The 106,707-nt window shown below is 37.6% G+C and overlaps 5 protein-coding genes and 3 long non-coding RNA genes across 18 annotated transcripts; 5 read left to right on the plus strand and 3 right to left on the minus strand.

The window, feature by feature from the left end:
* Positions 1–15,592: 15,592 nt before the first annotated feature.
* LOC114459190 (uncharacterized) lies at positions 15,593–31,961 on the plus strand. 10 transcript variants are annotated; one of them, XR_003673255.1, is made up of 7 exons: positions 15,593–15,775; positions 22,927–23,120; positions 23,598–23,663; positions 23,818–23,940; positions 24,765–24,887; positions 30,165–30,319; positions 31,904–31,961. It is a non-coding gene; the product is annotated as an uncharacterized LOC114459190 (long non-coding RNA). The 10 variants fall into 10 exon arrangements; XR_003673257.1 differs by having other exon boundaries at positions 31,907–31,961; XR_003673261.1 differs by having other exon boundaries at positions 24,771–24,887.
* Positions 31,962–32,353: 392 nt separating this feature from the next.
* Positions 32,354–34,662, plus strand: LOC114459186 (protein NLRC3-like; the record flags this gene model as incomplete). Its single annotated transcript, XM_028441516.1, has 3 exons — positions 32,354–32,407; positions 32,607–34,446; positions 34,524–34,662. Coding segments are annotated over exons 1-3 (2,016 nt in total), but the record flags the coding sequence as incomplete, so codon positions are not given.
* Positions 34,663–37,504: 2,842 nt separating this feature from the next.
* Positions 37,505–40,995, plus strand: LOC114459193 (neoverrucotoxin subunit alpha-like). Its single transcript, XM_028441522.1, has 2 exons — positions 37,505–37,568; positions 40,372–40,995. The coding sequence occupies exons 1-2, from the start codon at positions 37,505–37,507 to the stop codon at positions 40,896–40,898; spliced, it is 591 nt and encodes a 196-aa protein (XP_028297323.1). The 3' UTR covers positions 40,899–40,995.
* Positions 40,996–41,223: 228 nt separating this feature from the next.
* Positions 41,224–88,542, plus strand: LOC114459187 (E3 ubiquitin-protein ligase TRIM21-like). 2 transcript variants are annotated; one of them, XM_028441517.1, is made up of 7 exons: positions 41,224–42,320; positions 47,436–47,631; positions 49,573–49,689; positions 49,772–49,814; positions 49,896–49,961; positions 58,023–59,367; positions 88,484–88,542. In XM_028441517.1, exon 6 carries the CDS (start codon positions 58,118–58,120, stop codon positions 59,342–59,344), a length of 1,227 nt encoding a protein of 408 aa, XP_028297318.1. In that variant the 5' UTR covers positions 41,224–42,320; positions 47,436–47,631; positions 49,573–49,689; positions 49,772–49,814; positions 49,896–49,961; positions 58,023–58,117; the 3' UTR covers positions 59,345–59,367; positions 88,484–88,542. The 2 variants fall into 2 exon arrangements, with proteins under 2 accessions (XP_028297318.1, XP_028297319.1); XM_028441518.1 differs by lacking the exons at positions 41,224–42,320; positions 47,436–47,631; positions 49,573–49,689; positions 49,772–49,814; positions 49,896–49,961 and adding an exon at positions 55,539–55,650.
* LOC114459189 (elongin-C-like) lies at positions 64,711–66,619 on the minus strand. The gene is made up of 4 exons (XM_028441521.1): positions 66,555–66,619; positions 66,173–66,200; positions 65,166–65,300; positions 64,711–64,941 (listed from the first exon to the last, which is right to left on the minus strand). Exons 2-4 carry the CDS (start codon positions 66,177–66,179, stop codon positions 64,751–64,753), a joined length of 333 nt encoding a protein of 110 aa, XP_028297322.1. The 5' UTR covers positions 66,180–66,200; positions 66,555–66,619; the 3' UTR covers positions 64,711–64,750.
* On the minus strand, positions 73,622–103,599 carry LOC114459191 (uncharacterized). Its single transcript, XR_003673265.1, has 3 exons — positions 103,539–103,599; positions 73,905–74,098; positions 73,622–73,835 (listed from the first exon to the last, which is right to left on the minus strand). It is a non-coding gene; the product is annotated as an uncharacterized LOC114459191 (long non-coding RNA).
* On the plus strand, positions 90,914–93,984 carry LOC114459192 (uncharacterized). The gene is made up of 4 exons (XR_003673266.1): positions 90,914–91,014; positions 91,218–91,287; positions 92,305–92,388; positions 93,698–93,984. It is a non-coding gene; the product is annotated as an uncharacterized LOC114459192 (long non-coding RNA).
* On the minus strand, positions 96,987–98,746 carry LOC114459188 (uncharacterized). The gene is made up of 2 exons (XM_028441519.1): positions 97,905–98,746; positions 96,987–97,535 (listed from the first exon to the last, which is right to left on the minus strand). The coding sequence occupies exons 1-2, from the start codon at positions 98,724–98,726 to the stop codon at positions 97,200–97,202; spliced, it is 1,158 nt and encodes a 385-aa protein (XP_028297320.1). The 5' UTR covers positions 98,727–98,746; the 3' UTR covers positions 96,987–97,199.
* Positions 103,600–106,707: the final 3,108 nt, after the last annotated feature.

Genomic DNA, 106,707 nt, shown 5'->3' on the forward strand with positions numbered 1-106,707 from the left:
ATTAGTTATCTTTTTATTTAATTGTAGATATTTAGTTCATCTTTTTATTTAATTGTAGTTATTTTATTTTGTATTTAATTGTAGTTTTTTTAATTAATCTTTTTATTTAATTGTTGATAATGAGTTTATCTTTTTATTTAATTGTAGATATTTAGTTTATCTTTTTATTTATTTGTAGTTATTTTATTTTGTATTTAATTGTATTTTTTTAAATTTATCTTTTTATTTAATTGTTGATAATGAGTTTATCTTTTTATTTAATTGTAGATATTTAGTTTATCTTTTTATTTAATTGTAGATATTTAGTTTATCTTTTTATTTAATTGTAGCTATTTAGTTTATCTTTTTATTTAATTGTAGTTATTTTATTTTGTATTTAATTGTAGTTTTTTTAATTTATTTTTTTATTTATAGCCCAAGGTGAAAAATAGGTTAAGGACGCCATCTGGTGGGAATATTTAGGAACTGCACTTAAAGGAAATCTGAGTTATTTTATTTATTTTGTATTTAATTATAGTTTGTTTAATTTATCTTTTTATTTAATTGTAGATATTTAGTTTATCTTTTTATTTAATTGTAGTTATTTTACTTTGTATTTAATTGTATTTTTTTAATTTATTTTTTTATTTATAGCCCAGGGTGAAAAATAGGTTAAGGTCGCCATCTGGTGGGAATATTTAGGAACTGCACTTAAAGGAAATCTGAGTCAGTTATTTAATTTTGTATTTAATTGTAGTTTTTTTTAATTTATCTTTTTATTTAATTGTAGATAATTAGTTTATCTTTTTATTTAATTGTAGATATTTAGTTTATCTTTTTATTTAATTGTAGTTATTTTATTTTGTATTTAATTGTAGTTTTTTTTAATTTATCTTTTTATTTAATTGTAGATATTTAGTTTATCTTTTTATTTAATTGTAGTTATTTTACTTTGTATTTAATTGTAGTTTTTTTAATTTATTTTTTTATTTATAGCCCAGGGTGAAAAATAGGTTAAGGTCGCCATCTGGTGGGAATATTTAGGAACTGCACTTAAAGGAAATCTGAGTCAGTTATTTAATTTTGTATTTAATTGTAGTTTTTTTTAATTTATCTTTTCATTTAATTGTAGATTTTTAGTTTATATATTTTATTTAATTGTAGATATTTAGTTTATGTTTTTATTTAATTGTTGTTATTTTATTTTGTATTTAATTGTAGTTTTTTTTAATTTATCTTTTTATTTAATTGTTGATAATTAGTTTATCTTTTTATTTAATTGTAGATATTTAGTTTATCTTTTTATTTAATTGTAGTTATTTTATTTTGTATTTAATTGTAGTTTTTTTAATTTATCTTTTTATTTAATTGTTGATAATTAGTTTATCTTTTTATTTAATTGTAGATATTTAGTTTATCTTTTTATTTAATTGTAGTTATTTTATTTTGTATTTAATTGTAGTTTTTTTAATTTATTTTTTTATTTATAGCCCAGGGTGAAAAATAGGTTAAGGTCGCCATCTGGTGGGAATATTTAGGAACTGCACTTAAAGGAAATCTAAGTTATTTTATTTATTTTGTATTTAATTATAGTTTGTTTAATTTATCTTTTTATTTAATTGTAGTTATTTTACTTTGTATTTAATTGTAGTTTTTTTTAATTTATCTTTTTATTTAATTGTAGATAATTAATTTATCTTTTTATTTAATTGTTGATAATTCGTTTATCTTTTTATTTAATTGTAGATATTTAGTTTATCTTTTTATTTAATTGTAGTTATTTTATTTTGTATTTAATTGTAGTTTTTTTAATTTATTTTTTTATTTAATTGTAGATATTTAGTTTATCTTTTTATTTAATTGTAGTTATTTTACTTTGTATTTAATTGTAGTTTTTTTAATGTATCTTTTTATTTAATTGTAGTTATTTTACTTTGTATTTAATTGTAGTTTTTTTAATTTATTTTTTATTTATAGCCCAGGGTGAAAATTTTTTTTAATTTTTTTTATTTATTCAGTTTATTTCCGACATGGTTACATTCATTTTTTTTTTTTTTTTTTTTTTTCTTTTTTTGTACATGCCGAAAAAGGAGACGAGAGAAGCAGTTTGCTTTTATTTTATTTATAGGTTATAAAATAGGTTAAGGATTTTCAATTTTCAGCAACTGCACTTAAAGGAAATCTGAGTTATTTTATTTAATTGTAGTTATTGTATTTTTTTTTTATTTAATTGTAGTCATTTATTTAATTAATTAATTTTAGTTATTGTTTTTATTGATTTATTTTTCAGCCTCTCTCTGCGTGTGTCTGTCTATTTAATATGCAAATGAGGTCTCACTTCTCCGTCTTTATTTAGCAGTAAATGATGGTGATTTAGAATAATTAAAGACATAATCTTTCTATTGTGACACAATAAATAAATGAATAAAATAACTCAAAATAACAAAAATTTGGAAGTTGATATTTTGGAAGTTGGAAGCAGTGCTCTAATCAAGCTAAATAAAGGACTAGAGGGATGAAATTTGGCTTGGTTGATGCTTATGTGTGTCTGATGTCAGGGTTAAAAGCTGAATGCTGGATGAATATCACAAAAGTATTTTTTCTAAAGCACAGACACGTGGAGCACATGCAGGAAGTGTTGGAGAGCTCATTATGCACCAAACTCCGGACAAAGTAGGATAAAAACAGCATGTTGTCTATAAAACACGTCTCTACTGTATGAAATACACTGTAAACGTCATCAAAAGATCATTAACTTACTGTAAATAGATATTCGTTCTCTGTTGGCTCTGCTAGACCTAGTGTTGTGGTGGTCACAACACTAGGTCTTAAGACCGGTCTTGGTCTTGAGACCAAATTTTAAAGGTCTTGGTCTTGTCTCGGACTCTGAAGCATTTTGACTCGGGCTGCCCGGACTCGGGATTTTCTGTCAAGACCGTTGGAGACCAGCACTAATTCCTGCTATTTTTAAACTTTTTTATAATGTGATAATAACACAGAGAAGAACGGGATAAAACAATCCTTTATTCATTATTTAATCCACCCTGTATAATGACCACAACCTTCCTTAATGTGACTGAGTGACGTGTGTGACACACTCATACGTGTGTGACACACTCAAACGTGTGTGTGTGGCTACGGTGTCAGTTTGGACCGCGGAACACAAGGTAGATATGAACTAATCACCGGTAAAAATCCCAGTAAAACTCCAGAAAACAATCACCAGTAATAAATATTATCTCCCTGGTAAAGACAGTAGCTCTAATAACTGGTAAAATAATAAACTGATGATATTACAGTCTGTGAAGGCTGGATAGGTGACGCACTTACTCTGCTTCTGGGTCCTAGTGCCAGCCGAGCGGTGAAGCCTGTTCTGTTTACCGTGTTTACTGAGGTCTGTGTGTGTTTAATAAGTCTGTGTGTGTTTAATAAGTTTGTGTGTGTTTAATAAGTCTGTGTGTGTTTAATAAGTCTGTGTGTGTTTAATAAGTCTGTGTGTGTTTAATAAGTCAGTGTGTGTTTAATAAGTCAGTGTGTGTTTAATAAGTTTGTGTGTGTTTAATAAGTCAGTGTGTGTTTAATAAGTTTGTGTGTGTTTAATAAGGCAAGGCAAGGCAAATTTATTTATATAGCGCATTTCATACTCAAGGCAACTCAATGTGCTTTACATGATAAAACATTCAATTGTTTAAAATCAATAAGAACATTTAAAATCATCAGTAAAATCAATTAAAATCATCAGTAAAATCATCATTACATCAACAACATGACAAAAAATCTCTCTCTCAATCATATGCAGTAGAGAAAAAAAGTGCCTTTAACTTTGATTTAAAAATGTTCACATGTGATGCTGACTTCAGCTCTGCTGGCAGTTTGTTCCACTTCTTTGCAGCATAACAACTAAAAGCAGCATCACCATGTTTACTGTGAACTCTGGGCTCCACTATCTGATCTGTGTCCATAGATCTGAGAGACCTGCTGGGTTCATACCTGACTAACATGTCACTGATGTATTCTGGACCAAACCCATTCACAGATTTATACACCAGCAGCAGAACTTTAAAGTCTATTCTGAGGCTGACTGGGAGCCAGTGTAAAGACTTTAAAACTGGAGTAATGTGCTCTGACCTCTTTGTTCTGGTTCAGACCCGAGCTGCAGCGTTCTGAACCAGCTGTAGCTGTTTGATGCTCTTTTGGGGGATTCCTGTCAGAAAACCATTACAATAGTCCAGTCTGCTGGAGATAAAAGCATGGACCAGTTTCTCCTGATCTTTCTGAGCCATTAAACCTTTCACTCTGGAGATGTTCTTTAGGTGGTAGAAGCTGTTTTTGTGATAGATAAGTCTGTGTGTGTTTAATAAGTCTGTGTGTGTTTAATAAGTTTGTGTGTGTTTAATAAGTCTGTGTGTGTTTAATAAGTCTGTGTGTGTTTAATAAGTCAGTGTGTGTTTAATAAGTCTGTGTGTGTTTAATAAGTTTGTGTGTGTTTAATAAGTCTGTGTGTGTTTAATAAGTCTGTGTGTGTTTAATAAGTCTGTGTGTGTGTTTAATAAGTCTGTGTGTGTTTAATAAGTTTGTGTGTGTTTAATAAGTCTGTGTGTGTTTAATAAGTCTGTGTGTGTTTAATAAGTCTGTGTGTGTTTAATAAGTCAGTGTGTGTTTAATAAGTCTGTGTGTGTTTAATAAGTCTGTGTGTGTTTAATAAGTCTGTGTGTGTTTAATAAGTCTGTGTGTGTTTAATAAGTCTGTGTGTGTTTAATAAGTCTGTGTGTGTTTAATAAGTCTGTGTGTATTTAATAAGTCTGTGTGTGTTTAATAAGTCTGTGTGTGTTTAATAAGTCCGTGTGTGTCCGTGTGAAAGTCTGCATGTTTATGCCTCTGTCCATCCACTCTTTTCATTATATCCATGTCTTTTAAGGCTTTATTAAATAGTGTTGGCTGTAGTCCAGGCCGCCTTCATCTTGGTTTATGTCGTCACCAGCGCGTCATCGCCGCAGAGTTACACTAGCATAGAATGAGTCAAATAACTGTAAAGAGGTCTTATATTAGTCTATTATCTTTTTAAAGTAGTGTTTTTTTTTGTGTCTTTAGACTGTGTGTCTGTGTGTGTTTAATAAGTCCGTGTGTGTCCGTGTGAAAGTCTGCATGTTTATGCCTCTGTCCATCCACTCTTTTCATTATATCCATGTCTTTTAAGGCTTTATTAAATAGTTTTGGCTGTAGTCCAGGCCGCCTTCATCTTGGTTTATGTCGTCACCAGCGCGTCATCGCCGCAGAGTTACACTAGCATAGAATGAGTCAAATAACTGTAAAGAGGTCTTATATTAGTCTATTATCTTTTTAAAGTAGTGTTTTTTTTTGTGTCTTTAGACTTTAATTACATGTATGTATATAATATGTTCCCCACAATATAAACAGGTTCACAATATAATTATTTTTATCGTTTCTGTTTCTGTAGTAGGTTGGAAAAATTGCTATATTTTAAGTTTTCATTTAGAAACAGACACCCCCTCTATTTTATTTTTCATATTTTCGAACTAAGTGTTTTATTTGTCATGTACCTCCACACCAGTAGATGTCGCTGTAAGCGCACTGTGGGGACTAGAAGAGCTACGCTGGGCGCAGCCTCAGAAATAAACAGGCTTTGGTCAGACTAACGTGTGCTCCTCGTCTCTCCACAGGTAAACTCATTTAAGTTCATTTTTGTGACTGTGGCGTGGTCTGAATGGTATCCGCACTGACTGTGTGACTGCCTGTGTTTATTGTTGGGAGTTTTGTCGGAGTGAGGCGGTGTTTTGTAGAGGTTTGCTGTGGTCGCGTTCTCTCCACGGACGCCATTGTGGCCTCGTGTTGAGCCGTGGAGAAGCATGGTGTGGGCTGTATTTTCGTAGGAAACGTGACCGGTGTCATGTAGGACACTGGATATTGATTGTGGGAGACTTTTGTACAGTTGGTGTGTGTGGAGCCGAGTGGAGGGCTATTTCTGTGTGTTTTTGTATGGGTTTTCTGCCGTTCAGAGGCACTTTTCCTTTGGAGTTGCGTGCGTGCGTGAGTGCGTGTGTGTGTGTGTGTGCGCAGTGGGAGTGAAAGTTTGTAGATTGGTGTAATTAATACACTTGTTGTGTAGCATTGTATTTGAGGTAGTGAGGAATGAATGTTTGTTGTTTTGTGTTGGAAGTGGTATTTTATTGTGCACTTTATTATATTTTTTATTGTCTTTTTATATATTTTATTAAAGGGACAAAATGTTTTTTTTATTATATTTTTTATTGTCTTTTTATATATTTTATTAAAGGGACGATATGTTTTTTTATTATATTTTTTATTGTCTTTTTATATATTTTATTAAATGGACGTAATGTTTTTATTGTATTTTATTTTATTGTCTTTTATCATTTGATTAAGTCTTATGTCATTGATTATGTCTTGTGTGAATGATTTTCAGAAATAAACAGGCTTTGGTCAGACTAACGTGTGCTCCTCGTCTCTCCACAGCCACTTACCATAAGGCTGCACAGTCTAACACTAGCTGTGTTGCCACTTGCTACCACCCAGCTATCCCCTAGGGCTGGCGCCAGTAACAATTGGGGGCTCGTCCGGGATGATTTGAGAGGCAACTGCCGGGTGAAAGAGTGAACCTACCGTTTGATGTGTCCGGAACTGCAGGGAAGGCTGCTCGTACGCGTGTCATCCAGAGAGTATCCACGACAATCAACGTCATGACGACTAATGCAACACGGCGGGCGCTGCTCGTTAAGATCCAGAGACAACTATCCAGTTTGAACACTAGCCAGCTACAAGACCTCACTCGTGCTATTAATGATGGCAGTATCACAGCCACCATCGATGAGTTAAGTGACACAGACCTGTATGAGTTGATCGTTGAACACTTGAGAAGTGACCAGCTAAAGTTGCTAGAGGATGAAGGCATGTCACAACTCCTCCTCCTCGATGACCTGATCACCGACCTACTGACAGCGACGGCTGCCATGGGTCCTGGAGGCGAGGGTCCTGAGCATCCACAGAGGGACGACCAGACCCTGGTTCCTGCTCCAGCACCTGTGCACCCCAACGTCCTGCCTGTCATCACACCAGGAGAACTCGTTGCTCCCTCATCACCGCAGATCAACGAACTCCACCCTCTACCAACAGACTACTCACCTGGAGAAGACAGAGATTTTGCCACACCAACAAAAAGTTCCGCTGCTCCAGGCCAAAAGTGTTGGCCCTTCTCTGAGTGGGGTTAGTCCATCGTCTAGTTTTAGAAACCAGGTATTGAGTATCAGTGATGTTGCAAGCCTGCTCCCACGCAGAGAGTTTAAGCTGCATGGTGGACAGATTTCAGATACTGGTTCAGATGTTTCATACGGTAACCTGTGTAAGCAAATTAATGAAGGTTTACGTGAAGGTTTTTCTGAGTACGAGATTATCAGAAGTGTACTTAAAATCACAAAACTTGGTACATTCAGAGATATGTTACTCAACAAAAGTGATTTGAATGTTGATGAGCTTAAAAAGTTTCTCCGCTCTCACATTCGTGACAAAAACAGCACAGAGCTTTTTCAAGAGCTAAGTAATACTAAGCAGTCAGACAAAGAAAGTGCACAACAGTTTTTGTACAGAGTAATGGGTTTAAAACAGCGTGTACTTTTTGAGTCAAAACAAACTAGTACTGGTTTTACCTATGAAGCTAAACTTGTACAGGGTACTTTTCTCCACACTCTATATCAGGGGTTAAATGAGAAAAATGACTATGTGAGACGTGATTTAAAGCCCTTCCTTAACGACGTGCAAGTTAGTGATGACTTCTTACTAGAACAGATCACTAAGTCCACGAGTGAAGAGGCAGAAAGACAGAAAAGACTAGGTACAAGTGTTAAGTCTAAAACCGTGACTGTCGCTACACTTGACAGTGGTGACAAAACTAATATAAAACTTAACGAAGAGCGACAGACTCAAAATGATGCTATTAGAGAACTAACAGCACAGGTGTCCTCACTGACAAAACATTTAGCCCAAATGACTAAACCACCTGAAATCCCTAAGACTGTTGACTCTAGCCCTCAGAGACAATATTCACAAGCACGAAGTGAAATGCGGGGAAGGTGCAAAGCGTGCGTACAACAAAACATAATCCCCTGCTCTCATTGTTTTGTGTGTGGTCAGACAGGACACCGAGCCATAGGTTGTCTTCAGCGCAAAGTGTCGGGAAATGCGACACGGTCACGGGAGAGGGACAGCCAGTGACCGAGACAACCCAATTGTCCCAGATCTCCAACAGCCAAAAACCGCAGTCAACTCGCTCATCACCACAGCCAAGAAAACGACTTGCTCAACTCATTGGTAAAAGGTGTATGGTTTCATGTACTCTCAATGGTGCTCCAATCCAAATGCTACTTGATTCAGGAGCTCAAGTGACTATGGTGGGAAAAACATGGATGCAAGAGACATTACCAAACATTCCTATCCTCCCACTCACGTCCCTCTTCCCAGACCAGCCTTTTGAGATCTCTGCTGCAAATGGCAGTGATGTCCCATTTGAGGGATGGGCAGATATGGCATTTGAGATAAACGGTAACCATGGACATGTAACTATTCAAGTACCAGTTATAGTCACCCAAAACTGTCTTAATCACCCCATTTTAGGCAGTAATGTTATTGCAGAGATGATTAAAGCCCACAAAGAGACTGATATTAATATCACAGATCTACTCAAAGAAGCTTTAAGCATTAATGAGAGTACAGTTGAGGCTTTAGTGTCAGCACTAGAAGTTTTCACTCAAGCTGATAACACTGAATGCACAGTCAAAAATGGTAAGAAAGGTGTAATGCTGCCTGCAGGTCAATACTGTGAAATAAAGTGTAGAGTCAGAGAGTGGCCAGCAGGAGGTGCAGTTTTGTTTCAGCCCAGTTTACAAGACAACTTTCCAGATGGTTTAGACTTGTTCCCTGCATTAGTAGCCGTTCCTAGTGGTTTAACAAAAATTGTCAAAGTCCCTATTCAGAACATCACTAAGCATGACATTTATCTACCAAAGAGAACCATTTTGGGAAGTTTAGAAGAAGTGACTGAAGTGAGACAGGGTAACGTTGATTCAAACAATGTAAACTCATGTTCAGTTCAGAAAACTGGTGACAAATGCCAAACGACAAAAGACACTCAAGTTAAAAGTGAAAAATGGCATCCGCCTGTTGATTTGTCACATTTAAAGGATAAAGAACAAAAAATAATACTGGAAATGTTGTTTGAGGAATCTGATGTTTTTGCGAAGAGTGAATCAGACATTGGCTGTATTCCAACTCTACAACTCAAAATCAATCTAACAGACAATGTGCCAGTCCAAACATCATACAACTCCATTCCAAAGCCCTTGTATAAGGAAGTGAAGGACTATGTTCAAAAGCTGCTTGACCATGACTGGGTAAGGAAATCCTCTTCTCCGTATTCCTCACCGGTGGTCTGCGTGAGAAAAAAGGACATGTCACTCCGGTTGTGTGTGGATTTTCGGGGGTTAGATCGCAAAACCATCCCTGATCGTCACCCACTTCCACGCATCCAAGATCTGCTGGACAACTTGGGGGGCTACTCGTGGTTCTCAATACTAGACCAAGGTAGTGCTTACCACCAAGGCTTTGTGGAAGAGGACTCTAAACACCTAACTGCCTTTAGCACACCTTGGGGACTCTATGAGTGGAACCGGTTGCCTTTTGGCCTAACCAATGCCCCAGCGGCCTTTCAGAGATGTATGGAAGGTGTTCTAGAAGGTCTAAGAGACGAGTGCTGTTCTCCCTACTTAGATGACGTTTTATGTTTTTCTAAGACTTTCACTGACCATGTAAATGACTTAAGACGTGTTCTACAGAGACTCAGAGAACATGGTGTTAAGCTACGTCCTAGCAAGTGCGAACTTTTTAAACGCCAAGTCAGATATGTAGGACGTCTTATAACTAGTGAAGGAGTTCAGATAGACCCTAAAGATCTAGAAGCAGTAAACCAGCTCAGAGAGAGAGAACCAAAGAATGTCGGAGAAGTAAGAGCTCTCCTTGGTTTCTTAGGTTACTATCGGACATTTATTCAGGACTTTTCCAGATTAGCAAGACCATTGTTTAAACTTATAGAAAGTTCCAGTGAGGTAGAGAACAGACCCAAAAAAAAACCGAACTCACAAGTTAAAGAAAAACAGTAATGGTCAGCTTTCATCCAAAACACCCGTTAACTGGTCACAGGAACATAGTGCAGTCGTGTCACGGTTTGTAGATATGCTAACTAGTCCACCTATTTTAGCTTACCCAGACTTTGACTTACCTTTCGTCCTCCATACTGATGCTTCGAATGAAGGACTAGGGGCTGTACTTTATCAGCAACAGAACAACAAACTGCGTGTCATTGCCTATGGTTCCAGGACGCTCACGCCGGCTCATTCTGGCAAACTTGAGTTTCTCGCACTTAAGTGGGCGATCTGTGACAAATTCAGGGATTACCTTTATTATGCTCCAACTTTCACAGTATTCACGGACAATAATCCCCTCACATACGTTTTGAGCACAGCCAAGTTAAATGCAGTTGGACATCGCTGGGTGGGTGAACTGGCTGATTTTCACTTTACCATCAAATACCGTCCTGGCAAAGCCAATGCTGATGCTGACACACTGTCCAGATATCCAGTTAAATTGCCCAGTCACTTGCCAGAGTACACAGAGACAATGCCACCTGAAGTCATATCTGCTATTTGGCAGGGTGATAGAGCTATGAGAGACAGAGAGGTTCCCTGGGTTGCAGCTTTGCAGTTGAACTCAAACGCCAATGACATAGATACTGAAGGGATCCCTGTATTCTTGCCTGAAGACCTCAGAGCCGCTCAAAAAGAGGACAAGTCAATCTGTGAGGTGATACAGTTGAAAAGGAGAGGATGGAATCCAAATGAAAAGGACAAGAAACAAATGACACGTGAAACGAGAAGACTCATACATGAATGGAATAGACTACAACTTCAGAAAGGACTGCTGTACAGATATACAGGAAAAAGGAAACAGTTAGTGTTGCCAGACTCACTGAAAAAGACTGTTCTTAAATATTTGCATGATGATATGGGTCACGTAGGCGCAGATAAAGTTATTCACTTAGCAAGAGAACGTATTTATTGGCCATTCATGCAGCGCGACATAGAAGATTATGTCATCCGCCAATGCGCATGCCTAAAACAAAGACGCCCATGTGTCCCAGACAAAGCTCCAATGGGTTCAATCACAACCAGTGCCCCATTTGAACTTGTATCAGTTGACTACCTTCACCTCGAACAGAGCAAAGGCGGTTACGAGTATATATTAGTCCTGGTAGACCACTTCACGCGGTTTGCGCAAGCTTATCCGACTAAGAATAAGTCAGGCAAAACTGCGGCGGAGAAAATATTTTATGACTTTATCCCAAGGTTTGGGTACCCTGAAAAACTCCACCATGATCAGGGCCGGGAGTTTGAAAATAGCCTATTCCAGAGACTCCAACAGCTTGCCGGAATAGCTCACTCTCGAACTACCCCCTATCACCCTCAGGGGAATCCTGTAGAGCGTTTGAACAGGACGATTCTCCAAATGTTACGCACTCTGCAGGAAGAGAAAAAAGTACAATGGAAAGATCACTTACCTCACATCCTTCACGCATATAATTGTACCAGACATGATGCGACAGGATACTCACCGTTCTTTCTTTTGTTTGGTAGAATGCCGAGACTACCAGTCGACTTGCTGTTTGACCTAAAACCTGAAAGTGACTGTAAAACGAAACAAGAGTATGCTGACAAATGGGCAACTCGTATGCAAGAAGCGTACAAAATCGCCTCAGAAAATAGACAGAAAAGCTCTGCGAAAGGGAAACGGTACTATGACCAGCATTCCAAAGGCATCTCCTTACAACCTGGAGATCGAGTACTCGTCAGGAATCTCTCGGAACGAGGAGGTCCTGGGAAATTAAGAGCTTACTGGGAAAAGTGTGTCCACCGAGTTGTTGAGAAAATAGGAGAAGGACCTGTGTACAGAGTACAGGCTGAGACAGGTGACCGAAATCCAAGAGTTTTGCACAGAAATCTCCTAATGCAAGTAAATGACTTACCTCTGGAACAGGAACAAAGTGGAAATGTGAACCGGAAAAGACAGAAACAGAGAAAAGAACAAAGACAAACTCAGGAAGCTGTTGAGCTCGAGTCTGAAGAGTCTGATGAAGAGGAAGAATATGTATATCACTGTCCCTGTGTGTCAAAACAAATCTCAACCTCCATCACGTTACAATCTCAGACCCGCAGCACCGGCTTTTTCACCTGAAAGACAATGTACTCAACAAGTGCAAGAGCAAAGTACACCATCAGTTGTAGTACAAAATCCTGATGTGTCACTTCCAGCTGTCGAACCTGAATCAGCACCAGGGCCAGTGCCACTTGTCACAGTTCCAGCTGAGGTGATACCCGCAATAGACAATGTCAACGACACAGAAGATTTTGAAATGGAACAACTGTCCAATAATGTGCCTAATGCAAATGCACATGAGGAAACGATTCGCAGATCGACTAGAACAGTTCGACCAAGACAAATGTTCACTTACGACCACGTTGGACAACCCTCTTACCAAGCATGGGGACCAGGGGCAAACATGATGGTTGCTTATGTTCCTTATTCTTTGCCCCACGTCCTGACACAACCTGACATGTACTATTACCAGACACCAGGTTGGACATGTCAGATGTGAACAGACTGGACTAACATTTACTTTTCTGACAGACCAAGTATTTACACTCAATATGTGTGTAACCTGACTTGAAACACTTAGTGAAAGATGCCAGAGTCATCTTTGAAAGCAGGGGAGAGTGTAGTAGGTTGAAAAATGCTATATTTTAAGTTTTCATTTAGAAACAGACACCCCCTCTATTTTATTTTTCATATTTTAGAACTAAGTGTTTTATTTGTCATGTACCTCCACACCAGTAGATGTCGCTGTAAGCGCACTGTGGGGACGAGAAGAGCTACGCTGGCGCAGCCTCAGAATTAAACAGGCTTTGGTCAGACTAACGTGTGCTCCGTGTCTCTCCACAGGTAAACTCATTTAAGTTCATTTTGGTAACTGTAACTTGGTCTAAATGGTATCCGCACTGACTGTGTAACTACCTGTGTTTATTTTTGAGAGTTTTGTCGAAGTAAAGCAGTGTTTTGTATAAGTTTGCTGTAGTCACGTTCTCTCCACGGATGCCATTATAGCCTCGTGTTGAGCCGTGGAGGAGCATAGTATAAGCTATATTTTCACAGGAAACATAACCAGTGTCATGGGTATTGATTATAAGAGACTTTTATACAGTTAATGTGTTTAGAGCCGAGTAGAAAACTATTTCTATGTATTTTTGTATGGGTTTGCTGCCATTCAGAGGCACTTTTCCTTTAGTGTGTGTGTGTGTGTGTGTGTGTGTGTGTGTGTGTGTGTGTGTGTGTGTGTGTGTGTGTGTGTGTGTGTGTGTGTGTGTGTGTGTGTGTGTGTGTGTGTGTGTGTGTTAGAGAGCAGTATGAGAGTGAAAGTTTGTAAATTAGTATTATTAATACACTTATTGTGTAACATTATATTTGAAATAGTGAAGAATGAATGTTTATTGTTTTATGTTGGAAGTAATATTTTATTTTGTCTTTTTATATATTTTATTTAAGACGTAATGTTTTTTTATTGTATTTTATTTTAATGTCTTTTATCATTTGATTATGTCTTATGTCATTGATTATGTCTTATGTGAATGATTTTCAGAATTAAACAGGCTTTGGTCAGACTAACGTGTGCTCCGTGTCTCTCCACAGCCACTTACCATTAGGCTACACAGTCTTAACGCTAGCTGTGTTGCCACTTGCTACCGCCCAGCTATCCCCTAGGGCTGGCGCCGGTAACACTAACAGCAGGTTCCTTTAAAATATTATGGATGCTGAGCACTTGGGAAATCAACAGTATGCAGGTTCATCAGAAAGGTTGTTTTGGCACTAAAATGCCTACTTCCTTTGTTTGTGAAGTTCCCAGGATACAAGCCTGTGGCTAATACAAAGGGTGAATTCTACAGGATTGCAGGTGAGTACAAATTGTATACTGTATTATTTAAATGACATGCATTGTGCTGCAACCACACAGGTGGGTGAGTAGTTTGATCAGCTCTAATTTGGCAGGGATCCCACATGTTTTGGGCTGTGTGGATGGAACACAAATTCCAAATTGCTCCATCAGAAAATGAGGCAGACTATGTGAATAGGAAATCATTTTACAGCCAGGTAGAACAGTGATCATACTCATTTACATGGAAATGTATTTCTACTTCATTGCAACCCATGTCATCCTCTGCACTGTGAAGATCATATGTGATGCCTCCTACCTCATCACCGATGTGGAAGCAAAGTGGCCTGGCTCTGTGCACGACTCCCAAATTTGTTGGGAGTGTAGTCTGAGCTACAGATTTGCAAGTGGTAGGAAAAAAAATATTCATACACCGCTGTTCTTGGTCTCCAGTTTAACTGAAGTTCTGCATATCCTTTAAAACAAAACAGTCAAATGTACCTACAAAAGTATAGAATAATAAAAAGTATTAAATTTGTACACAAGTTTACATAGTGCATTGTCTGCAGTTGGCACCAAATATTTACACGTGCACAACTTTAGAGAAAAAAACAACAACGATTAAACATGATACATGTGCAATAAAAATTAGGTTAAGTACTAAAGACAAAAAAGTGAAAAACTGGATTTTGCTGGATGTTCAACAACTACAAATGCTTCATTGGCTCTAGCAGTGGTGTTTTCCAGACTTGGCTTGTGCAAAAGCAGTGATCAGGTCTTCCATATCTTTATTGAACAAACCTTCTTAGTGATCCTGAGTAAAAAGGGGAAAAAAATAAATATAATTTAGTTATACAGTAGATGACGAGACATCATTCTTTTATAACATATTTACACCACTATGGCACTGTTAAAACAAGTCCAACTTATCCAAGTCAAGTTCAAATCAAATATATGTCATTTAGACTGTTTTGCCTGACATGATACTACTCACTGACTGGCTGCACAGTGCATACACAGAGTTGCTTAGGTAGGAAGTAGGCTACATGACATTTTTTCACACATTCACACAAATACCAATAATTTTGTACCTCTTAGGTCAGCTTGGTCATTTAAACAGTCATTTTTATTTAGATGAAAGTACTGCTCAATTACATTTTGATTTATAGAACGCTGGGATGCATGTTGTCTGACTGTGATACAGTGATGCTAGCCTGTTAGCACGGCAAACTAGTTCCACACATGAAACTTACAGTAAGTTAAGGACTGTCACACAGCTAAAGTCACTTTTTACACTCATTGTTTTCTCCTCTTCCTCCTTTTCAGCACACAGCCTGCATGAGCCGCTCCCTCACTGAGAGACAGGAGGGGAGGGGTTGGCTCAGCAGAGGGGGCCCAGTCAGGAAATTTGTAACAGCAAGTTGTCACTGCAACTTGTTAGTTCTCTGGGCTCTTTGTGTCAAATTTGTTGGCCCTCGGAGGGGCCCTGGTGGCTTAGGGGGCCCCAGGCAGCTGCTTGCTTTGCCTAATGACAAGCTACTCCTCTGGTGATAATGTATGTGTCAAAGTGTCTTTATAACATCGTGGCTTCACACACTTCAAAAAGGAAGAACTTGATCAGACTCAGGATTTCACTCGTTCTTATTTTTATTCTTTCCAGTGACAAGAAAGAATAAAAACCTTTGAACATAAAACACAAGGCAAATAAGTTCATCATTTTCATCAAACAAGGTAAGTACAAATAAACACACATTCAGGTCACTGATTTGGTAGTTAACTGTATCAAAGGCTTCATGAATCACTGTTAAGTTCAGATTCCTTGCTAGCAATGTTTAGGCTAAGTTAGGAGTTCTCTGAGAGTCTCTGGTATTTTCATGTGGTTTTTGTTTTCCATCAGTAAATTGCTGTCGTATTCCTTTCTGTTGATTCTCATCATTCTTGTTAGTGTGGCTTTGTAGGTCTTTGTAGTCTTTGTATAATCCATTTTATTTTTATTCATGCTTTTATTAAACCATTAGTTTAAACATGGCTTTTTTTCAAGTTTAAACTTTAAAAGTTTCTTTACCAGAAAAGAATTTTTTATTGATATGAATGTTTCATAGGCTTTTTTCCACATGGTCAACATAGACTGTTTTCCAATCCTGTTTCAACACTTATCTTTTTTTTTTGTTTAATTATCCTAAATTTTATTTGTTTGATCCTTTAAAGTTCTGGATAGTATTTTTTATTAATAATAATTCCATAAGTGAAAATATTGTCTATTAGTGTCTTAGTATGAGTAGTTGGATGTGTTATTAATAGGTAAAGGCTCATGATCTACATTGAGTTAATAAATGTTGTTGTTTTTTGGGTTTAAAAAAATCAATGTTAAAATCACCACATGTAAAAAAACAAAAAAAATACTACTACTAGTTTTTTTTTTTTTTTTTTTTTTTTTATTGTTTTGTTTCCATTTCTACAATGATATATTATTTTACCCCGTAACCCTTTAACAGTTTTAAACAAGGTTTGATTTTTGACAGGTTTGTGTTGAAGCTTCTACTGTTGAAATGTATGACTGAGATTTATCCATCCTTTTTAAAATGATTGAAAAAAACTGTTCTTCACTGTAATATTTGTATTGGCTCAGTGTGTTGATGAGAAATATTACAGTTGTGTGTGTGTTTGCTTTAAACTCATCATGGGGAGCAGCTACAGGTTGGACTGGTTTTAACCTCACCCTGAGGACATGAATGTATGTGAGAGGATCATGTAACTTGATACTTTGGCAGGTTAGGACAAGTCAATGTTTTTGGTGTGTGTCACGTCTTTTATTTAGAGGAATGTACACAGGAGTCAGGCTGTCGTCACATTAAGATCTTTATTTTACACTCTAAACTCCTTTACCCTGTTGGCCTTTAATCATGTGACTCTTTACACAGATTCTATTGGCTGATCATAACAACAGCTCTAGGTAACGCTCAAGAGAACCTTTACACCACATCTCCTTTTTACAAAACAAAGAGACAATCTTAATCTTGGAAACGTAAACAAGGTTAGACACTTCTGTGAACTTCCTGTAAAATAAACTAAAGACTTATTACACTTATTAACCAATCATTTTAACTGGATCCATAGGCAGAGTTTGAGATTCTTGCCAGGGGGTAGCAAAAAATAATTATTAATATAATTATATATATATATATATATATATATATATATATATATATATATACAGAATGTCTCGAGTTTTGCTTCATAAATAAGGAATGAAAACAAATGTATCAATCTAACTGTTTTTATTGTTATTTTTCATTTCTGTAAGATAAGTTTCTAAAGCTGTATTATGGACCTGTCAAAATAAATTGAAAATGCAGCTTGAAATGTTCAGCCCCCACTGTAACTATTCTACTCTGGTCTTTGGAGACAGCAGACGTGTTTTCGTTTGCTCCGATAACACGACCTTGGCTACAGCTGGCTACAGCTGAACAGCCTGAACAGCCTGAAAAACTGGGCCCAAGACTGAAGGAAAATGGTGAAAAAACCGCAGGGAGGCCCTTCAGAACCCAATTCGGGTTTGGAAGAGGTCAAGGAGATGATACGCGAGGGTCTACAAAACCTATCTGCCGAGATAAAGTCGTTGGAAAAGACGCTGGAAAACTCACTGGAAAGACTACAAAGCGAAACAAAGGTACTGAAAGAAAAGAATGAAAGAAATGCTGAAGAGATAAAATTGTTGAACGCGAGGGTTGAACAGCTGGAACAAAAGGAAAGAGAGAAAGATGTCATCATCACAGGCCTAAAGATAAAACCCAGGAGTGACGAAGAAACAAAATCGATTGAACAACAGGTCATTGACTTCCTGAAGTCGAAGGACATTGTCCTGAACCCTGACAACATCAACTCCTGCCATCTCCTGCCAAAGAAAAATGATACCAGCCTTCACGAATATAAAATTCAAAGGAGAACTACTCAAGCAAAGAAATAAACTCAAGGGAACGAAGGTGTACATCAATGAAAACCTGACGAAACAAAATGCAAGCATTGCATGGAAAGCACGCCAAATAAAAAAAGAAGGAAAGATTATGAAGACTTGGTCAAAAAACTGCAGGATTTACATCCTGGAAGAAGAGGACGGAAAACCAGTTCTCGTCAAAACGATGGACAACTTGGGAAAATACGAAGGATCCACCTAAACAACAACACTACTGATGGTAATCATGGATATGGACCCAGATCTATATAAACACTGGAAATAAAACTCAGACTGTGATTATTTTACGGAGACCGATTTAAATGTGAAACCAAGAGTAAAAAAGGTCTGTCATTTATTCATTTCAATTACTAGGTGGTGGGGTGATTAAGGATTACATTAAATTTAAATTCAAAGTGTTTATTGTCATATGTGCAGTTAGAAACACGTTTTTTTTTTTTTATACAATGAAATTACTGCCTTGCTTATGAGCTGGGATATAATAATGTGTTTATACAAGTTAAATCTAACAGTGGAAAATACAACACTGCCAATAAAACTAACAACAGCAGTTAGAAACACGCTTATGAACTAAGATATATTACATTAAAATACTGGCTGGGGATTGTGGGTTCGGGTCTGCTAACAACGATCTGATCCCATCATCAGACAGTGGAGGATACAACACTGCCAATGGAACTAACAACAGCTGGATTACCCTTGATGTAGAGACAAAACAAGGTGACATTGTGGATGAAAAGGGAAAAACCTTCCAAACACCTTCGAAAGAGGAACTATTCTTGAACTGGAGGAATGCTAACAACGTCTGGCAGGGAACAAGGCGAACACAAACAAAGATAGAGAGGACAACACTGACTACAGATGGACGTTCAGAAGAAATCAAGAATGTTTGACCAGAGAGACATGTAAACCCATGTAAATTTGCGATGGTAAAACAGGGGACGGGACCCGGATAAGCAAACTGCTTCTCTCGTCTCCTTTTTCGGCATGTACAAAAAAAGAAAAAAAAAAAAAAAAAAAAAAGTGAATGTAACCATGTCGGAAATAAACTGAATAAATAAAATAAAATAAATAACTTAAAGAATGAGAGAGTAAAGTTACTCAATCTAAGCAGAGTTATTATTTATTATATGTTCTACATGATATATCATACAACACTGGATACATGTGCTTTAAAGGTATTTTTTTTGCTTTAGTGACAACTCTAACATCTGAACATTGTTTCCTTATAGAAAACAAAAAAAGGGCAAAATTATTATTTATCTATCTTGGTCTTTTAAATGCTTTTAATCCATATGGATCCTTTTATTCTATCCTACCTGCTGTTTAACTTTGTGATATACAACTGACAGCTAGTCTCTCCCTCCATGTTAACACTAGCATGACCAGGCACATAAACAGTCAGTGTGGCACCAGAGGTTGAAAACACCTTCGCCCACCCTTCCACAAAGCACACACGATAAGCCTTTTCAAACTTTCACTATGGTTCAGTACTTCCTCATTGGGTCAAAGGTCAAGAGGGATAATGTCAGCATAACTGATGGTGTAAACAGAGATTAAGATTGTTTTTCCCTGTTGAAGCATTGATTCTTTGTGCATCTTGTGCACTTTCTTCAAATTTGTAAAAAAATAGCTTAATAAAATAATTCATGGACCTGGTTAGTGAATGGTGGACCTCGTGAATTTACCTTTTTAAAGTGAGAACTCAAACAGTCCTTTTCACACTCGGAAATCTTGCTTTACCATAAATAGCAACAATACATTTGATGTATAAGCACAAAAACAATAAAGGTAAATAGTAGTGTTGTGGTGGTAAAGACCGGTCTTGGTCTCGAGACCAAATTTTAAAGGTCTTGGTCTTGTCTCGGACTCTGAAGCATTTTGACTCGGTCTTGTCTCGGACTCGGGATTTTCTCTCAAGACCGTTCGAGACCAGCACTAATTCCTGCTATTTTTAAACTTTTTTATAATGTGATAATAACACGGAGAAGAACGGGATAAAACAATCCTTTATTCATTATTTAATCCACCCTGTATAATGACCACAACCTTCCTTAATGTGACTGAGTGACGTGTGTGACACTCATACGTGTGTGGCTACGGTGTCAGTTTGGACCGCGGAGCGCAAGGTAGATATGAACTAATCACTGGTAAAAATCCCAGTAAAACTCCAGAAAACAATCACCAGTAATAAATATTATCTCCCTGGTAAAGACAGTAGCTCTAATAACTGGTAAAATGATAAACTGATGATATTACAGCCTGTGAAGGCTGGATAGGTGACGCACTTACTCTGCCTCTGGGTCCTAGTGCCAGCCGAGCGGTGAAGCCTGTTCCGTTTACCGTGTTTACTGAGGTCTGTGTGTGTTTAATAAGTCTGTGTGTGTTTAATAAGTCTGTGTGTGTTTAATAAGTCTGTGTGTGTTTAATAAGTCTGTGTGTGTTTAATAAGTCTGTATGTGTTTAATAAATCCGTGTGTGTCCGTGTGAAAGTCTGCATGTTTATGCCTCTGTCCATCCACTCTTTTCATTATATCCATGTCTTTTAAGGCTTTATTACATAATGTCGGCTGTAGTCCAGGCCGCCGCCATCTTGGATTATGTCGTCACCAGCGCGTCATCGCCGCAGAGTTGCACAAGCCAGAATGTCTCAAATAACTGTAAAGAGGTCTTATATTAGTCTATTTTATTTTTAAAGTGGTGTTTTTTTGTGTCTTTAGACTCCAATTACATGTATGTATATAATATGTTCCCTACAATATAAACAGGTTCACAATATAATTATTTATAGTTTCTGTTTCCACTGTATCCAGAATAATAATAATAATTCTCAACAAGAACAATTGGTTGATTTGTCACATGACTGTTTCAGGGTTTGAGTTTGTTTTATTTAGTTTCACATCTACCTGTAGCTCTATGTTTTTTACACTGCTGACAACTTGTTTGTAGTGTTGTTTCAGAAAGTTTCACTTTTACAGTTACAGTTGGAAACCTTTGTTAATTGAATATCCTAGTTATATTACAGTAACCAAATTAAGCTATATCAACTAAGTGAATTAATAAAATAACCTGTTTAAAGGCTTTTTCAAACTAAAAAATGATCTTGTGAAATCTGTGACCTGTTGACCTGCACAACTCAAAGAATCAGAATCATTATTTATTGGCAGAAATACTTTTAAACACTTGCTGTACATTCAGCTGACATAAAAATCTTGTTTTCAAATATGTAGAATAATTGTGAATTTATCAGTAGCACGTTTTTTGTCCGTCAAATGTATTTAAAATAAACTAAAATTAAAGAGAGAATGTTATTTAACTGTCGAACCTTGTCATAATTTTATTTATTTATAGATATTTTTAAATTGAAAAAAATAATGTTTATGGTCTTGGTCTTGACTTGGTCTCGGCTCCCGAAAGTCTTGGTCTTGTCTTGGTCTCGGTGCATTCTGGTCTCGGGCAAGTCTTGGTCTCGGATGGTGTGGTCTTGAACACAACACTAGTAAATAGTGAAAATACAGGAGTAGGAAACAGGAGCTTGGTTTCTTTAATACTGTTTTTCTTTTTCTAATTTTATTTATTGTGGTTTATTAATTGATCAAAACACACATGGCTCATATTAATTTGGCCATTCTTATCCAATAATTCCATATAATGTTATTTGGATTAACAAACATCATCTACGTGGAAGAAACACTGGTTTCTCAACACTGGCCATCATTTACACCAACCCCCAAAGTTTGTCACTGCCCAGCTGCACATTCCGATGGAATGGCTGCATTTACATAAGAGAGGTGGCCCCACTGAGTTGCAAATCAGTGTCATTTGGCGGCCTCTGGGCAGGGCAACAGGAGTAAGAAAATCTTGGGCATGCTAGTGTTAAAGTCACTGACAGGGTTTTTTGTAAGAAAAAGGCTTTTTTCTCAGTTTTTTGCTCTGAAACTGAAGATTTGTGTAAAACTTGCTCTATTCAACGGCTGATTACAAAAGAACGAAACGAGCCAGAAACAATTTTTTTTTTTTTCATGACAGTCGAGGCTTCAATCTTTCAGAATTCAGATTTCAGATAGTCATAGTAGAAAATATTCTGTGGGTCTTTAAAATCAGTCAGAATGCTCTAAAACGGCTGGCATTGAGGGGGTAGAAAATCTGAATGAGTTAATATCACAATGTCCAGCGACCCCTGAGAACGATTACGTATAGGATACAGTTATTTGTTATTTATTGTGTGTGATGTGTATGTGAAAAACAATAATTCAAAAATCTTTAAAAATAGAACTTTAATCAGTTTTTACCTACTTTTTAACCAATTACGAGACATTTAAACCCCATTTTAAATCCAGGCTGACCCCACATGGGGTCCTGACCCCAAGGTTGAAAAAAACGGCATTAACCTAATGACTCCATATCGATTGTTTGTATTTTATAAATCTGTTTTACTATATTTTAATAGTTTATTGAATATTGTGTTTGTGGCATATTTTTGCTACAATTTAAGGGGCGGCTGGTAATTTTTTATTGTTATTTATTTATTTATTGATTTTTTTTGTGGGGAGGGGGTATAACTAACACAAAGACAAAACAAACGTGTACAAAGGTTAATAAAAGGTAAATATAAAATGATTAGAATCATGGGGACACTCTGGCTATACCTATTTAAGACTTAGTGGCAGCAAAATTTCATATTCAAAATATATATTTTTTTAAATAACTTTATTTCCAATTAAGATTTGATGTCCAAAATGAATGTTCCAGCATATAAATGTGTGAGTGCACGTAGTTAATTTCAAACTAAATAATATATTGTCTAAAAAAGATGTGAGTGTTTTAAATCTCTGAAGAACTGAGTAAACAGTTGTTTTCACCTTCTCTCCCTTTCTTTGACTTTTTGTCCTGGTTTTCCTTTCTTGAGGAAAGACATGCTGCTTTCTATCTCCTGCTCCACGTCACATCCACAGTTCAGACTGTAGCAGCACATGTGGGTCGTACCATTAGCACCGTTTACAGAATACTGTGAAGGGCAGCTCGTCCACCTGCGCTCGATCTCTGCCGCATGAAGAGAACCAGCCATAATCACCCAGGCAGGCATCGGTGAAGGGTGAAGAGGTGGGTGGGATCGGCTGCGTGTGTCTCGGTGTATTGGTTACAAGGGGCGGGGGTCAATAAGCATATGTGCGAAACATTTAACTTGAACATTTAACATTTAACATTTAGATTTAACATTTAACATTTAAATATAAAATTAAGCATTTAGATATGATGTATAACATTTAGATTTAACATTTAGATTTAACATTTAGATTTAACATTTAACATTTATATATAAGATTTAACATTTAGATATAACATATACCATTTAGATTTAGATTTAAATATTTAGATGTAATGCTTTTTTTACACCTCTATATATGTGGTTAAATGTTGTGTTAAATGTAGGAAAATGTGCTAAATATGAGAAAAGTGAGATAAATAATGAAAATGTGTTTGCTACAACTTATCATTTATTATTATTATTATTTGTATGAACATCGTTCTATGTCACACTTGATGGCAACGTAAAGAAGTTTGTGTGTGTGTGTGTAGGTGTGTCTCTGCTATGGATCAGGACACGGTGACGGAACAACATGAGAACCAGGCTGAAGATCAGAGGTGAGACCACGTCAGAGCTCAGCACTCACACCTCTGTACATCAGTGTTACACTGTGTGTGTGAATGTGTGTGTGTGTGTGTGTGTGTGTGTGTGTGTGTGTGTGTGTGTGTGTGTGTGTGTGTGTGTGTGTGTGTGTGTGTGTGTGTGTTCAAGGACCAGGAAGCAGCTCACACCTGGACCTGTACCTGGACCTGGACCCAGCTGTGTGTCCTATAGAAGTGACCAGTCCATGGACGTACCCATTGTCTTCAAAGGAGGTCCATCTACTGACCCACAGTGAGTCCACATAAAGAAGGTTGCTGGTTGTCTTCCTGATGGTCCAGGGGCCTCATTTATTGATCAAACACTAACACACTTTAGGACCAATGCTTGTTAACAATATAAAATAAACTGTATTAATCTCTGATCAATGAATGGATCATATACTGTGTGGTAAACAGAGGAGATAAACACGTATATTTATATAAACATATTATTACTGATGGTTTAAACACATGGAGACTGTGATCATCTCAATAAAAAGTACAGGATACTTTACAGTTTTTTATTGCTAACAATCATTGGTGGAAAGTGAAGTCACATGATCTAAACTCTAACACATGTCCATCTGTCCAAAGCACAAATGTTGTTAATTACTGTAAATGACTGATTTAGTCTTTATTACATCATATACAATCATTTAGAACCATCAAAGATCTTATTTTATAATCAAACCTGACATAAATCATTCAAAGTTAAAGATCAGATGTATTTAATGTAATGCTCTTTGTTGTTAGTATTGTGTAGTTCAGTGTGTGTTTCCATGGTAACACTATGTGTTAGTGTTGTGGTTCAATGAGCTTCTGTTGAGACGTGTATGAAGTGTTTAGTTGATGATGAGATTAACTGTTGATCTGAGATCATGATGGACATGTGTTAGAGTTTAGATCATGTGACTTCACTTTGCACCAATGATTGTTAGCAATAAGACACGCCTCCAATTGACCATATATGGTAGCAGCATCACTTGAAGAATGAGTGAACAGTGGATTCTTACCAAAGCTATAAATGTGTGTGTGTGTGTGTGTGTGTGTGTGTGTGTGTGTGTGTGTGTGTTCAAGGACCAGAAAGCAGCTCACACCTGGACCTGTACCTGTTCCTGGACCCAGCTGTGTGTCCTTTAGAAGTGACCAGTCCATGGATGTACCCATTGTCTTCAAAGGAGGTCCATCTACTGACCCACAGTGAGTTCACATAAAGAAGGTTGCTGGTTGTCTTCCTGATGGTCCAGGGGCCTCATTTATTGATCCGTTCATAGAACTGGTTCTAAATACGTTCAGACCAATGAAATGTAGAATGTGCACCAGTACAAAAAGAATCAGTATTTATGAAGCGTGTGGACAGAGGTCGTACACACAGCAGTGTTGATTCATCTCTCAGTCCATGTGGACTAAAGTGTCAATCACTTTTCTTAGTTTTCACACTAAATACCCTTAATAAATGACAAAACAACAAAAGTGTGCAGCAATTATTACAACGTTGCTGAAAACTGAACGTTGGGGGTCCCTACGCTCAAAACCGCTGGAGAGAACCCTGGAAATGTTACTTTTTTCCACAAAATATTGTAAACAGAACTTTACAAATATTACTGTAAGGATTTTTTCTGTCCTTTCTATTCAGATCATTGAATTGAACAGATCTGAGGACAGATTACAACAATAATACTTTTCTCAGTGTAGTTTATTCTTAGAGTTAGGGTTAGATTAGAGTTAAATTATATGTAATGTATGAGACTTGTGAGTGTTTGATGAATAGTTTGTTGAACTCAGCACTAAACATTAAATTCAAATGAAGATAGGTAGCAGCGGTGCTGTTGGATGTCACGTTCAACACTGCAGACGCTCCAGGTGCAGGTGATCAGTGATGGAGGTTTAGAACTGATCACCTCCTGATAATGTGATAGTGTTGATGGGTTTAGTTCCTCCTGCTCTGCTCTGTGACTGATCAGACTCTCCCTTTATGGGAGCTGAGGACCCAGCCACACCCCCCAAAGACGCATGCCCAGCCATCTACAGAGGGGCAGGACCCCCACCCGACAGGCCTAAATGTGTAAAACCACCCACCACCCACTTATAGGTAGGCACTTACCTAACCCCTGTGTGAATGTGTGTTTCGTTAATGTATGGGGTGCAATTAAAAGAAAGAGGATGGGGGAGCAGTGCTATATACAGTATATGTGTATTTGGTGCATTAACTCCAGAGGGTAGAGGGCAGTGGTTGTCCCCTACAGGACGTGGGGTGGTGGTGAGGTGTGTTTAAAATTGGAGGGTTTGGCATGGCATTTTGAGAGAGAAGTGCCACCCCATGCCACTACATGGCAGCACAAGTGACCGCCCACCCCTACCCTTAGCCCTTGTGTGGTACAGATAATGTGTGAAACCAGCTGTGTCACGAAACGGAACTGAGGCTCAAGCGCAGACAGCACAACAGGAGGCACAGATACATTTAACTGATTTATTTCACAAAAACTGAATACAACAGAAAACCTACCAGCGCCCAAAGTGGGGTGGTGGAGAAATTAAGTGCTGAGCAAACTGAGGGAGACCTAATACTAAGATTAACTAAAAATGATCAGGAAACTACTGATGAAAAAAACAGAACCCTAGGTCTAAAGGCATAAACTCAGAATGACTAAACTAACAAAGGAAACCTCTGAACCCCAAAGGGGCAGGAACACAGAGACGCTCGAGCTGCAGCCAACGCGGCCGAAACGAAGGAGCCTGGCACAGGAGTGGGGAAGAACCAGCTGAAGGGTGGAGTGAGCTGAGGGATTCCAGCGGTGATGATGGTTCCAGGTGGGAAGGAAGCAGGAGAGATCCCATCGGCTGAGAGGGTCAGAGTCTGCAATGCTTACAGTTTGGCGTCGGTTTGTGGTCTGCCGGTGTCTTAAGTAGTGGTGTGACCACTCCCCGCCGCAGCTGGAAGCAATCCTGATGATTAGAGTTGAGTAGTCTGGACAGTGAGGCATGGAGACCACCAGATGGTGCCAACGGACCAGTTCAGGAGATGCCAGAGGTAGAGGGCATGACAAGCTGGGCATGAGGTGGAGTGTCCATGTAAGAGGCCTGTCTGGTGTAAGCCCGGCCCGTCCATACAGCGAGCCACAGGAGAAGGTAGATGGTGTAGACAGGCACACGACACCGTGGGCCCCAGGGACACATCGAGCATTTTGGGGGGCAGGTGTTCAGTGAAAAATAAGGGCACTTTATGTAGAACTGATGGCTGCCTTATTATAGCAGTGTGAGATTTAAAAAATAAACAAACATTACAGTCACATGTTGAATGTAATTGCATATTGTTTTATTCATTATTAACCAAGCGGTTAATGTATGATACAAAATCTACAATATGTATAATGTGACGAAGCAATGAAACAATGAACATGTATGTGAATTGTCTCATAAAAATGAAGATTTTGTAAAGTACATTAACTGCCTGACCACTGTATCAGCTGTCAGCTCTTGATTGTCATCTCCACATAGCGTTAACCTAAATATAAACAAGGAGAATCACTCTCCATGACTATTTTTGTTCATAAATTACTCCAACAACCTTTTTTCTAACAATCTGTGGAGGCAAATTTCAGCATCCTGTTTTTACAGTGAGGAAAAATGACTTTGTTTTGGTCATATCACCGGCTGCTGCGCTAAAAAGATACAGCCCTCTGTCTCCAAATCCTCGCTTCTGATTGGTCATCCCACACACGGACAACTGAGGCTTAGGAGGCAAACAACACACTTGACTCGATTCATTTATATGTTACCTGGCTGGTGGGCAAGGGAGGAGTTGTGTTTATGCTGCAGCTCTGCACTGTCTGCTGCTACAAAGCGCATCCGTTTGTGTCCGGATGGGGCGGGGCTGGAGGGATTCCTAATTGGGGCATTATTATCACATGCTTTTAATCGACGATCATGTCAGCATGGGCCACCAAAAAATAAATAAATAAAAAAACTTGCTTGGTCCAGAGGGCAAAGGGCAGGTGCTATAGCACCACCTAGTGTCTCCCTGTGCACGCCACTGACGGCAGGAAACCCACCATAAACCATACTGGCCCCACAGAGCATGGCGGCACCCCACACTCCCCAAGCACAGCACCAGCCACACACTCCAGCGGTCTAGGGGCAACCACCACCACAACAGAGACACGAGCGCCCGCACCACTACCAACACATGCCCACACAGCCCCACGATACAACACAGGAAGGCAGCACTGCCCAAGACCAACAGACCAACAAGCAGGCGCACCCAAGCACCCCTAAGCGGGCACCACTACCCCACTACAATGCCGCCAGCATAGCCCCCCATCCCACATAGGCCAACGCCTATCAGCCACGCCCCTATACAAGACACCACCCCCCCCCCCCCCCGACACCAACACAGGTTTAAACTGTAGCCCTGTGGGAATCAAAGTTTTAAGTTCATACTATTTCTTTAGTATAGAATGGATGAAGTGGTGTGTGATTACATAATGCATCCCCCTTGTTAGAAAATTCTAATTGCTTACTGGTTAGGGGGGTCATTAGCCCCAGCTTCAGTACGTAACCATATCCCTCTATGACCCATAGAGATGTTGTAATAAATTATCAAAGGCTCTCCAAATCCTCCAATAGTTGACAATAAGACATGTCAGCACATTCTAAGTGTTCTTTTCAGCTTGTCCTGTCAACGCTGTGTTTATAACCTGTTACACCATTTACTCACACCATGTACTATATTATTATTAATAACTTTTATTAATTAGAGCAAACAGAACACATGAGGTTTGACAGTGATGAACACTCATACACTCTGTGTTCTATCTGTAGTTTCACTGTATGGGGCCATTATTGTAACAAAATATTTGTGTGCGTAATACAATCCATGTGTAGAATTAGGATTTATAAACATAGTTGTCTGTGTGTAATTCATTCTGTGTGTCTGTAATCACATCTGTATGCATCTGTCATCAAACCAGGACATTTTATTGGCTGTCTCTGTACATGTGACTTTTGTATCACATTTGGTAGAAAAGCCAACTTTTAACTTGTAACTCTTGCAATACCGCTAGAAACCAGCAGTTGTCACTGGTACCAAGTGACTGACCCTCCAATTGGAGGCATATATTGATATATATTTTTATAACTGTAACTTATAAGTCATATACGTTATATAACTAAGTCATATAACTTATTATTAAAACACGCATGTATAAAACATGTTGTTTGCCAACCAAACCACCTCCAACAATGCAGCAGAAGAAGAAGAGGAAACTACCGCTTAAAAAATCATAAGAAGAAGAACAGGGGAAATGGACACTCGGTACAGGCACCAATACAAATCAGAATCAGAATCAGAATCAACTTTATTGGCCAGGGGTGTATGAATACACACGAGGAATTTCTTTTGGTGACCTGTGCTCTCTCAGGTAGTGTAACATTAAATAATAACAATCAACTAGAATAAAGAAAAAGAAATAAATAAAGAAAAATAAAAAGAAGAAAGAAGTATAAACATAAATATAAGAGTAGTTAGACTAATATGTGCAAACTAAATAAAAATAACAAGATAATAATAATAATAATAATAATAATAATAATAATAATAATAATAATAATAATAATAATAATAATAATAATAATAATGAATAAAATAAGAATACAATAATAATAATAATAATAATAAGATAATAGTGCAGTAGTGCATTGATGAGTAGTGCAATAGGTGAACATTTAAATGAAAAAATTATGTCCATGAACATTCACAGTGACAAGGTTGTTCCAGGGTTGATATGCTTAGTTCCAGGTTATATCACAGTAACAGAAACAGGTCCGACACTCTTTGACTGTTTAGTGTTGATCAGAGTGACAGCCTGAGGGAAGAAACTGTTTTTATGGCGGGTAGTTTTGGCGTACAGTGATCTGTAGCGTCTGTCTTAACAAAGAGATCAATAAATCTGATCAGTTACGATGCGTCTCTATGGATACTAGATGATAGAGATCTTCATTATAACAATGGCATCACGTTCACTTGATAAATCATTACCTCGGCTCCTTGTGACAGTGAGACATATGATAATAATAATAATAATAATAATAATAATAATAATAATAATAATAATAATAATAATAATAATTAATAATAATAATAATAATAGTGACTAGGAATGTGTGTGGACCTGTTACACTGACCAGGAGCGTCTGATGGTGAGAGGGTCACTGATGGCTGATGAGGATCCTCTGTCGTTGGGGTCGGCCAGCATAGAAGCAGCTCTGCAGCAGGTGGAGTAGAGCGGTGTTTGTTGATGGCTGTAGGGCTGTACGTAGGACCAGAGTGTCTCTGTACTGCTGCTCTGAGAAGTTTTAGACAGGCTATGGAGGATTTGGACTGATGGGAATTCAGTCCCAGCAGTGGTGGATGCGTTTTCCTGGTGGATGTTTCAGTCGCTCAATTGGACTGAATTTGTCTCCATTTTTGTATGAAAGGGCTTCAAAACTATTATGGAGAGTAAGCGGAGGAGGGACGCCATTGTCTGTCGGCGTACGACAGCTTTAGCCCATGATTGCTGGGAACTTTATCATTGTCATACAATGAAAGAAAGACGACTGTTGACTGTTGAACGACTGTGTCCGTGTACTTGGTGAGTAGCTCATCTTTCTTTTTTAGCTTGTTAGAATGACAAATCTCTTCCCATAGATTAGTCATTTCCTTGTTGGTGTTTAGTAATAAAATGTATATCTCTGTAGATGTGAGCCATTTGATCTATTGTGTGTATATATATATATATATATATATTAAGTATTATGAAACACATAGTACAGTAACACACACACACAGAATGGATTACACACACACAACTTTTTTTTTACACACGGATTGAAACAGACACACACACAGATTTTTTAATGAATATGTCCAAGCCTCTCATTCGGGGAGTGATGGTTTGTTTTGGAAATAATAAATTGCATATGAAGTTTCTCACTACTTTTTTACTCTTACTCGAGTACTTATTTTTACGAGTGCTTTTCCTTTCACTTGAGTAATTATATATTATGAAGTAACAGTACTTTTACTCTACCCACCACTGGTTGATGTTTCATTGTTTTCATTGGTTGATGAGTAATGCAGTACACCTGAGTGGAAACAGGAGGGAGTCTGATCACACACACACACACACACACACACACACACACACACACTTCTGCCTATATTATACAAATAAACAGAAACTTTAACAGTTATAGTGAATCTTGATGCCAGCATAATTTTTCATCTTCACTGGTTTCCTGCTATACAAACATTTACATGGATTTCCTCACAGATCCGAATCTCCTCAGACCGGAACAGACTCGGCCCGGACTCGTTTAGTGTCATTAATCCACAACAGTCAGTTTAGATGCACACGGATATTGTAAAGCATTTATTAAATAATCTATTAACGGTATCATTGCAGATGACTGATGACATAATCACTGTAGAGCTACGACTAATAACATCATCACCGAGTCTGTCGACTCAGGAGATGTGGCTTTGGGGTGGGGCTTCCAAACAAATCCAACGTTACACACCCTTGAACCAAGCAGTAGCCTTGTTGAAAGTCTCAGGTCAGTCTTATCCTGATTCACAGAGATATTTGAGGAACACACACACACACTGTTTGTGAACGGGTGCCCAGAGTGTCCTTTGGTAGCTACCATCTGACTGACCTGGAGTATGCCGACAACACCATCCTGCTCAGCACATCCTACAGCCAGTTAAGAGATGCCCTGGGCATATACAGTGAAGAGGCAGAGAAGCTTGGCCTTCAAGTGAGCTGGACAAAAACCAAGTTTATGCATGTCGGTGATAGATCAGATCCACCCCCTCTTCAGCTTGGCAACAATATTGTTTAGCCGGTCAAAAGCTTTGTATATCTCGGCTCCACAGTAACAAACAATGGGGACCTAAAACCAGAAATTACTCACAGAAGAGCCCTGGTAGCTTCAGCTCTGCAGTCTCTTTGGAAACCACTCTGGCGGCATTGCTCCATCTCATGCAAAACGACAACTTGGCAGTACTCTCCATCCTGCTCTATGGCTCGGAGACATGGCCCTTGAGCATGACTCTGTCTCCAACTTAGTGCTCTGCAGGACATCACCCACTGTTCACATGATGTTAGCAGAGCTTCCTGTGCTTTCCTCCAGCTGCTCCTCAGCATGTCTGAGTGTCTGTGTCTTCTCCACAGCAGCTTGGAGGGTGTGGATGGTTCCTCTGGAGCTGAGCCTGACTCCATCTTTACGGTGTGTACGTCTACAAAAACACTAAACCTGTGTCAGCCTGTGATCAAACCACTGTACACACACACACACACACACACACACACACTCACACACACACACACACACACACACACACACACACACACACACACACACACACACACACACACACACACACACACACACACACACACACACACACACACACACAGATGATTGGAGCAGACCTTCACTCATCACCTTTAATGTGTTTGTGTTCCAGCTGCTGGAGGACAACATCATCAGCTTTGTTAAGGCTGAACTCAAACACATGCAGAAGATTGTAGATGGAGATGATCCAGAGTGCTCAGAGAGTCAGATGGAGGGTGAAGATGAGGAGCAGAGGAGGAGCAGGGAGGCCTTTCTGAACATCACACTGTATTTCCTGAAGAGGATGAAGCAGGAGGAGCTGGCTGAGCATCTGCAGAGCAGTAAGAGCATGTGAACATCTTCACTGTGAGGAACATCACATGAAGCACACAAAGCTGGCTTTTCTTTTTCAAAGCACAATTCAATCAGTCACATTTAATCTGAGGAACCATCCAGACTGAGAACATCACACACTTTGATCTCCAATGTTCAAACCTGCTCTGACTTCTCCACTCTAACATTAAGTTTGTCTTCATTCAGGAACAAAGGCTCCTCAATACAAACGTGAGCTGAAGTCCAAGCTGAAGAAGAAGTTCCAGTGTGTGTCTGAGGGCGTGGCAAAAGCAGGAAGTCCAACCCTCCTGAAGGATATCTTCACAGAGCTCTACATCACAGAGGGAGGGGGAGGAGAGGTCAACCAGGAACATGAGGTCATACAGATAGAAACAGCATCCAGGAGACCAGACACAGCAGAAAGAGCCATCACACTAGAAGAGCTCTTTAAAGCTCCTCCTGGAAGACCTCAACCAATCAGGACAGTGATGACAAAGGGCGTGGCTGGCATTGGGAAAACACTCTTAACACACAAGTTCACTGTGGACTGGACTGAAGACAAAGCCCAGCAGGAGGTCCACTACACATTTCCACTGACCTTCAGAGAGCTGAACGTGCTGAAGGGGAGGAGCTTCAGCTTGGTGGGACTTGTTGATCACTTCTTCTCTGGAAGCAAAGAAGCAGGAATCTGCAGCTTCCAGGACTTCCTGGTTTTGTTCATCTTGGATGGTCTGGATGAGTGTCGGCTCTCTCTGGACTTCCTCAGCACTCAGACCCTGACTGATGTCTCAGAGTCCACCTCAGTGGAGGTTCTGCTGATAAACCTCATCAGAGGAGAACTGCTTCCATCAGCCCTCCTCTGGATAACCACACGACCTGCAGCAGCCAATCAGATCCCTCCTGAGTTTGTGGACATGGTGACAGAGGTCAGAGGGTTTACGGACCCTCAGAAAGACGAGTACTTCAGGAGGAGGTCCATAGATGAAGAGCAGGTCAGCAGCATCTTGTCCCATATCAGGACGTGTCGTAGCCTCCACATCATGTGCCACATCCCATTATTCTGCTGGATCACTGCTACAGTTCTGGAGGACATGTTGAAGAGCAGAGAGGAGGGAGAGCTGCCCAGGACTCTGACTCAGATCTACAGCCACTATGTGGTCCTTCAGAACAAAGTCAAGATGGTGAAGTATGATGGAGGAGCAGCCACAGATCCACACTGGAGTCCACAGAGCAGGGAGACGATAGAGTCTCTGGGAAAATTGGCTTTTGAGCAGCTGCAGAAAGGAAAGCTGATCTTCTATGAGAGTGACCTGGCAGAGTGTGGCATGGACCTCAGAGCAGCCTCAGTGTGCTCAGGAGTGTTCACACAGGTCTTCATAGAGGAGAGCAACCTGTACCAGGACAAGGTGTTCACCTTCATCCACCTGAGCCTTCAGGAGTTTCTGGCTGCTCTTCATGTCCGACAGACTTTCATCAGTTCTAATGTCAATCTACTGGAACATCAACCACAGAATAAGAAGAGCTTCAAGATGTTTACATCTAAAAAAACAACTCTGAACCTTCTCCATGGTGGAGTTGAGCCAGACTTAAACCTTCTCCACCAGAGTGCTGTGGACGAGGCCTTACGGAGTCCAAACGGACACTTGGACTTGTTTCTCCGCTTCCTGCTGGGTCTTTCACTGCCGACCAATCAGAGGCTTCTACAAGGCCTGCTGACACAGACAGGAAGTGACTCACAGACCAATCAGAGAACAGTTGAATACATCAAGGAGAAGCTGAGTGAGAATTTGTCCACAGAGAGAAGCATCAACCTGTTCCACTGTCTGAATGAAGTGAATGATCACTCTCTGCTGGAGCAGATCCAAGAGTCCATGAGATCAGGAAGTCTCTCCACAGAGAAACTGTCTCCTGCTCAGTGGTCAGCTCTGGTCTTCATCTTACTGTCATCACAAGAACATCTGGATGTCTTTGACCTGAAGAGATTCTCTCCTTCAGAGGAAGCTTTTCTGAAGCTGCTCCCAGTGATCAAAGCCTCCAAGAAAGTTAAGTATGTGACTTGACAAGAACGTGTCTTTAATTCTCTCACAGACAAACATCTGTAAGGTTTCTCTGATTCTTCATCAGGTTGAGTTTCTGTCGTCTCTCAGAGAGAAGCTGTGCAGCTCTGTCCTCAGTCCTCAGCTCTCAGTCCTCCAGTGTGAAACATCTGGACCTGAGTAACAACCATCTGCAGGATTCAGGAGTGAAGCTGCTGTGTGAAGGATTGAAGAGTCCTCACTGTAAACTGGACTCTCTCAGGTCAGTGGATCACATGTTCCATCAACATTGTCCTGTTCCTCGTCTCCTCACTTGTTTCCTGAGTTGTGGATGTTTTTCTGAATCCAGTCTGTCAGGTTGTGTCATCACAGAGGTGGGCGGGGCTTCTCTGGCAGCAGCTTTGAGCTCCAACTCCTCCAGTGTGAGAGAGCTGGACCTGAGCTACAACCATCTGCAGGATTCAGGAGTGAAGCTGCTGTGTGAAGGACTGACGAGTCCTCACTGTAAACTGGACTCTCTCAGGTCAGTGGGATCACAGGGAATCAAAGAACTCAACATTTGTACAACCGTCACATTAAAGCTGGATTTCTGTGATGTAGGGCCGCACGATTTTGACAAAAAACATACTTGCAATTTTTCTACAGATTTTGCAATTTCGTTTCGATTTACAATTTTTAAAAATATTTTATACATTTAAATGCATATGCATTTTATTTTCTTTCAAAATTCTGTTTTCCAAAACAATTTTTTTAAATTCCGTTTTTTTTTTTAGAAATAATTTTTCTTTTTTTCAGAAAATATGAGTTTTTTACTCCTGTGAGGAAACAAAACACTAATAAATAATAATAATAATTTAAAAAAAACCCATAAACAAAAATGCATGTCAAAAAGAAATTTGGATACAAATACAAGGTAGATATAAATTGTACTGACATGGATTATTCTGACTGCTACTTTTAAATTATTCATGTCATATAAAGATGTATGAGAGCAGCATTAATGTCAACATATTCCCCTCTGGGATCAATGGTTTACTGAATCTGATCAGGTTTATTGATTAAGTTTTGATCAACCTAATTTAAACTAGCCTAATTTAAATGATCCTGATGACATCATTCCAGACCGTAATGATTAAATAAAAATAAATGTACCTTACGTGTAAGAAGTGTTTTTTCACCACTCAGGGTTAGAATATTTTAAAGTATCAGAAGTTATCAATAATCTACGATGTTTCAGACTTTACAATCACTGGTATCGATGATCTAGTCCACAACAACAGAACAACTTTATCCAGATCTTCTGTAGCTCTGATGAGATGTTTAAACGCTCTGAGCAGGTGAAGCTGATTAAAGCTGATTCATGTTTTCATGGCACACAGCTGCACTATGAGAAATGGACGGAGCTTTTCAAACACGTTAAAGTTAAGCGGGCATTGGTCTGCTCTAATTTAGGAGTCAGTGATTTGTGTAGTGTTTTGCCAGGTTAGGCGGTGTTTAGTTGGTGTTTGAAGCAGCCAAGACGAGAGTGGGAAGGACATTTCCGCATAAAAAAACGTCAATTCTGCTGTCAACAGTAGATTCTGTTTTCATTGTTCGATTCCGTGATTCTATTAACATGGATTCTATAGGACCCTAGTGTAGTTAGTGCACTCAGAGACTCTCTGCAGCGCATACAAGCGTGTGTCCTGTAACCATCTCTGATTGGCCAGCAGTCCAGGAAAGCAGTTCTCAGCAATTCTGATTGGTGAACATATATATCACTCAACTGATGGTGACGGAAAAAAAATCTCCAGCATCTGAGGTTATCGCAGTAAATGAAAACCTTAATATTGATGCGATTAAGATTAATCGTTCAGCCTTAATGTGATGTATATAAAGCAGAACTACTGAAAATTGTGTTCATAACAAAAAATATAAATATATCTTATGAAGTTACATTTAAATCTTTTCTCAGACAATTTATCAACTCAAAGATAAATCATGTCATCTACATTATTAAATTTAACAAGAGCACTCAGAGAGCTCCAGTGTTCATTTGGACAGCACATTATGATCATAGCCTTTTGACTAAAATGCAACTTAGTTTTTGTCAATGTTACAGCCACAAAAAGGTAGACTGTAACTGAACAAATATAGACAACTGAAGGACCACAACAAAGATATTGTGCAAACAAGCCTTTTTATTTCTAGGCAACGATGTGGGGTAGGTAGGGACCCATAGGTTGTTCCAAATCAATGTAATTAATCAAACAAAAAGTCTAGCAACCTCTCTAATTTCAGCAGACACAAAAATACCTTAAAAAGGCTGACAAACTAATCTACAAAAAGAGTCTAAGTTAAAGTAGAGTGGGTGGTACCAACCTCTTGCCTAACGTTTACAGATACAACGTTACCTACGTGCTGTAAATATAGGGTACTTAACTGGCCTGAATCCCGTACCTCCTTACAATGAACAACAGAAGTGGTTTCCTAAACCAGCACATACAGTGTCAGGACGGAGAGAGAGACAGAGACAATCTGACAGTCCTTTATAAAGACTGGCTCCAGAGATGATTGGTCCTACACAGCAGAGGAGAACCAATCAGCAGCTCCTGATCAGGTAGCTTCAATCCCTCGTTAGTAACTGAAAGACAGGGAGAGAAAACAGAAACAAACTGAAAACCTGCACCTAACACTCCACATTTAGTCATCAGGACTATTTCAGTTATTGTCTATTTTTAGTGACTAAATGACAGATATAGTCGACTAAAACATAAAGTATTAGATTTTATTTATTTTTTAGATATTCAGTTACTGTTGATCAACCTGATTAATGATAGTATTAATGTTTGTAAACACAGACAGATTAGATGTGATCAATACGTTAGACCACATGATCACATGAGTTCTGATTGGATTTCGTCCTCACACAAAAATATAATTTAGTTTTTATTAGTCAGTAAAAATATGAATATATGTTGATAAAGTTTTTGTTAACATGTATTTTTCTTAAATTAGTCATAGTTTAGTTATTGTCACTTGAAAAACTTTAGTCAACAAAAACTATGATGAAAATGTTTAGTCGACTAAATGAACAGTGGAAAGTGCAAAGCTCTGAACCTCTTCTTCACAGTGATCAATGATTCTGATCATGGTACCATGATCATTCACACTTTAAAGGCTTGGAACCACATTTATATCCCATTAATAAACATCCAGTACGTCACAATGTATGGACACATTTAAAAAAAAGAAAATAAATCAATGAAAGGTACAATCTGGATCTGATCTGGATGAAACTCAGTGGAATCCTTGATTAATCAATATAACCAAATATCATGGAGGTAATAAAGCAGATGAAATGTACAGCAGAGATTTGAATCCTGTCAATAATGTGATGATGACTGTTATTTTTAATAAGTGAATGTCTTTCTCCCACAGACTGAGTTTCTGTGGTCTCTCAGAGAGAAGCTGTGCAGCTCTGTCCTCAGTCCTCAGCTCTCAGTCCTCCAGTGTGAAACATCTGGACCTGAGTAACAATGATCTGCAGGATTCAGGAGTGAAGCTGCTGTGTGAAGGACTGAAGAGTCCTCACTGTAAACTGGACTATCTCAGGTCAGTGGATCACATGTTCCATCAACATTGTCCTGTTCCTCGTCTCCTCACTTGTTTCCTGAGTTTTGGATGTTTTTCTGAATCCAGTCTGTCAGGTTGTGTCATCACAGAGGTGGGCGGGGCTTCTCTGGCAGCAGCTTTGAGCTCCAACTCCTCCAGTGTGAGAGAGCTGGACCTGAGCTGCAACCATCCAGGAGACTCAGCAGTGAAGCTGCTCTCTCAGAGACTGAACACTCTGAGGTGAGACACATCACAGCAGCTCATCACATGTTCACATCAATCCCCATCACATGTGTGACAGAGAGCTGTATCAGAGGAATGTGATGAAGGTGTGAGAGGTGGGACACTCAACTCAACTCTCAACTCAACTTTATTTATATAGCGCATAATACAACAAAGTCATCTCAAAGCGCTGAACAAAATATGAAGTCCATAGTAAAAAGAAGAAAGAACCCAACAAAATTGAAGATCCACAAAAACAAGCATTTAGCGACAGTGGGAAGAAATAAACTCCCTCTTTTTTTAGGAAGACACCTCCAGCGGAACCAGGTTCAGAGGTGGCAGCTATCCGCTTCGACTGGTTGGGGTTAGTGAGCAGAGGGACAAACAGAATAGGATTGACGGATAGTTCATCTAAGTGTCCCAGACTAGTTGAGCCGCGAAACATTGATCAGTCCATCCGAGTGCTCCAGGCTACTTGAGCCGCGAACCATTGATCAGCCCATCCAATTTTCCCAGATTAGTCATGCCGTGAGCCATCGATCAGGAACCGCTATCTCCAGCATCAAGACACCTGAAACAGAAAAGAGAGCGGAGGGTGAGGAGAAGGCAAGACTCCAGGAAAAAAAAATATATATATATATATATATATATATATATATATATGGAGTGTATATTAGTGTAAATGGAGTGTAGCAGTATGATGGGTATGCAACAAGAAGCAGAAGTGGGGGGTTGTCTACAACCTGGCACAACTGTGTCCCTGGACAAAACATCTCATTGCAGCCCATTAGAGCCATGTGTAGATGGTGGATCATGTTTGAGTATAACACTAAAGGAGGAGGACTGGGACAGGTTAGAGGGATGAAGGATAGAGATAAGAAGGTAGTGAGGAGTGAGAAGAGGCTGATGGAGAACTATGAGGAGCTGATGAAGGAATGAGAGAGAAGATCAGAGGAGGTGGAACCAATCAGTGAGGATTGTGTTCATACAGAAATATAAATATATCTTATTAAATTACATTTTAATCTTTTCTCTGACACAAGTTATCAAATCAATAAATGATGGATGCACCGAAATGTGAATTATTTACCGAAAACCAAAATAAATTATTGCATTTCTAGCTCTGAATGTTGATCACCACTAAAATTAAAACATTGCAGTTGCCTATAAATTAATACCAATGCTTCAAATAATCAATCAATTAAAGGTAGGGTAGGGGATTTTCTCCAGATATTGTTAAAAATGTTCAAAAATAAACAGATTGATGTTCATTATTTGGGTTTTTTGTTATTTTGCTTTTTTCCATTGATTTAAAGAAACGTAAGGTATCGATAAGGGTATCAGTAAAGTACCGAATCGATAAGGAGTATTGATAAGAGTAGTAGTACGATTAATCCTTGACAGTACTCATCCCTACTAGTAATTGGCTAAAAAGTAGGTAAAAACTGATTTTTTGTTTTTTGAATTATTGTTTTTCAAATACACAATACAAATACAATAAATGTTAAATAACTGTATCCTATACTTAAACAATCTCAAATTAATAGATCTAGTTCAAATAAAATACAGTATATAAATATCTAATCCTGACTACTCTGTATTTGTAACACACTTTAATAAACATCATCAAAAACTAATTCTAGAGAAAAACAAATGTCTCTGGAGTCGCTGGCCATTTGTGATATTAAAATGGGTCACGACCCAAAAAATGGTTAATGTGAAGAAAAAATTAAGCCTCTATCAGAATACTAACATAGTTTCCAGGTGAAAAAAAGTGTACATATTAAAAGTTACAGGAAGGGCCCCTGATGCACACTCACAGCCAGGTTCTGTAACACACAGACATCATCAGTTCTCAGATGAATATATGCACTATTAGCTAAACTTCCGTGAGCACTTTGGACTCTTTGGGTGTGTAAATCACTGCCTGTGTTTGCTCCTGCAGGGCGGACCATGGAGGAGAGCAGAGGATCAAAGCTGGTGTGAGGAAGTGTAAGTGTGTGTGTGTGTTCATTCAAAGTGTCCTCATGAAGCTCTGAGTGAATGAACATGTCAGTGATACAGAGAGAATGAAGCATCACATGATCAACTGTTGTTTCTTTGTGTCTCATCAGATTTCTGTCACATTCACCTCGACACAAACTCCATCAACAGAAACCTCAGACTGTCTGACAACAACAGGACGGTGACATGTGTGAAGGAGGAGGAGCTTTATCCTCATCATCAGGACAGATTTGATTACTGGCAGGTTCTGTGTAGTACTGGTCTGACTGGTCACTGTTACTGGGAGGTGGAGTGGAATGGAGATGTTTCTATAGCAGTGAGTTACAGAGGAATCAGTAGGAAAGGAATCAGTAATGATTGTAGGTTTGGATTTAATAATCAGTCCTGGAGTCTGATCTGTTACATTGGTTTTTACTACATCATTCACAATAACATAATCACACATACCTCCTGTCCCTGTGGTTCCTCTGGTAGAGTAGGAGTGTATGTGGACTGTCCTGATGGACGTCTGTCCTTCTATGAAGTCTCCTCTGACTCTATGACACTCATCCACACCGTCAGTACCTCCTTCACTGACACTCTGTATCCTGGGTTTGGGTTCTATGGTTACATTGGTTCCTCAGTGTCTCTGAGTCCTCTGTGAGACAGACAGACAGACACACACATAGACAGACTTGTCTCTAAATCCTCTGTGAAATAGACAGACAGACACACAGCAACACAAACAGATAGACAGACACAGACAGACAGACGTGTCTCTGAGTCCTTTGTGAGACAGACACACAGACAGACAGACACATAGACAGACAGACAGGCATGTCTCTGAGTCCTCTGTGAAATAGACAGACAGACACACAGCAACACAGACAGAAAGACAGAGACAGAAAGGCAAACAGACACACAGACAGACAGACAGAGTGCCAGATAGACAGACAGACACACAGACACACACACAGACAGACAGCCACACAGATAGAAAGTCAGACAGACAGACAGTCTCTGAGTCCTCTGTGAGACAGACATACATACAGACATACAGACACACAGCAACACAGACATACAGACAGACAGCCACACAGACAGACAGACAATATTGTTCTGAGAAATTAAACAGTTGATTCCTATAATAAAGTGGTTTTATTTATGAGTTGATGAATGTGTTATAGTTACTTTAATTTAAGCTTCAAGACTAAACAACATTTAAATAGAAGGAGAAGCAAATGGACCATCTTCACTCATTGGAATTAATTCAATGTTAACATTCCTTAGACATAAAATGAATTATTATCCCAACATTCAGTTATAATTATTTTATTCTATTTTTAAATACACTTTTAATAAATTAATTCTAATAAAGTTTAAATTATTAAATGTTCCCCCAAACTCAATGTGTCCAAAGTAATTTATTAAAATTAAGGTTCACCTAATTAACTTTACTATTTAACTTTAATGTTTTTTAACTGATAATTCAGTTTAACTACCTAATTTATTATTTAATAAAATGAGTTAAACGTTAAATCATTTAAACTTATTTGATAAATTAACAATGAATAATAATATCTGAACATTATAATAAACAATTTATTTAGTTAACTGTTTAATGTTATTAGTTAAATGAACAATGATAAATAATAATTAAACATTAAATAAAGTAATGAGTTAAACTAAAGGATCCTGGGCCTCCCTCTTGGTCAAAACTGCATCACCTCCACATTAAAGTCACTTCCTCTCTTTAGAGGTCCTTGTCTGCATCCTAATAGTCCCTCTTATCTCCTTTCCTATCCACTTTTCCTTAACCGCGTGGGTGACGTCACATGGTTAAGGAAAGGTGTTAGGAGAGGAGTTAGGAAAAGGCGATCATATTTGTTTTGACAATCAGGCACACTTCCACTAGGTGACATAATAATCTGACGGTGGTGATGTTTGTCATGGTGAAAAACCTTCACATTTCCTAAAATGAACTAAAAGCTCATTTCTAACACTTTCCATTAATATAATCTCATAATTCACAGGTTTGAATGTAAATCAAAGGAAAAGAGGTTACCATGGCTACGAGGAACTAACGGTAAACTAAAAAAAAACGTGTACGACGCATTGATTCCAGTGCTCATTGTTTTTTTACACTGTGATTTTCTTCCTTTGAATCATCACTGAAAGAGTACAAATATCAGGCAATTTTGAAAGTGTGTAATATGTTTTTTGTTTGTATTTAATCAAAATCATAAAGATGAGATAATTGATTTATTAACAGCAGCAATGGTCTGATAACAGGATGATGAAAATTGATTATTTGTTACTGTAATGTAGGAAAGGAGGTGGGACTAATAGTTTATACTTCTACCCACTCCCTTCAGAACACAAAAAGTATGTGTATGCAGTAATATATGTAATGGGTTTTTTTCTGGAGGGAAGCTATCTGCATCAAATTTTTAGTTTATTGTAATATTGTTTCTTGTATTATTGCTTATTTTTTTGTGTTTACTTTGTACAGGAGGAATAGTTCATTCAACTGTAAGTTTTAAGAATTAAAATGCATTTACAGAAAGAGAGAGTGAACTTAGTCTTAGATTATCACAAAGGTGAGAGGTCATGATAACCACAAAGAACACAAACATCTTTTAGAAAGAAAAACACAGTAAAAAGGTTTTTCTAATAGATTGTAAACAGTTCTTAGAATGTTCTGTAAGAAGATGATTTGACGATTAGAAGAAGAAGAATTCTCTTCAGAATCCACCAACATGTAGGAAAAGCTTGTCCATCAGGAAGAACAGTTCTATTTCATCCCTTCTGACCGCCAGAGGCGCTGCTTCAAGCACTGAATGATCATTCTTGAGCATGCGCAGGTCGAGAAATTAATAACAACAAAGTCACCTGTGACCTCCGTGATCCACGCGATTCTATAAAGTCACGTGACACCGGAAACCCAGTCCCTTTGTTCTTGCGTATGGTTGAGTGCTACTCTTTGAATGGACTCCACCACTGCTGTGTTTTTTCTGCAATTCACTGCTTTCGGCCCGTGACCTGTGGTGGGAGCTGTGAGCACGGCTTGCCTTCCTGGGCTGCGTGGGATGCTGCCGCGTGGTGTGTGTCCCTGGTGAGTTTTTTCCTGAGTGAGTTTGTGTGTCTGGTGCCGTGTTCAAAGCCCACACCCAAAGGAAGCGTCAACAATAACACCAATAACCCTGTGGACAGTCTTTATTAGGGCTCTCTATTTACTACAGCAAATATAGTTAAGAAGATACTTTATCTGATTTATGTTTTCATAAATATCCAGTATTAATGTCATTAATTAGTAATAACTTAAAAAAATAACTGTAGTACCCTGAGAACAACAACCTCTAAGTACTACAGAAGAGATATTAACAAAAATACAGTTTATTATTTTTTATTTTATTATTTTTTTATTTAAAGTTTGTAAATAACCAATACTGTAATTAAATAGTAATTTAATCTATTATCCTGTAAACCAGGTTCTCAACTGGTCTCACCCTGGGACCCACATTTTGCCACGGTCATTAAATTACAACCCACTTTTTTTTAGAACTCAACCAACCAAATTTAGTCAAAAATAGCTGTCGACAACACACATGTATAATATTTTTGAAAATATAAATCTATATATTTTCCTGTGCAACATGCATTTCAAAAGAAAAGTTTCTTTCAAAATAAAAGACAAGTCCAACATGAGAGACATTAACTTAAGTATTTATTTATTTTGACCAGCTGTCCACAACCCACTTTTGGGTCCTGACCCAGGGTTTGTCCCAGAATATGTGCTAAGTCTGGATGTAGTGAAGCCCACTGTATTTAAAAAAAAAATAATATTAAAAGTTGAGAGGAATTGTGAAATAATGACTATTATGTGATATTATAAGCCATTTATTAACGATATTTAAACGTAGTCTTACAAAAAGGCACAATCTTGAAATACGGTTTTAACAAACACAAAACAAATATAGTTAAAAAATAAATCAATGATAACATTTGAATGATAACATTTGTTATTATTGATTTATTGTTTTCACTTAAATCCTAGTGAATCTTAAAACAAGTCATTGCTGGTCACATTTCAAAGTAAAATAAATTAACATAAATAAAATCGTGCAAACATGGCCAAGGGGTGAAACCAGGAAACTCAGAGGCTTCAGTGATTGACAGCCTACATCATGAAAAACATGAAAGCTATTAGTTATTTTCATCACATATATTTAATTTTAGTCAGTGTACTATATTTACATTATTTATTGGTTACTTGTGCTTTTGCTTGCTGCCATCTCAATGCTAGTGCCATGGTGTAGAGCAGTGGTTCTCAACTGGTCCCACCCTGGGACCCACATATTAAATCGCGACCCACTTTTCTTTTTTTTTAGGATTCGACCAACAAAATTTTTTTTTTTCCAAAAATAGCTGTTGAAAACACATACGTATATAATATATTTTTCCAACATAAATCTACATATTTTCCTGTGTCACAGAATGTCTATCAAAAAAAAGTTTTTTTCAAAATAAAATACAACATGACAGACATTAAGCATTTATTTAATTTTGACCAGCTGTCCACGACCCACCCAGTACAGGTCCGTGACCGACTTTTGGGTCCCGACCCACCAGTTGAGAATCACTGGTGTAGAGTCTAGGGCTGCAACTAATGACTATTTTAATAGTTGACTAGTCATTGATTATTGAAACAATTAACCGACTAATCGGATGATAAATCGTGTAATTATTTATTCTGTTGCTACAATTTTTTACATTTGGCAAATAAATAAATGACATAATTCCCAACTTAAAGTGTAAACAGGTTCCTTACAAACACAAATTAAACTGAATAAATCATCACCAGAATGTGCTTCATTAATAACATTTACACATTATAAAAAGCTACAATATCTGCTGACTCATAGAGCTGATATTTTATGAAACATGTTTGTACATATGGGTCACTCCATTAGTGTTATTGTATACCATTCATTAATTCTTCATTTATAATGAAATTATTTCGCGAAAAAAAAAAGCACATGAAAAGCACAAATAACTACAATAGTGTTTTTACATGAGTTACATAAAGTTATGGATGATAAATATCTTTGATTTACTGTAATTAAACTAGATCAGATTTGATGATTTAATCATTAATATACTGAGAGTATACTAATGAGATATTCTGGTGTAATAATCACAATATTTACATTACTATTGTGAGCAAAGGAAGTGACATAGTCTACGGGCATGCGTTGAAAGGATTGGGCACTGACAGTTGACTTCAGTAAACAGGAAGTAGCCCATCTCTTTCATCTTTACAACAGAAGTCGTTCCATGCTAACCTAGCAGCTGCTAATCGTCGTATCGCAGCCATCTGTGTGTGTTTTTCTCTCACATTCGTTGAGGCAGTGTGTATTAGTCTTTCTGTTGGGTTTTATACTTTGTGTTGGGATAAAGACGAAGTCCTTCTTCCACGAGTTTTTGTCTTTGAAAGACAACACGGTCACAGGAACATGGCATATTACAACGGTAAGAGACTTCTGTGTAGCTCAGCGTTAATATTAAACATCTGCTGATTCCTTTAGAGGAAGACGACTTCAAAATGAGGAGCTGGGAATAGGGTCCAGAGTGGTGGTAAGACAGTGTCATGGAGTCTCTGTACACATCTGGTATATTGTCTAAATACATGTAAACCATGTGTCAAACTACACTGTACCTGTAATCTATGGATCCTTTGAGGTTATGTAATATCTCAGTATTAGTTATGAAGGTGGATGGATTGGTTTGTGCACTGAGCTCTGAGACAAAGGTTGCTCTAGTTTGGGGGTTTAAACTGGTTTTATTTTTGTGGGGACATTGGTTCTGATCTATAAACAAAACCTAAAAACACTGTCAGAGTGAACAGAACCAGACCAGATGTTCACTACACCTGGTTTCTCTCCACAGGTCCTGGACCATGTCTCCTCACACACTAGGACTGTAGGGATGTCCCAAAACCACTTTTTACTACTTCCGATACTTTACCGATATTGCAGCTTTCAGTATTGGCCGATACCGATCCGATACAACATCAGCACAAATCATACATACTTTTATGACTTATTTTGTAGTGTGGAATGTTATAAAAGGCTTGATCACGTGATGTCACTCAAACAGAGAACAATAGTCAGCAACAGTAGGGATGAGAAAAACTGACCTATTTATTATTAACCAATTGGTTACATACATTTAAACCTTCAACATAATATCTACAGTATTCTACAATTGAATTAATATCATATATATTGTAGATTCTAGATGCAGTCCTATAAAATCTGATATTCATTTTCTAGTTGATATCTGAACGATATCAATATTAGAACGGGACACCTCTACTGTTTAGGATTTGTTTTTTGGATGTTTCAGCTCGTAGCTGCTGCTCACGTTCTTTGTATTTTCATTTGAGTTTTAAATCAGTAAAATCAAATCAAAATAACAGCACTATTTATTTAATTTTTTGATTTGGTGTAGAAACAGAAGAACCAAATGACCAACCATTTATGGATTGAACAACTGAAAAGATCATATTAAATGTATTTTACTGTGTTTGCAGTACAAACAATAGACAGTAGGTGTGGAAAGGTATATTACATGTAATTATACAACAGAAAACGTTAATATTTTACAAAGTCATCTTGAGCCACATTGTAGCGTGTTGTTTATGGGGTCTTCTCCAACACCTGGTAGACATTAAAAGTAGTTTCTCTGCCGTCATTGTTAAACAAGTTAAAATGTATTTTATTTTGAAGTCTTGCAAATGTCAAAAGGTTCCCATTAAAATACCTGTTTATGCACATGACACATTAGCTTTATCTCTGGTTGTTACTAAATCCCTACATGACTAAATTTGCTTATTCAATTCATTTACTAACATATTTTGTTATATAGGTATACTGTAAATGTATAATTTTAGTATTTTTATGGCAACTGAATGCTGGTACAAAAATACATTTCACTGCACATTGTACAATCTAAGACAAAGCATAGAGATGCTCCGTGCTATAGGAACATTCTTGGCCAAAACCAAAAATGAAAAAAAACCAAGGCCAAAAACTGAAAGAAATAATTTTTCCATTATTTCTAACATTGCATTTATGGTTATGAATGTGTACTAAACTCACTAAAATTATAGGTTAATGATGTGGATTTTCTTTTCCAGATGACAATGACAGAATTGCACCCCAACATTTTGGCAAAGGCCGAGGCCCCTACAAGGGATGGTCGTTCCGCAGAGACCGGCAGCGTGGGAACCACCTTGGTGGATCTGGAGGACCTGGACTGTGGTCCAGGCTTGACATCAATAGAGATGTGACCATGAGCGACAGCTCTCAGGACAGCAGTTCTCAGCAAAGATAGTAAGTGTTTCATTTCATTTCATTTCATTAAATGTTGTCTTCCTAAGAATACATATTATTCCTGAAACAACATTCAATTCATACATTGTAAATGAAAAAGTAGCAGTAATACAATAATAATTAATAGATGTGCAGCGCTCCAGCCAATGTGATTAAGACGTGCTTTTTCAAAATGTGGTTCACAGTTGGAGATGGTCCCACATGTTTTTTTTGATCAAAGTCTTTTTATTTATTTTTCACAATGTTAAACAAGAATAACACAAACAAAACAAAGACCCCCCCCCCCCAACCCCTGCTATACCGAATCAGAAAATGAAATTACATATTTATGTTGCACTGATTTGTATACAAAGTACAGAGCTTATGCGAGTTAAGAAAGTTTATCAGCAGACACATTTTCAAAATAAGACAAAAATGGGAGCCACTGGTCATAAAATGTAATAATAGATCCTTTCAGTGTATATCTGATTTTTTCCAAATACATATAACCCATAACTTCTTTCACCCAATGACCATATGTTGGAGGACATGGATCTTTCCATTTATACAATATTAGCCTTCGAGCCAACAATGAGCAAAAAGCAATCATGCCGAGTTGATGCCTACTTAAGGGAGCGTCAACAGGGATCACCCCGAATAGAGCAGTCAAAGGACAGGGACGTACCGCTTTCCCACAGATGCTGGAAAAAGCCTCAAAGATAGATTGCCAATATTCAGAAAGATCCGGACAGGTCCAAAATGTGTGCAGAAGTGTAGCAGGAATTTGTTTGCAGTGGTCACATGAAGGATCCAGGTCCAGCTTGAACTTAGACAGCTTGTCCTTGGACCAGTGCAGACGGTGTACCACTTTAAACTGAACCACAGCATGTCTAAGTGAGATCCAAGAGGAATCAATGTTCTGTATGACCTTTTGCCAAACTGAGTCTGTTATGGTTTCATTCAGATCGGTTTCTCATTTCTGCCTAAGTACATCCAGGCTGGTCTCATGGTATGAAGTAAGCAGAGCATAAATCCTACTTAAAACCTTTGTAGTGTTCGACCGACAGGCCAGGATTTCATCCACCAGTGACCGAGAGGGACATACAGGGAAACACTGAGAATTAGACCTAACAAAGTTTCTCAGTTGTAAATATCTAAAAAAAAAAAATGTGACTTAGGAATATTGAATTTTTCCACCAACTGTTCAAAGGAACTGAAAGTACTGTCTATAGAAAAATTGTACAAAGAGTGTATTCCGTTCCCATCCCAGATGTTAAAGGCCTCATCAGCCACATGTTTTAACCCAGACATTTAATTTAATTGTCACAATCCTGTTTCTTACTACAGTATATATTAATAAAGCAAGGTGTGTGTGTCTCTCAAATATATCTGTGAATAAGTAGGGCCCTATAAAATATTTATTTAGAAATATTTACAATTTCTTAGAGAAAATATTAGTTTTTAACTCCTGTAAGGACACAAAATAAATAATAGTAAATAAAAAAAAACTCATAATTAAACAAAAATGTATGTCAAAAACCAGTTCCCATGGAAACGCTAGTAAGCGGGCCCAATAAGAACAAAGATGTCGGTGCCCCACATGACTTGATACACATGACGTTGTTGCTGCTGCTCAGATCATTGATCAATGACCTCATTTCTAACCGTAGCACATACACAAAACATGGCCTGAAAGAAGGTGCGTGACATTGTCCTCCATAAATAAATGAATGTGTGGGAAACGCTGATGTCAAGTTTATCTAATAATAGTTTGTTTGTTGTTTTGAGTTAAATGTGTTCAATTTGACTCTGGAAATAAAAGGGCATTTTGATATTTTGAAGTTAGTTTAAAGTAATAATTTTGCACCAGAAGCGTTGAAAAAGTAGCGAGTAGTGACCGATACCCAACCCTAGTAATGATGGAGCCCACCTGATGTTTGTCTTGCTTTTTAACTGCCCTAGTGATGCGTTTCCATCTGCTGACGCACACACGACTGAATGTGGTGAACGTTCCTCAACGAGCTGCCATAAACCCAACATGACATCATCTCTTTCACCGTGGACGTAAACGCCTACACAGTGAGTTCATGTCTGATCTGCCACACACTGAGTTACATCATTTATGTTGTTCACTCTCAGCCAAACTGCTTTGTTTTCACAGAATATGCTGCTGTCATTCACAGTGGGCGGAGTCTTCAAAGAAGGTCAGTATCTTAGTCATCATGGTTTTAAGAAGATCCACTGCAACTCATCTATTCTCACTAACGCTTTCCTGGCTTTTTCAGTTGTTGTAGATGATAAATCTAAAGAATCTACAAGGTTTTCATCACAGTTCCAGCAGTGGATTCTGGGTAGGTTACACACGTAAAACCAAAGTGCTCATTATCAGCTGTAGCTTCAGATAATGCTTGCCTCCACTAGTATGACTGGAATGTACAAACAGTAAATACTGTTTCACCACGTGTTTTCTGTGTATTCCTATATTTACCTAATGTATATTTATTTGTCCATAAAATAAAATGATGAACAATAATGTTTTTACACAACAACCATTGTTATTGTAGAGATTACTAGGGATGGGCACCTTTCACATTTAAACCCATACTCGGTACTCGTAAATCGGTATTGGTACTCAGCAATACCACTTTTTATTACTAGTAGTAAATATTAAATAATATGATTTCAAAATATTCTAGTTATTATCATATTTATTTCTCATATCAATAATAACTAGTTATGAAAGGGGGCTAAGCCTTCTCGCTCGACTCGGCCCCCAGGTTTTGCGGAGCCCGTGGAAGTACGTCACGAAGGATGACAGGTTTGTGGTGAGCGTCAGGACACAGGCCAACGTGCCATTTGCTGTGAACAGGTGGATATGAAGTTTTGGAAAATGTGATTTAAAATGTGAAAGTGACAAGCCAAAATGCATTTGCACTCATTATAGCGCCACCTAGTGGTGCACTTTTTGGTATGGGTGATCTGTGTGCTCTTCTATAGTTACCCTGTAAATTTCACAGTCCTCAACATAATTCTTCAGCTGAAATAAAGGTTTGTTTATTTATATATTATGTAGTAATAAGCCACACCCACTTTGACCAATCGCGATTAACTTCGAGATACGATCCCAGGAGCGACCCAAGGTCATACCCACCAAATTTAGTAAAAATCGGTTGTGCCATTTAAGAGATATAAATTTCTCATAATTGCAGTGCCCCCTAGAGGCCTAGTTTTTTTTTCAAATTTGGCTCATACCCTCATAGTGGTGTTAACAATTATTTTGACCGTGATATGCAGTTCGCGTTTTTATAGCTAGCTAGAACATTTTGCTTGTTAATTTGCGCATATTCTGCCCGATCAATATTCTTTGCTGAACTTTAGATCAAGTCCAACTGAAGACTCTACGTGCCAAGTTTCACGCTGATTGGACAAAATCCCAAAGAGGAATTTGAAAAAGTAGGTTTTTTTATGTGTAGTGACTTACAAAGACCAATGTGCTGTGGGAGTGGGCGTGGCCTATGTCAGAAGATGTGATTCTATGTAGGGAACATGTGGATATGATGTTTATGAAGATGTGAATTAAAATGTGAAAGTTAGAGGCCAGCAGCAACACTTTTACCAACGGAACTATAAAAGGTAACAATAATAATCGGAACGATTACAATAGGGTTCCTAGCACGTCAAAGAATTGGTTTTTGACCAAGAACAAGAAACCTACAACTACGTCTCACTAACTATTCTTTCACTATTTTTTTTATAAAAGCAATAATATAAGTGCAAAGAATTATTATATTATTATATACTATTATTAATATATGATCAAAAGGTGCTACACATTTGAGTTTAATGAATTGTATTGAATTGCAGATAGTGCGTGCCTGCCAGAAATGTTTTTAATTGAAATTGTCATTTGATAATGAGCTAAATTAAGCACATATATTTACCTGCATGTGATATGTTGACTTTGATGCCTTATTGTTGATAAAAATCTTAACAGGACACTGATTGAGGAGTTAGAGCGTAGCATCTTTGTGCTAACGTCTGCCACCTAGTGACATGGAGCTTTTTGTTTTGATTGGTCTGTGTACAGGGCACAGCTGATTGGTGGAGTTTCTGGAGCAGGAGCTAAAAAAACGTGGCTATTACCAAATGTACGAAAAGTAACGGCAACAATTCGAAGTTTCAGCTTCAGACAAAAGAGTTGCTTCAGTCCTTGTTTCTGAAGGTTTGGCTGAAAGAGGATCAGTTTCTAGGAATCCTTTCATTCCACTGAGAACTTTGTTCAGAGAATAAAGTTTAGTGCTTTTGAGGCTGAGAAAAACACTTTGGGGTGAATTCACTAACTCTAAATGCTTTGGTGGCGCTATTTCCTCCCCTGATGTGGGGAATTCACTAACATTGTAGCGCAAATAGGTGCGTGTGTAGACAGGGTTGAGATCACCCTATTTAAATGAACATTTTACTCATTCAACGTGGAGAGATGAGTGCACGGAAGCACAAAAAGACATTTGAAGAAGGTAAACTGGAGGCAGGTGGACTTCTCTGTCTGCTGCAGAAACATTTAATAATGTAGAAAACAAAATAAACAGATACAAATGCTGTTTAATCAACTTTTAAATCAATCAGTTATAGTTTGGTAGATGCTGCAACTCTGGATCTACTACGTAGCTTAGGATTGCTACGCCAACTACACCCAGCGGCCTATGAAGCAGCAGAGCCTCTGACCCGCGGTGTCTGCCAGCGGAGGAGACATAAGCACTGTGATCAGAAGTAGAAGCGGGGATGCTGAGTGGGGCTATCAACCAAGTTTTTAGCCTCCAAACAGGCTGGGTGATAAGTGGGTTCACCCTCAGCACCTGCATGTTTGTTCTATAGCAGAGTGAACAGAGTAAACTAGAAACTATTTGGTCCATTCTGTTTGGTTTACGACTGAATGAAAACAGAACAGAATGAAACGGGAGGAGGCGGGGCCACTAGCATTGTTGTTTACAAAGGTTCTAACTGGATTAGAAGTGTTACCTGTTAAGGAATGTACATCTATATTATATACCTCTGTGCCTCAATGTTTCATATTTATTGCAAGTGCAATTTAGTTTTTTGAGAGAGACTTGATAAATAATTTTATTTATTGCTTTGGTTTTGCATTTGAGGTGTTTTTTTTTCTTAACAGAGACAGGGTCTATATTATTGTTTTTTTTTGTGATTTTCATTAAAGTGAAATTTTTTGTCCATTTTTTTTAATTGTTTGTTTTATTTGTTTAATATTCAAAAGTTCTTAACATTCCAATTACAATGATAAATACAAGTTGATTGCATTTGAAAGAATGTACTTGCATTATTATGATATCATCACATTAGTGAATAATTTGGTCTAAAGAAAATCTACAATAATATTGTTTATCAGCAATAATTTGTGGGACAATATATCGTCCAGCACAATCTGTTATCGGCCCAGGCCTAACCAAAACATGTAAAGGAACATAGACACAGCTCAGGTGCAGCCAGAGCAACATCCTCCTTCACACACACACACACACACACACACCTACATTTTCTTTCAGTGGTTGTTATCATTGACTTGTTTTAATTAAATTGTTTTCTTATACTAGAAAGGTTAACTGGAGACTTTTTTTTTAAAATCCCCCGCTGTGTATTGTGTCAACTTTTACTGCAGCTATGATCTGTGTGTGAGTTGGCATCTGCCTGTGAGTCGTACCATTTTCCAGTGCAGAAACAGTCACCGCAAACAGTTCCAGATTTGATGAATTGCGGTTCGGCAACTGCATTCATTTATTTACATGTCCTCCTCCCATTTTTATTCTCCTTATGTGATCCTCCTACATTACATATTCATCAGAGGGAAACGCACTAAATGGATTGTGGGCACATTGTTATGTGCTGAACACGCTCAGTCCTGAATCCCTGGGGTTTGTAGTCCTTATTTGTGCTTGGAATGACGTTAGCACATGTTTTAATACCCCTAAACCTTTAGTGAATCTGCCCCTTAGTGTGGTGTTTGTATTAATTCATCTGTGACGCTCACGGCTCCTGAACCTTAACATCAGTGGGAAGAGAGAGGAGATGAAACGCCACAGACACACAACAAAAGGACCAGGAAACTTTTCTCTTTATTGTTTTGACAGTTTCATAGTTAACATTCCCTTCAGTAGGGGTGTGTGTGTGTGTGTGTGTGTGTGAATGCAAAAAACAGTTGACATTCCTCACATTCTCATGTCAAACCATTCTAAACAATAGTGATGTTTTGTTTTCTTGTAATCTGCTCAGTTTTCTTCATGAATTCTAATTTATTCTAATTGTATTCTGCTTTTTGTTGTCATTCCCTCTATTAACCACTGTGTTGAGTTGGAAGTCCTTTGTGATTTTGTTGAGTCTAAAGTCATCAAATTTTTTAATCAAGTCCAATTAAAGTAGCTGGAGTCCACACCTCTGCCCTAAATGTAGATAAACAAGTTCTGTCAGACTGTGTCATGGTTGTGTGTTATGTTGTTTATGGCCAACGGTCATGATTCTTCGTTTTGGTGTTCTGATTAGTTTAATGAATATGTTGCTATTTGTGGTTCATAATTGTTTGGTTTTCATGGGTTTTTTTTTTTTCTTCCTTTTTTTTAAGCTGCATGATTTTCTATCTTTGTCAGCTATTTATTTTCTCAGGTGATCATATAGGAATATGTTTAATCCTCTTCCCTTCATTCTCTGTGTTAGCAGTGCTGTTTAGTGCTTCCTGTTAGCAAACCTCATGATAATCACTGGTGTGGTGATGTCATTTCTTTGGTTAGAGCAGGTGACATGCCTCCATGTTGCTGAGATCAGTTCAGTCCTCTTGGACTGGAGGAAGGCAGTTACCTGTTGCTCCATTAAGCTGACATCTTGTTCCCCAGGCTTCCCTCTATTGTCAGCGGTTACCGCCCGAGCGTATGCCCGGGGCCTTCTTGGGCTTATGCTCCAGCACACTTTTGTCCGTTCTGCGCTTTTTCCCTTGCAGAGCTGCAGTTCTGTTCTAGGGTGACCAAAAGTCTTCTTTTCACGTCCTGTCTTTCCAACTTTGCATGTTGTAAACACTAGAAAATCATGAACACAGCCTGACTCTCTGTAGAGATGTAACAAATATAAAATATATGGCTACAAAAGGTCCCAGAAATGTAATTACTGATTTCTATGTCCACTATAGTATATGTGTGTTGTGTTTAAATAGATTTCCATAGATGCTCATTACCCACAGCATTAGTATTGGGGACCTGGGTCAACTATTCTGACCCAATGGAACATGAGATGAGTAGTGAGGGATTTCAAACGCAGTATGCTGCGTTCCACTTGTACTAGGAAGTCATGGTTCTGAGTTCCGAGTGGGAAATTTTGACTGGAACGCCCCCTGAGTTTTTTTTCTAGCTGTTTCATCCGATAAGCAGCTTTAAGTGAAGCTTCTCGGCCAATCAGAGAATTGTACTGCACGTTTGGACTCCTAAGCCCGCCCACAGGCTGCTTCCACACCAGCGAGTGAAGCAATGAAATCAATGAAGTTGGTGCTCAAGCCATTTTAAGTAACATTATGAGTAACCAGTTACCATCAACTCAGCCGCCCACTCCCCATCAAGTCCTCCCATAGCCCCCCCTTCACACCAGTATGACTAGTAACAACTTGTTAATGGGTGAATGTAGAAAGAAACTTATTTGGCTCATTTTAACTGGACCATCCAGTTTTCTGGAAGCCCACCCACAATCAAAATCCTGGTGGTGCTACTGACGCTCATGCTGGAAGGATATTTCCAAAGGAAAGGAGACGATAAAGTAAACCTGAGGCTGATAGTGTTTGTTTCCTCATTGCTGTTCCAACCCAGAAACACCAAACTGGTCAAACAGCATTGATGGTTCATTACTTATTTAATAATAGATGATCTGATGAGTCAGCGTGAGAAGAGGACAGAGTGTGAGAGCAGAGCAGTCAGAGACTCCAATCTGTGTTTGTGAGGAGAAAAGCTTGAAGACTCTTCAACTTTTGTTTGTCAGCTCTGGACTCAAAGAGAGGTGAGTGTAGCTGCTAACATTCATCATCATCATCATCATCATCATCATCATCATCATCATCATCATCATCATCATCATATGTTTCAGGGCTGCAGCTGATGAATATTTTTGTAATCCAGTATTTGACAAAAAATTCCATCAATTAATCAGAGAAAACTTGTTTTTTAGTTAAAGAGAAATTATAAATGTACATGAGAAAATAACATATTTCAGTTATTAATGAATGAACCATTGGTTTCTTTTTTTAGACAATCAATTTTGTCTCAGGAAATGTGACGAGTAAATATAAAAATAAATAAAACACAAACAAAATAAAATAACTTTCAACTTCTGTCCAAACGTCATCTCAGATATCTACAACTACATAAATATCTTTATTTGAGAAACATTGAAGATATAAAGTTTAGACTTGGTGATGTTTTCCATATCTTTAACTTTCATTGGTGTGTGAATGGGTGAATGAGCTGATATGTAAAATGCTTTGGGACTACTTCAGTGTAGGGATCAATCACTATATAAATCAAGTTCATTTACCATTTATTCTACAGAATTCTAATGAGCTTTGATATAAATGTAATGTTCATTTTGACTAAAGACAGGATTGAAGTGCAGATATTTCTAACCAGTTTCGAGATTTGAGATTAAATGTTGAAACAGTTTGTCATTGGTTTCCATCATCTACCCCACCACTAAAAGTCATGTGATGTGTGACATCATCTAAGAAAGGTCTCTACTGCTCATGGGGAAAGGTTTTAAATATAAATTAGCTGTGAATGGATTAAAAAATTTAACCAATCAATTGCAAATCTGACTAATCACGATTAACCACAACTTGTAAATTTCAATCAAATTATCGCACAAAAGTTTTGTGTATTTAAAAAGTTACATTTATTGAGGCAAAATGTGTAATAATTGCATCTGTTTTCACAAGAGAAAATCACTGAAAAATGTAATATGTGGTCTATGGAAACTTTAAAGGTTTGTGCTATGTTAAACTTCAGTCTATTACACAATATTTTGGTTATCTATCTATAAAATCAAAAAAGGTCTGTGTGTGGACCAAATATCTCTCCGACACGGTACGAGTTTGACCTGAAACTTAGTCAGCGGGTTCCAAATACCCCAAGTGTGTGCATCTGTTATTTTGGAGTAATTTGGTGTATCAAAACGTTCAAAACGTTAAGTTTAAGATTACTTTTTAATACTGACACAAGTGATTTAAGTTAATATTTCATGGTTATTTAAAATTATCCCCGTGATCCCAAACTTCCTTAAAGTCGCGGGTCACAGCGTACACTTCCTTTTCTGTCTCCATCTCTGTACCTGCCATGCTGTCGACGTGTCTCAAACCGTGTAATTGCTCCCGAACTCGCTGTTTCACTAGAGTCAGTATTGAACGCAACCTGTTAAATACTCCATCTGGAAAACTGCAGATTTTCTGTGGTGCCGTGAATGGAAGTTAAGCTCTGACCACTCGGTTCGAAGGTAAACAATAATTTTTGTTTTTAAAAACAGCCAAATTGTAGATAATACTTTAATTTACTTACTCACTCATGTAGTTTGGAACTTTCCATTTTGTTTTGTGCAGTTTTGTTGTTGTTCTTACTGGTCTGTCTATGGAGTTTGGTTATCAGCGTCTCAAACATTTCATGGGAACACACACACGGTATCTATTTGCAATAAAAATATATTAAATGAGTGAAATAAAAAATACACAAAACTAAATATTTACACAAAAAATACACAAAATGATTCCAGAATCACACTACAATGACAACAAAAACAATATTTATACAAAAAAATGCACAAAAACACAACAGAAAGATACACAAGTACACATCATGACTCCAAAAAACATACATTACAGAAAAATACACCAAACAAAAAAAATATAAGTGAGTAAAGAAAAAAAAACAACAAACACATTTATCATGCACATGTCCCATAGAATTAAACCAGGAAAATTGCACCCACATTTTGCACCCACAAATAAACCCCTTTCTAACACGACAGAGTATGTACACCTCTTTAACATCCAACCTTCAAACACATACTCATTTGTCTTCCGACGGGCACTGTACTAGTTTTAAAGAAAACAAGATTGTGCAAAGAATCTAAGTTATAGTTTTGAAAAATTCCAGTGTCAATACGAGAGAACTTTAGAACTAATTTGAACCCTAAACATTCAAACTGTTGCACTTTTACATTCAGCTGCTGAGGCACAGCCGACTGTCCACATTACTACAGGATGACTGAATCAATGCTAAATACTAGAGGTGATCTCAGTGAGATGGACTCAGAAACATTAGTAAAGGAACGTTCCACAACAATGAGAGTGTCCTGTTAATGTGCTGCTTGTCTCTGTCCCTCAGTTTGTGGACACGTCTCCTGCCTGCAGTGGGACGTCTGAACATCCCTTCCTGTGCTCCATCTGTCTGGAGGTGCTCACTGATCCAGTCACCACACCATGTGGAAACAACTTCTGCAAGCCATGAAGAAGGACACACTCAGGATGTGTCTAAAGCACAGCAAACCTCTGGAGCTGTTCTGTCAGAGTGATCAGACATGTATCTGCTTGATGTGTTCTGTTTTGGAGCACAAGAGTCACGAGATAGTTCCTCTGGGAGAAGAGTGTGAAGAAAAGAAGGTGGAGCTGGAGAAGACAGATGCTGCCCTTCAGCAGATGATCCAGAAGAGACGAGAGAAGCTGGAGGAGATCAGAGAGTCAGTGAGGATCAGGAAGGAAGCAGCAGACAGAGGGAAAGCTGAAGGTGTGAAGATGTTCACTGCTCTGATGGAGCTTGTTGAGAGAGGCCTGAAGGAGCTGATAGAGAAGATGGAGGAGCAACAGGAAGCAGAAGAGAGAGAGGCTGAAGGTTTGATCAAAGAGCTGGAGGAGGAAATCTCTGAGCTGATGAAGAGAAGCTCTGAGGTGGAGCAGCTCTCCCGCTCTAAAGACCACCTCCACCTCCTCCAACACTTCTGCTCCCTGAATGCGCCTCCAGCCACCAAGGACTGGACAGAGGTCATGGTCCGTCCATCATCATATGAGGAGACTGTGCTGAGTGCTGTGGCTCAGCTGGAGGACACACTCAGTGACAAGATTAAGATGATGAAGAAGATGAAGATAATGCATCAGTTTGCAGTAGATGTGACTCTTGATCCTCTTACAGCTAATCCTCACCTCGTCCTGTCTGATGATGAAAAACAAGTTTACTGCAGTGATGTGTGGAAGAAACTTCCAGACAACAAAGAGAGATTTTCTCCTTGTGTCTGTGTTTTAGGGAAACAGAGTTTCAGTTCAGGTAGATTTTACTTTGAGGTTCAGGTTAAAGGAAAAACTGAGTGGACTTTAGGAGTGGTTAAAGAATCCATCAACAGGAAGGGAGACATCACTCTGACTCCTAAGAATGGTTACTGGACTGTGATACTCAGAGATGGAAATGTGTATAAAGCATGTGAAGATCATCCAGTCATTCTTCATCTGAAGTGTGTTCCTGAGAAGGTGGGTGTGTTTGTGGACTATGAGGAGGGTGTGGTCTCCTTTTATGATGTAGATGCAGCAGCTCTGATCTACTCCTTCACTCACTGCTGCTTCACTCATAAACTACACCCATACTTTAGTCCCTTTAATAACGATGGTGGTAAAAACTCAGCACCTCTGATCATCTGTCCTGTCAATCAAAGTGAATGATCAGTGTCATGATGAAGTCTCACCAACAATAGATTCAATGGTTCTCTGCAACCATTCACTTCTCCAGGTTGGTTACGCACTCCATCCAACCTAACATGTATGTTTCTCAACAGTGGGAGGAAACATTTTATTAAATAAGTTTCACATTTGGTGTTTGGATTGTGATGAAATATGTTTGAAAAAGTGGATTTTTTATTTATTTAAATACCACAAACTTGTTAAATTGTACAAACATGTAAGTTGTTTAATGATTAGTTTAAAGGTGTTAGTGGATGGTAAAATAGGAACATGATTATTTTCTATGAAATGTAATGAAAACAAAACAATTGCAGAAATGTATAAAAATAAAGTGTTTTTTAAGTCACTGCAACTCTTACTTATTATCTTAACCTTTAATTAAAGTAAAACTGTGAAGTTTTAGTGTTTAAGATATTGACTTTTATTCAACCATCTTTTTACAACACATAAAATAATAATTAGTAATTAGATAAATACTCAATGTAATTATCATTTAATAAAAAGCAAATCTAAAAGAATAACTAATTTTAATAAAATTACTGCATTTTCCACATTGTGCCTCAGATCATTTACACATTTTTACCTTTTTTACTTCATTTACTTCAAGCTGTTGGAGATGTAGCTGAAACCCATTTAATTAATTTTTCATTTGTACATTTATGTCTGACTTACAGTTTTTATATTTTTCCACTGTTATTTTGTATTTGTTTCATTTGGACTGTGATATTATTTGATGTACATGGGGAATCTATGTTGGTTTGCATTTTCATGAAAGGAATAAATACATTTATGTTGGCATTTACTTTGGTTTTTTACCGTCTGCTCTTGTTTAATCGTGTTGCTGCAACAAGTGAATTTACCATCAATAAAGATCTATTCTATTCTATTCTATTCTATTCTATTCTATTCTATTTCTTTAACCAGCTCAGAAAAATGAACAACAGAATGTTATTTCCAGCATAAACATTGTGTTGTATCCTAGGCTCACTGAAACAGTGCACCCCCTGTGGTCAAACATGAAAATTATGTGTCGTAAAGGAATGTCATGTTGTAGCTACTGCTCATACAGTTTGCCCCCTGGTGGTCAAATAAAGGCATTGCAGTTTATTTCATCACTTCCTCATATCTAAGATTAGTCCTGGTCAATGAATGTCCACTGGACATCTATGTTAATCATGTTCCTATAGAAACGTAATAGAATCGTTGGAGTTTTTCACTCATTTTGTGTTTTTGTTGTCAAATGTCAGCACACAGTTTTCCCACGCTTTTATCTAATGATTGCAGTCATTTTTAATCACAAATTGTTGAAAAATAAATCTTTGTCTTTTCCAAAATACTGCATAATTATTAAATCTATTCCACACATTTTTCCCAAATTTAAAAAAAAAACTAAAATTGGTCACAAACTCAAGTGTAGATCATTCTGTTATAATGATTATTCCTTATCGCTTGCCATACTAGTCATCAGTGCACATGCTCCACCTCTCCGAAAAAGAATCCCCTGTAAGTCGTTCCACAGATGCAGTTACGTTGTGAAGTTGTGAATAAACCAACTAAATGCTCACAGTGGACTCCTCACACATTCCAACATGGAGTCAGAAGACGTACCGAGCCTGTCGCCGGTGAGTTATAACACCGTTCTGTGCAAGTCCTCTAGACAGAAGGAAGGAAAAGCATTACAGCTGGCTAACGTGATGGCGGAGGGATTTCGGAGACCCGACCTGTTCGTGTTTGAGGGAGACATTGCTGAGAACTGGCATGTGTTTGAAAGAGAATATGACATCTTTATTGAGGCGGTTCACTCAGACAAACCTGCAAATAACAAGGCTTATATCCTCTTCAATCTTGCTAGAGCAGAAGTCATTGAACGGGAGCGTTTGTTCGTCTACACCACAGAAGTTAGGGCGCCAGGTGTCAATGGAGCCGTCCTCGTCCCAGCTGAGTCAAGAGAAAACCCTGAGTGTCTCAAATAAGGGAAGTGTGTAATCCACAACACAGTAAGACAATGGAAATGCACAAGGTGCGACTATCGAATCATTCATCAGTGATTAAAAAATATAAGCCAAAAGTTGCCACTTTAGAGAGGTAAATGATGAACTGATCTGCGACAGAATCGTATGTGGCATAAATAATGACGGCATCAGAAAAGCGATAGTGATTTAAGTAAGTAGTTTTTTTATAAAGCGCTTTTTGCAGATAAAATCACAAAGTGCTGTACAGAGTTGTGGTAAAAGTACAAGTGCAACACAATAGAATAATAAAACAAGAGTGCATAAATATCATAAGAACAGCAACATTAAAGGATAAATAAAAATTAAAATCCAGTAACTAAAAGCTTTACTGTAAAGTGTAGTCTTCAGCAGTTTTTTAAAAGTGTCCACACAGTTGAGCTCCCTGAGAGACTGGTGCAGGTTATTCCAGAGTCTGGGAGCTACAGCCTGGAACGCCAGGTCTCCTCTGGTTTTAAATTTAGTTTTTGGGGTCTTTAGGAGACCCTGACCTGAAGACCGAAGGCATCGCCCTGATGAGTAGGGGCACAACAAGTCTGAGATATATTTAGGGGCCTGACCATGTAATGCTCGGAACGTGAGAACTAATATTTTATATTCTATGCAAAACTTAACTGGAAGCCAGTGCAGAGTAGCAAGAATGGGGGTGATGTGGGATGTTCTAGAAGCACCAGTTAAAAGTCTGGCAGCAGCGTCTGAACGATCTGGAGTCTGTTTAGGGTCGACTTATTAAAACAAGTAAAACCAGAATTACAGTAGTCAATACGAGATGATATAAATGCGTGTATGACCAGTTCCAGACCTGATTTTGATAAAAGATGCCTCACTTTAGAGATATTTCTCAGGTGGTAAAAACAGTTTTTAATCAATTGACGACAATGTCCCTCCAAAGACATGGACTGATCAAAAACAACCCCAAGGTTTCTGAGGCTGGTTTTAACAGATGAGTCCAGATCACCAAGAGAGTTTTTAATTAGAGGATGTTTTTATCAGGAGCAATGATCAGAGTTTCTGTTTTGTTTGAATTTATCTGGAGATAATTTGATGACAACCAGTTTTTGATACAGGATATACAGTCTAAGATCTCTGATAAAAAGTGAAACTCTGAGTCATTAAAGGAGCAGTACAACTGGATATCGTCAGCATAAAAATGATAAGACACATTTTTAAAACCACGGATCAACCGACCAAGAGGCATCAGATACAATAAAAACAAAACAGGCCCCAGAACAGAGCCCTGGGCTACTCCACATGACAGGTTGGACATATTGGACATAACATCATTAATAGCAACATTAAAGGTTCTTCCATTAATGTAAGAGGTAAAACACTGGAGAACAGTACCAGAAAACCCATCTCAGATTTGAGTGGATCAACCAGTATACTGTGATCTACTGTATCAAAGGCAGCTGTCAGATCAAGTAAAACTATAACTGTGTAACGACCAGAGTCAGCGGCCATCATCACGTCACTAGAAACTTTCAGAAGAGCAGTTTCAGTGGAGTGGATTGATCTAAAACCAGATTGATCAGGACATGCTCTAATGAGGTGTCCCTCCACCCCACAGCTGAAACACTTTAACTGGGAAGAGGTAGCAAACAACAAATAATCAAAGTCATCGATCTTTACAATGAACCGTCCAACCCAAGTATATAAAGCAGCTCCACCCAGCGGCAAAACCTGTTGTTCTTCAAAATAAGTTAAAATATCTGTCAATAAAAAATAAAATGTAAATAATTCCTCAGGTTCAACCAAACATCACTGGCTTTATTTAAACAGTGTTATTTATATTTATCACAAAGCCAGCATGTTACTATTTTATTTTGAAAAGGTTTGTATAATATATAAAGCGAGCAAAAATCTTTTTTTTAATATAACTGGTAAACACTGGATAGTATACTTAATTTGACTAAATTTGAAACATAATTACCTTAATCTTTATGTTAGATGTGTTCATTCATTATCCATCCATCCATCCATTTTCATACCCGCTTATTCCCGTTTAACAGGGTCACGGGGGTCTGCCGGTGCCAATCTCCGGCTCTCATAGGGCGCTGGGCGGGGGTACACCCTGGACAGGGCGCCAGTCCATCACAGGGCAACACAGACACATCTCTCATTCACTCCTACGGGCAATTTAGAGACTCCAATCAACCGGAAGCCGGAGTACCCGGAGGAAACCCACGCAGCACGGGGAGAACATGCAAACTCCACACAGAAAGGACCCAAGTCCACCCCAGGGCTTGAACCCAGGACCTTCTTGCTGTGAGGCGGACGTGCTAACCACTAAGCCACCGTGCGCCCCCATTCATTATCCTCTTTTGCTCAATTGACCCTCTTCAAAATAAAAGCACAAGAATGTTTTATCCATTAGTTTTGTTTGTTTGTCACTGATTTATGCGGACACTGACCTGTATTGTTTTAACTGGATCACCAATAAACTCCTGCTAAACAATGTAAACACTGCACACCACTCTCTCACAACAATAAAAGCCCTAGTGATACGAACTAAACCCTCCACTGGGTTAGTTACATGTTTAACTACCCACCACCAGTCACACAGACTCCAACACATCAGCACTAAACACTTTACAGAGGCCTTTATTCTTTATTTATCACAAAAAAAAAAATGCTTGTCTTTTATTTTGAAAATATTTTTAGTAAGACGTTTGTGACTTTGATTAATATAACTTTATATATATATATATATACTGTATATATAAGTAACAAGCCTTTTTGGGAAATGTAAAGAGTAGAAAGTACCAACATTTATGTTGAAAATGTAACAAAGTAAACATAGACACTTCTAAAAGTACAAAGTACCTGAAAAACCTACTTAAGTAAGTAACCAAGTATTTGTACTGTGTTACTTGCCATTCTGCTCAGTAGCTGTTTTGCTAATAGTGACCAAGCGCTAAAGCTGAGCCGTCTGATGAGATGTTGTTTGTTGTGTAATTACACTTCTGTAATAATACACAGGTTTATAATCATCCCAAATGAGATGTGTTAAATGACAAATATTGTAAAGCTACATACACAGAATGTGTTCTGTAATGAAACACCTCCCTGAGGAGCAGTGGGCAGCCATGATGTAGCACCCAGTCAGGATCAATAAGTATTAGGGACTGATCAACATCTCACAATGATAGACCAGGTGAGCCTGTTTCCTCAACCACTAGACCTCCACTGCCTAGCACGCTCAGAGGCACACGCACACGGGTTTATCATAATGTCAGTGTTATGTTATGTTATGATATACAAAGCTCACTAAACAATAAACTATACTGGGATCATGATAACGAGGCAATATTTTTTGGAAAGGGAAAAAAGACACTTTGATAAATAATTATGCTTTTATTTGATGTTTTTCTTTTCAACTTTAACAATCCAAAAAGTTTGCAGCAATGATCAGTTCCAGGCTGATCTCTGGAGAGACGGGGAAGTCGGGTACCTCTGTGGAGCTGTTGGTGTGCTGGGCCTTGTAGGTGAAATACTCACAGACCTTCGACAGGACTTGAGAGGGAATCTCCCTGAACTTTATCTCGTTGGTTTCATTCTCAGCAATTTGTCCTGCATATGAAGTCACAGAAGGTCAAACATCCCAAATGATATCCAGACCCATTGTTACTTATAATCTGTGTGTGCTTTGCAATAAAATACAACACCTGTGACTCTGGACAGATTGAACATTAGTAGATACAACATTGTCTAATGTTTACACTCATTAATAAAAAGATTCCTTAGAAAAAGTCTTCAAGACATCAGAAAAGCTCTGTTTAGTGCTGTTTCCTTACCTGGCCCACTCAACATGGCTTTGATTGTCCCTGATACCAGGGCGTGTTCTCTTTTCACAATGAATTCATGGTCGTCTGAGGAAATCAGCTTCACATACATAGAATCTGGTCCTTCACAGGCTCTCTGTTCACCGTCTGACAGTGAGGACAAATACACGCCGTTAAATCAAGTAGTTATAACATCACCTGCAACATGATCAACTGTTCAAAGAAGATAAAATGTATAAAAGACTTTTAGTAGGAGGATGGTGTCAGCATTAAATGTGTTTTATTATCTGCTACTTCTGCTTAGGAACAGTTTCATTACGTCCTGCATATCAGATTAAAAAACCACATGTTGGATGTAGTGATTCCATGTGATGTTGACTCTGTTAAGGTTTAGTCTGTAATCCTGTTCAGAAACACTTTGTTATTCTGGGTGAAATGTTCCTTTCATTCTGAGAGTAGTCAATACATTATGGAGTGGATTTATTAAAGAATAGCAGCTAAAGTAAAACCATGTGTAAACGTCACTACGTACGCTGATAAACGGTGCAAACCTCAGCCAATCAGGAATGCAAACATGAAACATAGCGTGCACAATGCATTTAGCATGTTTTTTTCCTCTTATTAATATGCAATGTGGGCGGATCAGCTGTGGGCCGCAAAATATTGGAGGAGGAAATGCAAATCCATAATTCAGAGTGAGAATTCACATTTATCAAACCTGGAGCTGTTTGCCTGTTATTATGCATACATTTAGTACCTCCCAAAGGCTCCAGTTAACATTTCTGGTATCAAAAATAATTGATAAAACAATAACTGAAATAAAACTATAGTCTACATTACAAGTAAGTACATAATTATCATAGAATGGTCATTCATATATCATGGCAGCTTGTGTTAGAAAAAAGATGAAGCACACTTTATTAGGCTCAATATAATATTCATAATACTGTGGCTGATCAGTTTCATCTAAATATCAATGTACAAGGTGAAAAATGTTATTAGATTATTGACACACTCACCCATCATGTACTCAAATTCCTTAAAGTTCTGGAAGAAAACAGGGAAACAAAATTGAATATCAATATGTAAATTTAAAATGTAATCAGAATACTATATTATAAGTTAATGTTATGTCAGAAATTATCAATAATTACGAGTACAGATTAATGAAAGCAGTTTACCTTTAACATTTTAATAAAATAAAATAAAAATCACTTTTCAATGAAAATCCCTCAAAACAAAAAAGATTAACTTTAAGCATATTTTCTAATAAAAGATAATACACATTAAAATGCATTAGATAGTTGTTATGATGATTAGAGTATCTTTAGAAAATGAAGTAGTGGAAAATCATAAAATGAGTCATTAAAGTTGACATTACTATTATTATTAGAAACTCACTTTGGTCTCAAACGTTGCTCACTGGTGACATCTGCTGGTTAATCGATATTATTAAAGCTTTAGTGCACGAGGAGATTCTGCAGCTTTCATCATAGCCTGAGTTTCCATGACAACCTGTCAACATTGAGCTTCCATTTTAGCCTGAGTTGCCATGACAACCTGTCAACATTGAGCTTCCATTTTAGCTTGAGTTGCCCTGACAACCTGTCAACACTGATCTGATCGAAGCTGTCTTTTGTGATGAAATGTGTGTCATATTATCATAGGAAGATTAGATATATTAATTTAAATAATGCTAGAAATTGGGGAACTGTAAATGAAATGTTAGGAAGAAATAAAAAAATATGAAAAATATGTTTATGGAATCAAATCCTTTCTAACAATTTACAGATCTGAATTAATCTGATGTTGATTATAGAAACTAAAAGCCAGAATTACAGACTACACTTTAGATGTTGTTTGTGGTGTTTAGTCATACGAGTTTTTTAATAACTTTTCAACTTTTTAAACTATTCAACTTTTTAATTACTAGTACAGTGCCCGTCACAAGTATGTATTCATGTAGGAGCATAAGTAGAGTTGTCAATTATGGCCAAATGAGTATGTGTTTGAAGGTTGGATGTACATAGTGTACATACGCTGTACTCTGTAGTGTTATAAAGGGGTTTATTTGCAGGTGCAAACTAAAATAGCGTGTGCGATTTCCCTGGTTTAATTTTATGGGACATGTGCATGATAAATGTGTTTGTTGTTTTTTTATACTCATTTTTATATTTTTTTTTGTTTGATGTATTTTTCTGTAATGTATGTTTTTGGAGTCATTATGTGTATTTTTGTATCTCTCTGTTGTCTTTTTGTGCATTTTTTGTATAATTATTGTTTTTTGTTGCCATTGTAGGGATTCTGGAATCATTTAGTGTATTTTTGTATCTTTTTTAGTGTAGTTTTGTGCATTTTTATTACTATTTTGTGTATTTTTGTATAAATATTTAGTTTTATGTATTTTGAGTCATTTTCATATCTTTGGTGTAGTTTTCTGTAATGTATAGTTTTTTTGAGTAATTGTGTGTGTTTTTGGAGCTTTTTTGTATATTTTTATGCATTTCTATTGTCATTTTGTGTACTTTTTGCATAAATATTGTGTAGTTTTTTGTTTTATTTTACTTATTTAGTATGTTTTTATTATACTGTAAATACTGTGTGTGTGTGTGTGTGTGTGTGTCTACATCCATCTCCTCCATGCACGCGCATCAGCTGTGTGTGTGTGTGTCTACATCCATCTACTTCGTGCACGCGCATCAGCCATGTGTGTGTGTGTGTGTTTGTGTGTCTACATCCATCTACTCCGCGCACGCGCATCAGCCGTGTGTGTGTGTGTCTACATCCATCTACTTCGTGCACGCGCATCAGCTGTGTGTTGTTCAGTTGTCTTTTTGTGTATTTTTTGTATAATTGTTTTTGGTTGCCATTATAGTATGATTGTGGAGTAATTGTGTGTGCTTTTTGTATATATACTGTATTGTTTAGTTTTTTGTTTTATTTTACTCATTTAGTATATTTTTATTATAAATAAATAAATAAATACCGTGTGTGTGTTCCCATGAAATTTTTGAGATGCTGATAACTCCATAGACATTGTAGCGCCAATCAGAAAAGTAACAAAACTGCGCAAAACAAAACGTAAAGCTCCAAACTACATGAGTGAGTAAGTAAATTAAAGTATTACGTACAATTCGGCTGTCTTTTTTTAAAAAACAAAAATCCTTTTTTACCTTTGAACCGAGTGGTCAGAGCTTAGCTTCCATGCACGGCACCACAGAGAATCTGCAGTTTTCCAGATGGAGAATTGAACAGGTTGGGAAACTTGTCTGTAAAAGACTCACCAGTGGCTGACGTTTTCAAATGATCTATTCAGAGAGCTCCATGTCTCGGTCTAAGCTGTCTTCCTCTCTCTCACTCCTGTGTTTACAGTCCATGTCTGCTTGGCTGTGTGCGCAGCGATTGGCTCTGGCCGCACACGTGACTTTTGCTCAGGTGAGGAGTTGTGCAGTGAAACAGATATAGATGGTGCGCTAGCGCCCCCTCACATCCCGCGGTCAAAAGTTGAATTGGTTTCATTTCGGGGCCGTCCAGAAGTGAAATAACATTAAAATAAACATTTGGAAATGACCAAATTACTCCAAAATAACAGATACACACACTCGGGGTATTCGGAAGCCGTCGACTAAGTTTCAGGTCGAACTCTTACCTCGTCGGGGAGATATTCGCTCCACACACACACACACGCACGCACACACACAGACCTTCTTTGCTTTTACAGATAGATTTAGCTAACAGGCCTATACATCCACCTATAATCAAGGTCTTGGTGCCACCATTTGTATTTTAGATTTATTGCTCAGGTTAAATTTAAAAATCAAAGACATAAACAAAAAACATTGGTGTGTTATAACAGCCTGAGGGCTATAACTAATCAATGATTGTGTTTTTACTAGTTGTTATATTGTGTAATTAGTTGTGATGTAATGCAGTTTGGTTCTTTACTCCACTCTATCTTCTAGACTGTTATCACTGGGTAGAATACTCACAACCCAAAGATGAAACATACTGTTTAGCCTGCAGACATGTTTCACTTCCTAATTCTCCAAGGACAGTTTTCAAATCATCACATTCAGCTGATATAACTTCCTCTGATGCTCATTAGTGAGCCAATACAAACCTGCTCAATGATCACCTGATATGAATTTATGTATGTGTATATGTTTTATAAAAAAGTGATGTATATAGCTCAGCAATCAGAATGACTTGTGTTAACTTTTCTTGTTCTTAATAAACTGATTTAATTCAGTAAACTTTATGTACGTCTGCCATATGTTGCCACCTCTAAAACATTCCTGCCCCCCTCTTGCCACCCCATTGATTTTTTTCTAGCTCCGCCCCTGTGTGTCACTAAAGGATTTAGGGAAGCAACTGGATCACTGACATTCTGTCTATCAGTATTTCACGGCCCTTGAACCACATCAGGTTCTTTCTCCGCCCCTAAAAAGCCCACTAAGGGTTATTGAAAAAGAACAAATAAAACTAAAATAAATGTACTTCATATGGAGATTAAAACAGCAAAGCTTTTATTATGAAGGTGTTTATTTGCATAGGAACGTATATTCTGTAACCTACACGCACATAAATCAAGACCACTTAGTGTTCCACTGTGCACGTGCACGTCAATAACATAAAGAGTTTTAGTTTACCTGTAAAAATAATGCAGATATTAAAAAAAACATGAATAACAAAGTATTCTTTCATCTGAAGTCAGAGGAATACAAATAAAAATAGGCATAAATGACTAAAATTTGAATCCTCACATGTGACCAGTGTTAGTTTGACAGCAAATTATTTAGTCACAGTCTTTTGACTAAAATGCAACTTTTATTCTAAATGTAGTCATCAGGTCTATTTTAGATTTAGTCTAGTTTTAGCTCACTAAATGACATTAACATACATTTGAATTTAGTCGACTAAAAGATACATAAGTCTTTGTGCATTTTTAAAGGTTAAAATAACCATTGATCACTTAGAAAAATGTGGTTGACGAAAACTAAGACAAAAATGTGTCGTCAACCAAATGAATAGTGTACGTGACTAAACACACAGAGATGTGATGAGAAACACGCACTCACATCCAAAGCTTTTATAGATGAGCTACAGAAACAACAAGGCTTGTTTAACATGTGCCAAACATCCAGCTTCATTATATCAAATCAAATCAGAAAAAACAGGAAGTCATTCTCTGAGTCATATTTAAACTGTGTCTAAGTCTGAACTGTGTTCTCCATTATTTCATCTTGGTTTAGTGAAACTGAAATACCAGTCATTTAAGGAAATCCTGTTGTTTTAGGGAATTTGAATTGAATAAATGATGTTTTTGTTCAGCTTATTTTTCATTGCTTCATCATCACATTTACTCCCAACAATCACATCTCATCAAAACGAGGCATCTGCATCCAGTGGGACTCATTTTCAGCCCTGGAGCTTCATACCTCAGACCCGCCCACTTTAGATCAAAACATATTATTAAAATAATCATGTTATAAACTTACATGTTGAGTCTACAATAGCATGCTGTTCTGTAAAGTCTTGTATTTCAGTGGATTGTTCTAAAACATTTCAATTTGGTGCAGGTAATAATGTAGAATTATTTAAAGATGAGTGCACATCTCCAACATTAGTCTATACAACACGTCCTTTTCAACAATAGCAGAATCTACACTTATCAATGAAGGCAATGGTTACAAACCTTTTCTACTGTAGAAACATGAAAAACTCTCAGCCCCCCATTGTGACATAATGCTAAACAAATAAACTAATTAAAAAAGGGTAAAAAAGTGCAACCTTTTTTTAAAACAATTGGACTATTATTACATATTTTAGAACAGTAATACAGCTCTATATTAATACATTGCAAAGAAAAAACATTTTCTATTTGTCATAACTCATTAAATGTATTTATATCAGCATCACTTATAGAGAACTAGAATGGATGAACATGAGGTCTTTAGAACATGACCACTACACTAACTACATCTATATTTAATCACCTGCTTCATTTATTAAAAACAAGATGGAAAATCATATCAAATGCAAAGATAAATGTATTAAATATTCAGACAAATTGGGTTTTAATTCAGATTCTTATATTTTTTTTAAAGCATAATTAAATAGGGATTCAAGGCTGATGGTGTGTGGGGTGCAAATGGGAGGGTGTGTATCTGTAGTTTATATGTCTATACCAGGATGTCAATGTGTTCCTGCTCCAACACGTCTGATATCCTGAAGCAGCTTTGCTAATGAGTCTCCCAGCTGTGTTAGAACAGGGACACATTAAAACCTGTTGGACCCCCGACCCTCCAGGACCAAGTTTGGACACCCCTGAAACTGACTGAGTACACAGATGTAATGAGTCAGCAGAAAAAGTGAAGAGCTGCCAGTGGAGGATCAGTGACTTCTATAGCGTGATCATCTGAGTGTTAGAACACCTGTGTCACGGACTGAGTTTACCTCATACTGAGATCATTTATGATAATACCGCACACTACGGAAAATGAATTTTTGCTAAAAAATAATAATTCAGTTTGTTTATTTTTGTTTTCAAAGTGAACAGATACGTGTTTTATTGGTTTATTGGATTAAGTTAAGGTCAGAGTTAGGGTTACATACACATATATACTCATAATTGATCTCAGTACGAGGTAAACTCAGTCCGTGACACCGACCCTTACAGCTCAATCATCAGACCCGCCCACTGGGAATTGTCCCAGTCCTCCTGATTAGCCACTCCAGGCCTGTCTGCATCTATAAAGAGATGAAATTCATATTTAACATAATGGACAGTATTTATTTATTTTACCTTGTCTGCACATGTTGTCAAAAGTCAACACTACAAGAAGTACAATCTTTTTAAGACAGCAATGCATGGTTTGTTATTACAATGATATAAATGTTTTTATTTCATTGACAGGTCTTCAGGCCCTGAAGTTGTCCTTATAGCTCTAAACACTGAGGACTACCAGGGCCCAGGAACCTGTCTGCAAAGGAAATCTTTATTAACAGCATTTCAAAGAAAATATTGAAATATTTCATTGATGTATCACTTCTACATTTATTTCCATTGGGTCAATTATATACTTGGTACATTTTAAATTGCATCTTTGATCTGGAAAAATCCAGCATCAATACTCACTTTGCAATTGTACACCCTGTGATTTAAGAAGACCATGGATCATCCTAATCCCTGCTCTGGGACACACTGTGTGTCTGAGCTCTAATCTGTCCGTTTGTGTGAGCTGAACACAGGTCTGCCCATAGCAGGGGCTAACTTTGGCTGTGGCTGCTAATTAGGGCTGAATGCCTAATATGTGAATCAGAGTCATGATGTAGCTTTTGTCCCTCTTAAAACTTGTGTACAAAGCTGACCGACAACATGACGGCATCGTATTTTACACTTACCTCCTCAAGATGGCACCACACAGCTTCGTCCATGTCTGCATTTGTCAGCGCAGATATTTCTCCAAGACTTTCCATGACATCTTCCACCAACCTTAAAATATAGTCCGATGGAGAATTTTCCTCCACATACCGAGATATTGCAAATAACTGTCGTTGAACGCCTCTTCTCAATTCATCCACGTCTCCCATTTTCACTTTCCCTCCAAGAGAAGAGGAATCATGTGATCAGGTATCGACTAGTCAGCCTGGGCAGAATGACCATTGAATTGACCTTTGCTTTTACCGACAGCTTGAGTCATGAAGTAAAAGCAATGTCAAAACACAAACGGAAAAGACAAAGACAAAACAGAAAAAGCACAAAATGGAAAACAAATATACTACTTTTGTATATTTTTTTCATTTTTGATTCTCATTATATTTCCACATTTTTATTATTCATTGTTTTTATATTTCCAAATTTGTAATATTGGTTCTCTTTATATTTCCGGGCCGATCCACAAACGTACTTTGCTCAATCCACAATCACAGTTGAGGATTTACACATGATAATTCATGATAAATACACACATAAATGAGAAAACACGTGTGTAAATTGTTGATGTATTTGTGGATCTGAAAAACATGTGAAAATCTGAAAAACATGTGGAAATCTAAAAAGTACATGTCAAAATTGTAAATATATTTGTGGATTTGAAAAACACATGTAAAAATTGTGAATCTATTTGTGAATGTTTTTGAGACAAATGTCTCCCCATAGTCATCAGTCTGACTGGATGGTCTCAGAAGCCTTTTGGTGAGGTTTTCAGCAGAGCTTTCCCCCCTGGTGTGACAGACCTCTCTGAATATGGTGGGGGTAATGCAGCACCTCCTTAGTTGGTGCCACTCAGCACTGGAACTCTGCTCTACTGTGATGTTCTCAGTTTGGTGTGATGTCACCAAAGATGTTTCAAGAGACGCCATATGATGGTGTTGATGTTCAGAGCAGATGAATGCACAGGTAGAGGGTCCCAGCCTATAATCAGAGAGTGGCAGCTGTGGGGGAGGAGGGGCTACTGTATGTGGGCGGGGCCTGGGGACTGTCCTTGTTGGCAGCTGGTATGACAGCACACTTACCTCTTACACCTGACCAAACATGGATTATACCAGAAGAACATCACTGGAGACGTCCATCATAGTGATCATGGAGCTTCATCAGCAGTGAGTCCATCATACACGTCCTGAACTTTCAGAGTAGAGATGTCTGGTAGAGTGTAGTTGATGCCTTTATATAAGTTACTTCTGTGAAAAACAACACACAAACAAGTCATGTCATAAATAAGAAAGACGTGTGATTAAAAGGTTGGTTACCATGGTAACTGCTTTGTACCACTTCTGTTCAGTCTCTGTACAGCTGAACACTGGGAGAACAGATGTAATCCTCAGCTGGGAGTAGTGGGCCGTCTGGTACGGTAGAGCTGCCACGTGGCTGCACAAGGCTGTACCTGCCACACAGGTGTACTGGTATCTCTGAATCTTCACTGGTTTGAATCCCTGAGCACAATCTGTGAACAATAGCACATGTTAGTTAGAGAACAACATGTATTGGCTGTAAGTGTAATAATAGAAAGACAACATTAAATTAGTGACATTATGTTAGTAAACTTCTAAACTGTACAAAGTGAAACAGGAAAAAGTTTTATAAAAACTATTTATTTATAGTTAATCATGTAAAATATATATGTGTAATCTCACTTTACTTATTTCATAGAAAAATACAAAATAAATGTTTAATTGAAATTATAAGAACCCAGAACATAATCTAGTTTCTGTGAGAACCATTAATTTTACATTATTTCTAAATATGAAACCTCGGTACCTTAGGACAGTGGTTCACCAGTGGTACCCATGGTACACCAAAGGACATGTAAAAATATTAAGTTACATCTATTGTATAACACGTGTTATCACTCATATCATGTACATTATTTATCAATGTCCATTATTAATTATTAATGTCAAATAAAATGTGACAAAGTCAACTAAGAGGCTAAGCTATTTAGCAGAGACTAAGTTAGTTAGCAGAGGCTAAGCTTGTTAGCAGAGGCTAAGCTTGTTAGCAGAGGCTAAGCTAGTTAGCAGAGGCTAAGCTATTTAGCAAAGGCTAAGCTAGTTAGCAGAGGCTAAGTTTAGGCTAGAGAGGGACCGGAGAGGGTCCCATTCCTCTCTCTAACACTCCCTCTATGTCTGCTTCTTCCCTTGTGTGTTTGCTCCTGTACTCCTTCTGGCTTTTGTCTTGCAGGTCCGTGGGATCCTCAGTGTGGAGTTACAGAGTCTCAACAACTCTGTCTCCACCCTTTCCTCTGCACACACCCAACACAGCATAACGTGGATGGCTGTTCATCATAGGAATGGGATCCACACAAGGTTCCTGCTGCTTAACAGAAGGTTTTCCTTGCCGCCATGATGAATTCATGTTGGGTGTGGGATACATATGTATGTGTATATACGTATATATGCATATGTGTGTATCCATAAAATGAAGAGTCCGTCCTTAAGACTGCTCTACTGTAAAGTGCCTTGAGATACCATTGGTTATGATTTGGCGCTATACAAATAAAGATTGATTGATTGATTGATTGATTGATTGAAGCTATTTAGCAGAGACTAAGCTAGTTAGCACAGACTAAGCTAGTTATCAGAGACTAAGCTAGTTAGCAGAGGTTAAGCTATTTAGCACAGACTAAGCTAGTTATCAGAGGCTAAGCTAGTTAGCAGAGATTAAGCTAGTTAGTAGATACTAAGCTAGTTAGCAGAGGCTAAGCTATTTAGCAGAGGCTAAGCTAGTTAGCAGAAGCTAAGCTATTTAGCAAAGACTAAGCTAGTTAGCAGAGGCTAAGCTAGTTAGCAGAGACTAAGCTATTTAGCAGAGGCTAAGCTATTTAGCACAGACTAAGCTAATTAGCAGAGGCTAAGCTAGTTAGCAGTGACTAAGCTAGTTTGCAGAGACTAAGCTATTTAGCAGAGACTAAGCTAGTTAGCAGAGGCTAAGCTAGTTTGCAGAGACTAAGCTATTTAGCAGAGGTTAAGCTCGTTAGCAGAGACAAAGCTAGTTAGCAGAGGCTAAGCTATTAAGCAGAGAGTAAGCTAGTTAGAAGAGGCTAAGCTAGTTTGCAGAGACTACGCTATTTAGCAGAGGTTAAGCTAGTTAGCAGAGACTAAGCTAGTTAGCAGAGGTTAAGCTAGTTAGCAGAGACTAAGCTATTAAGCAGAGAGTAAGCTAGTTAGCAGAGGCTAAGCTAGTTTGCAGAGACTAAGCTATTTAGCAGAGGTTAAGCTATTAAGCAGAGAGTAAGCTAGTTAGCAGAGGCTAAGCTAGTTTGCAGAGACTAAGCTAGTTAGCAGAGGCTAAGCTATTAAGCAGAGACTAAGCTAGTTAGCAGAGACTAAGCTATTAAGCAGAGAGTAAGCTAGTTAGCAGAGGCTAAGCTAGTTAGCAGAGGCTAAGCTATTTAGCAGAGACTAAGCTAGTTAGCAGAGGCTAAGCGAGTTAGCAGAGACTAAGCTAGTTAGCAGAGGCTAATGATATCAATATTAAGATAAATAAATACATGTGTTTATCACAGATTCATAGAACAATAAACCATCATTTTACTGACTTTATGGATGAACCCCAAAAATCTCTCCTTTATTCCCCCTCATAGATGGTCCTGTCTCCACATGACTGTTCTTCAATGTTCATGTCTGTGTTCAACCACCTTCAGCTACAGTGGGGGTCCCCGCTCTATGGAACCTTTATTTTGGGGGTGGTGGGCTGAAAAGGTTGAGAACCACTGGTCTACAGGACTCCACATCCCACAAATCTGTTCTGACAATGTCAATAAGAGAGTCTTTACAGTGGACATCAAAACAAACTTTCCATTGACAAATTCAACCTTTTCTATCTTTTTTCTGGTAAATGATCTTCAGTGATTTATTGATCTATGAGACCAACTCCTTATCTGATAAAGGATGATCGTCTACAGCAGCTTTAATCAATAAAGCTGATACATATTGGGCTGCAATGACTCTACAGTAGCAGGTTCCATTGTGGTTCTTTGCTTCCTTCAGTCTTCACAGTGAGCTGCTCCATTGGCATGTGACCCTGAACAATTGTGACCATGTTCCAACATTCAGAGCTGTTTAGGGATCAGTCCACAGTTCCTCTTTATCACCAACTGTCCAGATATCTACTACATTCTGTGCAACGTGCTTTAATGTGTGTGCAAGCATTTACAAACATACTGTAAGTCCCCTCATAATGATCCTATAGTAATCTGATTACCTACAGGCAAATATCCAATACTTACGTAACCTTAACACATGCACACACACACACACACACACACACACGTTTAGCATTATGAAATGTTTATTGATGGATGATGGACAGAATGCTGGATCACTACCTACTGCTGTTTTCAGGAGGTCTTGGTAGCTTTTCTTCTCCTGCAGCTCAGCTTATGATGTCCATGCTGAACTAGCAACAAGTTCAGGCTGCTGCCACGCAGCAAACTCATTCTGATCACTTTTAATAAGAGGGCTGTTCCTCTGATACCACACATTTACAGCTTTTTAATCACATACTATGATACATTCTGAAGCCAAACTGGTGATAGCTCAACAACTTGTGTTTTTAATCAACTTATCAAGTCTCCCCGTGACCCTGAAAAAGGAAGAAGTGGGTCAGAAAATGGATGGATTATCAAGTCTATGAACAAAGCCTTTTTCTCTAATGTTTGAAAGCTGATGAAGCAATGATACTGGTCTGTAGTTAGAGCTGCTTATATTAACACTCTAATACATGGAACACTTTCACTGTTTGATTATTTATTACAAATAAACCACTTTGGAATGATTTATTGAAGACATATTTGAATTATTTTACTATATTGTATATTATCTGAATTCATGAAAAGTTTATTTCAAAACAATAAGTTGACATTTCATGATGTATTTTTTAACAATGTGAACTATTTATTTTTAATCTACAGAATGAAAAAACAATGAAGATAAAGTTTTACTGACTCGACTTTTTTGGAATTCATCTGTGTTTCTTGGCTCAACAATCTCCTTAGTGAGGTCGTATCCAACATTCACCAAATACCTGTTAAATTTAGGATTAATATCTGTTATTCTTTCACTACATCATTACTCTTTATTAAATTATTTGGATAATTTGCTGATTTTTTTAAATGATTTAATTTACAACAGTCCATGTTTTTTTTAGTGTTACTCATATACTGCTACAATTTTTCATGTTAATATACAGTATACAGTTGTCATAATGTTTACTAATTGGTTTTTATATCATGTATGCTAATCTTCTGCTTCTATAGGTTTATAAAGCTTTTATTCAGGACATTTATCTTAGTGCATACAGTCTCTAAGGCCTCAGTAATCCAAGGCTTGTTCTAAAGCTTCTGCTTCCTGCTCTTTGTTTAAAGGACAGTTTTTCTCATGTAGCATCACTAATGTGGACATAAAGACATCATAGACATTGTTTGGATGATCACATTGATAGATCTAAGCCCAGCTCTGGTTTGTAACTGGAAGCTGTTCACTGATATCACTTCTAAATAATCCTCCATCTACTTTCCAATCAGCTGAATGTGTCCAGATGTTAATGATGGATGTGTCAGTGTCTAATGTGACTCTGCTTGGCTTTAGAATGACTAAGAACAGGCCACAGCTGTACATTGGATGTATAACATCACAAGTCTTTATGTGTCTGTTTGGATTCATAATATTAATAATGAAGTCACTCCAAACACTTTGTATTTTATTGAATCATCAGAGTTATGAAACATGTCAGCTAATGTGTTCTTCAGTGTGTCAATGCACCACCCTGGTGTTCTGTATATACAACTTTATATTATATTCATTTACACACTTAGACATGTGATTAACCTGGACACACCTCCACTCTGAGTCCACATACAGGGAGACTCCGCCCCCTTTTAATCAGTGCTGTTCATTGGGAATAATTCATATCCTTCTAGAACCAAAACAGGAACTCTTTCACTGTCTCAGATGTTGATACAACACTACATTTAAATAAAAAGCCTTATTAATGTAGGAACAATCTCAAACTAAAGAATTCTGCACTTGTTTGACTCATTTTATCAGAATTTGTTAGAAAGACATCATGACTGGATGTGAAAGCAGCGGTTACTCTAAAAGTCTATTTTTAAACTCCTTCAGCTTCACTAAACACTCAGTTTCCAGAGGAACCTTCACTTCCTGTTCTTAGATCCATCCAGTGGATGTTCTTCTCATGGGAACCATGTGTGTTTGATGGAGGATTATGTGCTATCCAATGAAAAGCTCTCCCTCTCTCTGACATGTTTCTCTGTTCAAAGAAATCCAGCACAGACAATAACACGTCTTTATTTAAAGGAACAAAGCTTCACTGGACATTTGATATCATTACATTTACATTGATTCAAACTTTATGTCAGAAGGAAGATTTAAGAAGAACTTTAGGATTTATCATGGTTACATAGAACATTGTAAGTTCTAAAGAAAGGCTGGACAGGCTAAAGAACAGATTAAAGAACATTTCAGAGTTAGAATAAATCTATGAGCTGTAATCACAGAGTTGATAGAAATGTAAATATGGTGATAAAATGGGAGTGTTTGGACACTTTGGGCTCCCCTTCCCCTGATATTCATTCAGCACACTGCATGATCCATTCACAGGCTTTAGGCAGGGTTTCCCTGTCAGGAACCATTTCATCACATTCACTTCAACTGTAGAAAAACATACTTTATATAAAACACATCACATCTAAAATCAAGAAAATACTATTATGTGATGTATTAGATACTCATTTAAAACTCATTACAAATATGAATCCTTTATAAACACAGAGAAAAGAAACAGATTCAAAGGTACATGATGAAGATGGTCTGTATTAACACAGCATGTATATTCATCTACAAGTTAGGATCTGATTATTACATCTATTAGAATGTTAGTCACATTCTCTACATTCTATAAAAAACTACTAATGATTATTATGTACAGTATACAAACACATGATGAACATCTCAGACTGTCTTTCATATAGAATGTGTGTCCAACTCAAGGCCTGGGGGCCAAATCCGGCCCTTTAGAGCATCTAATTCAGCCCGCAGGAGAAAGTAAAAATGACAAAAAACAAATTATTGAGTAAATTAAAAATTATTTCAGGTGTAGATATCACAACTCCTCTAAAAACAAATAATGTTAAGGAAACTCCACAATATTAGCAGAGCTCACAGGTTTCCCATGCTGACATCACATGATGGGAGTTACTTTTAAAGTTCAATTGTTGCAGGAACTCAAAATTTTCCTAATTCATTCCACAACATTTGAGAAAATGAAAACAAAGTCATTTATAAACTAGGGCTGGTTTTCCAAAAATCTGCAGCCCTTTGGACCCCAGACTGGTCCGTATTTGAACCCTCAACTAAAATGAGTTTAACAGACCTGATGTAGATTCTGTCATTAGTGTATAATAATAATAATAATGTGAATCATTCTTCATATACATCATGAATGAATACAGAAGCTATAGAATGTATATCCTGTATAGAAAGTGAACAAAGGGAAACTTCTTCCTGCTTCCTTTCCAACTGATCATTGTATTGATCTTTTCTTTCAGACCACACCTTCAAAGATCAACAACTTCCTGAACTGTTGGTGTCCATTTTCCAGCTGACAGCAGGTTTATGTTGGAATCCTGTGCAGCCTGATCTCTGGGTTCTTCAGTCCAACACTGGAACCAGAAGGTGTCGTCACCATCCGTGTGTCGCTGGGATCTGAAGATGATTCCTGCTCCATGTCTCCATCCACACAGAGATGTGAGTGGAGAACAGATGAAGTGCTGAAGGTCTTCCCACACTCATCACATCTGAGAACATTCTTCTCATGAACTCGTTGGTGGAGATTAAGGTGAGATTTGTACTTGTAAGATTTTCCACATGTGTCACATTTATGAGGTCTTTCTGATGAGTGGCTGCTTTGGTGACATTTTAACTGGTCATATGTTGTAAAAACTTTGTCACACTGGTCACAGGGACACACTTCATGTCCAGTGTGAGATCTCAGGTGATCAGTGAGGGTTTGTTTGTGTTTATATATTTTCCCACAGTGGTCACAGTGATACAACACTGTTCTGGAGTGAGTCTGCATGTGACTCGTTAAATGTGATCTTCGTGTGAAAGTCTTTCCACACTGTTCACATCTGTGAGCTTTGATTCCACGATGAATGAGGACATGTTGACTGAGGTCTACAGATCGACTAAAAGTCTTTCCACATTCATCACATTCAAACTTTTTAACTCCAGTATGAATGACTTTGTGTCTTATTAAGGTAGAACTCTGGTTAAAAGCTTTTCCACACTGGTCACAGCTAAATGGCTTTTCTCCAGAATGGATTCTTTGATGTTCAGTGAGGTTTGATTTAAATCTAAAGTCCTTCCCACACTGGTCACATGTATGTTTAGCTTTAACTCCAGCTTGGCTCTGCTGTTGAACTCTTTGCTCTGAAGTTTTTCTCTTAGATTTGTTTCTTTGTTGTGGCTGAGCTTCATGGTCCTGAGAACGTTGAGGTGTCACTTTGTTCTGGCTTCCAGAGTCCTGTAGAACAGTTAGAGATTAAACACAGAGAAGAACTAAACAAACATTTGTGAATCAGTTGTTAAACCTCCAGCCCTAAACCAGCTCAATGTGGAAAAATGGATATTGGCGCGTTAGCGCCCCCTACAGAGTGAAGATAATTTAATATGAGACAAATGTCCTATTGTAACACACTTTTCATAGGGTGTTTCACTGACAGGGTTCAAAGTTGCTGCAGATCATCTAGAGAAGTGGGACACCAAAAGAGATCCATGGATTTTTGTTAACTTTTACAGTGTTTGTAGGGCGGAGCCGTGAATCTTGGCATATTTTTTTTTTCCTTTTTTTTTCTGAATACACATAATGGCTCCAAAAAACATACATTACAGAAAAATACACCAAACAAAATAAAATAGATTTATAAAAAAAAACAAAAAAAAAAAAAAAAAACGCAATTATCATGCACATGTCTCATAAAATTAAACAAGGGAAATTGCACACGCTTTAAATAAAGGATCTTTTTATGAATGTAGAAAGTGAGAAACTTCCTTTACTTCTTTTATCAATTAATTAATCTAAATCTAATTTTAAATCATATTTAATTTGCAGAATACCATACCAGATACTTGTTCAGCTTATTTTCTACAATGCTTGTCCAGCTTGAAAGAACATGGATGGAGAACAAGTAAGACGTGAGATCAACTCAGCTTTTAAAAGTTTATTCAGTTTTGTTGTAGGTTTTGTAGCAGGTTGAAAACCTTAAAGAAAAGGATGAAAAAGAGAGAAAGGAAGAATGAGTTCTAATCAAATGTTTTTAAAAGAATGAACCACCTGAGCTTTTCCTATTTTAAACATTTTATTTATTAAATAAATTAATTTTCTGCTATTTAATATTTAATGTTTTTAAGTCAACCTACAATGTTTAACAATTTCTATTTGTAAAATTAAATGATGTGCTTTGCTGTAAAAATTTTATCCATTTTAATTAAAGTCTAACTTTTTAACAATGTATTTGTTACGACCCCCTCTAGGATGGGATATCAAGGCTTGAGGGGCCGCAACACAAACAAGACGCCACACAGAACCTCAACGATTATCAAAAGTATTTATTAACAAAATAAATAAAAGTACCAACAGAACAAACTAAAAGGGACTGGAGACCCTGGCCAAACTGAACAAAAGTAGGGAGGACACTGGGCCAACCCTATACAGGGCCGTCGTCCCAGCATCCACCCTCTAAACTACAAAAACATACAAAAGACTAAAACTACCGGAGCACGAAAACAGGACTACCAGAAATCTCCAGTCCAAACTAAAATAACAAACTTACGAAGATGTCCAGTGGGGAGCTGAAGAACTCTCCCCACATGTCTGCTGCTGGTCAGTTGTTGTGCCTCCTGCTTTCTGGTCCTCTCAGCCCTTTATACAGCTCCTCCTCCCTCTCCTACCTGATTACTGATGTGAGCCAGGTGTGTTAGGAGAGGAGAGGAGGGCAGGCTGAGAGGCCAGGAGGCACCAGCCGTAACAGTATTTTACCCATAAACTTATTTATCTGAAACTCTTAACCAATATTTATTATTCTTAACATATCTGTGATTTTATTCTTCATTGTTTTAACCTAAATTGCACTATGAAATCACTATATATATATATATATATATATATATATATATATATATATATATATATATATATATATATACACACGTGTGTGTGTGTGTGTGTGTGTGTGTGTATAAATTGGATTAAATAGTACCTTAATGTATTTTGACTAAGATGTCACTAAACAAACAAACTGGTAAAGCCAAACACGTTGGCTGTAGAGTTAACTTACATTTGGGTCAAAATACATATAAACATGGAATCAGCCTGTGTACTTTAACATGACCTATATTCTAACTTAAATACGTGCTTTTAGGAGCTTAAAATAAACCTAATAATTCAATAAATCTGAAGACACTCACTAACAACATCTCTGAGCTCCTCCACTACATTATCTGAGAATCCAAACACACAGGTGTGATAGATTTTCAGTCAAAGTAGTAGAAGGAGGAGCTTAGACCTAATACTTATGTTGGGGCTCCATCTAGTGTCTAATTGTAGAACTACATCTACACCTGACCTCAGGTGAACACAACAGAAATTCACAGAATTGGGTTTAAACACCGTCACTGTGAGGGAAAGAACATTTTTTATGCAGAAATGTCCTTCCAACTCTCTTTGTAGTTGTTTCAAACACCACCTAAACACCATCTAACCTGGTAAAAAACTACACAAATCATCACTGACTCCTACATCAGAGACACCAGTGTCTGTTTAACTTTAACATGTCTGTGAAGCTCTGTCTGTTTCTCATAGCGCTGCTGTGCTCCGTGAAAACATGACTCAGCTTTAATCAGCTTCACTTGATCAGAGCTACAGAACATCTGGATAAAGTTGTTCTGTTGTAGACCATCAATACCAGAGATTGTAGAGTATGAAACATCACAGATTATTGATAACTTCTGATACTGTAAAATATTCTAGCCTCTAGTGGTGAAAAAACACTTCTTACACGTGATGTTTGCACATTTAGCTTTGTTTAATCATTACGTCTGTAATGATGTCATCAGGATCATTTAAATTAGGTTAATTTAAATTAAATTGATCAAAACTTAATCAATAAACCTGATCAGATTCAGTAAATCATTGATCCCTGAGGGTAAATATAGTGACATTAATGCTGTTCTCATACATCTTTATATGACATGAATAATTAAAAAGGAGCAGTCAGAATAATCCATGTCACTACAACTTATATCTACCTTTTAATTGTATTTTACTCATTATTTTAAATTACATTTTTATTTTGTTTTCTCACAGTACAACCTATATCTTCTTTTTAATTATATCTACTTTATTTTTCATTAATTCATTCATTTTTCATTTATTTATTCATTTGAGCATCATATTACAAACTTATTTTACATAACAAAACTAAAACAATTGTGCTCAAAAGGAATTAAGTTTTTTTTTAAATTTATTAGTATTTTGTTTCCTTACAGGAGTTAAAAACTAATATTTTCTGAAATAATTCATTCATATTTCTAAAAAATTGATGTGGAAAACAGAATTTGGGAAAAAAAACACAAATTGAATCGAAATCACAATATCTGTCAGAAAGATCACAATTAGGTTTTTTGTGAAAATGGTGCAGCCCTAATTAAAACACAAAATGCATTGAAGCTGTGATTCCACCGTTTAATTCTATCAGAGTAATGATGTTTATAACGTGGACCAAGTACAGTTGTGATGTATTAAAGGTCTGTGTTAATGGAGGGCTACATGTAACTACAGTGTCTAAGTGACACACACACATAAAACACACTTACTGCTCCATCAACTCTGTAGTGCTCACATGTATTAAATACAGACGCTCCACGAGTCCACAGACAAGTTGGTCTGTTTCTAGACAAGCGTGCACTGACTGCGTCGTTTACTCACGTCTTTATAACATCATGTTTGGGTCAGATTTTTAGTGCATCACTAATTAATAATGTAATTATTACCAATAAATTATTCAAAGGTCACTCTATTAACCAATGTTACACCCCAGTCTAGGAGCTCCAGGACGCAACATAAAAACGTAATCAAAAGAAAACTCAGTCTCCAAAAACCACCGACAACGGGTTCCAAAAATTAACACAAATTTATTCCTGAACAAAAAAGGCCTGTACAACATACAATAAACAAGAGTATGATAAGAAACGGACTACATAAGAAGGAAAATAAAGTGCACTAGATATATACAGGTGACAAGCTTAACAAAACAAATAATAATCACTTCACAAACGGATTGGGAGACAGAGTTTTTCCTACGGACAAAGGAGATGCTGCTGCTGTCAAGGTTGGTGAACCCCGACTGACAGTTGCGCTGGCTTTTTGAAAGTGGTGACATCCTCCCAAGCCAATCCGGGCTGCCCACCACTCCTCCTGCTGGCAGCCAATCCTGGGAAGCTGTTCCATTTGGGAAGACATCTCACTCTGTCACAGAACACACCCCAGGCAGCAACAAACAACCAGAGCACAAACTAAATACTAAATAATACGGCGAGGGCCGTAACAACCGAAAACCACAAACTACCTTTATCAGGTCTGTCTCAAGCTACAATAAATTCTAGGATAGATCAGCATAATGATAATAATCATCTTACTAGCACAAGCTAAAAATCTTTTCATAAATGATAATTTTATGAATATAGAAAATGAGATGTTTCCTGTACTTCTTTTATCAATTAATTAATATAAATCAAATTTCTAATAATATTTAATTTGCAGAATACCATACGATACACTGGGTTCAAAACATCAACACGATCATTTTTAAATGATTTTTTTTTTACATTTTTAGTTGATTAATTATTATTATTATTATTATTATTATTATTATTATTATTATTATTATTATTATTATTATTATCAGATTTTAGTGTTTTTTCTAAATATATTTGGTGTAGTAGAGGTGTGTGTAGATATGTGACCTCATAAAGACTGTCAGTTTTTTTTATGCTACGAGAGTATTTTTTTAAAAATAAGTCATTGCTGAATAATAACAGTATTTAAGGTTATTTCATCAATAAAAAGCATCAGAAAGTGTTTTTTTTAATTAATATTATTAATATATTTGCTGTAGTGGACAGAGGGAGACATAATAAAGACTCTTCAGTCAGTTGTTTTCAGGCTATTACAGTAACTGTTAAAGAAGTCATTGATAAGTTATTCCATTTTTTATGATAATAATGATGTCAATAATGACGATTCTTCAAAAAACAGAAAAATATGTTTTGTTAATATATTTGGTGTAGTAAATGGAGACCTACTACAGACTGTCAGTTGTTTAGAGCAGCAATTCTCAACTGGTGGGTCAGGGTTCCCCCCAGTGCTCTATAGGCCTGGGGGGCTTTCCAGGAGCTCCCTGAAACAACGATGTGTCCAATACATAGGACTGGGCTAAGTGTCTTTTTTTGTCCCATGGTATCGAAAATGGTATTCAGTATTTTCCTGAGTATCGATATTGAGTTTGAAATTCTAGTATCGTGACAACCCTAGGTAAGAATATGTCCTTGTTACTGGGAGCTCAGCGCTCTTACCGGGAGCTCCCGGTAACAACGATGTGACACATAAGACTGGGCTAAGTGTTAATGCAAACCACTTCATGAAAGGAATAGTCCAAGTAAAAACTACACGTCTTACCGTCATTAAACCACAAAGGGCCACAGATTTATCAATGGTCAGATTTGACACTTGTATGGAAAGATAAAGCTAATATGTCTCACTTTGTGTGAAATAATTTTTGGCATAAAACTATCGTCACTATTCATCCGTCCCACCTTCAAATGCAATGTTTTTTCTTACAAAAACTACAAAATGCTTTGGATAGCATGTCAACTGGCAAAGCACCAGGTCCAGATGGGTTCCCTGCTGAATTCCTAAAACATTTCTGGTCAATGCTGGCTCCGCTCGTACTAACATAAATTCAAAATAAAGGTTACATAGGAGGCCACATGAATACAGCAAACATTAAATTATTACTTAAACCAGACAAAAACCCCAAGCTACCGTCCCACCTCACTTAATAACAAAGACATAAAAATTATTTGCAAAGCACTCACATCCAGGTTAGAGAAAGTAGTACAGTCAATTATATACCAAGACCAGACAGGATTTATTAAAAATAGACACTCCACAGACAATGTGAGAAGACTGTTTAATTTGATCAACATGGCACAGAACTCTAAAAAGAAAATAATAATCTTGTCACTAGACGCAGAAAAAGCATTTGATAGAGTCAACTGGTCATTCCTCCTTGCTGTCCTTGGCAAATTTGGCTTTGGAGAATCATTCATACAATGGATCTCCACCCTATGCTCTAAACCTAAGGCCTCAGTAACCACAAACAAAATAACATCCCAAAGCTTCACACTGCAGAGGGGAACCAGACAAGGTTGCCCACTCTCACCTTTGCTTTTTGCAATATTTGTTGAACCTCTCGCAGCAGCTGTTCGTCAGAACTCTGTTATTAAAGGAATCCACTCATCCATCTCAGAACACAAAATTAATCTTTATGCGGATGATATTTTACTCTAATTGGAAGAACCCCAATTCTCATTAGAGGAAGTATTTAAACTAATAAACAGCTTCTCTAAACTATCAGACTATTCCATTAACTGGTCAAAATCATCAATCCTTCCTTTAACGAAAAATTCATGGAACCCAGCAACCCAAAACCCACAATACCCCTCCCCCACAAATATAATTAAATATCTAGGCTTAAATATATCACCAAACCTAAATGAATTGATTAAACTGAACCTAGACCCTCTGTTGGATAAAGTCACAGAAGACCCTCGGAGATGGAACAATCTCCCCATCTCACTCCTTGGCAGAATAGCCTCAGTTAAAATGAAAATCTTACCTAAGATAAACTATCTGTTCTCTATGATCCCACTGAAACCACCAACGCAATGGTTCAAAAGATTAGATTCTGCAATCACAAAATTCTATGCTAGGAATAAAGAAACCCAAAATAAGCCTTTCAACTCTTCAAAAAAATAAAAGCGAGGGAGGGTTGGAAGCTCCTAATTTCACGCATTATTACCTAGCAAACCAAATTCTATATTTAACAGAATGGCTAAAACCAAAAGAATACCACAACACCTGTCTAGAAATAGAACAGCTAGACTGCAAACATATTAAACTCTCTGATCTCCCTTTTATCACTGTGACCCTCAAACGTCATAACTGCTTTAAAAACCCACTGATTGCCTCCACCCTGACTGCGTGGTGGAAAGCCCTGGACATTACAAATGTTCAATTGAAAACTAGTATGCTGTCTCCAATCTGGCACAACCCTGACTTTAGAAACAGAAAAACACCGCTCTATCTAAAAACATGGGAAGATATCGGAATTATTCATCTCCAAGACCTCTTCGAAAATGATAAGCTCAGGACATATAACAATCTAACCCAAACATTTAATATAAATAAAAGTAATCTTCTTCAATACCTACAAGTAACAGAGACAATTAAGAAAAATAAGGCAATAGATTTAATCACCTTGCAACCTCCAGAACTGGCCATATATATGAAAAATATCTCAACAAAAACAAAAAAACTCTCAAAAATATACAGAGCACTCTTGAACACTAACTCTAATCACTTACCAATCGCTAAATGGGAAGCTGAACTCTCAATCACCACGAACACCGATTTCTGGACAGAAATTTGTTGCAATACCTTTAAGATGACTAAAAACACAAATCTTCAGCTAATTCAATACAAGGTCCTCCACAGATCCCACATTACCCAACAGAAAATGTATAAAATGGGCTTCTCCCCAACAGACATCTGCTCTCAGTGCACCCAGGGAACAGCTGATTCATATTTACATGCCGTATGGCTTTGTTCTTCAGTTCAACAGTTTTGGTTTCTAATCACTGAAAAACTGTCCTCCATTTTGGACTACAGGATTCCTCTATCTCCAAATCTATGTCTGTTAGGAGACCTGACTATGCTTGATATTCCAGCAAACAAATCACAATCCATCCTTGCGGCACTGGCCATAGCAAAAAAAACAATATTAGTGAATTGGAAAAATAAAACATCGTTAAACATAAACCAATGGCGAAATCTCCTCATGGAATTTATTTCCATGGAAAAGATGTCTGCTCTCAGAAAAAATAAAATAACCTGCTTTGAGGAGCGTTGGACTCCTTTTCTAATTGCATTGAATCTTGATTTTTCATTTTTAGCCTGATGATCTAGCCTGCAAGCAACTGCCAGCACCACTCTTTACTAACACTGATCTAACTGTAGTCCTGGACCTCTATGAGCTTGTGGGGTGGCCTTAACCTGGATTGCTTAGGTGGGTTGCTGGGGTGTTTTGGGTGCCTCTGCGTGGGCCCGTCTGCGCCATCTACCCTCTCCAGTGGCCCGCTATGCGAACGGGCCGGGCTCATACCGGACAGGCCTCCTACATGGCCACTTCACGTCACTCACTCCCAGCTGATCTGGCTCACCCACTTGTTGCACCTCACTCATACCCAACCCTTGGGGGGCTGGATGGTGGGGCTGGGGGTGGAGGGGGCCGCCACCTGTGCTACTAAGTAGTGGTGCGGGGGCAGCACTCCCACCTCTAGCTGCTCTACTAATCCCACCAATTATAATTACACCTCAACACACCACCCCCCGGAGGGTGGGACCACCACTTCTACCCTCCGGGGCTATTGCATCACACAAATATATACACAGGTTAAATGGAGAGGCACCATAACAGGGTGGTGGGTAGCTTCACACATTTGGGCCTGTCGGGTGGGGGCCCGGCCTCTCTGTTGATGGCTGGGCTACCGTGCAGAGATCAGGAGGGTGCAGTCGGGCGTGGCGGTGGGTCTCTGGGGGGTGTGGATGGGTGTTGCTGGGGGCTCTCTTTGCAGGGTCTCTCTGGGCAATGCCGGCCTGGTGGGGGGTGGGGCTTGGTGCCTGTCTCCTCGTGTGGGTCCGGGGCGGCCTGCCTCGCCTGTGTGGGGGGTGGGCGCGCTGACGGGGTGCTGGCATCTACGGCGGGGCAGGGGCAAGGTCGCTTGGCGCTCCGGGATGGTGCTCTTTGCTGGGAGGTGGCTCTAGCTGTTCCGGTGGTTAGGGTCGGTATCGGCCACTTGGTGGGTCAGTCCTGCTATCTGCGGGCTGGCGGGCGGGTGGGTTCTGCGCCTTTGGCTGGGGGCTGCTGCTTCGCATTGGTTGTGTGCCATTGGGGTGCCTCTCTCCCGCGGTGGCGGCCGCCGGTCGCTCTTGTGCCGGGGGGGGGGGGGGGGGAGCATTGCCCCATGGCTTGCGCTGTCCGGTGTGGGGGCGGGGCCTGGGCTGCTGTTCTTGCGCCGTCTGGGGCTGTGCGTTCCTGCTGGGTTGTGGCCGGTTTGTGGGCCGGGGTGGGTTGGGCGCCTCCCATGGGGGTTTGGCCCTGGGGCTCACCCTTGGGGGTTCCCTGTCCTGCGGTGGTGCCCTTCGGGTCCGGCAGGCCCGGCCGGCTGGTTGGACCGGTACTGGCGGGTGTCTTCCGGGGCGGGTGGTGCGTGGTCATGTGGTCAACACATGCTAATTACTAATTTCTTGCCAAACATAAAACATGCATATTTAACCTGTACATTCCTACTTCACCTCCTGTAACATCTACAGACCATCAACTTTCCTGCACCTGTGACTAACCTTAAGTTTTAAATCCTTGGTAAGAAACTAAACCAACAAAAACACTATTCTGGAAGAAAATAGAGATTTTAATTGTGTGGGAACAGATTCATTTAACCACCAATGTACAGGTTAAATATGTATGTTTTATGTGTGGCAAGAAATGAGTAATTAGCATGTGTTATCATTAGGGATGTAACGATTCACTCAACTCCCGATACGATTCGATTCACGATACTGGGTTCACGATACAATTCTCTCACGATTTTTTCATTTACAAAATGGGACTGTAGACAAATACTGTATTATTTTCCTTTTATTTTTCATTGTCAAAAGAATTCCTTGATAAACTATTCAAAACTACGGAGCCCCAGACATGACATGGTAAAAAAAAATATTAACTCGTGCGCACAAAATACTAAATTGTGGCCACGAAATAAGTATAACGTGCGCACGAAATACTAATTCGTGCGCACAAAATACTAATTTGTGGCCACGAAATAGGTATAATGTGCGCACGAAATAATAATTAATAATATTAATAACATTCCTGGACAGCTGGGGAAAAAAATCGAGCGCACCTTCTCAAGAAACTGCAGCCTACTTGAAGTCCTTAAGGTGAGTGTCTTTTCTTTTTCTGTTCACGTCAATATCTTGTTATCCCGCATTTTGGCAGTTATTTAGGCTTATGTTTAATACTTTGTTACAACGGGTAGCCTATCTGCTGACGTCTCACAAAACTTACAAACTTTTTATCCTCATCCTGTTACTACACGTTGGTTTGTTGTGCTAATAATGTAGCCGTAAACTCGTGTCTGCAGGAGCTGCAGTCCTGGCGTGGACACACATGGCACTTCTCAAGCAGAGCTGAGGCGTGTACTACTAAGCGAGGTATGTTGAGCATAAAGCCAGAGTTTTCCGTGTCACAGGTGTCTCTCTTTTAAAACCATGCTAACTCAGACCGTGACACCGGTGTGCTACGTTTTTTAATGATTATTTTGGCATGTGTAGCGCATGTTACTAAAACTGCTTTTATTTTGAAAACTTTCCGGCCAACCACTGTTTGCTAGCTTCAAGACGGGGTCATAGTTGTTTTAGTTCCGGGTGATCGGCAACCCAGTCGTAAGCTCCTACCGTGAACCGGCACTAAAGTCCCAAATTAAATGACTGGATGGACACTGAATCATCTTCCCTTAATAATATTTGGGGAGCTTTTAGGCTGAAGTGGACAAATGCTCAACTCATTGTATTCAGTCAAACTCAATTCATGCATAATAATATGAGTCTATAGAGTTTTGTTTACAACCTTGTCTTTGCTGGTTTGGAGGTGGTCACCATGGTGTGTGTGTAAGAGAGATATATAATTGAATATGTATATATTATATTATCACATTATATGGATAAATGGTCTTACCGTGGGCACAATTGTGTATTTGAATAAACGTTATATGTCATTAAACACTGAAAAACATCTCTAGCAATGGTCTTTTGACATTCACTTTCTATATTCAAGATGGGAATTGTGACACTGTGGTCAGCTCTCCCAAGATAAGCATCTTTAAAGTATTGGAACAGCATATTATTTTTTTAATTGGTTACTCTCTTCCACATAGGCTGCAACACCTTATTTTAATGAATTTTAATTGAAACAGTACAAAGTGCAGATATATCCTCTTGTATATTGTGTGCTTTCTCATATTGTATGTTGGTGGGCCACTATGCTAGGACTGCTCCCCAGGGATAGGTTAAATTGCAGAGGACACATTTCAATATATGTGTAACAACATATACATGACCAATAAAAGCTTAAAGCCCAATTTAATTTTTTTTTAATTTAAAAAATTTTTTAATTCATTCATTTTCAAAAATCTACTACTTGTTAATTAATTTTGTTTTCCTGTGGTTTAGTGATCAACTATGGATACTCAGCTGCGAGAATTTTTGATGGAGCGCAAACTTGAAGATGTGATCCAGAAACTTGAAGATGAAAATGTAAGGGAGGGGTGTGTGTGTGTGTGTGTGTGTGTGTGTGTGTGTGTGTGTGTGTGCGTGCGTGCGTGCGTGCGTGCGTGCGTGCGTGCGTGCGTGCGTGCGTGCGTGCGTGCGTGCGTGCGTGCGTGCGTGCGTTGAAATTTTGTGTAGAACATGGTCAGACCAGAACAGATTGGCTAAATGCACAAATTCAGATGCACAATCTAAAAAATTTACATTTTCATTTTTAATGTAATCAAATGTACAAAAAATCAACTGTTTACACATTAATTTAAAATAGTTCTCAGTCATCTCATGCTGAAAAAATATCTGCATCATTATCAAAAGCTAATGTTATCAAAAGTAGTTACATAAAATGAGGTGAAACATTATATTGCACTAGAAATATGGACTTAGTTACATTTGAAGCCACACGGACTTGTGCGTCACGCAGCTGCTGCTGTGATCACTCAGATGCTGCTGCACGATTAATTAAAACTCTGACAGCCACAGACTTCTGTCCACGTTGGTCACAGTGATTCAACTATTTTCATATTATATCCAACGTAAAGTCACAATTTGATCCACTACAAAGTGAAACAAGCTGGCATATGCAGATCAGGATGGACCACAAACTGTTCCCACGCATATATTAATGAGGCTCAGCTCAGGTCATTTTGAACTATTTATATTTAAAACTGTGTATTATGGAAGCCAATAGTTCTGTTTCACTGTAAACATCCCTCTGTATTAAAGCAGGACGCTCTGCGACCGCGTTATTTCCTCATATCTCCAGCGCATCTAACTCCATCACGCTTTACAGCGATGACGATGATGATGATGATGACGATGATGATCAAGGAGAGAGATTTTAACTGTGACTCGGACAGAATGCGGCCTATCCTCAGTCACACTGCAATAATCTGATCAATGGTCTGATTAAATCAACCTGTTATACTGTTTATCAACGAAGACATTTCAAATTAAAAGTGAACTTTATAATTTTCAATGACATTCACAAGCATTGGGAAAGCTCCAGGTTCCGTGATTTCTAGACAGCCCAAAAAAATGACATCACCGCCTCCTTTCTTTCAACCCGCCTTCATTCACACATGTACGCTTTTTGGCTCTTTACGCGCGGTGGGCGTGTCAGCAGCTTGGACCGGAGAATACGCGTAGAAGAGAAGCGCAAAAAGGCGTTTAAGTCCAAACAGGAGAATAGAGCCCTATATTCTTAACTTCCTTTAAATATTCATTGGCATTCTATATTATGCATTAGTATGTTCTAATTCATTTATTTATTGACTTGGAGTATATTTTGTTTTTACAGATTGATGAAACTGTCATTTCGTTAATGACAGACAGTGACCTGGCAAAGTACATCCCCAAAGTTGGAGATAGAGTCTCCACTGTGGCCTTTTGCAGACAAGCAGCACTGTCGCAAAAATCACCATCCAGAAAAGAATCCATACTTTCAAAGCTACGACAAAGACTGTCTGGAGCTGACGGGATGCCTCCAAAAAAGAAATTATCTCAGTGGGCAGGAAATACAAATGCCAAACGGAAATTGAGACGAATTGAGGTTGGCTGGATGGATTTTGATGAGGAAGAGGAAAGGTACAAACAGGCGAGGGCTGTAAGTGGTGGAGGAACGAGGCATCTTTCTATTGACAAAGACGAAACAGTGGCAAATATCAAAGGTATTGCTGAAAATCTTTTTTTCCCAGAAGGCCAATCAAAAAAAAACAAAAGTCTTTCACACTATTCAACTCATATTGAGAGCTCACAGATACATGTTGAAGTGTCCAATACAGTAGACGAGTTGTATAGCCAAAGCAAAGTCAGAATGCTGCGACTTTATCTGTGCACCAAGAAGACAACAAGACAGCAGCCCTCAAGAGTGGAGGCAGGTGATCACGAAATAAGCCAACCATCAGTGGTAGATCTCACTGACAATGAACAGAGTCAGGCCATTGAGGATCTGTTCAGTAATTCAGAATCACCAAACCACTACGGAATTAATGATGGAGCTTCCACAAGTGATAATTTGGAACTGAACGACACATTACCATGGGATGGTCTGCTAACTCTGGACGAAAGCAAAGATTCTGATGCAATTATTATTATAAGTGGGGATGTAAGTTATGTAACAGTGGATGAACCAAACCTCGAAACACCCTTTCCAGAAAAAGAGGACGATGCACCTCATCAAACAGTGGATCTGTCACCGGTGCTTGCAGGGGAGGCCGGTGTTCCAGCTCAAGCACTTCCTGAACCACTATCTTGTCCTGTAACGCTGATCATAAGAAGAGGTCACTGTCTCACTGACTTGATCAGTGCCTTCAAGGACCCAAAAATTATTGCATCTGAGGTCAACATCAAAATGCGTTTACCAAATGGAGAGCTTGAACAGGGGGAAGGAAATGGTGTTTTGCGAGACTGCCTGACAGAATTTTGGATGGATTTCTATGACAGCTGCACACTGGGAGTTGAGGTGAAAGTCCCCTTCATCAGGCATGACTTTCAGTGTGAAGAATGGCAGGCTGTAGCTAGAGTATTTGTAGTAGGGTGGAAACAAGCAGGTTACTTCCCAGTAAAACTTGCAATACCATTTCTTGAAGAAGTGCTGTATGGCTCGACAACCAGTAGTTTTAAGGATTCCTTTTTACTGTATGTATCACAAGAAGAAAGATCTGTCCTTCTGAAGGCTTTAGAGGACTTTAATTCAGTTGACACAGATGAATTGCTGGATATACTCGATGCACATGAATGCAAGCAAGTCCCCACCAAAGACACACTGCTCCCAGTTTTGGCACAGATTGGACACAAAGTAATAGTTCAGGCCCCAATGTATGTAATTAAGTGCTGGCGTCCTGTTGTGGGTTCTGTAGCTGGTTTACTACCACAAGAAGGACTGCATCATTTCATTACACAAAAAAAACCAACTGCAAAAACAGTGAAGGGGCTTCTAAATTTTCCAGAGGAGATGACAGCTGCCCAGTCAACAGTTTCTCGTTACCTGAAAAGGTACATCGGGGAAATTGATTGTAACCATCTTCAGCTTTTCCTGCGGTTCTGTACAGGGTCTGATCTCTTGGATAATGTCATACTAATTGAGTTCATAGAAACCACAGATTTCCTCCGTAGACCACAGTCCCACACATGTGGATGTGTACTAAAGCTGCCCATTGGTTACAACAGCTATCCAGATTTTCGCAGCGAATTTAACAACATTCTCACAAGCTCAATGTGGGTAATGGATGTGGTGTAGGTAATATAAACAATAACATGAAGGATGTGACAGCTCCTTGTTCGAATGGATGGTTTTGCTATTTGTAATATGTATGTCATTGTTGCTTTTTTTATGTTCAGCGTTTTATTTCATCTGCCTTTAAAGGGGTTGCTGTGTTCTTTCACAGTCAAATGGTAAGCTTAAAGGGATGGTTCGGGTTTTTTGAAATGGGGTTTGTATGAGGTATGTATGCTTAGTCGGTGTCTTACCTGCAGTAGACAGCACTCGGCGCTCTCCCAGTTTGCAGAAGCAGAGGGGAGTGCCGGGACAGAAGCAAAGCAATACATTGCTGGGGACGGGGACAGCAATATCGGAAAAAAACATCCCGTGTTACTCCGGTTAGTGCCACAAGAAATGACTACTTTATGAGCGGGTGAAGAGCTGAAAATATTCCAATTATAGCGTACAGTTACTGTTCTACAAACTGGGAGAATGCTGAGCGCTGTCTACTGCAGATACACTGACTAGGCATATGTACAGCTCCACTTCAAATACCAAAATCCAGTTGATTAAGGATGTTTTATATTATTATTACAGTGTTTTGTAGCAACCCCAGTAAAAAAAAAGGAAGTGAGCCTTGAATGATGTTTTCATGGTATTTAAAATATAGTCAGTTGTTTACATTAGTGGTTTACACTTTAAAGAAGTTTAAATATATACAAATAATTCTTATCCTGTTATTATGTACAAAATACAACCTGTTTTTCAATGTGGTGTATTTTGAAAACAGACCAATGAATAAACCATTCAAGTTTGTACTAAATGTTGATATCCTCTTGGTTACATTCAATACATCTTCACACTTGAACAATTCTAATGACACCACCCATAGTTACTTTCTAGCATTATAAATGTGCTGTGACTGATAATGGAAGACGATTATTCATCAAACATTCAATTGTTTTATTTTCTTCCATCATTATAAAAACAGAGGCTCAGGAAAAATACAGAGCATTGATGATACAACCATCATAATGATACACTATACAGTCGTCTATTTGGTTTTCTTGTCTAATTGATCATAATATTAGAATCATGATGTCATTGCCAGTCTGTGTGGTTGCTGTCCAGGGTGCTATTGTCCTTGTTATAAATGGTTAAATGGATATTTTTTGTGTTACCATTTAGGTGATGCCAATAAGAGATCAGTTTATTTTTGTTTGAACTTTACCCTAAAGCCAAATACCAAAAACATATAACAACCAAACTTTATGAACAACTTTTGAAGCTATTACAGTTTGACGAGTTTAATATTACTGAAGAATAATGACTCTAGCCCCAAAAGATAGATTTTGTCTAACTTGTTAAACTATTTAAGTTAAATATTTCTTATTTTGTAGCTAACTTTTGTTATCAATACTTAATGATGAGCTAATTTACTGAAAAATAGGTAAAATTGAAAAGTTATACAGTCTTTTCTGATTATTTTGGTTTAAACAAAGACACAAGATGATCACACAAATATAAAAAGTAATATGTACATTATGCTATTAAAAGAATGTACTAAAGTACCAAATGTACCTCACGATTTGTTGTCCATTCAAATAGCCTCAAATAACTGAGGACGAACCGTGTCCCTCAGATGAAAATATAAATCAAGTGCCTGGGACAAGGTAGATGGGAACTCCAAGCTTGATTCCCCCATTATTATTGTGCACAAATCAAACATGTCCACATCACATGGGACTGAACTAAAAAATGTGCACCTTTCTTTACATGTGGTCAAATCTTCAGTCAGTGGAACAAGACATTCTTCTGCACCCCAAAGGTGAGGGGCGATGTACATGACATCAGGTATCCCACTGGGCACGTTAGTGTTCTTGGAGGGCCTTATACGGTGAGCATTCCAAACACTCCGGATGTCATTTAATACCTCCTGTTGAAGAAACAATAATGATTAAGTCACAGCTGGTATACAGTGTATTTTTATACAGTGATTAGGGCTTACATTAGGTGAAATATAGTCCTCTTTATTCTCTACATGCCTTTGCAGTGGGTAAGAAAAAGTTTGTGTTAAGAAAATAAAAGTACCTTAAATTGCATTGTGATACATACAGTATGAACATTAACACTGTTTAAATATAGGAAAAGAAAACACTTTTTTTGTATTTATATTTAATTAAGTGTCTATTTGGCGTACCACTAGATGGAGCCTGCTGTGTTACGCATACCACAGTTTGAGAATCTGTGGTCTAAAGAATCAGTACATCACACACATGAACATAAACTCACAGTGGCTATTTACCTGAATGAATGGCATAAAACAGAACTGTGACAAGGCTTTGTCAACGAAATCCCCAGCGAAGAATCCCTCATCCTTCAGTTCTGCTAGAAGTGTGATCCAGGATTCGATTCCTTGTTTTCTCATCACTCCCCACCAGCTCTCAATTCTCTGGTTCGCGGTGCTTGCTCCTGTGATGTAGCTTCTCTCCGCTGCTCTGTCATCCACGTCATTTCTCCGTAAATACCGCTGAATGTCTCTCACCACTACGTTCTCAGTGCCCATGTCAGTTCGTACGAGCCTGGGGCAGCCCCCACATCGCTCCACTGCGTCCACAAAGTACCCCCCGATAACTTTCGGGTCACTGTTAGTGAGGGCGGCCCGCAGCCAAATGATGTTGCGCGAGAACCCGTCAATGCAGCCATTAATGCATATCCCATATGGCTTCAGTTTGTCGTATGAGTCTATGTGCCACACAAAGTTAGGTCCCTGAGCAAAATATTGCCTCCTTCTGAGACGTCTGCTCTGACGAACGTGAGAACCGATGGGGTCCAGTAGAGAGAGGAGGATCCTGACGTCTTCTTTTCTGATAGAAATACCGTGTTGTTTACACTTTGTATACATCCACCGGTAACCGTGATCCTTTCCAGGGCCTTGCAGTTGGTCAACAATGAAATCTATCCCGGCGTCCAAGTCGTACCTCCGCCGGCAAAGCAACCTGGCTCTCAATATTCTGTTTAAATGCCTCTCGGTAATAATGGTTCTTTGCAATGCCAGGCTTTTCAGAATGTCTTTGTAGCTCATTCCCAGCCTAAAATAAAACTCAATCATACTATCCCTGTCCATCGTGTAACTTTAGCCTCTCTCCTGCCTCTACCTTAAATACCTTAGAGAAGGTGCGCTCGATTTGCTCACCCAGCTGACCAGGAATGTTATTAATATTATTAATTATTATTTCGTGCGCACATTATACCTATTTCGTGGCCACAAATTAGTATTTCGTGCGCACGAATTAGTATTTTGTGCGCACGAATTAGTATTTCGTGCGCACGACTTAGTATTTTGTGCGCACGAGTTAATATTTTTTTTTACCATGTCATGTCTGGGGCTCCGTACAAAACAATGCAATTTATCTAAAAATAAATCTTGAATTAAATAAATAAAGGAATAATACCAATGAAAATGAAGCCTATTCATTTAAATTCTGGTTCTATAGTAAACAATGCAAAACTGCATAATAGTTCTTTTTCTTTTAAAAGTAAAATGTATTTTGTGCCTTAACAATTGGACTAAAAAAAAAAAACCGCCATTGCACTGATTTACGTCATATTTGTTTGGACCAGCAGAGGGCGCTGGTAACACAGTGGTCGGTTGGCATGCAGATATTCTAGCAGTGAAGAAGAGATGCTATGCTAGCAGACAGAGCTAATAGAAAAACGTGACTTTTACAGATATTCAAGTAATATTACAGATAGTCTTTCGGTGCTAAAGGGGTAATAAATGATTTATTAACATATTTAAGAGTAGAAGGCAGCCAGAAAGGAAGTATTAGCAGACTCCGCCCGCCGCCAACACTTCCGGATAAAAAAAGTACTGCGATTCAATTGTCAGAAAATCGATTTCAACCGTGATACCTATGAATCGATTTTTAACTGCCTTACGATTAATCGTTACATCCCTAGTTATCATATTCATGTTACTTTTTGTAGCTTTTCATATACGTTAACTATAAAAATATTCTTTATATAACATTGTGTTCATGTAAACTGATCAATACATGATCAATATAAATCAAATGAAATCAAACATTATTCTATATAATGTTAACTGTATATAATGTAATACACTGTATTGTCTTCATAGAGAAGGTATTTATGGCTCCAGGAGGACTTTAATCCAGGTGAGATGAGGTTAAATGGTTCCTTGTAGAGTAAAGGTTACAGACCCCTGACCAGGGAAAGAGGGTTAGGAGACCCCACTATCAGAGCTGGACCCTCTGAATTTAATTCATGGGTGAAACAATGCAGATTCTAAGTTGGTTATGTTACTGTTAACTTAATTCAAGTACAGCCTTTCTGCAAAATAAAAAAACAGAATACATGTAACCTGTTGTTATGATTTGCTGTTATTTAAAAAAAATTGTTCCGTCTTCTTTTAAAATTGTATAAAATAAATGACCTGTTATTTCAGCCACTGCTTGTTGCAGAAAAACTTAATATTGACACTAAAACATTGAAAAACTTAGCAAATATATCTCGAGTCATTGTCAATCTTTACTTCATACAAAACTACGATACACCAGTTAAGTCAACTATTCATCAGCATGTATGTCTATCCTGTACACTCTCCACCCCTGCTAAAAAAAAAAAAAAAAAAAAGGACAAAAGTGTGAGACCAAATTCTGTGCTGGTGAGACCAGCTGAGAAAGATAGTTGCACCAGTGCCACCACTGGAAAAGTTAGTGTAGAGGTAGATCCCTGCATACCACAATCACAACCACAATCATCCACACATTCATAGTGTTGTGACAGGAAAGCCAAATATGAATATAAATCTAGATAAAAAAGCACAAAGCAAACAAAAATGTATAACATAACAGAATGAAAAATAACATAAAATCAATAACACTAATGAAAAATCAATATAAATGATTTGGTAATTGTGTATTTTTATAACATAACAAATGGCAAACCTTTAAGAAAGTACACACAAAAACTAGTGGTGTAACAATACATCGATACACATCGATTAATTAATTAACGATTCAATTACATCGATGCACAATGAAAACATCGATAAACATAGTGAACTTTAAGATACACCTTTATTTTGAAATTCACATAGCACGTCTGTACGTCCGTGCCACCATTTCCTGCTTGAGGAGAGTGGCATAACAGAGCAAATGCCACGTGACAACAAAGCCTTGCAATGCCTGCTGCCACTAGGGATGGGCGATATTGACAAAAAAATGTATCCCGATAATTTCTAGTATTTATCATGATAATGATAAAAGTCACAATAAATAAAAACTATGAATAAAAATAAAATAAAAAAATTCACAACTTAGTGTAAACAGGTTCCTTAAAAACACAAATAAATGTGAATACATCAACACTAGACACATTTAAAAAGGCTACAATAACTGCTGACTCAAACAGCTCATGAGCTGATATTTTATGGAATATAATTGTGCATGTGGATCACTATTAGTGTTATTGTATGTAATTCATTTATTTCCTCACTTGAAATAAAATTATTTAAAAAAAAAAGCACATTAAAAGCACAAATAACTTCAATAGTGTTTTTACTGCTGATGAAATATAAAAATATTGCGTTTCACAAAATGGGATGATGGAATAGTGACATTAGTTATTATGTTAATATTTATTTCACACAACGTGTGACATGTTAATTTTTATCCTTCCATACAAGTGTTAAATCTAACCATAAACAAATCTGTGGTTTTATGACAGTAAGACTTGTGGCCCTCGCTAATTTCAGACATGGGAATTTATCGTTTATATCGAGGGTTGACAAATTCTTACCGGTGAGAATGTTTTTGACAATAAATCATAAAGGATAAAATATCGCACATTCCTAGCTGCCACCCTCAGCAACGCGAGGAGTCAATGAGAAAAAGCCACCAGAGGAAAGAGGTAAAAATGATGAACTATACATCAGGAAATGAAACAATAATCAAAGTGCAGCGCAATAGTAGTGATGCTGATTTTAAGATGATATGAATTAGGTTGAAGAAGGTTGTTTTGTTAGGGGTTTAGCACACACGTGAGTGCACAGACACACAAACTGAGATCTGATACTTTCAGTATTTGGTCAGTGCTCGTAAATGGGTTGATTTATACAAACTCCTCACAACAAACAACGTCTGTTCATGTAAATAAACAGAACTACTGAATAACAAGTTTCTGGAAGTCCACTTAAGATATTTATTTAATATTAAAGAAGTTTTATCAAAACCATATATGTAGCATTATTATCTGTGTACCCTTCGTCCTTTGGTTATTCTGTTTTAAAACCAAATCAAAATAAATAAACCATGTGGTCATTTTTGTTTTACACAAATTCATTATATGCCCCTTAAAATACGTTTTTATACTTAGTTATATAACAGTGTGGATTCATTAACATGTCAATGTTAAAATAATAATAATAATAATAATAATAATAATAATAATAATAATAATAATAATAATAACAATAATAATAATAATAATAATAATAATAATAATAATAACATGCCAGTGACACTTTTTTCTCCATCTGGTTACAGTTTGTTACAGTGAAATCAACTGTTTTTAAAGCCATATTTTTGTATTATTAAAAACGTATTACACCATAGTAATTTAAATAAAACTATAGATACTTTTTATCACTCACACAATTCAAAGTTTAACACTTAGTTCAATGTTACAGAATGGTGTTTATATTGTTTATTTAATGCCTGAAAGACCTTAGAAATGAAATGGTTAAATCATATTTCTGTTGTTTTTAGTGAGCTGATAAACATGTAAATGATTGTGTGAGGTGATCATATGATATCACATCATATCCATCACAGGCTTGTGAAACTAATCAAATTTGTAACGTGACAGACTTTGTGATATCGGCAAACATCGTATTGTGATGAAGCTAATGATTTACACCCCTACTAATAACTATATCTCTAACTCAAGTAAACAAACATTCCATTTATTTTCATGCTCAGTTATTCTGTTGTTATTTGTTGCTATAATAGTTTCTAGCGTATACTGATGATAAACTCTATTATTAAAGTGTTTTATACATATATTTGATATAGTTTTAGCTTTAAAAACAGACATTTTACCCGGCAAGATAATCAGATTCAAAAAGTGTTTACATTTACCTTCAACAACACAAAATATTCTGTGGTGTGATTCACAAAACAATATCTATAGACCTTAACCATGACTGTACATTGACCCAAAACAAAACTAAAACAGGGTTGCGGGGGTCTGCCAGTGCCAATCTCCAGCTCTCATTGGGCGCTGGGCGGGGTAAAATAATAATAATAAAATAAAATTAATAAACAGCATTTGTGTTAATATCTCTTTCATAGTACTTAGAGGGGAAATTATTAATGATTGCCTAAGGTTTTCAGAGTTTATCAAAATGGTAGAAAGTCACGTTTCATATATTTATATATATTTAAAAGGGCAGACACAACAAAGACTGTCAGTTGCTCTCATGGTACTACAGTTATTTTTTTTTAAGGTTATTACTAATTAATGACATTAATACTGGATATTAATGAAAACATAAATCAGATAAAGTATCTTCTTAACTATATTTGCTATAGTAAATAGAGAGCCCTAATAAAGACTGTCCACAGGGTTATTGGTGTTATTGTTGACGCTTCCTTTGGGGGTGTGACTTTGTAGACGGTCCCTGCCCACTCCTTAGCTCATTAACATAAAGTGTGTTTTTCTGTAGTTTGTTCTCTGTGTTCCACTGAGTACACACAGGTTGTTCCACCTTTACATCGTCACATATTGATAGAGAAATGTGAGTGTGAATGAAGTGGGTCACCAGTTAAACTAGTCTCCAGTGTGTGTGTAACAGCGGATGAATGTGGTGAGTGAGTGAGTGAATGAATGGAAACACACGGAGTGTTCTAACCTCTTCCTTCACAGAGCACACATCTGAAAACTCCTCCGTTTCTTCTTCTCCGCTTTTCTCCATCTTTGGAGCAAACATTCCGTCCCACACATGGTCGGGATGACGAAGCTCCTCCAGCACAGCTTTCCTCCTGCAGCCTTCATCATCATCATCATCATCATCATCATCATCACTGTCCGTCTTACTCATACTCAGCTTCACTTCCCTCAATAATATTTGTTCCTGTTCCTTTTCCTCTTCTTCTAGTTTAACGGTAGTCATCATCCAGCTCTGTCCGTCCTCCATTTCACTGCTTTGTTCCTGACTCTAGCTGGTTGCCAGATATAACCGACGATTCCCCGCATGAAATATGTTGAATATCCACAGAAATGCCCCAAAAACCATCCGTTCATCATACAAATAAAACAGAAATATCACCTTTAATCAAAGTTAAACTGTTTCATCACTAAGTTAGTTATTTTATAATCTCACAATTAGCGGGAAAATAGTCAACCTGGCAACCACTCTCAACTGTTGCGCTGACGTCACAATCAACTTTTTATAAACTTTATGACAAACCAGTCATAATAAATGTGATTATTGGTGATTTAAGAGTGAATAAAGTAGTTACAGCCTGAAGGATTTGGTCTGTGGATGATTTAATGGAATTTAGAAGAAATTTGTTGGGAAGTAATTAAATTATGATTAAATTATGATTGGTTTGTTCTCTAAAACAATAGATATTGTGGATAAATATTGTACAAGCAGTGAATATAAAGTCACTGTAGATCAAATTAAATCCACAGTTGCTTTTATCTTACTTTTTGTTTTTTTTAAGGAAAAATAAATTATTTAAGCAGGCATTGAACCATGATGTTTTTCTTCTAACTTTGAAAATAAATTATATTTTAAAAGCTATTCTACGATGGAGCATTGTAGTCAGTAAAAAAAAAAAAAAGAACAGTTTTCCGATGAAAAAATTTTTTTTTAAATCCTTTTTCCGAATTAATTTTTTTTTTTTTTCTGTTTTCCGAATAAAAAATTTTTTTATCCGTTTTCCGAATTAATTTTGCTTTGAGTGTCTGTGAAAAGCACCAAATAAAAGCCAATGCATCATTGTTATTATTATTATTATCCAAAGGTATCCGTGAATTTGTCGTAGTATTGTAGTTGTTAATGAATTCAACCAGGACTCTAAGCTATGCTTTATGACGACTGTGTCCTCTAGAACTAAAGTATCATCTTTACGTGTCCGTCACTCATGTTAAAGTTGTGCCAACTGCAAATCCTTAATATCTTTATATTTTAATTCGAAAAGTAAAAATCAATAAATGGATGAATATCCAGCACTGTGGATGACACCATTGTGATGAACTCTGACCCGAAACCAGTCTCTGTATTAAAAAAAAACAAAAAAACATTACGAGACAATCCCCACAAGAAAAAAAAAAATTAATTCGTTAAACGGATTTAAAAAAAATAATAATTAATTCGGAAATGGATTTTAAAAAAAAATATTCATTTGGAAAACGGATGAAAAAAAAAAATAATAATTCGGAAAACGGATTTTAAAAAAAATATTCGGAAAACGGGTTTTAAGAAAAATAATGATTCGGAAAACGGATTTTTAAAAAAAATTAATTCGGAAACGGATTTTTTAAAAAAAATATTCATTTGGAAAACGGATAAAAAAAAAAAAAAATTAATTCGGAAACGGATTTAAAAAAAAAAAATTAATTCGGAAATGGACTTAAAAAAAAATATTCATTTGGAAAACGGATTAAAAAAAATATTCATTTGGAAAACGGATTAAAAATAAATAAATTCGGAAAACGGATTTAAAAAAAAATTAATTCGGAAAATGAATTTAAAAAAAATAAATAATTTGGAAAACGGATTTTAATTCGGAAAACGGATTTAAAAAAAATAATAATTAATTCGGAAATGGATTTAAAAAAAATATTAATTTGGAAAACGGATGAAAAAAAATAATAATAATTCGGAAAACGGATTTAAAAAAAAATTAATTCGGAAAACGGATATAAAAAAATAAATAATTTGGAAAACGGATTTTAATTTGGAAAACGGATTTTAATTCGGAAAACGAATTTTAATTCGGAAAACGGATTTAAATAAAAAAATTTGTTCGCAACACGAATTTTAAAAAAATTATTAATTCGAAAAATGATTTTTAAAAAAAAATGAATTCGGAAAACTAATTTTGAAAAAAATATTAATTCGGAAAACGGATTTTAAAAAAAATGAATTCGGAAAATGGATTTTAAAAAAAATGAATTCGGAAAACAAATTTAAAAAAAAGATTATTTCGGAAAATGGATTTTAAAAAAAAATTATTTCGGAAAACGAATTTTGAAAAAAATATTAATTTGAAAAACGGTTTTAAAAAAAATATTAATTCGGAAAATGGATTTAAAAAAAATTTATCCGGAAAACGGATTTTGTAAAAAATATTCGAAAACGGATTTAAAAAAAATTAATCCGGGAAAAGGATTTTGAAAAAAATATTCGAAAACAAATTTAAAAAAAAAATATTAATTTGAAAAACGGGTTTGAAAAAATATTGCTTCAGAAAATGGATATAAAAAAAATAATTGATTCGGAAAACGGATTTAAAAAGAAAATTCGGAAAACGGATTTAAAAAGAAAATTCGGAAAACGGATTTTTTTTTTCTTTTTACTGACTACAATGCTCCATTGTATGGATCAAAGGTTCTCAACTGGTCTCACCCTGGGACCCACATATTACCAGTCATTAAATCGTGACCCACTTTTTCTTTTTTTTTTTTAGAATTCAACCAAACAAATGTAGTTTTTCAAAAACACATATATATATATTTTTTTAAAAAATATATAAATCTATATCATGTGCAACATGCATTTCGCAGAATGCCTGTCAAAAATGTTTCTTTCAAATTAAGAGACAAGTCCAAATGAGAGACATTAGGTTTTTATTTCTTTTTGACTAGCTGTCTGCAACCCAACCAGTACAGGTTCAAGACCTACTTTGAGCTCCGACCCACCAGTTGAGAATAGCGGACGTAGATTACCCAGTGTTTACCAGTTATATAAATAAATAGATTTTTCAAGCCTTTTTCTTTATCTACAAACCTTTTCAAAATAAAATAGTAACATGCTGACTTTGTGATAAATAGTAAATAACACCGTTTAA

Source organism: Gouania willdenowi, unplaced genomic scaffold (assembly GCF_900634775.1).
Source record: "Gouania willdenowi unplaced genomic scaffold, fGouWil2.1 scaffold_273_arrow_ctg1, whole genome shotgun sequence".
NCBI classification, from domain to species: Eukaryota; Metazoa; Chordata; class Actinopteri; order Blenniiformes; family Gobiesocidae; genus Gouania; species Gouania willdenowi.

Bases quoted from the DNA above. Each gene is read 5' to 3' on its own strand.
- LOC114459187 (XM_028441517.1), top strand. From the start codon at position 58,118: ATGTGGAAACAACTTCTGCAAGCCATGAAGAAGGACACACTCAGGATG.
- LOC114459188 (XM_028441519.1), bottom strand. From the start codon at position 98,726: ATGGACAGGGATAGTATGATTGAGTTTTATTTTAGGCTGGGAATGAGC. The intron at 97,536-97,904 runs GTAAATAGCCAC...TTTCTTCAACAG, and splicing joins GTTTTATGCCATTCATTCAG to GAGGTATTAAATGACATCCG.
- LOC114459193 (XM_028441522.1), top strand. From the start codon at position 37,505: ATGAACAGTGGAAAGTGCAAAGCTCTGAACCTCTTCTTCACAGTGATC. The intron at 37,569-40,371 runs GTACCATGATCA...CATCAGATTTCT, and splicing joins GATCAATGATTCTGATCATG to GTCACATTCACCTCGACACA.
- LOC114459189 (XM_028441521.1), bottom strand. The intron at 64,942-65,165 runs GTAAGGAAACAG...CTTCATATGCAG, and splicing joins AGCCATGTTGAGTGGGCCAG to GACAAATTGCTGAGAATGAA.